General features: G+C 43.1%; 2 protein-coding genes and 1 pseudogene across 4 annotated transcripts; 2 read left to right on the forward strand and 1 right to left on the reverse strand.

The window, feature by feature from the left end:
• Nucleotides 1–56,383: 56,383 nt before the first annotated feature.
• Nucleotides 56,384–56,432, reverse strand: LOC118383079 (uncharacterized; annotated as a pseudogene).
• Nucleotides 56,433–66,965: 10,533 nt separating this feature from the next.
• Nucleotides 66,966–97,032, forward strand: LOC118399737 (potassium voltage-gated channel subfamily D member 3-like). Its single transcript, XM_052474554.1, has 5 exons — nucleotides 66,966–67,124; nucleotides 75,074–75,178; nucleotides 81,397–81,489; nucleotides 89,420–89,673; nucleotides 90,191–97,032. The coding sequence occupies exons 1-5, from the start codon at nucleotides 66,966–66,968 to the stop codon at nucleotides 90,417–90,419; spliced, it is 840 nt and encodes a 279-aa protein (XP_052330514.1). The 3' UTR covers nucleotides 90,420–97,032.
• A 7,170-nt stretch (nucleotides 97,033–104,202) lies between these two features.
• LOC118399979 (PAK4-inhibitor INKA2-like) lies at nucleotides 104,203–116,956 on the forward strand. Of its 3 annotated transcripts, none has more exons than XM_035796269.1 (2): nucleotides 104,203–104,862; nucleotides 113,912–116,956. In XM_035796269.1, exons 1-2 carry the CDS (start codon nucleotides 104,791–104,793, stop codon nucleotides 115,061–115,063), a joined length of 1,224 nt encoding a protein of 407 aa, XP_035652162.1. In that variant the 5' UTR covers nucleotides 104,203–104,790; the 3' UTR covers nucleotides 115,064–116,956. The 3 variants fall into 3 exon arrangements, with proteins under 3 accessions (XP_035652162.1, XP_035652163.1, XP_035652161.1); XM_035796270.2 differs by lacking the exon at nucleotides 104,203–104,862 and adding an exon at nucleotides 112,682–112,751; XM_035796268.2 differs by lacking the exon at nucleotides 104,203–104,862 and adding an exon at nucleotides 113,442–113,655.
• Nucleotides 116,957–144,179: the final 27,223 nt, after the last annotated feature.

Here is a 144,179-nt window from a genome sequence, read left to right on the forward strand (position 1 = left end):
AATTTCTTTCATATTAGCCCTCACCCAAATTAAAGGTATCATTTGACTAAGTTAATTTGCTGGGCTCCATCCATTCTCATGACTGCTTCAGGGAGCCTGAAGCATGAATTTCTTAAGACTACATCTTCTTTGTTTAAAATCACATCTTAGTGGCATTTGCTGCTGTGGGAATGGATAAGCATTTCGCGACACTCACATTAATATCTGCTAACCATGTGTGTGTGACCAATAAAATAAAATTTGATTTGATATGTTAATATAAATATGAATTGCTATTGAGGAGGACACAGGTCTCACTGTCATCTTACGCCTCCTGAAGCTTTGATGCTTTCAGTCTTAACTAGTTGGCTGTTATACTAGATGGCCGCTCATCTGGCAAGCCTGATGGATGAAAAACTGGGCCATAGACGGCAACCTGAAATTTGCTGGTTATTATTTTTTGCTTAATCACAATCTACTTACGTAGGTGGGTAAATCCAATAAAAGTTTGAACGGAGAAGGTCAACACAAAACAATTATGGCACACTGAGGCCCATCACGTTTCCTTATGGCATTTTAGTTTTTGAAAAACAAATCTAATTTCTATAAAGGCAGCAATGGAAAAGAGACAGACATTGCTTGTAATTTGCCTGTTCCTTATAATAGACTTGCAATTCTGTTTTTGTAAATACTTTCCCCACTCAACCCCACTCAAAAAATATATATACAAAAAAAATGTTTGCTGGCTAGCAAATATTTGATGAAGAACCAAAAACTACAACAGTTAGTTGAATTAGTCTAAATATATGATGATCATAAGCACATGGTTTTGAGGGCTTTTAGATGTGAATCCTAATATAGTCTATGGTAGAGGTCGACCGATTAATCGGAATGGCCGATTAATTAGGGCCGATTTCAAGTTCATAACAATCGGAAATCTGTATTTCTGGGCGCCGATTGGCCGATTTCTTTTTTTTTTCCCGTTCTTTCTTTTTACACCTTTATTTCATCTTTATTTAAGTAGGCAAGTCAGTTAAGAACACATTCTTATTTTCAATGACGGCCTAGGAACGGTGGGTTAACTGCCTCGTTCATGGGCAGAAAGACAGATTTTCACCTTGTCAGCTCAGGGGACCCAATCTTGCAACCTTACAGTTAACTAGTGCAACGCAATAACGACCTGCCTCTCTCTCTCTCGTTGCACTCCACAAGGAGACTGCCTGTTACGCAAATGCAGTAAGCCAAGGTAAGTTGCTAGCTAGCATTAAACTTATCTTATAAAAAACAATCAATCATAATCACTAGTTAACTACACATGGTTGATGATATTACTAGACATTATCTAGCGTGTCCTGTGTTGCATATAATCTGACTGAGCATACAAGTATCTAAGTATCTGACTGAGCAGTGGTAGGCAGAAGCAGGTGCGTAAACATTCATTCAAACAGCACTTTTGTGCGTTTTGCCAGCAGATCTTCATTGTGCGTCAAGCATTGCGCTGTTTATGACTTCAAACCTATCAACTCCCGAGATGAGGCTGGTGTGACCGAAGCGAAATGGCTGGCTAGTTAGTGCGCGCTAAAAGCGTTTCAAACTTCACTCGCTCTGAGCCTTGGGGTGGTTGTTTCCCTTGCTCTGCATGGGTAACGATGCTTCGATGGTGGCTGTTGTCTTTGTGTTGCTGGTTCGAGCCCAGGGAGGAGCGAGAGGAGAGACGGAAGCTATACTGTTACACTGGCAATACTAAAGTGCCTATAAGAACATCCAATAGTCAAAGGTTAAGGAAATACAAATGGTATAAGGGAAATAGTCCTATAATAACTACAACCTAAAACTTCTTACCTGGGAATATTGAAGACTCATGTTAAAATGAACCACCAGCTTTCATATGTTCTCATGTTCTGAGCAAGGAACTGAAACATTAGCTTTCTTACATAGCACATATTGCACTTTTACTTTCTTCTCCAACACTTTGTTTTTGCATTATTTAAACCAAATTGAACATGTTTCATTATCTACTTGAGGCTAAATTGATTTTATTGATGTATTATATTAAGTTAAAATAAGTGTTAATTCAGTATAGTTGTAATTGTCATTATTACAAATACATTTTTTTTAAATTGGACGATTAATCGACATCGGCTTTTGTGGTCCTCCAATAATCGGTATCGGTATCGGTGTTGAAAAATCATAATCGGTCGATCCTCTAGTCTATAGTCTACAATTAAATGGAGGCAGACATGGAATTTCCTCAACATTAGAGCAGACCCCTTTTGCAGCTTCAAAATTAATAACAAACATGTTTTCAGAATGAGTGAGACATAAGGTTATACAGTAACACTTGACATCAAGTTATTGTACATATGTAGTATACTTATTTATATTTATCTGTACAAAGTGTAATTGGCTTTTGGTTTGACTTGATAATATGCACCTGGGGCAATGGACATTTACAGAATGTTCAGGTAGAAATGTATTGTGGAGATCAAATATGATTGTCAGATATATTGGAATAGTATAGACGGTTGTGTGTGCTCTATTCATTCTATTTCTATCTTCAACATGCAGTTCCAGATTCAGCCATGCCAGTAGTTGAAGGTAACCAATCCAATAGTTTCTGAAAAGTAGTCACTTCCTGAGATCTGCATTCAAATATTTGTTTTTAAGTAGTTGCTTTCTCAGATCTCTATTAAAACAGTTGAAAAAAGTAGTTACTTAACTTTTTTTGTTCCCAATTGTTTTAAATGTACTTTCCACAAAGCATTGTTAAATCTATAGTTATCCCAGGTCTGATAGGTATGGCTATACCGTATCACTGGAAACATGCTCGTTACACAGATGTCCTAATTGTAAGAAAAAGGTCAGCTATGTATGTGTCCGTTCTGTCTTGGTCATACCCCAGCCGGAGCCCTTCCCCAGCCACTCGTTCCCAAAAGGGAAGGTAGAGCCAGCAAATACCTGACTGTGTGAACCAAGCAGGTAGGAATGGGATGAGAAAAAGAACGTCAGAGTGTAGTGGACTTGGGGTGTACCAAATAGCTGTCTGGGCTGGGCTCTGTTAAGCCCCCCCTTTTCCTCGGATCAAGTAAAGGAATACTGTACTGACCGTCCTATAGCTCGATAGAATGAGTTCTATATTAATAGAGCTATGTTGCCATAAGATTGCCAACAAAAAGATCCAGAGAAACCCAGTGGGTTACGGTGGTCAAACGGGGCATTGTGTCAGCTCTCTTCCCTGCCTTGCTCACGTAAAGTGATAGCACCTCCTGGTGGCAGTACCAAGGAGTTGCCCACGTGAGCCAGTTTCGACTGTTGCTCACGCAATAGACAATTATAGTATACATGGCCGTAAGGCAAGGGAAAGGGGCAATCTGTCATCCGGCTCCGTACGTCAGAAGAGACCGGAGGGGAAAGCTGACATGCTGACTTCCATCCCTGGCTAGAACCTGAGAAGGTTTAGAGGGGAGAGTCCAAGGGGAGATGGCACTTGGAGGTAAGAGTGCATATCTTCCATCTTCCCATATGAAAAATGTCATGAAAGTGTGCCTCCACACAGGGAATCGCGCGATGAGGAGAGACGGCTTACGTTAAACACGAGAGACCGGGTAGGGCAAGGAAGCCTTAGGCTTTACACACTCCCCCTTAAGGAGTTTAGGAGGGCGCAACCTTGCTACGGCCACAGTGAATGACTGTTTAGCTCCAGGTGTGCCTTTTTATTTGTCTGTTTAGCTCCAGGTTTGCCTCTTTTCAAGAGCTAAGCCTGGGTATTGGCAGTATGCTGTGTCACTGAGAGTTTTTGGCCCCCAAGGCCAGCTTGTTGCCCCCTCCCAACTGTGAGGCTGGGGCAAGTTGCAGTGACTAACGGGCTGCCACAGGGCCTGGGTTTGCCTGGCAGGCAGAAGCCAAACTTGTCGTGTTAGCTAGCCTATTTCAAGCCATCTCGTGGACCGGATCACCGCATAATGGTGCCGGCTCAATTATTAAGACCTGGAGACCTGGGACCTCTTTCTTGTTTAAGGTCGCTGCCCCTATCATTGCCTAGCCTTTCGCTGACCTTTTTAACCTGTCTTTCCTCTTTGGCGAGGTTACGATTGCTTGGAAGTCACCCACGGTGCATCCTTTATTTAAAGGGGGATATCAAGCTGATCCTAACTGTTATAGGCCAAGTTCTATTTTGCCCTGTTCATCAAAAGTGTTGGAAAAACTTTCTTGATGTCTACAGTATTCTCTTGGGTATGAAATCTGGGTTACACTCAGGTTATGGATGTTTCATTGCAACGTTAAAAGTCCTAAATGATGTCACCAATGCCCTTGATTGTAAGCAATGTTGTGCTGATATTTTTATTGACTTGGCAAAAGCTTTTGACACGGTAGACCATTCCATTCTTGTGGGCCGTCTAAGGACTATTGGAGTCTCTGAGGGATCTTTGGCCTGGGTTGCTAACTACCTCTCTCAAAGAGTGCAGTGCATAAAGCCAGAACATCTGCTGTCATAGCCACTGCCTGTCATAGCCACTGCCTGGGAGTACTCCAAGGCTTGATCCTAGGCCCCACGATCTTCTCAATTTACATCAACAACATAACTCAAGCAGTAGGAAGCTCTCTTATCCATTTACATGCAGATGATACAGTCTTATACTCAGCTGGCCCCTCCCCGGATTTTGTTTTAAACACTCTACAACAAAGCTTCCTTTGTCTGCCCTTAACCTTGTTCTGAACACCTCCAAAACAAAGGTTATGTGGTTTGGTAAGAAGAATGCCCCTCTCCCCACCGGTGTGATTACTACCTCTGAGGGTTTAGATCTTGAGGTAGTGACCTCATACAAGTACTTGGGAGTATGGATAGATGGTACACTGTCCTTCTCTCAGCACATATCAAAGCTGCAGGCTAAGGTTAAATCTTCATCAGATGACAGTCATATGACATGTTACACAGTACATTTATGTTTTGTTCAATAATATGCATTTTATATCCATAAATCACGGTTTACATTGACGCCATGTTCATAAAATTATCAAAAATGTCCAGAGAAATTATAGAAAGCTACGCCAGATAACAGAAATACTCATCATAAACTTTGACTGAAGATACATGTTTTACATATAGTTAGAAAGATACACTGGTTCTTAATGCAACCGCTGTGTCAGATTTGTTTTTAACGTTACAGAATTTGTTGACTCTGCAATAACCTGAGACGGCGCGCAGACGTAACAATATTTCTCTGCTATGTTGGAGTCAACAGAAATACAAAATTACAACATAAATATTCCCTTACCTTTGATGATCTTCGATCAGAATGTAGTGGAAGGAGTCATACTTACCCAATACATCGTTTTGTTTCAATTCTAGTGTCCATGTAGTAGCATATGCTACCACTTTCAACTCAAATGCCCAAAAAAGGACTTCTGGTCCAGAATAATTGCGCATCAAAATTTCCAAATGACATATTATAGGTTGTGTTATAAACGTACAAAACGAATGGCATTCCAACCAGACAATACTAGGTCATCTAGGGCTAGCTGGAACAATGCGCACAAGTTTTTCGCCTCATTGGGTCAAAGTTCACAGCATTTGCACAATTAAACGCTCTACTGAATGAGGACATCTAGTGGAAGACATAGGAAGTGTTTCCAGAGCCATAACTTGTTGGGAAGGGAGGGGGCGATGACGTCAATGTTGCCCCAACTTTCAGGATCTCAAAACTAGTTTGGAAGATTGCCTGCCCTGTGAGTTCTGTTATACTCACAGACATAATTCAAACGGTTTTAGAAGCTTCAGAGTGTTTTATATCCAATAATAATAATCATTTGCATATATTAGCAATTTAGGACAGATTTTTATGCAGTTTACTATGGGCACGGAATTCATCCAAAGGGGAAATATCGCCCCCCTATCCTGGTAGACCGTCACTGTAAATAAGAATTTGTTCTTAACTGACTTGTCTAGTTAAATAAAGGTTAAATAAAAAATAAATTAAATTAAGCACAAAGCACTCAATGCTAGGTAAACTAAATACAAGAGCTAAGCTAGCAATATCCAGAATGGTTAGCTAGCTGGGGTTAGCCGTGAGGACTAGTAGCACTCATTAGACTTAGCACAGGCCGGGTACTCTGTAAAACCTTACAACACTCTTAGGACTGGTTCGAGAGCTGCATGAGCATGTTAGTTTCCCATTGAAGGGTCCATAATACTCCCGTGGGAGGCTTTTGGTGTTAACTAGCTAGTGTTTACCTAGTTGGCTAATAGCTTATCTAGCAAGTACTAGCTGAAGACAACTGTGTGAATAGCGTTGTTTTTTCAGTCTTGAGTCTCTTTTGACCATAGCACCATGAGGTGTAGCTGGTCAGTTTAGCCAATGAAATGATTGAACATTAGGTGTACTAAACGAGAGAAGCAAGCTAGCCACTAGTACCTGAATTTCAAATATTGCTGTGAATTTGCTTTCACATGTGTGTGCCAGCTCATTCGATGCAGGCAATGGCTAGCTGAAGTAAGCATGAGCAGCTACCTGTTGAGCCGGTGGCCTGTGGCCTGTGGATGTTTCTGCTCCTCTCATATCTTGAAATATCTTTCTCTTCCTCAGCGGCATTCAGTCTTCTTATCCTGGAATATCCTTGACATCCTTTTTATGAGGTTACTTGATAGCTTCAAACTGCTCTATATATAGTTGATCCCATAATGATGAATCAGTTGGACTGACAGAACTAAATTAGATAAAACAGCATTTTCGACAGGACCACATGCTCACCAGAGGTGTCCATTGAAGGGATGAATATAGACAGATCTCTTTCATTAAAAAACTTCCGCAGCACCTACTTACCCCCTATCGGTTTATAGCACAAGCTACAGTATTACTGAGGAGACCTAGTTTCACTGCAGAATAACAGACAGGGAAAGATTGACACGAAGACATTTTATTTTCTTAGATAACTCCCTAAGATACACTGTTTACTGTTCCAATAACTCATGTTGATCCTAAAAGAGCCCGTGACTGTCGTCTGTGGCTCTGTGTGTTTAGACTGCAGCCTTCCGTGCTGGACTGTGTGGTCGTCATGGAGACACAGGGCTGTGCACAGACCTTTTAGGGGGCAGGTGCTAAAAAACAACAACAACAAAAAATACTTTAATCATTCGTGTAATCAAAATTCCTAACAATTTTAGGTCGCACTTTATAATATTGTAATGGATTTGTAAATAGTTTGTTGATAATTGATTATTTATTTATCCATTCATTATATAGGTCCTTATAAAGCATTCACTAATTATTAGTTAATTATTTTTTGCATAGCCTCATCTAAAGTGTGGGCTGTTTATACTTTCTAAATGGTTTGAGTGACCAGTGTAATTTCTCACAAAAAGATGGACGCACCTGATACTCCTTCGTGTCTCAAAATAGCCTAGAACATATCAATGCTAAAAGAATAAGCATACCACACAAAGGAAATATTTTATTCACAAAAGCTGTTGTAAAACAACCATTGCAAAGACTTGAGGAAGAGTTGTAATGTAAACGTTTTGCTAATGTTGTCAACCTAATCATAAAACAGGGAGATGGAACCTAGGTGCAGTTAATACAGGTAATGAGTGGAGAACAGGAGGGCTTGTTAAAGAAAAACGAAAAGGTCTGTGAGAGCCGGAATTCTTACTGGTTGGTAGGTGATCAAATACGTATGTCATGCAATAAAATGCTAATTAATTACTTAAAAATCATACAATATTATTTTCTGGATTTTTGTTTTAGATTCCGTCTCTCACAGTTGAAGTGTACCTATGACAAGGAAAACCTGCAAAATCAGTGTATCAAATACTTGTTCTCCCCTCTGTACATGTAGGTTGTTTCGCTCTAGGATGCCCACAGGCCTAAAAAGACATGTCTGAAGATCACCCGGTATCAATAGAAAATATGTATGTAAGTATATTGGGAGACAGTTTAGTGCCAAAAATAAGGGTTAATATACATCTAAAAACAATTTTAAAAATATGTTTCCTCATCTTTCTTATATCTCACAGGACAGACACTTCAGAACAAACTTCCTTTAGATTTTGTTCCATGTAGTGACTCTGTTATTCAATGTGTTTGTATGGGTTAATAGTAGTAAGGCCAAATACACATTTTCATCAAATCATTTTGTAAGATGTTTTTGATACTTCGAGGGGTCTTCAAATTCAAAATCAAATGGCATAATTATCCTTGGTATGACCTTCTTAAAACAATTCCATATACAGTGCCTTGCGAAAGTATTCGGCCCCCTTGAACTTTGCGACCTTTTGCCACATTTCAGGCTTCAAACATAAAGATATAAAACTGTATTTTTTGTGAAGAATCAACAACAAGTGGGACACAATCATGAAGTGGAACGATATTTATTGGATATTTCAAACTTTTTTAATAAACTGAAAAATTGGGCGTGCAAAATTATTCAGCCCCTTTACTTTCAGTGCAGCAAACTCTCTCCAGAAGTTCAGTGAGGATCTCTGAATGATCCAATGTTGACCTAAATGACTAATGATGATAAATACAATCCACCTGTGTGTAATCAAGTCTCCGTATAAATGCACCTGCACTGTGATAGTCTCAGAGGTCTGTTAAAAGCGCAGAGAGCATCATGAAGAACAAGGAACACACCAGGCAGGTCCGAGATACTGTTGTGAAGAAGTTTAAAGCCGGATTTGGATACAAAAGGATTTCCCAAGCTTTAAACATCCCAAGGAGCACTGTGCAAGCGATAATATTGAAATTTAAGGAGTATCAGACCACTGCAAATCTATCAAGACCTGGCCGTCCCTCTAAACTTTCAGCTCGTACAAGGAGAAGACTGATCAGAGATGCAGCCAAGAGGCCCATGATCACTCTGGATGAACTGCAGAGATCTACAGCTGAGGTGGGAGACTCTGTCCATAGGATAACAATCAGCCGTATATTGCACAAATCTGGCCTTTATGGAAGAGTGGCAAGAAGAAAGCCATTTCTTAAAGATATCCATAAAAAGTGTTGTTTAAAGTTTGCCACAAGCCACCTGGGAGACACAACAAACATGTGGAAGAAGGTGCTCTGGTCAGATGAAACCAAAATTGAACTTTTTGGCAACAATGCAAAACGTTATGTTTGGCGTAAAAGCAACACAGCTCATCACCCTGAACACAACATCCCCACTGTCAAACATGGTGGTGGCAGCATCATGGTTTGGGCCTGCTTTTCTTCAGCAGGGACAGGGAAGATGGTTAAAATTGATGGGAAGATGGATGGAGCCAAATACAGGACCATTCTGGAAGAAAACCTGATGGAGTCTGCAAAAGACCTGAGACTGGGACGGAGATTTGTCTTCCAACAAGACAATGATCCAAAACATAAAGCAAAATCTACAATGGAATGGTTCAAAAATAAACATATCCAGGTGTTAGAATGGCCAAGTCAAAGTCCAGACATGAATCCAATCGAGAATCTGTGGAAAGAACTGAAAACTGCTGTTCACAAATGCTCTCCATCCAACCTCACTGAGCTCGAGCTGTTTTGCAAGGAGGAATGGGAAAAAATGTCAGTCTCTCGATGTGCAAAACTGATAGAGACATACCCCAAGCGACTTACGGCTGTAATCGCAGCAAAAGGTGGCGCTACAAAGTATTAACTTAAGGGGGCTGAATAATTTTGCACGCCCAATTTTTCAGTATTTGATTTGTTAAAAAAGTTTGAAATATCCAATAAATGTCGTTCCACTTCATGATTGTGTCCCACTTGTTGTTGATTCTTCACAAAAAAATACAGTTTTATATCTTTATGTTTGAAGCCTGAAATGTGGCAAAAGGTCGCAAAGTTCAAGGGGGCCGAATACTTTCGCAAGGCACTGTTGCTTAGTAGAACCCCCTCCCCCGGTTTAGGTAGCGCTTAGACTGTTAAGGGCCAAAAAGAAGTGGTTAAATAAATGTACTTTTTTAGGTTTCCTGATCTTTCTTATATCTCTCAGATAGGACAGATGCTTCAGAACAAACTTCCTTTTTTTAGCATAGGCCTATTTATTTCTGCAACAACACACTTGTCACAAACTGTAAGAAGCTAGTTACAGTGCCTCCTAAAGACATGATTGGGGAATGGGGAAAAGAGAGTAAGCTATCAGCTTCTCATTGATGTTGATGATTGAGGTAAATCTGCTAGTTAGCTAGCTTTATATATTGGATATATTCTACTAAAATATTCATAATCTTCTAACTCATGATATATTACTGTCTGGCTAGTGACTTGTGTAGATATTTTAGTATATGTGAACGACCGGCTCGATTCGATCTTATGTAGCAACATTTGAAATTGTGTTTTTTACATTGGATATAAAGAGAGCAAGAAAAGTGTATATCATACACTACAGTTGAGGAATAATGGGAAAGCAATTCTGCTTCGAAAGTTGATAAACTTGTGACCTCACTTTTGAGAAAATGGCCCTTGAATGTTTTGGTACCTACTGGAAAGCTCTTCTTTGTCTACACCCATTCAGCATCGTTCACACCGTATCAAGCTTTAGCCACACCCATCTCTTTAAGGATTCACATGTGAGCCTATGTACTAACCAATCAAAGATTTCTAGACTAAAGGCTGGCTTATACTACGTGTGTGTTACATTTGATCTGCAGTGCCAGAGTGTGCGTATACTCAGAGCGTTGTCAGATTGGCCGTTTGTAAATTCAGAGCGTATCGCTCATGGCGCTTCAGAGCGCAATCTGGACGCTCTGGCCGAAAAGTAGGCTTGATCCGAATGTTCTGGCCTAACAACAGCAGTCAAGCACCCAATCTAACCGGCTAATGTTGGCTAGCTTGCTAGCTACTTCCAGACACAAATGAGAGAACAGCTCACTCTGACCATTTTACTCGCCCTAGCAGAGCTGGTTAGGCTGTTTTTATGTTATCCAGAGCGTTGGTGACTGCAATTGTGCTTCTGGCAACAATTTAATTACGCTTTTTTGTTGCCACCGTTTACTGACACCCTGGACATATTCAACGGTTGTCGAGTGTTTGTGTTTGTTTCGTCAGTTATTCTGCGCTCTGGCACACTCAGACAAGAGTGCTCTGAAATCGGAGTAGATAGCCAGAGCAAATTTAGCAGCTATCGACAGATGTCACAGTGACATCATTAACATTCTATTGAAATAGTTACTCTGGAACCATCAGGCACTTTCCGAAATCGCTGTGTCTTTTTCTCTCCTGTCAGGAAAGATGCACAATGCAATTTTCCTTTCGCTGTTGTTTATGTCATTGGTCATTGTCACTTTTCCCTATTTTTTTCCATGTCTTTTCCCTATTTTCCATGTCTTTGTCATTTCCATGTCGTTTATACATTTCATACATGCTTGTTAATAAATTACTGTGGTTCTAAAGTAAGTGGTCTCTTTAGACAGTGAGATGATGTCATTGATTCTACCTGTAACCTCGACCCCACCTCTCTACAGTATGTATCCATATAGTGAGGTTTAGTAGCCATCTGTTTCCACTGTCTCCAAACACACCTATTTAATGCATGGCTACACAGAGCAAACATATAGCCAGGATATAGCCAAATAAGCAGAAAGCCAGACGGGCATTGATGGCTAATCCTGGAACCTCTCAATGGGTGAGTCATCATGTAACATGGCCACTCAATATGTGCTCATCCACTCAACCATTGATGCACCTGGCTTGCAGCGGATCTGCCGACTCCATTTTGTTCTCCATTTACCCATAGATCAATGTCAGCCCATCATCTCTCTCAGGAAGTAAGCCTTGCTGAGTAGCACAGCTAAATGCTAGAGTGAAGACAGGCAACCTTAGCATCTTCCGATAGTGTGAGAGTAATGATGCCGCATTGTGATTTAAGAGGCCTGCTTATTGAAAACATGAAAAATATCTCTAACTCTGACATGCTCTCAACAGTGACTGAAATCATGGATTGGAGCATGCTTTATCAGTTTTGCAGACTTTTGTCAAGCAGTTAAACCAGTGGGATGTGCATGCATTTTCTCCTTCCAGAAGTCTACAAATCCAGAGAGGGAGCAGACACCTGCGGAGGTTCAACAGTGTATAAAAAGTTAAAATAGGGTGTGCTTATATTTGTCCTGTTTCACACATTTACAAGTGTGTAACCTGTACAGTGGGTGGTGTGAAATGTGAGAACAATCTTAGGAGAGTGGGGTCAAGGCCAGGGATCAGCCATTATTGACAGAAACCAATGGTGTGTCCAGAACATTTTGAATGGGGTGGCCAAGGTAGGGCACAGATCCAGTTTAGGGGGTCCATAACATTTTGAAGCTTGATCAATGCACAGCGTATTTTTAAAATATAATTATGATGGTTCAACGCATTCAATTCTTCAGCTTAGGTTTGGTACATTTCCCTGATAAAATAAATCATAAATCAATTGAAAAAGTATTGTTACAGTGTTTGCAGTCAAGGTCATGATTTTATATAATAGTACTAGCATACAGCAGTAAATTCACTTGAAAGTGACACCCAGAGTGCGAATTATACCGTGACATTCGGGGGGGTATACATTTTTTTTTACGGGACCTCCTATGTCTCCACGCTTCTGAGCATGCACAAATATTTGTTATGGTGTTTGTAGTAAAGACGTAAATTAATTGTAAAAATATTTCACTTTTTAATGTGTCATGAACACAACCAGTCATGATGTTTTCATCTGACTGGTTGTGTTCAAACAAATCACTTAAAAAAGTAGATTAAGTTACCTGCGCATGTTCATCTACTCCAAAATAAGTTCAGTATCCGAACAGTGCACTCTGAAGTGTGCACCCGCTATTTGAATGGAAAGGGACATCTACAATACATGAACAAAAGTATGTGGAAACCTGCTCGTCAAACATCTCATTCCAAAATCATGGGCATTAATATTCGGCTGGTCCTGTGTTTGCTGCTATAAAAGCCTCCACTCATCTGGGAAGGCTTTCCATTAGATGTTGGAACATTTCTGCGGAGACTTGGTTCCATTCAGCCACAAGAGCATTAATGAGGTCGGGCACTGATGTTAGGCGATTAGGTCTGGCTCGCAGGAGGCAATCCCATTCATCCCAAAGGTGTTCGATGGGGTTGAGGTCAGAGCTCTGTGCATGACAGTCAAGTTCTTCCACACCCATCTCGACAAACCATTTCTGTATGAACCTGTTGCACGGGGGCATTGTCATGCTGAAACAGGAAACGGCCGCTTTCCTCAAACTGTTGCCACAAAGTTGGAAGCACAGAATGTCATTGTGTCGTAACAAAAGGTAGACAACGTGGAGATAAGGAGTAACAAAACATATATTTATTAAATAAAGTAAACTAAGTACAATATACAATGGTGTGTGTGTAATCAGTAGTGCAAGTGAGTGTTTTGCATGCACAAATGTGATAATGCAGGGTGTTGAAAGGTGCCAAAGCAAACAACCAAAAACCACCAAGATACACAACAAAATCTATAAAGGTGTCTGCATGGAGAGAGTCTCTTCCATGAATGGGGAAGTGGTGTATTTATCCTGGGACACACCGGGCCCAGGTGTTTCCCATATAGCTGACGACCCTCCCAACTCCACCCACCGGCATCCTAATAAGGAAACAAGAACAAAGAGAGAATACGGCAGACAGAGTGGGAGGGTCATCACACATTGTATGTTGTAGTGTTAAGATTTCCCTTCACTGGAACTAAGGGGCATAGCCCAAACCATGAAAAACAACCCCAGTCCATTATTCCTCCTCCACCAAACTTTACAGTTGGCACTATGCATTGGGGCAGGTAGCGTTCTCCCGGTATCTGCCAAATCCAGATTTTTCCATCGGACTGCCAGATGGTGAAGAGTGATTCATCACTCCAGAGAACACATTTGCACTGCTCCAGAGTCCAATTGAGTCGAGCTATTCACCACTCCAGCCGATGCTTGGCATTGCGCATGGTAATCTTAGGCTTGTGTGTGGCTGCTCGGCCATGGAAACCCATTTCATGAAGCTCCCAATTAACAGTTATTGTGTTAACGTTGCTTTCAAGGGCAGTTTGATTTTTTTACACGGTACGTGTTTCAGCACTCACCGGTCCCGTTCTGTAAGCTTGTGTGGCCTACCACATTTAACATTACATTTACATTTAAGTCATTTAGCAGACGCTCTTATCCAGAGCGACTTACATATTGGTGCATTCACCTTATGACATCCAGTGGAACAGCCACTTTACAATAGTGCATCTAAATCTTTTAAGGGGGGTGAGAAGGATTACTTTATCCTATCCTAGGTATTCCTTAAAGAGGTGGGGTTTCAGGTGTCTCCGGAAGGTGGTGATTGACTCCGCTGTCCTGGCGTCGTGAGGGAGTTTGTTCCACAATTGGGAGGCCAGAGCAGCGAACAGTTTTGACTGGGCTGAGCGGGAACTGTACTTCCTCAGTGGTAGGGAGGCGAGCAGGCCAGAGGTGGATGAACGCAGTGCCCTTGTTTGGGTGTAGGGCCTGATCAGAGCCTGGAGGTACTGAGGTGCCGTTCCCCTCACAGCTCCGTAGGCAAGCACCATGGTCTTGTAGCGGATGCGAGCTTCAACTGGAAGCCAGTGGAGAGAGCGGAGGAGCGGGGTGACGTGAGAGAACTTGGGAAGGTTGAACACCAGACGGGCTGCGGCGTTCTGGATGAGTTGTAGGGGTTTAATGGCACAGGCAGGGAGCCCAGCCAACAGCGAGTTGCAGTAATCCAGACGGGAGATGACAAGTGCCTGGATTAGGACCTGCGCCGCTTCCTGTGTGAGGCAGGGTCGTACTCTGCGGATGTTGTAGAGCATGAACCTACAGGAACGGGCCACCGCCTTGATGTTAGTTGAGAACGACAGGGTGTTGTCCAGGATCACGCCAAGGTTCTTAGCGCTCTGGGAGGAGGACACAATGGAGTTGTCAACCGTGATGGCGAGATCATGGAATGGGCAGTCCTTCCCCGGGAGGAAGAGCAGCTCCGTCTTGCCGAGGTTCAGCTTGAGGTGGTGATCCGTCATCCACGTCGCGGCTGAGCCGTTGTTGCTCCTTGCTGCACTTCACAATAACAGCACTTACAGTTGACCATGGCAGCTGAAGCAGGGTAGAAATTTGACAAAGTGACTTCTTGGAAAGGTGTTGAAATGTTGAAAGTCACTGAGCTTTTTAGTAAGGCCATTCTACTGCCAATGGTTGTCTATGGAGATTGCTTGGCTGTGTGCTAGATTGTATACACCTGTCAGTAGTGGCTGAAATAGCCAAAACCACACATTTGAAGGGGTGTCCACATACTTTTTGTATATATAGTGTATTACAAACACCATAAGTGTAATGACATTCCGCCTACGAAGTGGTGTGTATTCATAGAGGTCAAGGAAAGCCAGGCTTATCTAAAAATGTGAATAAAACAAACTTTTTACAATTATTTCTCATTTGTGTCTATCCGTGTTTCATAATTTTACTTCAGTTTGCAAGAGGCTGAATCTATTTCACCAGAGAAAGCATTCGAGTGAGACAAACAGCTCCCCTCTGTCTTAATATCTGTAGCCCATGTATCTGAGGGTGTCTGGACACAAATACTATGAAATGCCATTGATGAGTCTTGCTGTCGGTGTGCTTCTATTCAGAGACAACCAATCACATCTTAACATTTGGGATGGACACACCAATGACGGTGAACCCTGGAGTAAATTAGGGTTGTGCCTTACTCAAGGACAGATCAACAGATGTTTAACTAGTCGGCTCTGGGATTCAAACTAGCAACCTTTAGGTTATTGGCCCAACACTCTAACTGCTAGGCTACCTGCTGCCCCATCCATAGTCATAAACCAGAGCAGAGCTAATTAGCCATGTGACCTTTAGGGACATCTAGACTATCATACTGACTGGTCTGTGAACTTTTATTGCTGAACGCCAGTCTGTTTGAACGGTCATAATTAAGGCCAGCAGTTTCCCCTGACCATGTAACATTAAGGCTGTTTAGTATATGGTGGTTACACAGGAGGACGGGCTCATGGTAATGGCTGGAGCGGAATTAGTGCAATGGTATTAAATACATCAAACACATGGAGATAGAAACGCACAGTGGTGAGATATTCTGTAGCTAAAGGTAACGTATCAGCCTATTAATTAGGAAAATATAATGCCCTATTACTTGGCTATTCAAAATCAAATACACTATAATTGTATGCTATCTCTGTAAGCTGCCCTGCACATTCAATGAACCAACATCATCGCCTAGGCCCGTGTTCACCAACTGGTCCATCCTCAAGGAATTCGTAGTCGATCACCAAACATTTCTGTAGAAAAGCCAACAATAAAGGCTTACTTTCCTATTTTGTTATTATTCGTGTTGCGCTATTGGGAGTACGTGCACTTGATTCAGAAGCACTGCGCACCGGGTAGGTAAAGTGTTCCCATTTTGAACCATTAGATTTGGCTTAAAAGAAAAATACAGCCAATCCGTGTTAAATGTTGATGAGTGTCATGAGGTGCTGTTGCACTTGATGATGGTGACAGGTGTGCGGGATAATCAGCAGCCTGATGACCTAGAGGCCGGAGAGGGAGTATACGTGACAGGTATGAAGACCAAAACATTCAACGTTGTGAGATGATACCTCCTCCACTGTTTCACCCACTAAAGGTTTTACTGTTACAATTTCACACCAGAGCGAGCGTTCACCATATTTGGACTATCACAGAGAAGTGGTAATATGTTAGGAATGATGATTGATCAATGACCTGGATGTAAATTTGGCCAGGGCATCAGGGTTTCAAAGGTGGGTCAAGACACATCATTAAACCAACCTCTTCTTTTCTTAGGACAGAGCACCAATGCATCACACCCAAAAGTGAGAAAATAACTATTGAAATAACTATTGTTCAACTGTGCAACCATTGAAAATATGATGTCAATGTGCGGGGGTACCGGTTAGCTGAGGTAATATGTACATGTAGGTAGAGTTATTAAAGTGACTATGCATAGATGATAACAACAGAGCGTAGCAGCGGTGTAAAAGAGGGGGGCAATGCTAATAGTCTGGGTAGCCATTTGACTAGGTGTTCAGGAGTCTTCTAGCTTGGAGGTAGAAGTTGTTTAGAAGCCTCTTGGACCTAGACTTGGTGCTCCGGTACCGCTTGCTGTGCGGTAGCAGAGGGAACAGTCCATGACTAGGGTGGCTGGAGTCTGGCATTTTTTAGGGCCTTCCTCTGACACCGCCTGGTATAGAGGTCCTGGATGGCAGGAAGCAGGGCCCCAGTGATGTACTGGGCCGTTCGCACTACCCTCTGTAGTGCCTTGCGGTCGGAGGCTGAGCATTTGCCATACCAGGCAGTGACACAACCAGTCAGGATGCTCTCGATGGTGAGCTGTAGAACCTTTTGCAGATCTGTGCCAAATCATGCCAAATCTTTTCGGTCTCTTGAGGGGGAATAGGATTTGTCATGCCCTCTTCACTACTGTCTTGGTGTGCTTGGACCATGTTAGTTTGTTGGTGATGTGGACACCAAGGAACTTGAAGCTCTCAACCTGCTCCACTGCAGCCCCGTCGCTGAGAATGGGGGCGTGGGTCCTCTTTTATAATAATAATAATATATGCCATTTAGCAGACGCTTTTATCCAAAGCGACTTACAGTCATTTACCTGTAGTCCATGAAATATCCTTTGTCTTGATCACGTTGAGGGAGAAGTTGTTGTCCTGGCACCACACGGCCAGGTCTCTGACCTCCTCTCTATAGGCTGTCTCATCGTTGTCAGTGATCAGGCCTACCACTGCTGTGTCATCGGAAAACTTAATGATGGTGTTGGAGTCGTGCCTGGCCGTGCAGTCATGAGTGAACAGGGAGTACAGGAGCGGACTGAGCACGCACCCCTGAGGGGCCCCTGTGTTGAGGATCAGTGTGGCGGATGTGTTGTTACCTACCCTTACCACCTGGGGTGGCCCGTCAGGAAGTCCAGGATCCAGTTGCAGAGGGAGGTGTGCTGTCCTTAGTGCTAAAACATTGTATTGCAATTTGCATCCGACTGGCAATTTGTTTTCCTTTTTTGTGTCTTTCAATGCACACATGTCTGGCAAAGTGATACTATATCTCCCTCTGTATGTTTTATTGGACAAAGGCTTGGATGGCTCAATATGAGATGATGACTAATTTGCACTTATGATAGGCCATATCAGCTATCCTTTAAAAAAAAAAAGATTTGGTCATGAAGGCCCCTTGAGACCGCTCTGCCCCCACTGTGCTAATACCCTAGCTCCGCACCTGCATGACGCACTCACTCACGTACTGACGCCACACACAACCACATTATCACACATGTACACATACACCCACCACATGCGCTACTGCTTTTTACTCTTATTACTATATATCCTGATCCCTTTTCACCTTACCCCTGCCTACATGTATATATCTACCTCGATTGCCATATATCCCTTACACATTGATATGGTATTGGTACTCCTTGTATATAGCTTCATTCTTGTGTGTTTTATTTCTCATGTGTTCTCCTTTTTCTTATTTAAAGAGCTTGTAAAGTAAGCATTTCTCCTCTTGTTTTCGGCGCATGTGACCAATACAATTGTATCTTATTTTATTTGCCATGCCAGTAGTGCAAAGGGACGACAATAGATTCTTCATGCTGCTTTTCCAAACACACATCGACTTAGTATCAGGACCACAGTGAATCTGGTGGCTCCTCTTCTTTGAATGGTAGGTTCAATGGCAATTGATGAGCTATCTTCTGTTATTTGCAGGAATTATTAGTCTTGCCTTGCAGCAATATAATGTACATGCCCAATTAGGCTTTTAAAGGCCGTTTCTATCATGTTATTCTTAAACAACACAATCAGTTTTTCTTTTTATTTGCTTCAATTAACGTCCCAATAGATTAAAGTGAACTCAAGCAGTTGTAAGCAAATCGGTTAAACGGAGCGCTTCGTTTTTCCTGCATGAGTTGGGAGACACAGCAATTAAAATGGCTTGCTAATTGTATGTGTTAAAAATAGTACTCAGAAAGCAGTTGTGTTTATGTGGGGGATGGATGGGTCCTGTTTCATAGGTGTAGATGGACACATTTTACAATTATTCTCACATACTGTATACTGACAAACGAAGTGAACTGCTATTTACATTTCTTACAAATCAGCAATGTGATAAGTGTTTTTTTTTATGTGTGGGACTACAGACCATAGACCTGGGTTCAAGTACTTTGTTTAATTTCAAATACTCTGAGCGCTTGATTGATTGAGTCTGCATGGAATGCCAGATATAAACAGGATTTGTAATTTTGGGAATATTCCATTGGTTCGCTACCACCAGGCAAGCTCACTCAAGCACAGCTAAAGTATTTGAAAGAAAGCAAACACTATTTGAACCCAGATGTGGTATGACTAGACTGTGCTAGGATGATTGGTAGATAGATCATGTGTCTGGGGAGAAGCTGTACTTCTTATGGAGTGAAAAGCACATTTTCAATTAGCGACAGGCAGAGTCTGAAGGACACAGAGTAAAATAATAGATAATGTATGCAGATTGAAAAAGATGGTGGAAATTTGAACGCATGAATGGAGCTCCTGATAGACCTCTGTTTTTGCTCCCCCACCCCTTTGTTGACTGCTAAGTAGGCAGACACTGTAGTATCGGAATCATCTAGTCTAACGACGTGGTGTTTTTCAGACAAAGCAATGTCAATTAGCTCTTCTGTATATTGTGCTCGGGTGTCTTGTGTGAAATCTATTTCACTGTAAAATCCCATGAACTTTGATTCTTATTATCCCTGTCAGATTACCTGAATGGAGCACATTTACTCTTCTATATATGACTCATGGACGGCCGTTTGGTCTCATTTCAGTAACAGTGAATTATTACAGGTGCAACATGCACAATATGGAAAACATGAGTCATAGAGAATAAGTGTTTTTAGAGATGTCTTTGAATGTCGCCCAGAGGTGTTTCACCACTGTGAGGTACTGAATACAGAAATACCTTTTACATCTCATCTAACCTACATAAGACATGGATGGTAGGACATGGGACGAAGTGGCACATCTACCTCACAACCTCCTAGGCACACAACCTAGTAGGGCTGTGACAATACCGCTATTGCAATATTTCTTCCATGGCAAAAATGAAAACAGGAAGCAGACCAAACTCTTTGGTCCTTTAAAAACCTGCTGTATGTAAAAAGAATTGCGTGCTATAGCTTAGAAAAGAAATACATATGACTCTGCATAACAACATAATGATGTTTGTTTCCAACATTAGGGCAATATTAGGGCCCTGTAGGGCTAAATAAGTTAAATCCGCTTTCTGTTTTGTTTCCTTGCCACGATACAACTGAGTATTGCAATACTGGTATCATCCCAGCCCTCCAACCTAGCGCAGCACACCTCATCAGTTCAGACAGTGGAGTCAGTCTTTGTTCACCAGGAGTTAACTCATCCCTGGGTCCCCCCTGGGCCTGCAGCCACACAGCCAGATGAGGACTTGATCTGAAGCAGCTGCTCGCTTTTGCTTGATGGACCATATTGAACACTTATTGAACCCAGTCGTGTATTTTTAGATAATGAGCATTGAAATAATGTGTATGCATTGAGGATGGACTATAAAAAAGCTGGATGTTATTGTCATGGAACACGTTATTGTAGAGATATAGCATAGGTGTTACCTGCGCACATATTGGAACCTAGGTCTAATACTTTGCATTACTGGCTTGACTATATCACTAGGTAATATGTTTTGAGTTTGATTGAATCGAGTCGGACCTTGATAGATTTGATCTAAATCTAAGGTGAGTGATCATATGGTAGCCTACACAACGTTCTAATGAAATGCCTTTGCCCTTGTACCTGGCCTCTCTAGTCTAATTGGAAACCGCTCTGACTGAGGATTGGTTCTAATTCCATTTTACATGACTTACGTTACTGAAAATATATTTGATTTATGTCAGAGAGAAGAAGCAAATTGGATTTTCACCAAGAAAACAGAAGATGCTTTATCTGATTGTATCCGAGTACAAATGAACAAAAACGAATCCAGCTTCAAAACTGGAGCCATTATGCACTGGTTTGAGAGGTACGTTTGAGAGGTACCTGGGTAATGAGTTTGAGGCTCTCTGTCAGAACATCGGCCCTGCTAGACTTGGTTAAATCTGTTCAATCTGCCAATTGCTCCAGTACATCTGTGTCCTTGACCCTGGTCATAACCACTGGCCTCCTCCTATCTCTAATGGACATCCCATGGAGACTGGCTGGTCCCCCCAAGTAATAGGAAAGCTCACTGGTGTTTCTCAGTTCACAGCCATTTCCATCTCTCCATGCATCTCCAGCTCTTTCCTCTCTCTACTACACAATGTAGCACCACATGCTGTACCAAGAGCCAATATATGTACGTGCAATTGGTATGTAGAGCTTGGACTATACCAACAAGCTTGGACTGTACCAACAAGCTTGGACTGTACCAACAAGCTAGCCAAACTAACCATGTTAGCCAGGGTTCTTTAAGTTGTTCAGTCCCGGTAGTTGAAAAATGTATTTAGCTGGTTGTGGATTTCCGTGTTCTGGCTTCAGATCAGTGCAGCTTTGTTTCAGTGCTAGCCAGCAGCCCAGTAATTGCGCGGCCATATAACATCAGTCAGTAACTAAAGCAATTTAAACTGATGCTGTGCAATGCCCATTAAATGACATTACTCAAGCTGACCCCACCTATCATTGGGTTTGTCACATTGCATTAGCGCTAACAGTCTTGTGTTTTGTTGTTAATCATTTTCATCAGAAAGGCCGGAGAAATACACACATGAAATAGAATGGCCCTCAGCTGCCTGTAAACCAAGATTGAATACAAAATAAATGAACAGCTTGTGTATAATTTAATAGCACTATGTTTGATGATTAGTTGTTAAAGCAGAAGGAGATGGGTTGACAGAGTGCCTGACAGGCCTGGGTAGTATTAAACTAAAAAGGCCAGGGGTTCCCAAACTCTTATTTGCGTTGTGACCCACCAATCAGTATCTTTGCCCAGTTTTGTTCCTCAACACGAGGATCTGCTGCAACACCTCATTAGACGTCATGCAGAATAAAGATTTGTATTCATTTTGAAAATGTACATATGAAGTTTATTTTTTAAAGATGTGACCGTGTAGATATTTTTTGCTTGATTCTAACTCAACTTAATTGTATTTTTAAGTCCCCGCCATAAGGGTTGAGTGGTGGAAAAAAAACAGATCAAAGAATAAGTACATAATATCATTGCAGTTTCAAAGCAAATCTGCTGCAATTCAACACATCCTGCCATGGAGCTGAGAGAACATTTAGCAGTTTTTAATTATTAAGCCAATTTCCTGCAGTTCTAAACATTTTGCCATGGAGCTGAGAGAACATTTTGCCGTTTTTAAGCTAATTTACTACAATTCTACACATTTTGACATGGCTAATGCTGTGTTCATACGCTCAAACATAACAAAATCAATGGAGGCTTTAGGTTTTATTTAGTTGATTGTACATTTTCAAAGATGATGGGCTATTATTGAAAAATATATTATAATTTTAAGAATGTGAAATATCAGAATAATAGTAGAGAGAATGATTTATTTCAGCTTTTCTTTCTTTCATCACATTCCCAGTGGGTCAGAAGTTTACATACACTCAAAATACTTTCCATTTCGTTTAAGTTTACACTGAAAGCGTTTTTTCCATCACGAAAATGTATTTACATTTATTTTGCAATGCACTAATAATGTCATCTCGCTAACCACCTGTACCCATGCCGCGACCCACAAGTAGGTCCCAACCCACCGTTTTGGAACCACTGGCCTAGGCAACCAAATCGATGCGGTATTATTTGTGTATTGCTTGTTTTAAATCATTCGATCTCAGAAGGGGGAATGTTAAGTGTCTCTCTGCTCTCGCTCTCTCTCTTTCATACAGTTGTAGGATCTTAACTTGATCACCCCTTTGTTGCTCAGAATTGTTCTGCACTGCAGGTAATGCAGATGAGCTTCATGGTTGTATTAACAGTATTGCACTTTTCATGTATCCACATTTTGGCCAGCTAATAGCCTTACAACCGATCAAGCAACATTATGGACTAAACAACAATACTGGTCAAATTAAGATTTCACAGAGACTAGTCAAACAGTGACCGCTTCAGCTTTCTTAATGATTACATTTTGTCTACTGCTTCTTAGCCCCTTGTATATCATTGTGGAGGCTGTTATTTAATCAACGACACATGGCACTATGCAGAGAGAGAGACCTTCAGACATTTTTCATTCTGCTAGAAATCTGTTTTGTGAAAGAGAACAAAAAGAAACACAGAGATGTTTTAAATTAAGTTAATACATTCCAACCACAACACCACAGGCACCTTGTTTCTCAGGCAGGGATGAATAAAATGTTTATAATATGTTTTATTAATCCTCCACATATAGGATTGCAATGCTACAGGTAATTTACGAAACAATTACCGTAATCTATGGTAACTTTGGTCATTTTTACTTGAGTAACTTAAAACAATTTATTCATACATAGTATTCATTTTTGAAATATGTGGCCATATTGTCCATGAGTTTCTAGTGGATAGACCATATGGTTCAAGAGAAAAAAAAGTCTAATTTATGAAAAAAGCATCTAGTCAGTGATGGCATTATTTTGAATGAATTCTGCAAGTCTTTTTTCACAACTGCCACCAAAACATTTACAACAAAGACACATTGATAGTACAATAAACAAGTGTGTAGAAAAAAGATAGTTGAAGTAACATACTGTACACCTTAGCCAAATACATTTAAACACAGTTTTTGACATTTAATCCTAGTACAAATTCCCTGTCTTAGGTCAGTTAGGATCACCACTTTATTTTAAGAATGTGAAATGTCAGAATAATAGTAGAGAGAATGATTTATTTCAGCTTTTCTTTTCACATTCCCAGTGGGTCAGAAGTTTACATACACTCAATTAGTATTTGGTAGCATTGCCTTTAAATTGTTTAACTTGGGTCAAACGTTTCGGGTAGCCTTCCACAAGCTTCCGACAATAAGTTGGGTGAATTTTGGCCAATTCCTCCTGACAGAGCTGGTGTAACCGAGTCAGGTTTGTAGGGCATCTTGCTCTCACACACTTTTTCAGTTCTGCCCACAAATGTTCTATATGATTGACGTCAGGGCTTTGTGATGGCCACTACAATACTTTGACTTTGTTGTCCTTAAGCCATTTTGCCACAACTTTGTAAGTATGCTTGGGGTCATTGTCCATTTGGAAGGCCCATTTGCGACCAAGCTTTAACTTCCTGACTGATGTCTTGAGATGTTGCTTCAATATATCCACATAATTTTCCTACCTCATGATACCGTCTATTTTGTGAAGTGCCTCCTGCAGCAAAGCACCACCACAACATCATGCTGCCACCCCCGTGCTTCACGGTAAAGATGGTGTTCTTCGACTTGCAAGCCTCCACCTTTTCCCTCCAAACATAATGATGGTCATTATGGGCAAACAGTTATATTTTTGATTCATCAGACCAGAGGACATTTCCCCAAAAAGTATGATCTTTGTCCCCATGTGCAGTTGCAAACCGTAGTCTGGCTTTTTATGGCAGTTTTGGAGCAGTGGCTTCTTCCTTGCTGAACGGCCTTTCAGGTTATGTCGATATAGGACTCGTTTTACTGTGGATATAGATACTTTTGTACCTGTTTCCTCCAGCATCTTCAAAATGTATTTTGCTGTTGTTCTGGGATTGATTTGCACTTTTCGCACCGAAGTACGTTCATCTCTAGGAAACAGAACGCGTCTCCTTCCTGAGTGGTATGACGGCTGCGTGGTTCCATGGTGTTTATACTTGCGTACTATTGTTTGTACAGATGAGCATGGTACCTTCAGGCGTTTGGAAATTGCTTTGTTTTTCTGAGGTCTTGAAATTCATCCACAGGTACACCTCCAATTGACTCAAATGATGTCAATTAGCCTATCAGAAGCTTCTAAAGCCATGACATCATTTTCTGGAATTTTCCAAACTGTTTTAAGGAACAGTCAACTTAGTATATGTAAACTTCTGACCCACTGGAATTGTGATACAGTGAATTATAAGTTAAATAATCTGTCTGTAAACAATTGTTGGAAAAATTCAGTGTCATGCAAAAAGTAGATGTCGTAACCAACTTGCCAAAACTATAGTTTGTTAACAAGAAATTTGTGGAGTGGTTGAAAACAAGTTTTAATGACTCCAACATAAGTGTATTTAAACTTCCTCATATTAAACTCAATTGGTACATTATTCACTAATATTATGGCTAATATTTAGGATAACATTTTACAGCTTTATCATTCTATTTTTTATTTTAAATAATCTTATCAGATGTTTATATATTTTACATATGATAAAGCCACACAGAGGGACAGAGATTATTACAGACACCTGTGATAATATGAAGTACCTAAAAAGGCCACTCGATATCATCTGATCAAATGATATATATTCCTTGAAAGTTACACAAATTCTGGTAGTTTACTGGTAAACTTTTTTCGGGGGAACTCAGTCGGGGTCTCAACTTACTGTTCAGAGTTAGAATAGTAGAATACACAAGCTGCAATTTCTTAATTTGTTTGTGAATAAGCAGTTTTTCTCTTGTTATATCAGTCACTGACAGTCACTTACTGTAATCAGCCTACATTTTTTTTATTGGTAAATTAATCTAAGCACCTACAGTATCTAAACTTGTAGTAATCATGGAATTACCGACCAGGGATCCAATTGATTTTGTTAGTCACTCTCAAACCGATATCATATTGAAAACTGATCAACAAAATTTCACTTAGGGCCCCCAAAAGGCTTAGGGCCAGCTCTTACTGCATGTGTTGGTATGGATAAGGGTATGCAAACCTGCAAGCCACTGCGGCCCCTCATGATGAGTTCAGATTTTTTGTGGTTGTCACACCCATCAAAGTTGCCTATCCCTGATTTAGAGACTGCTTGTTAAAAACCTGTTGTTGAGCCTTGGTCCTGACTGTTGCTCTAACGTTTTTCATGTATCTGTAGAGGAGGTGTAAAGCCTCTCAAAGTGGCCTGATGTAATTGTGGAATCTGCTATGGCTCTCCTCTCACCCTGTCTGATTGCAGTAAGCAAATGGTTGCGCAGAGATCGGAACAGCTGGAAACTGCAAGCAGCCAGAGCCCAGACGGGAAAACAAAGGTGATTCACAGATTACATTGCCACTCTTCAGGTAAATTTCAGTCAATGCAATGGAGAGTGGATAGGTTGACTGGCTGATTTGATTTCATTGAACGCACACAATTCAAAAGAGCATAACATAATATTTGTAGTTCCAGTTCTCTTTATTTGTTGCCACCGCTGGTTGCCACCGAAATGACCTTACACATTTAGCAAACCTTTTAACTTTGTAACAGGCACACAAAAGCTAAATCCCATTGAATTAATATGTATTGGAACCTACATCAAAGCCCTTAGAACCATAGAAATAGAATCTCTATATAGATTATATTTCTATGCTCAGAAAAGTGCTTTAGAATAGATCTATTTTGTTCTCTGTGTCATTCCTTTACCAGTAGTAAAATGATCTCAATGTCTCTTCATTAAAAACAGAAGTTGAACATTTCACAAGCACGATCTGTCTGTGTCTCTCTTGCCACTGGAATACAGAACATCAGGTTCACAGAGAATTCCATGTATTGGACCCTTCAATTGCAAACCAGAAATGCAGTTCAATAAGCTTTTACCAAGCCCTCTCTCCTCTGAAGAAAGGAAACACTTCGGTGAAAGTACAGAGATTAAGACAGCTCGTCTCTCCTCCTGTCTATGTGTGGAAAAGGTCGGGCCATGCATGAAAGGGGCCGGAGTGAGGCCTCAAAGCCAGGGTGGGATCGGGGCCAGGTGGGCCAAGGCTGGCTGCAGACTCCCCTGCTGGGGTGGGCAAAGAGCTGTGCATAGTATGCATTTTTTTTATCTACCTCTGAACTGAGTGGGATGAAAAGAGGGAAAGGAGTGATGAAGGGGTTGAGAGAGAGAGAGAGAGAGAGAAAGAGGGGAGTCCGTACTCTTCTGAACAGTTCTGCCTCCTCCAAATTGTATACTCTGGAACCCACTGTAAAGTACAGTTTAATACAAATATTTCTATACTGTCTGGCAATGTAATGTTTATTTGTGAGAAGAGAAGGCGCTCTCACTACCACACAAATGTAATGGGAAATGTAATGTTTTAAGGCCAGGAACTGCAGCTTCAGTGCATTCGGAAAGTATTCAGACCCCTTGACTTTTTCAACATTTTGTTACGTTACAGCCTTATTCTAAAATGTATTAAATATTTTTTTTACTCATCAATCTACACACAATACTCCATAATGACAAAGTGAGAACAGATGTTTATACATTTTTCAGAAAAAAAACCTAAGTATTCAGACACTTTGCTATAAGACTTGACATTGAGCTCAGGTGCATCCTGTTTCCATTGATCATCCTTGATGTTTCTACAACTGGATTTAGTCCACCTGTGGTGAATTTAATTGATTGGACATGATTTGGAAGGCACACATGCCTGTCTATATAACGTCCCACAGTTGACCGTGCATGTCAGAGCAAAAGCAAAAACCAAGCCATGAGGTCGAAGGAATTGTCTGTATAGCTCAGAGACAGGAATGTGTCAAGGCACAGATCTGCGGATGGGTACCAAAACATTTCTGCAGCATTGAAGGTCCCCAAGAACACCGGGGCCTCCATCATTCTTAAATGGAAGAAGTTTGGAAGCACCAAGACTCTTCCTAGAACTGGCCGCCCAGCCAAACAGCAATCGGGGGAGAAGGGCCTTGGTCAGGGAGGTGACCAAGAACCCGATGGTCACTCTGACAGAGCTCCAGAGTTCCTCTGTGGAGATGGGAGAACCTTCCAATGACAACCTTAGTTTCAGCACTCCACCAATCAGGCGTTTATGGTAGAGTGTCCAGATGGAAGCCAATCCTTAGTAAAAGGAACATTACAGCCCTCTGGGAGCTTGCCAAAAGGTACCTAAAGGACTCTGACCATGAGAAACAAGATTCTCTGGTCTGATGGAACCATGATTGAACTCTTTGGCCTGAATGCCAAGTGTCACATCTGGAGGAAATCTGGCACCATCGCTACGGTGAAGCATGGTGGTGGCAGCATCAAGCTGTGGGGATGTTTTTCAGAGGCAGAGACTGGGGGACTAGCCAGGATCGAGGGAAAGATGAACGGAGCAAAGTACAGAGATTCTTGTTGAAAACCTGCTCCAGAGCTCTCAGGATCTCAGACTGGGGCAAAGGTTTACCTTCCAACAGGACAACAACCCAAAGCACACAGCCAATACAATGCAGAAGTTTCTGAATGTCCTTGAGTGGTCCAGCCAGAGCCCAAACATCTCTGGAGTGACCGGAAAATAGCTGTTCAGTGACGGTCCCCATCCAATCTGACAGAGCTTGAGAGGATCTGCAGAGAAGATTGGGAGAAACTCCCCAAATACAGGTGTGCCAGGCTTGTTGCGTCATACCCAAGAAGACTCGAGGCTGTAAGCGCTGCCAAAGGTGCTTCAACAAAGTACTGAGTAAATACTTATGTAAATGTAATATTTCCGTTTTTTATTTGTAGTAAATTTGCAAACATTTCTAAACGTTTTTTTGCTTTGTTATTATGGGTTATTGTGTGTAGACTGATGAGTGGAAAAAACGATTGAATCAATTTTAGAATAAGACTGTAACATAATAAAATGTGAAAAAAGTCAAGGGGTCTGAATATATTTCCACTGTATCACAAAGCTGAACTGAACCTGAAGGCAAACACTTCAATTCAGAACCATCTCCTGATAAATGCCACAGGATCAGCTCTTGAGTCTCGCTTTGTCTTTTGGTTAGAATTCCTCTCAGGAATGAGAGCTAACACTTTTACCCAATCCCTACATTATCCAGGATTATCTCTGCCATCACAAAGAAGATTTCCTTTCTGATGAGCCAAAGAGCCTTTCTCAGGAGGTTGCTGTTTTTTGTTCTTTCTCAATTATGTGTCTGTTTTCTATTCTTGTTCGCTCTTCTCCCTGTAGGTTTAACAGACGAGCGCCACCCCTTAGCTGCAACCCTTCTAATTTAGTGTACCCTACGCGCACAACCCATGTGGAATTCTTGGTCTCCAGCAGCATTTGGAACTGCCAATCTGCGGTCCAGAAGATTGAGTTAATTCAGCCTATGCTGCCCCTTAGTTTGTACACTTTTTGGCCCTCACAGAGGCATGGATTACCCCAGAGAGAACTGCTACTCCAGCTGCTCTCGCGTCGTCTGACTACATGTTCTCTCATAGATCGAGAGCATCTGAGACGTGGATTACCCCAGAGAACACTGCTACTCCAGCTGCTCTCTCGTCATCTGACTACATGTTCTCTCAGTTCGAGAGCATCTGAGACATGGATTACCCCAGAGAACACTGCTACTCCAGCTGCTCTCTCGTCATCTGACTACATGTTATTTTATAGTAAATGCCATTTAGCAGATGCTTTTATCCAAAGTGACTTACAGTCATACGTGCATATATTTTCTATGTATGGGTGGTCCCGGAAATCGAACCCACTATACTGTATATGCATTGCAAGAGCCATGGTTCACCAACTGAGCTGCAGAACGTCTGAGAGTTTCTGGCCATCGTGGTGCTGACACGGGGCTACCTATTTTTGATATTTTCCCATACGTGAAAATTTAATTTGTGGTCTCACGTGAAAAACTTTCACGTGTGAAAATCGAGCGTGGAACTGCATTTTTACATGTAAAACAACTTGAGCATAATGTCGCAAACCATGATGAGCTAGCCAGTTAAGTTTAATTCTGAAATACCTGAGTATAAGATATTAGTTCAGATAGACTTGAAATTGGCAAGCTAACGGTAGCTAGCTAGCTAGCTAGCTATTAATATGACAATAAAACGTGACCGAATTATTTCTGAATGTTTCTCAAAATGACTGGCTAATTAATTTGATCATGCTTTGTGATACACACAGTTTTATGCTGTTTTAGTCCACACATGTCACCCTGTCAACTAGCTAGAATATGATGAACAGCAGGGGTAACAAAATACAGTGTTGCAAATTGGGTAGCCATAGAGCCATGCTTTTTGTTGTTGTCCTACCAGGTCCGCGAGAGGGTACTAGGTAGTGTATCCCCTCTGTCCTTCAAATGTTGTGGGATGTCTAGTTTATTAGGTCCCTGGCTCCCAATGACTGTTATGATTATTTATTTACCATTGCAATTCTCTCTTTAGCGCCATCTGTTGAGTACCTGATAAAGCCAATTCCAGAAGCTCTGGGTGCTCCTTTTTAGCGCCTGAGGACGTTCCCGTTTACTTTGTGCTGTGACCAGAAGCACATCCATTTAATTGGTGCGCCTGACAATATGCTACCTGTCCCCATTGTCTTCCGACAAATGGCGTCACTCCTACACGACACTCTTCCCTCAACCGACCTGTCTTGTAGGACGTGGAACTCATATTCAAATTGTAATATTCCCGAGCATCCACCATTCAACAAAGAGAACATAGTTTCTCATTTTTTACGTCACTGCGTTCTCGTAAGACTCTCCATGAAATAGACAAAGTAACTTGCCAAATTATTACAAATATTGTGACAGTAATTTTTTTTTTGTTTGCAATTGTGAGAAAATCAAATCAAAACAGTGACTATCTCCTGCAAATTCTGTGCAAGGACATTGGTCACCAGTGCACTGACTTGATCAGTTGCTTAGCTCTAACTGTTGCAGCTAGCTGACTGACATAGTTAAAGAAGTTTCATTTTTTACAACCAAATATCTATTTTTATGTAAATGGAAAGTTATAGAAGGGTCCATACAGCTTTTGTCATTTCACATGCTTTTGAGAAACTTACTCCAAAAAGGAAATTCCTTCCTCATCCTCGTTGTATGGTGGCCCTGAAAAAAACATAAACAAAGGCTCCAAAAAGACCCAAATATGTCCCTTTAGAAATGGCAAAGCTCTCAGTATAGTGATGCAGGCCTTAAGATGCTGTACACATGACATTGTGTCATTCCGAGCTTTATCCTCAATATTATATTACATTTTACCTGCAACCGGCAAAATAAAGTAAACACTTGAGGAAACGAGGGACACAAAGTATATTAAAAGCATGGGGTGCTTCCACATAGGACGTTTCAGACACTTGTAGAATCTATGCCAAGGTGCATTGAAGCTGTTCTGGCGGCTCGTGGTGTCCCAACACCCTATTAAGATCAAAATCAAATCAAATCAAATTTATTTATATAGCCCTTCGTACATCAGCTGATATCTCAAAGTGCTGTACAGAAACCCAGCCTAAAACCCCAAACAGCAAACAATGCAGGTGTAAAAGCATTAAGACACTTTATGTTGGTGTTTGCTTTATTTTGGCAGTTACATGTAGCAGCAGGCTACAGTGAAAATGGAACAGGTGGATAGGGGTAATGGCTGGAGTCACTCAGAAGGGAATATAACCTTGCAGAGGGAGTTCGGAATGAGACAATTTCAAGTGGTGACAATTTCAAAAAAGGAAAAGGAAAGGAAACGTGTCCTTTTATTATGTCAGATACCACATATGGTGCACTGTCACCATTAGTGAAGTGTCTCTCTGGCTCTGCCCGGCGAGTGGGGGAGAAATGGCAAAGTGCTACATTGCCTTTCCTCTACGACAGAAGAGTCTGTCTTTATTTTCCACTGGCCAAAGCATTTTGCCCACATCACCTGCTTCTCTTCATTCATGTTCTGTGAGGAAATCAACTAACATTTTATTTTATTTGCCACATGCACCGAATACAACAGGTGTATCCGTGAAATGCTTACAAGCCTTTAACCAATAATTCAGCTTAAAGAAAAGAGTTTACTAAAGTTAAATAAATATATTTTTAAAAGGAACTAGTAAGAAAACAATACTGTTTTTATGGCCAGCCCAAAGGTGGCAATTAGATCAATTTAGTAATTACAACTGGAGCAGATTTTTTTTATTTTTAAGAACTTGCTTTTATTTTGCTGTAGCACAGACTGTATCACCACCTTCAGTAAAATGTCAGCTATAATTTATTCAGGGAATATTGAGCAGCTTGTGAATCCTAATGCCTAATACTTAAAACGTATTTCTGCTGTGTAGCTGGTCGCTGAGGGAAATGGCAAAACAAATTATGTTTGTTTTAATGACATTTCCAACCAGATGGTAATGACGAGGAATTACCTCAACATGTGTCTTTTGGGGCACCAGCGACAAAATCCTTGGTTTTGTGAAACATTTTATGTAATTAATTCAGGCTTTACCACTTTCAAATGCCACTGTCACTCAGCACAGCAGCAATATATATATTTTTTATACTCCTCATTGATTTCCTTGTCTAGTCGTCTACAGCTGAACACGACTGATACATACAGTTGAAGTCGGAAGTTTACATACACCTTAGCCAAATATATTTAGACTCAGTTTTTCACAATTCCTGACATTTAATCCTAGTAAAAAATACCCTGTCTTAGGTCAGTAAGGATCACCACTTTATTTTAAGAATATGAAATGTTAGAATAATAGTAGAGAGAAGGGTTTATTTCTTTCTTTCATCACATTCCCAGTGGGTCAGAAGTTTACATACACTCAATTAGTATTTGCTAGCATTGCCTTTAAATTGTTTATCTTGGGTCAAACGTTTCAGCTACCCTTCCACAAGCTTCCGACAATAAGTTGGGTGAATTTTGGCCCATTCCTCCTGTCAGAGCTTGTGTAACTGAGTCAGGTTTGTAGGCCTCCTTGCTCGCACATGCTTTTTCAGTTCTGCCCACAAATTTTCTATAGGATTGAAATCAGGGCTTTGTGATGTCGACTCCAATACCTTGACTTTGTTGTCCTGAAGCCATTTTGCCACAACTTTGGAAGGATGCTTGGGGTCTTTCTCCATTTGGAAGACCCATTTGTGACCAAGCTTTAACTTCCTGACTGATGTCTTAAGATGTTGTTTCAATATAACCACATCATTTTCCTCCCTCGTGAAGCCATCTATTTTGTGAAGTGCACCAGTCCCTCCTGCAGCAAAGCACCCCCACAACATCATGCTGCCACCCCTGTGCTTCACGGCTACCCCTTTTCCTCCAAACATAATGATGGTCATTATGGCTAAACAGTTCTATTTTTGTTTCATCAGACCAAAGGACATTTCTCCAAAAAGTACGATCTTTGTCCTCATGTGCAGTTACAAACCGTAGTCTGGCTTTTTATGGCAGTTTTGGAGCAGTGGCTTCTTTGCACTTTTCGCACCAAAGTACTTTTATCTCTAGGAGACAGAACGCGTCTCCTTCCTGAGCGGTAAGATGGCTCCGTGGTCCCATGGTGTTTATACTTGCATACTATTGTTTGTACAGATAAACATGGTACCTTCAGGCATTTGAAAATTGCTCCCAAGGATGAACCATACTTTTTTCCCCCTTTTTCTGAGGTCTAGGGCTGATTTTTCTTGATTTTCCCATGATGTCAAGCAAAGAGGCACTGAATTTGAAGGTAGGCCTTGAAATACATCCACAAGTACACCTCCAATTGACTCAAATGATGTCAATTAGCCTATCAGAAGCCTCTAAAGGCATGACATCCTTTTCTGGATTTTTCCAAGCTGTTTAAAGGCACGGTCAACTTAGTGCATGTGAACTTCGGACTCACTGGAATTGTGATAAAGTGAATTATAAGTGAAGTGATCTGTCTGTAAACAATTGTTGGAATTGTGTCATGCACGAAGTAGATGTCCTAACCGACTTGCCAAAACTATAGTTTGTTAACAACCAATTAGTGGAGTGGTTGAAAAACGAGTTTTAGTCACTCCAACATAAGTGTATGTAAACTTCTGACAACTGTATCAGATTCACTGACATCTTACACGGTGTAATGTGTTACAGGTTTTACCTGAGCTTTTTTAATGTTTTAATGTCAATCAGGCTATGTCGTTGCAGGTATGTGGGAACAATGCAATAACTCTGCACACTGCTCTTGCTCGTATAATTAATTTTATTCAGAATGTGCGTGTCAGCCTTTTGGTCATTGTCAGAGCTTTCAAGGTGAAAAGTGAAGGCCATAAGGCTGGCGCATACATTTGAATAAAATAAGTGATACGAGGAGCAGTGTATAGGTTTCTCTTTCCTTTGATGTTAGCTACCTCAAGACGCACTTTGTAAAGGATTTGATTAATGTCGCTTTATAAAGATGTTCCATTATACTGACATATTAATTGAAACAAAAGTTAATCCATTATTTCACCACAAGTGGTATTGTAGTCTAACATTGTTTGTACATATCTTGGTTGTTATTGAATCCACAGACACTGTTCAAAGAATTACATTCTCGCTGTGATGTTTCTAAAGAACTAGCAGGGATTAGTGAATGAGCTTGATGGCACAGTTTACTGAAACACTGAGCCTGGAGCTGTGTCTCTCTCTTCAATGGAAATACACCACAGAGTCTTAATGAAAGTGGTTTAGAAGTACTAATTGGGAAGCCCTGACTCTAGAGAATAGTTGCTACTGTGATTGAGCAATATGCATGCCTGCTGGCTATTCCAAAATGCAGAAGTCAGACAACTAAATGATACTGTGGCAAAAGTGTATGTTCTTCATTTGCATGGCAAGTACTAGCCAAGCAAGCACAGGGTTGTCGTAGTGCCATTCACCTATTAAAAAGGAGATATGAAACATATATCGCATATGACAAGACTTGGAAAATAATGGCAACGTTTTGCGTTGCCACCATGGCAACCATAGGTAATATCAGGTATACAATAAAATGCAAATTCATTACTTAAAAATCATACAATGTGATTTTCTGGATTTTTGTTTTAGATTCCGTCTCTCACAGTTGAAGTGTACCTAATGATTTAAAAAATACAGACCTCTACATGCTTTGTAAGTAGGAAACGCTGCCGATTTTGCAGGTTATCAAATACTTGTTCTCCCCACTGTATGTTGACTCATATATCATGTTGCCCCCGGAACTACTGTATGCTCAGTGGTTTATCATTAGGTACACCTATCTTTTGCCTCCAGAACAGCCTGAATTCTTCAGGGCATGGACACATTGCTCAATTTGTATCAATGGACCTAACGTGTGCCAGGAAAACATTGCCCACACCATTATACCACCGCCACCAGCCTGCACCGTTGACACTATGCAGGATGGAGCCATGGAATCACGCTGCTTACACCAAATCCTGACCGGATTCGGTGGACCAGGCAATGTTTTTCCACTCCTCAATTGTCCCGTGTTGGTGATCATGTGTCCACTGGAGCCCCTTCTTCTTGTTTTTAGCTGATAGGAGTGGAATCCGGTGTGCAAGCATACCTATAACATGATGCAGCCACCACTATGCTTAAAAATATGGAGTTGTACTCAGTAATGTGTTGTATTGGATTTGCCCCAAACATAAAACATTGTATTCAGGACAAAAAGGGAATTGCTTTGCCACATTTTTTTGCAGTATTACTTTAGTGCCTTGTTGCAAACAGGATACAAGTTTTAGAATATTTGTATTCTCTATAGGTTTCCTTCTTTCCCCTCTGTCAATTGGGTTAGTATTGTGGAGTAACTACAAACCTCCGTTTTCTCTCATCACAGTCATTAAACTCTAACTGTTTTTTAAAGTCACCATTGGTGTCCCAATCCCTGAGCGGTTTCCTTCCTCTCCAGCAACTGAGTTAGGAAGGACGTATTGATACACCATCCAAAGTGTTATTAATAACTTTACCATGCTCAAAGGGATATTCAATGTCTGCTTTGTTTACTCATCTACCAATAGGTGCCCTTCTTTGAGAGGCATTGGAAAACCTCCCTGGTCTTTGTGGTTGAAGCTGTGTTATAAATTCACTGAGGGACCTTATAAGTAATTGTATGTGTGGGGTACAGAGATGAGGTAGTCATTCAAAAATCATGTTAGCTCTATTATTGCACACCGAGTGAGTCCATGCAACCTATTATATGACTTTTTAAGAAAATCTACTCCTGAACTTATTTAGGCATGACATAACAAAGGGGTTGAAGACATTTCAGCTTTTCATTTTTATTAATTAATTTGTAAAAATGTATAAAAACATAATTCTACTTTGATGGGGTATTGTGTGTTGGCCAGTGATGAAACAAATCTAAATATAATCCATTTTAAAATCAGGCTCTAACACAACATAATGTGGTAAAGGTCAAGGGGTGTGAACATTTTCTGAAGGCACTGTATGTGGTTTTACAGTATTTTTAGTAGTTGTGTATTTACAGTATTTTATGTATTTTGTCATCAACTCCAATTTGAATGTTAGTTAAATAGCCAGCTTCATATTTGCTAAATATTTTGAACATGTTTGCAGTCCACATTGTTCTAATTGTATTGCTTCAATATGGAAATAAATTAAATACATTGTTAAACATAGGCTACAGCATTCACACTGATTTAGGGGCTAGGACTACTGTAAATTGCAGTCTGGACATGGACATGTCAAACGTAGTCCATAAGCAGGATTATACTCACTAGACTATTGATAAGGAATGAAAAGACAGTGTATAATTATAATCAAATTCTAATATAAATGAAACAACTTGTTTTTAAATAGGCTTTCTCTAAATGCAGGTTGACGTTTGTTGGTTGCCTCCGGAACAAGATTCATGATGAAAAACGCTAACCTTCTGTCTAGATACAGTTCCATGCACCATAATTGCTCCCCATGGGCGTATAATACAGACAGGACAACTTAGACTATGGAGGGTTTTACGCACATCCCAAACTTTTCTCTACAGTTGGATAAAGATCTAATATGACGAGAAAGGGTGAATGTCCACTCACTGTTATACTGCTCCCAAATGGAAGGTCTTATAAACATCATGGAACCATTTTACAGATCATATTTGCACTCCAGAAATAGCAGATGAAATTGCATTGCATTTGAGCGATGTACGTTCTCTTTCTAATAAGTTAGATTTTTTTTTATATTGTTTTTAAATCAAATTAAATGAAAGAATCTGTTTTTCAAACCAACGACAATATGTATAAATAGGATCGTGTCAGAAGCATAATATCATAAATTGCTTTTCTCCTTCCATGGCACTGTGTGCAAACGTAGGCCTAAATGTCTTTACGCGGAACTTCCCATTAGCACTTCATGAACTTGTCACTTTTGCACTTATTTTTAAGGACACACCTAAAGTATTGTCACCCTTCCCACCTCAGCGCAAGCGAGGTGTTGTTAGACAAGTAAATTGCCAAACCTAGCGTTAGGGACAGGGTAAACTTGACAACATTGCAAACTAACGTGCGTTTTACACTTGCGCTGCCTTAGCGCCAGACAAAAATAGAGCCCTCAGTCTCACTGCTCTTGTATCTAGAGCTGTCAGAAAATGATAAATGTAATTTTACAGATAATGACCAGAGGTCACTCAGTTTGGGGTCCCTCAGAGACAAGCCTAACATGGGTTATTCATGCCCAACTTACTCATTAAAACTTTTTCAAACCTTTCTCACTGTCTCCCTTACTCATTTAAAAACCCAGTGGAAAACATGAATCTGGAGTCTCTTTTCATGGAGGGGGCAGATGTTAACGTATTGAGTTGGAAGATGGAAGATGGGGAAGATAGGAGTACTCCCACACATATTTCCTTTTTGTCCCCTATACCAAGGGCTCCCAAACTTTTTTGCTTCGTGACGCACCAATTGAATTGTCTTTTGAGTCACGAACCCCCATAGGGTTTTAGCAGTGAAAAAACATACACAGACCAAAGAATAAGTAAAAAATATCATCCTGGCAGCAGAGAGAACAGCTTGCCGTTTCAAAACTAATCTCCTGCAATTCTACACATCCTGCCATGGAGCTGATTTTTTTTTTTCAAAGCAAATTTCATGCCATTCTATTAATTTTGCATTAGAGCTGAGATTTCAAATAAAAAAAAATGTTTTTAAGCTAATTTATTACAATTCTACACATTCTGACACGGCTAATGCTGTGTTCTTGTGCTCAAACATTATAACAACGTCAATGGGGGCCTGATTGTCTAGCTTTTATTTTGTTGATTGTAAAGTTCTCAAAGATTATAGGCTATTATTGAAACATTCTGTACATTGGTCCATTATCTGTTCTAAATACCTTCTAAGTTTACACTGAAAGTGTTTTTCTTGAAAATGTATGTTTTTTTTTTGTTGCAATGCACTAATAATGATAATATCAACCCGCGACCCACCTGGACCCCTTCCGCGACCCACAAGTGGTGTACTATAAACTCCCATGCCAAATCAGACTCCTCTCCTCCCCTTTATAGTGGTATAATCCACACTTATTGTGATGTGCATCCCCAGCCAGGCTTTTTGTAGAAAGCGAGGGACTTGTTTTGATCTGTTTATCACACGAGCATGAAGTGTTGGCAGACCGTCTTGTGACAAAGTTGTTTTAGGCCCCGTATCGTTAAAAGCAAGAGGCTTTGATATGTTGCCATGAGAAGCTAGATGATTTGGCCCAATGCCTTTAGGGCTCATGCCAGTCGCCCCTCATGCCAGTCAGCCCATCCCGGCTTCTGCTCTGGCAGACTAGCACTGCTGAACACTGTGGCTCTTCACTGTTCGCATGGTTTGCTGTAGTCTATTAAAATCTGTACACTGCACAACAGCCATGGACTGTATATTTTGTATTCTGTTTTGACAGGCAACCAATCTCTTTGTGATATAACATGCATTGGATGTTGCAATTAGTAAATCCACAAGAGATTATCATAAAAGGGTATGGGACCGGGATTGTTAAATTGGAGTTGAGATTGACTAGGTGTTACAACCAGAAGCAGTCAGGGACCAATCAGAATCTTGCCGTTGCTTTGCACGGTACTACAGACATGGAGCTTTGAAGCTCCTTTATTGTTTGTTTTTCCCCCCATCAGATTCTGAAATTTAGTCTGCTCTCCAGCACAATTAATTATTATTATTTATTTTTTTTAACAATCACAGTATCTGTGAACCTGGTTTGTCTGAAGACAAGCCAAGACAAGGGAAGTGGTTATCATTTGATGAGCTTTGTTCCATCTCAAGACTTCAATCAAGGGATTGGATTACAACATCTCTCTATCGGTTTGTTCTTGGCCTCACGTTTACTGCATTGGTGGCTATTGCTTAGCTTGTTTAACAATTGGCTAATCTAAAAGGGGTACAGCAGGCAGCATAGTGAAATGTACAGTGTAGTTGGACAGGTCACATTGACCCTCATTGGGCCCCAGAGGGTTTCCTGCGGGTCAAGATGTTGTGTGACATACTGGGTGTCGAACACAGGTCTTATGCGCGCCACAAGAGTGCTGAACCTGCTGAGCTAAAAACCTAGGCCTTAGCTCAGGGAGCAAACACAAGTCTTCCCATCTCAGACAAAGTTACTCGTCACGTGAGTGTGGTTCAACCGATCTTCACCTGTTACCGTGGACAGTACCTACCACATTCTACAGTATATCCTAACGACCATGTCTGAGTGAACCTGCGTGAGACACATCTTCTCTTTCATCCAACAACAACAGCTTAGCTTACAGTATACTGCATCACACAGCACCTCTCTCTCTATCTGGTTCCCTCCTTGTCAACTCCTGAAGTGGGATGGGGGCCCTCTGGAGTGGTAGAACAGTAGCTCCTCAGGTCTCCTGAGCCTCGCTGGCAGCCTACTTTTGCCTGTAACCTAGTTTAGAAGCTTTTTTAAAAGGCCAGCATGGGAACCCAGGGAAGCTGTTCATCTCTTTTCTCCTCGTTCACCGAGATGAGGGGAGGTGGGAGGTTGAAGAGAGCATTTTTAATTCAAACTGAAATAGTGGTAGAGGGGGGTGGGGAGGGACAGGTGACTGGACAAGCCAGGTGTGGATTGGACAGCGGTCTGTCTCAACCCTGGACAAAGGGGGACATGACATGGGTCACTAATACTAGAGTACACTAAAGTAAATAACAATTGCATCGTCCCAGTCACTGCCTCCGCACTGTGGCTGCCTTCGGATTGTCTCATTTAGTATTCGCTCACTCCAGACACTCACCGGCACAATGTAGATTATTAAGGTGACTTTTTTCACATTTTGTTACCTTACAGCCTTATTCTATAATTGATTTAATTGTTGTTTTTTTCACCAAACTACACACAATAACCCATAATGACAAAGCGAAAACAGGTTTTAGAAATTGTTGAATATTTGTAAGATAAAACAGAAATGTAACATTTTAAATAGTTATTCGGACCCTTTACTCAGTACTTTGTTGAAGCACCTTTGGCAGCGATTACAGCTTCGAGTCTTCTTTGGTATGACGCGACAAACTTGGCACACCTGTATTTGGGGAGTTTCTCCCATTCATCTCTGCAGATCCTCTCAAACTCTGTCAGGTTGGATGGGGAGCGTCGCTGCACAGCTATTTTCAGGTTTCTCAAGAGATGTTCGATCGGGTTCAATTCCAGGCTCTGGCTGAGGCAATCAAGGACATTCAGAGACTTGTCCTGAAGCCACTCTTGCATTGTCTTGGCTTTAAATTCGTTGTCCTGTTGGAAAGTGAACCTTGGCCCCAGTCTGAAGTCCTGAGTGCTCTGGAGCAGGTTTTCATCAAGGATCTCTCTGTACTTTGCTCTGTTCATTTTTCCCTCGATCCTGACAAGTCTCCCAGTCCCTGCAGCTGAAAAACATCCCCACAGCATGATGCTGCCACCAACATGCTTCACCGTGGGGATGGTGCCAGGTTTCCTCCAGACGTAACGCTTGGCATTCAGGCCCAATAGTTCAATCTTGGTTTCATTAGACCAGGGAATCTTGTTTCTCATGGTATGAGTCTTTAGGTACTTTTTGGCAAACTCCAAGTGGGCCTTACTGAGGAGTGGCTTCCATCTGGCCACTCTACCATAAAGGCCTGATTGGTGAAGTGCTGCAGAGATGGTTGTCCTTCTGGAAAGTATTCCCATCTCCACAGAGGAACTCTGGAGCTCTGTCAGAGTGACCATCGGGTTCTTGGTCACCTCCCTGACCAAGGCCCTTTTCCCCCTGATTTGCTCAGTTTGGCCGGGCGGTCAGCTCTAGGAAGAGTCTTGGTGGTTCCAAACGTCTTCCATTTAAGAATGATGGAGGCCACTGTGTTCTTTGGGACCTTCAATGCTGCAAGTATTTGTTGGTACCCTTCCCCAGATCTGTGCCTCAACACGATTGCTCTACGGACAATTCCTTCAACCTCATGGCTTGGTTTTTGCTTTGACATGCACTGTCAACTGTGGGACCTTTTATAGACAGGTGTGTGCCTTTCCCAATCATGTCCATTCAATTGAATTTACCACAGGTGGACTCAAATTGTAAAATTACTCAAGGATGATCAGTGGAAACAAGATGCACCTGAGCTCAGTTTCGAGTCTCATAGCAAAGGGTTTGAATACTTATGTAAATAGGGTATTTATTTATTGTATTTTTATGTTTGCAATAATTTTGAAAAACCTGTTTTCCGCTTTGTCATTATGAGGTATTGTGTGTAGATTGATGAGGACATTCTTTTAGTAAATACATATTAGAATAAGGCTGTAACGTACACCAGAACACCATGGCCCATTCTTGTTAGTATCTGTCTGCTCCACCATCTGCAGCAGACACAGGACCCTTGATCTCTGACCTGCATTCTCGACAGCCACCTGCCTCCAACCTCTATCTACATCTAACAGCCACCTGTCCCAAACACCTACCTGCAACTTTACCCAGGTTCCTATCCACTGTCCCAGCCCACGTCTCTGGATGCCGGTGGACTGAGGTGACCTAAAACTTCCACTTTTCGGAAGTTAAACCAGTTTTGCCCCCTTCTATTTCAAATTCTGGAGATGTTTTCTCAGAGAGATGTTTGTACTAGTCAAGTGGCATTCTTGTGAGTGAGTCTGGATCAGAGTGTCCAAACTGATATGGGTGGTGTCATCCTCTTGCAACATGATTCATTTCCCTTTTCAAGTGAGCAGGTAAAGACGTCATCTTTAAATGTCTGGGTGGAGTATCCCGTCTAATAGTTCAATGGGGACACTATTTATCAGCACAGTGTGTGGCCAAGCCAGGTCAAGCTGCTAGATTATCCCATTAGACAGAGAAAGGCAGAACAGGACAAGCTGTCTCTTTATTGTCATGTTTTCATTTCTCCCCTTACTTCCCCTGATACAACTCTGACTGAGGAAAGTCCCCCGTTTTTAATTACTTATGGTTCACTGTCCCATCGTGTTGCGGAGAGATTCAAACTGTCGTCGATTTGTATGGTACAAGTCTTTCGATAAGAGATAAAGATTAGAACCGGGGAGGAAAGAAGAGACACGGAGAAGAGAAACTAATTAGTTATGAGTTCAATCATCTGGAGCAATTAGGAGTTGTCTTGTTCAGTATTAGTCCCACCAGATAATACACTGATTAAGTGATATGTACCACACTGATTTAGTCCCATTAGATAGCGCACTGCACTGATTTACCCTGGATAAGTCCGAGGAAGAGTGTCCTGTGACATCTAATGTGAGTCTAATGAATTATCATTGGGATAATGTGTGTTTTCTGTAGGCCTTTAGATGGGCATGTACATGAATGAGGATGATAAAAGAATGGTATATGGAGATTGACATGTTAGGCTTTTTGTGGTTGAAAGTTATAAGGATTCTGAGGTAACAAGTGATTAAAGAGGAGACAGACGATGTTTTTCACAAGGCAAAATTATGGCACATATGCCAATAATCTAAGTAAATAGAAGCAGGTGCATGATGATGTATCAAGTAGCCGGGCATTCTGCCAATAGCCCAGCTAATGTTTAAAATGGTAATGAGCTAGATGTTTCTGGCTGTGTGTGGATCCTGTGACCTGCACAGCGCCATGAGATGACTGACAATGATGAAGAATTCGTATTCAAATCCAAATTAGCCAAACTTTATTTTGTTCTTCTATTGAGCCATTGTCCTGCCTCAAGGGGCTACACCGCACTGCCTTGTGGGACAGTAGTTGCTATGCATTGATGATAAATGCATCCCATTTATAGTCAGTGAAACATTCAATAGTGTATAATGCTTTTCCTTGATACTGTTATACATAGCCATTACACCAACAGACAAACTCAGCAAACTCAGCAAAAAAAAGAAACGTCAATTTTTCAAAGATAATACGTAAAAATCCAAATAACTTCACAGATCTTCATTGTAAAGGGTTTAAACACTGGTTTCCATGCTTGTTCAATGAACCATAAACAATTTATGAACATGCACCTGTGGAATGGTCGTTAAGACACTAACAGCTGACAGACGGTAGACAATTAAGGTCACAGTTATGAAAACTTAGGACACTAAAGAGGCCTTTCTACGGACTCTGAAAAACACCAAAAGAAAGATGCCCAGGGTCCCTGCTCATCTGTGTGAAGGGAGACAGGATGGACAGCTGATCGTCCTTGCAGTGGCAGACCACGTGTAACAACACCTGCACAGGATCGGTACATCTGAACATCACACAACAACTGCCCGAGTTAGACCAGGAATGCACAATCCCTCCATCAGTGCTCAGACTGTCCGCAATAGGCTGAAAGAGGCTGGACTGAGAGCTTGTAGGCCTGTTGTTAGGCAGATCCTCATCAGACATCACCGGCAACAATGTCTTCTATGAGCACAAACCCACCGTCGATGGACCAGACAGGACTGGCAAAAGGTGCTCTTCGCTGATGAGTCACGTTTTTGTCTCACCAGGGGTGATGGTTGGATTCGCATTTATGGTTGAAGGACTGAGCGTTACACTGAGGCCTATACTCTGGAGTGGGATCGATTTGGAGGTGGAGGGTCTGTCATGGTCTGGGGCGGTGTGTCATGGCATCATCGGACTGAGCTTGTTGTTATTGCAGGCAATCTCAACGCTGTGCATTACAGGGAAGACCTCCTCCCTCCTGTGGTACCCTTCCTGCAGGCTCATCCTGACATGACCCTACGGCATGACAGTGCTACCAGCCATACAGGAATGTCAGTGTTCTGCCATGGCCAGCGAAGAGCCCGGATCTCCGGCCACACCAGATACTGACTGTTACCTTTGATTTTGATCCCCCCCCCCTTGTACAGAGACACATTATTCCATTTCCGTTAGTCACATCTGTGAAACTTGTTCAGTTTGTCTCAGTTGTTGAATCTTGTTATGTTCATACAAATATTTACACATGTTAAGTTTTCAGAAAATAAACGCAGTTGACAGTGAGAGGACGTTTCTTTTTTTGCTGAGTTTACTATAGTTCAGTCCACCACCCAGTCATGTCATTCCATTGCATTAAGAGAAGGCAGTAGCACCAATAGTGCATGGTTCAGCACCGACACGCATTGCTCCTGGGTGTACCCTGGCACAGCATTTCTGGAGCACTGCTCAGAGTAAAACAAAAGACAAATATACATTTCCATCACATTCTCTGAAAACCATGTTCCATTACCTTGGCTGATTGCATAGCTGACAATGTCAATGAATACGGTGTGACATCATGCCTTCCAATTTGATGGGGGAAACTCAGTTAAGGAGCTGGTGCAGCATTGGTATTGGATTGGAATAGGACAGAGAATAAGCTTTAGCTCAGCAAGCCGACAGAGTCTTGTGGTAAGTTAACAACCCAGGATTGATACCCGGTTGTTTATGTAGTGCCCTTGGCCTTTGGGACGTAGAGAGGGAGGTCAAACAGAACTAGAAAACTTGTGTTGACTTCTATAGCTAAAACCTATAGGATTTAGCTTTAGCTTAGCTCTTGGGACACACCAATGACCTGTGTTTGATACCTGGTTGGTTACAATACACAGACCTCTAGTGTCTCTTGCTTTACCCTACAGCGGAGCTGTCCTTGGTGCTCACTGCTGACCCACGCACAGCTGTTTTACATTGGCCACTAATTTAGCAAGGCCGTTTTTGGAGCCCACTTAGGTTGTGATGAATGAGTCTGCCTCCCAAAGGTGAAAGAGTTGCACACATCCTAATATCCCCCACATGATGTAATAATAGATACACACAAGGTCCTGTTCTGTGTGTTTTTCCTCTGTTTGCTGTTCTCATCCATCCCCTCATCCCTCTCCTCCTCCTCTGCTGAATTGAAAGGAGAGATTTTACGGTGGGATGGAGACGATTAGCACAGAAGGTCGTGTAACCTGTAATTCCCCTAGGGTCGTCTTTCACTTATAGCTTGTTCACTTTGTTGATGGTCGTTTAGTGGACTAGATTGGTTTCTGTGTTGGCAGTACCTTGAGGAGTGAAAAAGGAACCAATAAGAAAAATGCTGTGGGGGAGTTTTGTTTGACCTGTTCTAGGCTACTCTGGGGTGGAGCTTCAATTTGAGGGGCCCCCGAGAACGTTTATCATACCATTGAAAAAAAGTGTCACAAGCAGAATAAAATTAGATTATACATTTAATGTTGTTGATTGCTATATTTAATTTCGAAAATAGGTATTTTGGCAATGATAATTGATTTATGTCTGCATTTGTTTAACACTAGACAAGCCTGGCCACAACGGATCCCCATTAAAGCTAATGAGACTTTTGGATTGTCAACATTCTGACAGTCTAATAAATCCAATTCATATTTGTTATTGCAAAAATAATAATTTAATTGTGTTTATGAAGGTCTTAGGTAACATCAGACTATGAAAGAAAATGTATGTTAAAGAACACAGTAGCATAGTTTATGTAACTGTAGTCCAGTTGTCACCAACCTTTTCTGAGTAAAGATCACTTTCGCAGTAAAAAGGCAAGCCGAGATCTACCCCTCAGATTCTTTTACCTAATAAAAAGCTGTTCTGTATGAATAGTTTTTTTTGTGCAGTAGGCAGGCCTAATACATTATCCCAGTATATTGGCTACTGTATTTGTGTCATGACTGTCCTGTGAGGATCCAAATGGGTCAGATCAGCTTGGCAATGGATGACTTCAACCAGACCTTCTCTCACCCACAGCAGGGGAGGAGGGGGGAGGGACTGGTGGGGGGTTGACAGCTCACACCCTGTTGTAAATCAAGGAATAAGCATCCCTGTCCAAAATTAACACAGGAATGTGCCTTTGTCTTACACAGACATTTTCCTGCCGAAACTCTAACATGTTCTAAAGCGAATACTGGTACAATATTTCTAACATAGAACGTGGGGAATGGGCAGAGGTGACCTAAAATAACACTAATGTCACATGGGTTGTTATTTTGTGGTGTCATAAAAATGTTTTTAAAGGAAATGCTTGAAAAGTATACCCACTACATGTATGAAGTTTCCATCCTATACGTTGTTTATGAAATATGAATGATTATGAAAGTGTTTTTGTTAAGCGAGGGATGTGATCTTAGAAACTATCAGAGGAAATTGTTTCTATAACTTTGTATAAGTAAGTAGTCACCGCCCCCTTGAGTGAGGTCAGAGAGCGTGTCAGCCTCACGAATCCCCCCCTTTGAAGAACTGCATAAAATGAGGGTTTAATAATTAACATATAAGTCCAGAAAGGCAGCTCACGTCCAAAGTGGTTTGAACTCTGAAATCCCAACACAAGATAGAGATGATAATCACCTCCCGGACAATCACTGGTATGGCTGATTAGCTGTCCTAAGTAAAGTATTTAGTAAAGCATATTTAAGTGGGACCATTCTGCTACTCTTCTCAAATCACTTTTTGTATGCTACTTTCATCAACCCACTGAGAACCATTGACATGGCTGGCTACCCTATCTTCAAAGAATCATCTTCCAGAGCGAGTGGAAGCAGAGTGAGCTCTGTAGTTCTGTTTAGGACTACAGGACGGGTCGCCAGATCCCGGGCTAAAGCAGAGGAGAGCAACAGTAGAAGAGAAGGGTGGAGACTTATTTTGGACAATCAGAGCCTTACAAGCGTGCTGCGGAAAGGCCCAACACCCTTTCAAAGAAGATCGGCGTCGTCGGCCTTCTAGCTGCTACCGAACATGCTGCTAGAAAACACCCTTCACTCATCAACCCAGACTTGCCCTGTCATCATTACACACACCTGGTTCCAATCCCCACTCTATCACTGTATATATATATACTCCCGCTGTCATTGGTCTTTGATGGTCATTGTAAATGTTGCTTGTTTTCCTGAGAGGAATCTCTCCTACTATTTCCTGAGTACTATTATTATTAGTACTAGTATTATTTTGCACTTTGGGTTTCGTTCAACTTTTGTAGATATAGTCCTTTTAATAAACTCATTGGTTCTAAACCTGCAAATGCCTATTCCTTTCTACACTTGTGACAGAATGACCGACCCAAGAGAACAGGTAGCAGCAGGACATACAGAACTCTCTGCTACAGGAGCGAAGCTCCTATACCATAATTCGCGCCTGGAGCAAGATGCTCTGTGCCGTATGTCAGCTGCAGGCTTCACCACCACCTTCCCTGCTCCCTGCGGTCGTTCCAGCCACCCCACCACCATCTACATCACCTGGTCCGATCAGCAACATCCACCTGGCTCTCCTGGAGCAGTTTGACGGCACCCCAGCTCAGTGTAGGGGGTTTCTCCAGCAGTGTAACCTCCATCTTGAGCGTCATGCCATGACGGTGGCCTTGGTGATCTCGGTGATGACAGGCCGGGCTCTGGAGTGGGCGCACGCCATCTGGGAGAGGGACGGTCCAGAAGTGCAGTCCTATGAGCGCTTCACCCAACTCTTCTGTGCCGTTTTCGACCACCCTACAGAGTGCCGAGAGGGAGGTGAGCTTCCCCTCCGTCTACGGCAGGGGTTCAGGACAGCGTCTGAGTATGCTCTGGATTTCCGGACGGTGGCGGCATCCACTGGGTGGAATGACCAGGCCCTGTTGATGGTTTTCCGCAGCGGGCTACTGGCAGATGTCCAGACCGAGGTAGTCTTTCGCGATGAGGACATCACGCTGGACCAGCTCATCGCTATGGCCATCTGCCTGGAAAATCTACTGCGTCCTCATTGTCGCCCATCCCGGGGGTTCGGGTCTCTCCCAGGAACCTCCAGTGAGACTAACTCCATTGGGGGGGGGGGGGACAACACACCTTCCCCCAAAGGAGCGTCAATGTCGCCATCAACAGGGTCTCTGCTCCTACTGCGGGGAATCTGACCACCCCAAGGAGCGCTCCTCTCTGTTCACCCAGCCCGTCCTCCTTCCTGTCACCTTCCCAGACTATCCTGGCCCCCCACTGAGGTCTTCCCTAGTGTACTCAGGCTCTGCAGGCAATTTCCTAGACCGGTCAGTGGCCTTATCATTACGCATTCCACTAGTTCCTTTACAACCCCCTATCCCAGTCCATGCCCTAGGAACAGGACTGGTGTGCCAGACCACGATTCCCATTTCCCTCACAGTGGCTCACAACCACCATGAACGCATCACTTTCCTCATCTTAGACTCTCCTGCACATCCTGTAGTTCAAGGTTTCCCCTGGTTACAGTTGCACAACCCCAGGATATCGTGGACAGAGAGGATGTTGTTGTGTTGGTCACAGGAGTGTCAGTGTCTGTCCATCTGTGCCACCTCCGTGGAAAGTCCGGACCGGGACATACAGGTGTTTTTTAGAAGGCTCATTCCACCTGCCTGCCCCCTCATCGCTCATGGGACTGCACTATCGACGTACTGCCTGGTTCCACCCTCCCACGAGGGCACATCTACTCTCTCTCGCATGCAAATACCAAAGCCATGGAGTCTACGCCCAGGAGGTGCAGGCCCAAGGATCCTCCATTCGTCCACCTCTCCGCCCCTGTATCGATTACCAGACACTCAATAAGGCACCTGTTAAATTGTTATCCCCTGCTTCTCATACCCACTGTGATCGAACAGATGCACAGTGCTCAGTACTTTACCAAATTAGATTTACGCAATGCCTACAACCTGCTGCGCATCAGAGAGGGGGATGAATGGAAGACCGCCTTCAGCACCAGCACCGGGCACTACGAATACAGGGTAATGAGGGTAATGCCCTACAGCCTGACACGCACCCTCTGTATTTCAACCTTTCATTTACATGGTGTTTAGAGACATGTTGGGTCGCTGTGTGGTGGTGTACATAGACGACATCTTGGTATACTCCACTACATGCGAGCAACATGTCTCTCACGTCAGGTCCGTGTTGGAGAGGCTGATAGGGTATCACCTGTACGCCAAGGCGGAGAAGTGTATTTTCTTCCAGCAGGCGGTCTCTTTCCTGGGCTATCGGATATCCACCGCAGGAGTGGAGATGGAAGAACAGAGGGTTAGTGCAGTATGGTCATGGCCTGTTCCATCCAACATAAAGTCAGCACAGCACTTCCTAGGTTTTGTCATCTATTTCAGGCACTTCATTAGGGGTTTCGGCACCATGGTGGCCCCTCTCACCTCCCTCCTGATGGGAAGTTCTAGACTGAGGAGGCCGAAGCCTTCCATGCGCTCAAGGAACATTTTACGAATGCACCTGTTCTGGCTCATCCTGATTCGTCTCTGCCATTCTTCGTGGAGGTGGACGTCTCCGAGGTTGAAGTAGAGGCTGTTCTCTCCCAACGCCCTGGATCATCGCCTAAACTCCGTCCATGCGCCTTCTACTCACGGAAGCTGTCTCCCGCTGAGCGGAATTACGACGTGGGTGACTGAGTTGCTGGCCGTCAAGAAGGCGCTGAAAACATGACTGCACTGGCTGGAGAGAGCTCTACACCCATTCCTTGATTGGACGGACCACCAGAACCTAGAGTATATTCGAGCAGCGAAGAGGCTGAACCCGCATCAGGCCAGGTTGGCCCTATTCTTTGCCAGGTTTGACTTTATGCTCTCCTACCGGCCGGGATCTAAGAACGTCAAGGCCGATGCATTGTCCCGGGTGCATGACACAGAGGATCGGAGGGAGAAAGTGACACCCATTATTCCCCTGTCCCGCATTGTGGCTGCTGTCGTGTGCAATGTGGACGCTGCCATCCGTCGAGCACTGAGACTGGAGGCCTCATCTGCCCACTGTCCCAAGGGGCATACCTACGTGCCCTCTGTAACATACAGGAACTCAAATCCTTCTGTTCACCTGATTTAGAATTCCTCACAATCAAATGTCGACCGCATTATCTACCAAGAGAATTCTCTTCGATTATAATCACAGCCGTATATATTCCCCCCCAAGCAGACACATCGATGGCTCAGAACGAACTTTATTTGACTCTTTGCAAACTGGAATCCAAACATCATGAGGCTGCATTCATTGTAGCTGGGGATTTTAACAAGGCTAATCTGAAAACAAGACTCCCTAAATTGTATCAGCATATCGATTGCGCAACCAGGGCCGGAAAAACCTTGGATCTGCCCCGCCCTCCTTTCGGAAAAGCTGACCACGACTCCATTTTGTTGATCCCTGCCTACAGAAAGAAACTAAAACGGGAGGCTCCCACGCTGATGTCTGTCCAACGCTGGTCCGACCAAGCTGATTCCACACTCCAAGACTGCTTCCATCACGTGGACTGGGATATGTTTCGTATTGCGTCAGATAACAACATTGACGAATACGCTGATTCGGTGTGCGAGTTCATTAGAACATGCGTTGAAGATGTCATTCCCATAGCAACGATTAAAACATTCCCTAACCAGAAACCGTGGATTGATGGCAGCATTCGCGTGGAACTGAAAGTGCGAATCACTGCTTTTAATCAGGGCAAGGTGACTGGTAACATGACCGAATACTAACAGTGCAGCTATTCCCTCCGCAAGGCTATCAAACAAGCTAAGCGTCAGTATAGAGACAAAGTAGAATCTCAATTCAACGGCTCAGACACGAGGTATGTGGCAGGGTCTACAGTCAATCACGGACTACAAGAAGAAAACCAGCCCAGTCATGGACCAGGATGTCTTGCTCCCATGCAGACTAAATAACTTTTTTGCCCGCTTTGAGGACAATACAGTGCCACTTACACGGCCTGCAACGAAAACATGCGGACTCTCCTTCACTGCAGCCGAGGTGAGTAAAACATTTAAACGTGTTAACCCTCGCAAGGCTGCAGGCCCAGACGGCCGGTGTGTTTACGGACATATTCAATCAATCCCTATACCAGTCTGCTGTTCCCACATGCTTCAAGAGGGCCACCATTTTTCCTGTTCCCAAGAAAGCTAAACGACTACCGCCCCGTAGCACTCACTTCCGTCATCATGAAGTGCTTTGAGAGACTAGTCAAGGACCATATCACCTCCACCCTACCTGACACCCTAGACCCACTCCAATTTGCTTACCGCCCAAATAGGTCCACAGACGATGCAATCTCAACAACACTGCACACTGCCCTAACCCATCTGGACAAGAGGAATACCTATGTGAGAATGCTGTTCATCGACTACAGCTCGGCATTCAACACCATAGTACCCTCCAAGCTCGTCATCAAGCTCGAGACCCTGGTTCTCGACCCCGCCCTGTGCAACTGGGTACTGGACTTCCTTCCGCCCCCAGGTGGTGAGGGTAGGCAACAACATCTCCACCCCGCCGATCCTCAACACTGGGGCCCCACAAGGGTGCGTTCTGAGCCCTCTCCTGTACTCCCTGTTCACCCATGACTGCGTGGCCACGCACGCCTCCAACTCAATCATCAAGTTTGCGGACGACACAACAGTGGTAGGCTTGATTACCAACAACGACGAGACGGCCTACAGGGAGGAGGTGAGGGCCCTCGGAGTGTGGTGTCAGGAAAATAACCTCACACTCAACGTCAACAAAACTAAGGAGATGATTGTGGACTTGAGGAAACACCCCCCTATCCACATCGATGGAACAGTAGTGGAGAGGGTAGTAAGTTTTAAGTTCCTCGGGATACACATCACAGACAATCTGAATTGGTCCACTCACACAGACAGCATCGTGAAGAAGGCGCAGCAGCGCCTCTTCAACCTCAGGAGGCTGAAGAAATTCGGCTTGTCACCAAAAGCACTCACAAACTTCTACAGATGCACAATCGAGAGCATCCTGTCGGGCTGTATCACCGCCTGGTACGGCAACTGGTCCGCCCACAACCGTAAGGCTCTCCAGAGGGTAGTGAGGTCTGCACAACACATCACCAGGGGCAAACTACCTGCCCTCCAGGACACCTACACCACCCGATGTTACAGAAAGGCCATAAAGATCATCAAGGACAACAACCACCCGAGCCACTGCCTGTTCATCCCGCTATCATCCAGAAGGCGAGGTCAGTACAGGTGCATCAAAGCTGGGACCGAGAGACTGAAAAACAGCTTCTATCTCAAGGCCATCAGACTGTTAAACAGCCACCACTAACATTGAGTGGCTGCTGCCAACACACTGACACTGACTCAACTCCAGCCACTTTAATAATGGGAATTGATGGGAAATGATGTAAAATATATCACTAGCCACTTTAAACAATGCTACCTAATATAATGTTTACATACCCTACATTATTCATCTCATATGCATATGTATATACTGTACTCTATATCATCTACTGCATCCTTATGTAATACATGTATCACTAGCCACTTTAACTATGCCACTTTGTTTACATACTCATCTCATATGTATATACTATACTCGATACCATCTACTGTATCTTGCCTATGCTGCTCTGTACCATCACTCATTCATATATCTTTATGTACATATTCTTTATCCCCTTACACTGTGTATAAGACAGTAGTTTTGGAATTGTTAGTTAGATTACTTGTTGGTTATTACTGCATTGTCGGAACTAGAAGCACAAGCATTTCGCTACACTCGCATTAACATCTGCTAACCATGTGTATGTGACAAATACAATTTGATTTGATTTGAGGTATAGCCCGTACTATCGACTGTCTCTCCGCCAGTACTGGTGGCCCACCTTGGCCCAGGACCTCCGGGTTTATGTCTCTCCCTGCTCCACTTGCGCACAGAGCAAGACACCGAGACACCTCCCCTATGGCAAACTCCACCGACTGCCAGTTCCACAACAACCCTGTTCCCATCTCTCTGTGGACTTTGTCACAGACCTTCCCCCCTCAGCGGGGCACACCACCATCCTGGTCGTTGTGGACCGGTTTTCCCCTGCCTGGTCTCCCTACTGCTATGCAGACCGTGGAGGCTCTCTTCTCTCACATCTTCCGGCACTACAGGATCCCGGAAGACATCGTGTCTGACCGTGGTCCTTAGTTCACCGCCTGTGTCTGGAAGGCCTTCATGGAATGACTGGGGGTCACGGTCAGCCTCACCTCCGGTACCGTCCCCAATCAAATGGGCAGGTGGAAAGGGTAAACCAGGAACTTCCACAGGCGTCGTCCCGACCGACCTGCACTGCATCTTCGGGGTCGTCCCCAAGGTCGGCGGCGCCCCTCTGCTGAAGCAGCGCATCAGGGTGAGGGTACTGTCACACCAGCCTTTGTTTTGGCTCCCCCTCCTGTCCAGCTCAGGCATTCGGCGTTGCCGGCCTTCTAGCTGCTGCCGAAACCTGCTGCTGGCAAGCGCCCTTCACTCATTAACCCCAGACTTGTCTCGTCATTACACACACCTGGTTCCAATCCCCACTCTGACTTTATATATACTCCCTCTGTCATTTGTCTTTGTCGGTAATTGTAAATGTTTCTTGTTTTCCTGAGAGGAATCTCTCCTACTATTTCCTGAGTACTTTATCATTTAGCATTTTGGGTTTCGTCCTGTTTTTGTATATATAGTGCTTTAATAATCTCAGTAGTTCTAAACCTATGACTACCTCCTGCCTACTCCTCTCTACACTTGTGACATGAGAGTAGTTTCTAAATGTCCCAAAGTAAGTATTATGTCTCTGTCCCTCTCTGCCCCCCCCATCTCCTTTGTGACAAGCCACCATATAGAGTCAGTACGCTAGGGACCTGTTAATGTATTAAGTGTGTATGTTTATTCTGTGTTACTATTTAGTTAGCTAGTAAATAAATAATTAAACCGATTTGTGTAGTAAGGCTGTTCTTTTTTGCAGATGCAGGAGGTTACGACTGTTCAGAATGATATGATACGAGGTTATGATTAATACGTTGACTGTTTTATGGATGTAATAGGTAAAGACCTTTTGGAGTTTAATTCGGGAGATGGTAACTCTTTAAACAACAACTGTCGTTTTCCCCGAATTCCTAATGTGTTACTTGTTACATGATTCATTTAAAATCGGGTAACAATTAAACATAGTTAGTTTATTAGATAAATAACAGTTGGCCTGACAATATTGTTCTTCTCAGGCCAACATATTTCAAAACTCAAGCTTTGATATCAAAATAGGTCATCAGTTGTAGGACTTGCGAGGCATAGCTGAGTATAATTGGAAATAATTTGCAAATAATTCTCTTTTTATTTTTACAAGACTGATGGTACCTGCATTTGATGGTCATGGTGTTCAGGTCGGAAAGTTGGTGCTCTAGAAAAATGCCAGAGTTTCCGACTTGGAATTCTGTGTTGGATGACCGTTCAAAACTGTTTTTCCCAGTCGGATCTCGTTTTTTTGCGAGTTCCCAGTTGTCTTGAACGCACTGAAGTCGGAGATGTCAGAGTTCCTAGTTCCCAATTGTTTTGAACACTGCATTTAGTCTCAGCCGACGGACAGAGAGAGCAGTCTCTTGCGGTCCCTGCTCTCTCCTTCCTTTCCTCCGGTGAGACTGACCAGAGAGAGGGGGCATCGTCTTCCACTTGATGGCGAAACTTGATCCTCACTGCATCCGCATCTGCATCAAACACAAATTCATGTTGTTCCTTTGACCAGAGAAAGTGGAATATTCCTGAATATTAAAATAGACATGACGAGCTGATATGTTTGGTGATTGACTAGGAATGCCTTGAAGATCGCGATCGACCGGTTGGTGACCACTGTTGTAGGCTCTATGTACAAACGAAAAAACACTAAACCCCAGAATTCAAGAATTGCATCACAAAGATCATTCATTATTAATTCATTAAGCGCAGGTCTTAAGGAACATAATGATTTTAAGAAAATGCATTTCAAAAGAATGGAATGGTGTATTTGGAGTTTAAATATACTGTATTACTGTGCTTTGAGTGTAGCGAGTGCAGGTGCATGCAGCACATGGAATTATTGTAATTCTGCCAAAAAGTTAGATTTTGAAATAGAGCTCAAGGGGTCATTTTTAAGAGGTGATTGGCAAGTATAGGCGATTTGCCTTTGTGTCAATTCCAACCTGTTCAACAGGTTCTTCATATAGGTCTACAATTTAACAATTGCTAATATTATCATCAGACTGTCAATTTAATCTTGTCTTCAGGCTAACGCATGTTACCGCTGTGCGGGAGCTTCGTGAGTTTTTTGTTGTTAGAAGCAGGCCTACAGTGGGTATCGTAAGTATTCAACCCCCATGGATTTCTTCCCATTTCATTGTGCTACTAAGTGGGATTCAAATTGATTTAACAGGCCCTTTTATCAACGATCTACAGAAAAGACGTACTATGTAGATAAGTTGCAGGCACCAAAGGCAAATGCTATCCTGCTTCTCGTAGGCCCGTGAAACTCAACAAGTGGTGGGAATGTGTGGATTTCTCAATTCCCTTCTCTGGCCCATTGTATTGACCAGTTCAATGGGGAGAAATGTCTCAGTCCCTGGGAAAAAAACTTTGCGCTATCCAGGAGCACGAGTACAGGACACCAATAAGCTGCTCCCAAAAATGTTAAACCAGCATCAGGAAATTGAGTCTACCATAGTACATGCGGGATTCCGATGAAGAGAGAGCTGCAGTGTTCTCTGGGGGGGTCCAAGTCACCATCGGGGCCAAAAAGTATAGGGACAGTAGGGCAACATAGGCTGAGATGAACTCTGCGTTCTTAACCGCAGATCGACAGTTCCAAACACTGCCGGAGAACATGAATTCCACAGGGGTTGAGCACGCAGGTTACACTAAATTAGAAGGGTTGCAGCCAAGGGTTGGGGAGCGTCTGTAAAGCCTACAAGGAGAGGAGCGAACAGGTATAAAGAAACACACAGATTTCAAAGTTACAAAAGATCATCTGAAACTAACTAGGTAAGATACTCAACAGAGAGTGGTCTGGAGCCTTCCTCGAACTCGACAGAACAACTTGATAGAAGTCTTTGTTTCTGCGACGATACCGCCAGTGACATGGCCACCAATGAAAACACGGAAGACTGAAGTACTAACACTAATTGCTAATTGTCTAACAGAGGTGAAGAGCACACCGCCAGGTACTAATTGCTGATTGCCTAGGAGAGGAAAAACTCCCCCTCTAATACAGCCACTGATTGCCAAAACAGCAGTCACAAAATGCCCTTTCCCTTAATCCTGGTTCATGTGTCAACAATCAACTGCAAGGTATGAGCAGTCAGCAGATCACACAACAAGTAGGTTACTCAGAAGACAGTCAGCACTTAAAGTATATGGCCCTAGCTAGCAAAAAGACAGTACTAGATAACAACAGATTAAGGCAAATTATACTTATCACTTCTGGAGAAATCAGGAGTCCTCTAGCTATAGATTGAAGCACACTGAGATGGAGCCAACCTGCCCTTCTTAAGGCTTTTTGAAAAAAAAAGTATTATCTTTGACATATAAGTGGGGGCTTTCTCCTTGAGGAAACCTACTGGACAAATACTAAAAACATTTTTTTCATAACCTGTAGGTAGGTATGACTGGTCTGAATGGATAGTTTAGAGTTTCTGCTTTTTTCTATAACCTGTAGGGAACACAATATGTGGTCTATACTTGGAATGTAGGTTTCTCACTCATGGGTGACATAAATTGGTGTGGTATAAAATGTAATACTGCAGTAAATCAAATCAAATCAAATCAAATTTTATTTGTCACATACACATGGTTAGCAGATGTTAATGCGAGTGTAGCGAAATGCTTGTGCTTCTAGTTCCGACAATGCAGTGATAACCAACAAGTAATCTAACTAACAATTCCAAACTACTGTCTTATACACAGTGTAAGGGGATAAAGAATATGTACATAAGGATATATGAATGAGTGATGGTACAGAGCAGCATACAGTAGATGGTATCGAGTACAGTATATACATATGAGATGAGTATGTAGACAAAGTAAACAAAGTGGCATAGTTAAAGTGGCTAGTGATACATGTATTACATAAGGATGCAGTCGATGATGTAGAGTACAGTATATACGTATGCATATGAGATGAATAATGTAGGGTATGTAAACATTATATTAGGTAGCATTGTTTAAAGTGGCTAGTGATATATTTGACATAATTTCCCATCAATTCCCATTATTAAAGTGGCTGGAGTTGAGTCAGTGTGTTGGCAGCAGCCACTCAATGTTAGTGGTGGCTGTTTAACAGTCTGATGGCCTTGAGATAGAAGCTGTTTTTCAGTCTCTCGGTCCAAGCTTTGATGCACCTGTACTGACCTCGCCTTCTGGATGATAGCGGGGTGAACAGGCAGTGGTTCGGGTGGTTGATGTCCTTGATGATCTTTATGGCCTTCCTGTAACATCGGGTGGTGTAGGTGTCCTGGAGGGCAGGTAGTTTGCCCCCGGTGATGCGTTGTGCAGACCTCACTACCCTCTGGAGAGCCTTACGGTTGAGGGCGGAGCAGTTGCCGTACCAGGCGGTGATAGAGCCCGCCAGGATGCTCTCGATTGTGCATCTGTAGAAGTTTGTGAGTGCTTTTGGTGACAAGCTGAATTTCTTCAGCCTCCTGAGGTTGAAGAGGCGCTGCTGCGCCTTCTTCACGACACTATCAGTGTGAGTGGACCAATTCAGTTTGTCTGTGATGTGTATGCCGAGGAACTTAAAACTTGCTACCCTCTCCACTACTGTTCCATCGATGTGGATAGGGGGGTGTTCCCTCTGCTGTTTCCTGAAGTCCACAATCATCTCCTTAGTTTTGTTGACGTTGAGTGTGAGGTTATTTTCCTGACACCACACAGTATTACTATCATTAAAAAATGCTAGTGTTTTAGCGGACACTAGTTTTTTGCGGAAATTACTGTAGTGTTTACTGCAGTGTTTTTTTGCAGATGAAACTGTCGTATTTACTACGAAATTCTATAATAAATACTACACATGATCATGATTTCTTTGTGGATAAACTATGTCACAAAGGTCAAGAACAGACAGTGATCATTTCTTCACCCGCACATTTGGATTATATCTTTGCTTTGTCGGAGGTACATTCTTATTATTTCAATCCTTTCACATGTTCCAATTCTTTAATGATGTCACGACTTCCGCCGAAGTTGGTTCCTCTCCTTGTTTGGGCGGCGTTCGACGTCTTCTAGCCATCATCAATCCACTTTCCATTTGTTTTGTCTTGTCTTCCCACACACCTGGTTTCAATTCCATCATTACATGTTGTGTATTTAACCCTCTGTTCCTCCCCATGTCCTGGTCTGGAATTGTTTATTGTAAGTGCATGTGCACATTTATCTGGTGTGCGACGGGTTTTGTTCCCATTGATTGTTTGTTCTGTTTCCGGTGGTTTTTATTATTAAACTGCTCCGTTGTAAACACAGTTTTTGCTCTCCTGCGCCTTACTTCTTTGCCGCCAGTACGCACCCCTTACAAATGATTAAAGCCCTTTATTTCGGTGATTATTATTTTCAGGCAACTGACATAATCTTGATTATGTTAATTTCATGTAGACAAACAGATCTGCTATTTTTTTCTGGAAAATCTATTACAGAGGGCTTGCAGTTGCATCACAAATCATCTACTGTAGCAACCGCACCAGGCGCCATGTTGGAAGACCAAAGTCTGGTGGAAGTTCTCCAATGGTCCACATGGCTGGCTGTGTTTTGCTACCATCGGAAACTTCGGGAAAATTACCACTTATTTAGTTTTTCCAAGGACCCAGAAAACGGAGGCATTGGGGGAACCTATTCAAGTAAGTAAATATATTTAGAAAATGATCAAAAACTATGTATTATTAGGTAGCTAGCTTGCTATAGAAACGTAGTCTGCAGGCTAACTCAAATGAGCTGCTAACCTAGCTAGATAGCTAGCTAACAGCCATGGAATAGGGTGACATGATTAGCTAGCAGTTCCAGCTGTCAGAAGGAAGAGTAAACTACTCTGGATAGGGCAAGTACCTTTTGTGGGAGGACATTATGAACATATTCTTAAATTCCCATCCCTAGCGAGAAAAACTGAAGCCAGAGAGTTAGAGCAACATAATATTCAGTGCTGTCTAACTTGAGTATAATGCAGCCTGTTTCTTTTGGGATGTTTTCTGTCCTCTGATACAGAGAGCTGTAAAACCCTATCTGCAGATGAAGAGGCCACAATGAATGTTCCAAGAGAACAAGGGTACATGGATTATATGTGTAGCTACATTTTGTGAACAAAAAAACAAGGTTTAAAAGTAACACACAATGTATAAACCTATTACAACTGGAGCAGACCAACCCTGCTGGGTGTCCAGGCTTCTGTTCCAGCCCAGCACTAACACAACTGATTCAATGTAACAAACCTAATTAGTTAGTAATCAAGTGTGCTATTGCTGGGCTGGAACAGAAGTCTGCCCCCCCCTCCCCTCCCCTCCCCTCCCGTAGTGCAGGAATCAGTGGAGCGAGGTGGGCCACCTTTTGTTTCTGACTTTTTTTTGTTCACCTGAAATTATCCATTAGTAATAATAGGCTTGTTAGTCAAATGTCTAACCTTTTACATACGAGTTAGCTTACTTTTACACTTTGGAAATGATGTGAAAGTGTTGATTCTTTGAAGTGTTTTAACTTGTTTTAATTGTGAACTATTATTCAAGATGAGCTTGTGTCGATGTTGATTAATCACAGATCACAATCCTGCAATAAAGAGAGGAAGGGAATCTGTCTCTAATTTGTCGGTTTCTGTGATGTATTCTCAAATGAACATGACCTTTTTGTTCAGTCATAAGCTCTCCAATTAGTGTTATTTGATTGTCACTATTTTTCAGGCTATCAGCCATGTGAACCCATTTTGCAGCTGATGCAGCCATAGGCCTACAGCAGTGGGTCCCATCTCCAGTTCTTGTGTACCCCCCAACAGCACACATTTTAGTTGTAGTCCCGGACAAACAGACCTGATTCAACTCAGAGGGCCTAATGATTAGTTGGCAAATTGATTCAGGTGTGTTTGTCCAGTGCTACAATAAACTGTACTGTTGGGGGTACTCGAAGGAACGGAGTTGGGAACCACTGGCCTACAATATGATGGCATTAGGCTTATGGACATTTGCAATGCAGCCTTGACATTGTGCATCTGAAGCAGAGAATAGCTTAACTCACATTGTTTACATAGTGTTCAGCTATATGTTCTCAATTTTAAAAACGATACCAGCAGATAATGTATATGAGGCTAATCCTTATACTGGATTTTGTACATGCCTTGTGTTGACATGAAAGGATTTAGTGCAAATCCAATCCTTGTAATCTAGGTGATGAAATGTATGGAAGCAGGAGATGACAGAATCCTTATCTTAAAATATACACACAACTACTACCACCAAGTTCAATACCAGATATTTTTCTCCCAAAAGGTCTGATTGGTACTGGATGTGCTACTGTAATAATGAAGATGGTTTGCCTCAGACTACCACAACAATTACATTGTCTATGCCAAATATGTTTAAATTGTAAAAGAAAGAAAATAGTTGGGCTATAAAAAAAATACAGCTCTTTCGATGGAGCTAGGCAAGGCAGAGATGGCAAAATACTTTTCTTTTCACCGTACAACAATATAGCATATTATTAAAGTACAGTATGTTTACAAAATCATAAACAATAGTATTTTACACGTTCCAAAATTACATTTGATATATTCATATGGTTTAAAAGGGGCATTTTTGTCACGGCGAGAAGGTGAAGGTACTCTCTACACAAATGACACAACAGAATCATTTAGGTTGACCAAGGCACAGCATACAGTATGAAAACCAAATTGTACAACTGAGGGATGTCTCCTTTCATATCTGGAAAAGGACGAAGTAGAAGTAGAAAGTGATGCTGTGGCAGCATTGCTCATCTTCACAGTGGGAATCCAGTCGACATGGATGTCTTGATAAGAGGTCAGCTGGTTGAACCTACAGTAGGACATAAAACAAATGAAAAACACTCCTGATGTTAGAACATCACTTCCTCAGGTCACCTACACTATCAGGCAACTTAAGTGTTCGGTTGTTTCATTTCATTCATTCATTCACATAAAGATTACATCTAGGTTAAGGTTAGGGAAATCTAAGATGCAATTTAAAAAAATACTTTTTACGTTAATTTGACAAGCTTGATCCCGTTTAGCCAGGACCCCTTCTCGGGCCTAGATTACATGGTTGCATTCAAGACAAGGTCTTCCTGTGTAACGGAAAGAAACTTCTCTGATACACGCTTATTAATAGCCTATATTATCACAATCCAATCTACTCATTACATTAGGAATATTAGGCTTACATTAGTCTGCAAATGGGATGATAGAGGCATGCAATCCTTTGTTTGTCATAATATAAAGGGGCATTTTTATGGTGATAAGATAGCTTTCCCTAAACTTGCGACACATGCTAATCGCTAGACTACAACCTAACTTACTGTAGTGTTTTTTTAACACCTGGGTAGCATAACAGCTAAACTAAACTCTAAAGAGAGAAAAATTCTGATTTGATTTACCAGTGATGAAATGGTCATAGCAGACCCTGTACTGACAGCTGTCTGGGTAGAGTTCTAGGCAGAGTTGCAAAGCAAAAGCCATATCTCTGTCCAGTGTCTGTGTGCTTTTGCCCATCCTAATATTTTATTTTATTGGCCAGTCTGAGATATGGCTTTTTCTTTGCAACTCTGCTTAGAAGGCCAGCATCCCGGGGTCGCCTCTTCACTGTTGACGTTGAGACTAGTGTTTTGCGGGTACTATTTAATGAAGCTACCAGTTGAGGACCCATGAGGCATCTGTTTCTCAAACTAGACACTAATGTACTTGTCCTCTTGCTCAGTTGTGCACCGGGGCCTCCCACTACTCTTTTAATTCTGGTTAGAGCCAGTTTGCACTGTTCTGTGAAGAGAGTGGTACACAGCGTTGTACGAGATCTTCAGTTTCTTGGCAATTTCTTGCATGGAATAGCCTTCATTTCTCAGAACAAGAATAGACTTGAAGAAAGTACTTTGTTTCAGGCCATTTTGAGCCTGTAATCGAACCCACAAATGCTGATGCTCCAGATACTCAACTAGTCTAATGAAGGCCAGTTTTATTGCTTCTTTAATCAGAACAACAGTTTTCAGCTGTGAAATTGCAAAAGGGTTTTCTTAGCGTTATAAAATGATAAACTTGGATTAGTTAACACAACGTGCCATTGGAACACAGGTGTAATGGTAGTCTGTTATAACTCTCTTGGTAGTATATATTATAACTCTTTATTTTATCTAACCTCTTATTTAACTAGGCAACTATTATGCTAGTCTGTTATAACTCTCTTGGTAGTCTGTTATAACTCATAGTAGTCTATGTTATAACTCATAGTAGTCTATGCTATAACTATCATGCTAGTAACTATGTTATAATAACTTGCATGCTAGTCTATGTTATAACTCTTGGTGGTCCATGTTATACCTCATGGTAGTCTGTTAAAACTGTCATGGTAGTCTGTTATAACTCATGGTAGTCTATGTTAACCTCTAGCGTCGAGCAATCCCGTATCCGGGAGCGTAATTATAGCCTCAAGCTCATTACCATAACGCAACGTTAACTATTCATGAAAATCGCAAATGAAATGAAAGAAATATATTCACTCACAAGCTTAGCCTTTTGTTAACAACACTGTCATCTCAGATTTTCAAAATATGCTTTTCAACCATAGCTACACAAGCATTTGTGAAAGAGTATTGATAGCTAGCGTAGCATTAAGCCTAGCATTCAGCAGGCAACATTTTCACAAAAACAAGAAAAGCATTCAAATAAAATCATTTACCTTTGAAGAACTTTGGATGTTTTCAATGAGGAGACTCTCAGTTAGATAGCAAATGTTCAGTTTTTCCAAAAAGATTACTTGAGTAGGAGAAATCGCTCTGTTTTGTTCATCACGTTTGGCTAAGAAAAAAATCAAAAAATGCAGTCTCTACAACGCCAAACGTTTTACCAAATTATCTCCATAATATCGACAGAAACATGGCAAACGTTGTTTAGAATCAATCCTCACGGTGTTTTTCACATATCTATTCGATTGATAAATCATTCGTGGCAGCTGTGTTTCTCCTCGAAGCAAACGAATAATACACTCAGCTGGAGATTACGCAATAATTGCAACGGAGGACACCAAGCGGCCACCTGGTAGATGTAGTCTCTTAAGGTCAATCTTCCAATGATTTGCCTACAAAAACGTCACAATGCTGTCGACACCTTGGGGAAACGACAGAAAGTCTAAGCTCATTCGTGACCCATACACAGCCATATAAGGAGACATTGGAACACAGCGCATTCAAAATCTGGGGCACTTCCTGTATGAAATTTCATCTTGGTTTCGCCTGTAGCATTACTTCTGTGGCACTCACAGACAATATCTTTGCAGTTTTGGAAACGTCAGAGTGTTTTCTTTCCAAAGCTGTCAATTATATGCATAGTCGAGCATCTTTCCGTGACAAAATATCTTGTTTAAAACGGGAACGTTTTTTAATCCATAAATTAGAAGCGCGCCCCCTATATCCAAGAAGTTAAATCTGTTATATTCTATAACTCTCATACTAGTCCATGTTATAACACCTATGCTATAGTCTGTGTTATAAATCTCATCTGTCTGTTATAACTCATCGTAGTTTATGTTATAACTCTCATGCTAGTCTATGTTATAGTAACTCTTATGCTAGTCTGTTGTAACTCTTATGCTAGTCTGTTGTAACTCTTATGCTAGTCTGTTGTAACTCTTATGCTAGTCTGTTGTAACTCTTATGCTAGTCTGTTGTAACTCTTATGCTAGTCTGTTGTAACTCTTATGCTAGTCTGTTGTAACTCTTATGCTAGTCTGTTGTAACTCTCATGGTATGTGAAGATGTATGATTACTTGTCACAGTAGTTGAAATCCCAATGACACACTCATGCCTTGGATAGGTGTCCGGATTGGCTACTGATGGCAACATTTTTGATTAGTGATGCTCCAGAGCAGTTTATAATTCCAGATAGTAGTTTTGAAAGTAGTGTTCACGAGGAAAAACGAGCCCCTGAAAATTTTGCACATTTGTGTCCTACTTCATCCAATATGTTACGAATTTGTTAGTTCTTAAGATCCCAGACTGCATCTTTAAGCACTTCACAGCTGTAACTATGTTTGACAGATCTCCACTGCTTTCATTCGGTCCCCAAACAATCAGTGAGTTAAATGGATTGTTTTGGTTGTGCGGTTTCTTTTTGAAATGCTGTGACCTATTCAATTTAGATAATTTAATGTTCGTCAGAATACAATCAAGGGGAATAGTAAAATAGTAAACTATTTCAATTTTGACGTGGAAACAATTGCCGACGTTTCTTTAATGAAGACCAAGAAATTGGACGAATACATTTCTTCACAATTCACTTCCTTGTCCCCATCATCCTCATCTCATTCCTCTGTAAAGATAATACAATACAAAATACCAATATGGATCATCCCACAATGCCAATATAATGTCCGAAGAAGCTCATTCGCTCAAAAATCTTAACCATAGACCATTTGCTCTGCCACATGTTCACTTTATTGACCTGTATGAGTTGGATAAATTAGCATGTTCAAATGTCTAATTTTCTGCTAACTTCCTGATGAATTATAATCACTTGATTATAATGAGGTTCCATTCCAGTGACATTCACAATGTGGTTTAGGAGCTCTCTTTCTCCCTCTCTCTTTCTCTCAGTGTAGCTGTTTGTTTATCTCTCTCCTAATTCCTTCTGTCATCTTCCATGGTTGTGTCGAATGGATGCTAGTTCATGTATTTGTGTCTGAAAATCACACTGTAGTTCAGTCAAATTGCTTCACAGTTCCCTTGAACTACTTTAGCCCTGAGTTCCAAGCCAACTCCAATATAATTGTTGCCGTTTTGTAAATTGTTGGTTCGTAAAGTCTAAAAGAAGTCTAAAAGTAAAGAAATTAAACTGACCCGATCAGAACTGTCAGGAATGTTCAAAATCCCTACTTTTCTTTCACTAAACCCAGAGAGGGAGAGAGAACAACTATTCGTGAGGGGTTATTTTTTTCACATTTCTGTCTGACTGTAGAGATGTCATGCAGAGACAGAGCCGAGGGGGTGTCATCAATAATAGAGTGACAGACAGAAAGACAGAGAGCACGGACTGAGAGATCCACCACTTGACAGCCAGGACACAACACAACATGCCCGTCTCGATGCTTCAGAGATGCTGCAGCTCTGAGACTCCATTCTGACAGCTGAGAGATTGATGGGAAAGGAATCTATGACTCTGGCTGCATTTCAAATTACACCATATTCTGGATATTTTACTTTAGCCCTGAGCCCATAAATTGCACATAGACAGACCTCTGGTCAAAGGTAGTGCGCTATATGGAAAGGTGGTAGGCGGCAGTTAGCCTGGCGGCTGAGAGCCCTTAAAAGGTTTGACTTAAACTCTTGATTCTGAAAAAGGAGCACAAGACAGAAAGTAGAAGAAAGCTGTCTTTTTTAGGAGTACCTGTTGGTTATTATTAAAGCATACCATTTGCCATCCATTTAGCTCAGAGAAAAGGGAGAATGTCAACTTCAAATACTGCAGGAAGGGATAGGAAGGATTTGAGGGAACATCACTTTTGCTCACACACATTTCTACAGCTGGCAGAATTGTGTTTCTATTTTCCAGAGGTTGGAAGTCGGCAGGCGGTTAACAGTGAGAGTGGTAGGCAGGGGGAGTCTGCAGATGACAGGCCATACAGGATATTTGGAAATGGAGAGGGCGTGTGATGCCAGCGCCCACATCAGTGGTGTTCCTTCAGGCCCGGAGAGTCCCCTGAGGGGCAGTGAAGTCAACAGCCTATGGGCTATCTGTTAGGAGTCCAATCTCTGCAGGAAGCAGTGGGGAGGAAAGTTTAAAGGCCCAGTGCTCTTCATCTTACCAAAACAAGCAGACATTTCAGGTAGTCTTTTCAAACAGCTCTTACACTAAAACGGCATTATCATAATTTTCACAGTATTATAACCTCAGAGCTTTTTGACAAGACTACCTGAAATTTGGTAAGATGGAGTTTTGGGCTGCCTGGTGGCATCACCAGACGGTAAATTAGCTAGTTTTCAGTTTTCCCCTCCGGACTCAGACCACTTTGCTAAATTCTTGCTTGAGAAATTGATCTTTGCCAAGAAGCTATTTTTGTTTATTTTTGACCATTTTAACTGAAAACAATCATAGCAACGTACTTAATTGTTACCCAGAAGTTATTTGATATTGATATAAAAATGGCTGTTTTGGACCTTTAAGTCAAAGGATGTGTCTCGCATGAGTACTCTAGTAAAATAGTGAGAGGATGAAAGTCAAACCAAGTGTAATGTACCTGGTCCGTGTCTGTGTGTCTCTGCAGCCATTCTCCCAACTCTACAACTGGTTTTTGCATTACAGGGCTTTTCCTGGTTTATTGATTCTGAATAGGTCTGCCAACACTCAACACCCTAACCCCCCTAAACACACACACACACACACACGATATGGCTTGCCTTCACGAGAGCTTGTACCTGAAGTGCCCATTGATAAAGTGATTTGTTCCCCTGTGCTCACATCAGGGGACCTGCACTGGCACCTCCCTGGCACGTTGCCCGCTGGCATGACTTTGTTGTGCCCTGCCTGAGCAGCCCAGATAGCGCCTCTATCTCGCTGCCTCTCGCCACCTCTTACTGAGCCTGCCTGTCACTGCTTCCTCCACCTGTGTAATCAAATTAGCCCCAGCCTAGGAAACCGAGAGAGCAACATGTAATTGCATAGAAAGAAACAAAAGGGAAGGCTGGGAATGAAAGAGGGAGTTGCTGATATGGGTTTATCCCCCTGGCCAAACGGTAGAGAGCATCTCAACACACAGGCACACACACACACACAGATGCTAACCCTTTGGATGGCCACAGGTACGGTGTGAGAACTGTAGACTGCATTTTAAATGTATCCAATACAGTATTTCATCTTTACCTACTTCCCTCTCTTATCCCCCCCCCTTTCCCTCTCCCTCTCTCTTTCTCTCTCGCTGTAGTTACGGGGACATGGTGCCCAAGACGATCGCGGGGAAGATCTTTGGTTCTATCTGTTCTCTGAGCGGGGTGCTGGTAATCGCCCTGCCTGTTCCCGTCATCGTGTCCAACTTTAGCCGAATCTATCACCAGAACCAGAGAGCTGACAAACGGCGTGCGCAGAAGGTACAGGTGAACACCATTCACTTATTAGAGGATCCTCTTCCGGCTGTAGGGAGGCGAGGTGTGTGTGTGTGTGCATGTGTGTGTGTGTGGATACGACACCCCTCGCCCCCCTGACTTCGGAGACTCCACTAACCTCTGGCATGCGCTGCAGACAGTGGTGAGCGGTTCCATACTGGAAACTGTTGGGGTCGCAGAATGGATCTGCATGCCCATGGTCCAGCATCACACAATCAAACCACCATTAATGCAAAACATCATTAGTTTAATGGCGAAGGCAAAGAAGTACTTTAATACTTACCATCAGACTGTACACACCCTGCTGTTTTTTCTCTCAGTCCCTTGGAGAGATAACCCTCCACAGGGCTGTCCCCAGTGTTGTAGTACTGGAGACCACATATCTAGTGTCTCGATCTTGTCAGATACATTTGTACTCTGTCGGACAGTGAGGACTCTTAATATCTTCTGACAGGCTGAGTAAAAAAACTCAGCTTCCATTCAGTCAGTGCGTGAAACCGCTTTGCGGTCGACTGAAACGTTAACGTCTTAATAACAGCCTTAAGCGAACCTATAGGCCTTCACTGTATGACAGGTTCTGAAAGGACAGCAACCGTAATATCGCCACACTCATGTAGGTGAGTGCACTTTTTGTACAACACAAAGGGCCAGTGGTGTAGTGGAGGGTATACATACGCAGGTATAAACCGTATACCCATTTCAGTTGGCATTGCGTATACTCACTTCTTAATCCCTACTGATGCATATTAAAGTAGTGTAGTGGAGGTATAGGACTTCAAGTATGTAGTACAACAGAGAAATCATGCACACAGTAGCCTGCACAATCACAAAGCATGTGAATACTTCACTTGCGCGCCACACACATACTGTAGCCTAGTTTCAGAGGAATATCATCTGCAGGCAGCAAGAGCATGCAGCTCTCAACTGGTTTTGGCATGGAGCAGAACACAGAAGAATGACATCAGTAGCCGGTAGGATAGGATAGACGTTTCAACGTATGATATTTACCAGTAAATGGCAACAATGGGTATGCTAATCAGGTATACAAAAAGTTTAGTCTTAAGGGTTGGTTAGTAAGCTATTTGTGATGCGCAATTGTCATCATGAGCTGTTTGCATCAGGGGCGTAGACATGGATGGACCTGGGTGAACACAGGCCCACCCATTGGGGAGACAGGCCCTGAAAGGCCCACCCAATCAGATTGATGTGGTTTAAGCATTCTTTAATTTAAAATAAATGATAATTTAAGTGTGATTTTGATAGTAAAAATCTGAAAAATGTACAGAAACATTTAGGATTTGGGGCCTCCCGAGTGACGCAGTGGTCTAAAACACTGCATCGCAGTGCTAGCTATGCCACTAGAGATTCTGGGTTCAAATCCAGGCTCTGTTGCAGCCGGCCGCAACGGGGAGGCCGATGGGGCGGTGCACAATTGGCCCAGCGTTGTCCGGGATAGGGGAGGGTTTGGCCAACAGTGATGTCCTCGTCCCATCGTGCACCAGTGACTCCTGTGGCGGGCTGGGCACAGTGCACACTGACACGGTCGCCAGGTGTACGGTGTTTCCTCCGACACATTGGTGTGGCTGGCTTCCGGGTTAAGTGGGCATTGTGTCAAGAAGCAGTGCGGCTTGGTTGGGTTGTGTTTCGGAGGACGCGCGGCTCTCGACCATCGCATCTCCCGAGTCCATACGGGAGTTGCAGTGATGAGACAAGACTAACTACCAATTGGATACCATGAAATTGGGGGGTAAAAAAATGTTAAGCAGTCACACAGAGCATGATGTTAAAGGATAAGCAGTCCATAAATATGTACATAAGCCAGTAGGTCCCAATCATAAGAATACAAAAACACAACCAATGGAAATGTACAACTATTACTTCCCATTGCAAATAACATGTCATGTTTAAGCACAAAGTAACTGGTGACCTAAAGTTTAAAGTGGAACTAACAGTGTTTTAAATACTTTGCCGATATGGAACAAGCAGATAATCATATCAGTCAAAAACATACAATTCCCAGTTTATGCTACATAACCAACTCTATGAGTTCACCAGTAGCATACCACCCTGCATACCACTGCTGGCTTGCTTCTGAAGCTATGCAGGGTTGGTCCTGGTCAGTTCCTGGATGGGAGACCAGATGCTGCTGGAAGTGGTGTTGGAGGGCCAGTAGGAGGCACTCTTTCCTCTGGTCTAAATAAATATATCAATTCCCCAGGGCAGTGATTGGAGACACTGCCCTGTGTAGGGTGCTGTCTTTCAGATGGGATGTTAAACTGGTGTCCTGACTCTCTGAGGTCATTAAAGATCCTATGGTACTTATTGTAGGGGTGTTAACACTGGTTAACACCTGGCTAAATTCCCAATCTGGCCCTCAAACCATCACAGTCACCTAATTATCCCCAGTTTACAATTTGCTCATTCTCCTCTCCCCTGTAACTATTCCCCAGGTTGATGCTGTAAATGAGAATGTGTTCTCAGTCAACTTACCTGGTAAAATAATGGAGAAATACGCTGTTGTTTTTTATTTTAAAAAATGAGGTTATAAAAATAGGTTATATTTGACTCAATGTTCCATGGCGTACACTAAGGCATAGATGGATGCAGTTCAATGCATGATTAATATGATTCACCAATACATTTGTTGGTAGTCCAAAAAACATTGCCACCAGGTTGTAAATCACAGCTGGCCTGTTTGCTGCCTCCATTTGGGATGCACAGTTTCAATGTTTCAACTTTTTCACAGTTTCAATGTTTCAACTTTTTCACAGTTTCAATGACTCAATATTCTGGACAAAAACGGACGAATGTAACTATGGCTGGGAATGTCAATACAATCAAACTAGCAAGGGCAATGATCACAAGTCAGTCATAAGGCTAGCATATCTATTTATGTAGCGAGCTAAAAACACAGAGCCTAACGTTAGGTAGATAGCTGGCTAGCTGCTAGCAGGATGCCATGCCATTGGAGGAATGGGTGAGTGACTGACTTTTTCCCCTCAAATCATTTTTCGGTGACTATAGTCACAGCGAGAGATGCAGATGTCATGTGGTTAGCTAGCCAGAACTTGACCGACTGTTATCCAGTTAGCATATCTCTTGCGTTCAGGAAGATTCACTCTGGCTATGTACCACTCAACTCCGATTTCAGAGCACTCTCGTCTGAGTGTACTAGAGTGCAGAACAACTGATGAATTTACAAGCATGCAACACCCGCTGAATATGACCGGTGTCAGTAAACGTAGGCAAAAAGTAATAGTCAAGAACGCTCTAGATAACATGTAAACAGCCTAACCAGCTCTGTTTAGGGTGAATAAAATGGTCAGGGTGAGGTGTTCTCTCATTTGTGTCTGTCTGGAAGTAGCTAGCTAGCTTGTGTGCTTGGTTGGGACATGCTGCAGAAGGACGAGGAGGCTACAATTCCCCAGTGCAATGTTACAATTTTATCAGTGCAATGTTTGAGAGGGTTTGTCTAATGTTCCTTCGTTAGATTTTTAGCTCATCTTGCTCTGGCTAGGATTAGTTGTTGATATTGTTGTTGTTGATGGGCATAACTGAGGGAGAGAGAGCCTACCTTTTCATGGTTGTTTGATCAATAGGACTGTAAAGTTCCCAAATGTAAGAGCACTCCCGTGGTGTTTGCATATTTGCAGAAATCCATTCGGGTGTATTTTGTGGCTTTTGGCAAATGCGTTTTAATGCTATAAAGTTGCGCTGTTGCAACTGCCTGTAAACACACATTCCAGTTCAAAGTGAATGATGGCAGGCCGTGTGGCAAATGGCTTGTTTGTATAAAGGCCTACAGTAGTTCTGTTTGGCTATAGCGCACCGGTCTGTGTGGACTCCAGTCCTGGACAAGACAGATGTTTATATTTCGTTTTATTTACTACAGTGTCTATTAATTGTCCAACGCACAGCTGCTTTCCCACTCTATTGCTGTAGAACTTTCACAAATGCCTTAGTATACGTAATTCCCCAAAATTGTAAGAATTTATGAAAATGTGAAAATGACCATATCTAAGTAGTCGCTTGTCAGAAAATGTTTTAAAATGAGTCATATTCTTCCTGGGGGTGTAAATGAACCCGATTTTAATAAGATTTCATTTATAGCTAAAATGCTGTCAGTTCCACTTGAAATGCAACAATGTTTCACACACACAAATTATTTTCAAAGAGAGGGCTAACAACACCAAGCGCGCTGCAATAAAAAAAAAAACAGTTGCACTCACCAGATCATTTTAAACTTAACTTCTTGTTGAAAGTTATTATTGAAAAGGGAGAAGCTAACAAATTAGCCAACAGACCTGCTGCAGCCACTACAAACTAGCCGACATCAACGCTAGCTCTCTATTGCCCAGCGACCTGGCCTTCAAGAAAGCAGACGTTTCCATAAGCTTTTGTAAAAACGGTCCCACCCATTCAGTCAAAATGTGATTGGTTGATTACAATGTCACTCCCAAATTTTGCCCTAATACAGTTGAATGGCAGATGCCTTTATTAGCTTCTGATGGCCTAGCCAATGGCTGACTTAGCTAGCTAGATGTATCTCCCCAAAGACCAGCAAAGACAAATCCTGATTGGATTTAATGTATGTCTAAACAGACTTTGTTCACTTGCTGTTTGAGGTGAAGAAAAAATACTCTGAGAAGCTCCACAGCGCATTAGTGGTGGTGAGTTAAGATAATCCAAAATATTATCAGACATCCTTAAATGGGCACCTTTTACACATTTGTGCGCAGGCCAGATAGCCTGCTTCTATACGTAATCAGGTGTGTGTCCCTACTCAACATGGACAGGAGCACTCCAAACAAAATACAATGGAATTCAACCGTTGATTCTCACAAGTGTAGCATAGGTTACGAGCTCTGCAAACAAGTGTCCACTCTGACAATGATAACGGTAAACGACTGTATTAATAATATATTGAATGCGTTAACAGAAATGACTGCAACACGAAATAAACATTGTTGATAAAAATGGTGGGAATTAACGGTAAATGTACAACTGGTGATGTACTTACTGTATGTAATGGTGAATTCATAGACGCTAACAATCAACGGGCAAAACAATTCACACAATGAAGTTATGAAACAACGAATGCACACAAGGTGATGGTAGAGAGCGCATTCTGGAGAGAGACGCACCTTGTGCATCATAGCCACACTCCCCTTCTTAACTCGACATTTTAAATGATACCCAAGACGCATTGTCTTCACACGTACTGTAGTTCTAAGGAATACTGTCACAAATGCATTAGGTCCAAAGCAATAGCAATTTAGGGGAAACTAATGCAGTTTCGAAACAAATGCAATTTCACTTATTTTATCAAATACCCTTGCAGCACTCGTGTCTTAGGTTGTCGATACCCGTCTTGGGCCGTGCCGTCCCTGTGGCCTACGCAAGGAATCAGACAGGTGTCTCGTGTGCCACAACATGTCGTGTTGTTGTGACTGCTCAACTAAAAAAAATCTCGGTCGACCAACAGCCTATCGACCAAGCAATCCACCAGTCGACTAAATGTGGTCAGTCCTAACACTCACACAAAACACACACACCGAGTATTTAGTGGTGGCTAACTACTCTCACTGCAGCCTCTGTGGGGTTGACTTCCCTAAGAAAGATAAGAGTCCATGAAGGCAGAGTGCAGGTGAGTCCAGGAAGAGGCATGGAGACTGAGAAACAGACTCCTTTCATTCGATGCCCTCTCCCTCTTTAGATTACCTGTCCTTAGAATGACCTTGTGGGAGTAAGGGCAGATTAAAGAAAAAAAGTAGATGCAGATGAGCTTTTATGGTCACTCCTGAGGTCAACTGTTAAGGCAAATTGCTAGTGTACACTATCCTCTGTTCTTCTACAGTGAGTAACATCATGATTTATATTATGTTAATTGCAGTGGAAACCTGTCAAGAGTTCTAACGCTGCAGTGGTTAATCTCTCATTTCCTGGTGCCTCTCACGGCCCTTACCCCCTATCTGCGAACAGTTATTACTCACTTATACCAGGCTGCTGAAACGGAGACAGGAGGGGAGGTGCACTGCATGCACCTTGCTCCACGTGCGCTGACGAGCCAGAGCGGGTGTCTCTCAAATTAGCCATGTTCACCCCTCCCTCCCCCTCATCCATCTTCATTTCACTCTAATAGTGGGCTGCTCCAGGCTCCCAGTACAATTAGCTGGCCATCTGGGGCCAAAGCTGGGAAAAAAATAGCTTCTCATGTATCCTATCCTATCTCCCTCGTCCTCGTACAGACATTTAAATATACGTCTATCAGATATGTGCTTCCCGCACAGAGATAGGCTGGTAGTCCTTATATTGTCATAGAAAAGTACAATAATATGTGAGAAGGGTATCAAGAAGAATGTGCGGCAGTCTCCCCTAATGCAACCTCCCCTTTGCTTTAACTGAGGGTCACCTCTAGCCTGGACAGCCCCTGGTGACGTGCTACCGAAGTCCAGAGTCACGGCGGCTGAGGTTTTATTGTAGTGTAACACAAATCACACATCTTATTTGCTTGACTAATTGGGAGGGCTCTCACCAGGAGCACAGCGGGCTCTGAATGGTCTGGGGTCACAGTGTTAATGAAATGGCAAAGTCAGGTGGAGCCACACAGAGAGAACCAGTGTGCCGTCAGAGGCAGAGAGACAAGGGAGTCCAGGGGAGAAGGAAAACTTCAAGCACAGAACGGAGAATGGCTTCCCTTCAGAGAAACTCCTGGAACTTTATCCTGTGTCATTTGTGGATGGCTGCAGTCCAGCTGCCTGTCTGATTGGACAGAAATGATTGCTGGCTCTATTAGATCAGATTAGACACACTACTCAGAGGTTACTATTATTTTACTCCTGGGCTATGGCTGCAGCATGGCCACAGCTGAATCGGTGAACCATCCACTCGTCAGACAGCACAGAGTGAAGCGACACGGAAGGAAGTTGAACAGGATTAAGTTTGAAAGTTTATTCTCTTATTTTTTACAAAAACCATCAGCACACGTCAACCAACATTTTCAAAGACTCCTCTCAGTTAGCTACTGCTCCAGTCTTTCATTTGAGTTTTTTATTTAATTCTTTCATGCGATGAACGAAGCCTTTGATCAACATGTCAAGTAAAGCAGATGTCATGAGCCTGCTCATTTAAATTAAAAGTGTTCTTTTATTTCCCACTGGTGACAGGCAGAGAGGGTAGCAGCAGCATAGAGGTGCTAGCTTGATCCCAGATCGGTTTGTGCTGGCTTGTCAATTACATGTTGGCAAGACAGCACAAACCAATCTGGGACCAGGCTATAGGTGCTAGCTCAGTCGCAACGTAGCCTGGCGCCCTAGAATCTCCAAGGACAACATAGCTTGTCTCACAGGTTGAATCACAAAACCTCTAAACCCTAACATGTCAAGAGTCTTTGCAAAGGCAATGCTACTCTTTTGGGGGATATCTAAAAATGTGTTTGTGCAAAGCAATCACCCGGACCAAGGTTAAAGAAAGTGCTCTCGCCTTGAACGATTGAAAAGCACTTTAGTCTGTTGTCTAAGAGTAGACACTTGAATCTCCTCTTTAATATCACTCTTAGATGTCCCCTGGGATCTCAGTGTAGTCTTTTTTTAACCAATAACTTCACTTATAATTCAGTCCTAGAAGGTGGAGAAAGAATCATGACGGCTGAGAGAAATGGATAGGATTTAAAGAGGCTATATAATAGACATGCTGCTTTCGCTGTGGGTAAGACTAAGACTGATGGATAGCTTGATACCTTGTGATATGAACAGGATTGAAAGTGATCACCACCACAATGTTTACATGGTGAGCCCACTCTAGCCCGACAAATCCATGGTGACACACTTACATCATCCAGGGAAGGGGTGATGACGAGGCTGCAAATTCTCACCACTAGATGATGATAAGACATATCTCGTCCCTGCCTGGGTTTGACATGTTAACCTCTCCCTACGCAGAAAGCCAGACTGGCCCGGATAAGAATAGCCCAGACGGGCAGCTCCTGCACGGGCTTCCTCCAGAGCAAACGCAACGACCTCCTCAACGAACTGCTGGAGCTCACGGTAAGGTTGCCCTTTGGACCTCTGAAGGCCCAATCCTAGCTTGAGTTATGCACGCAAGTGGTGCGTACCACAAGGTTGAGTTAGGGGGGGGGGGATTCGATTCATTGAGGCACCATGTGGCTGTAATGTCTTTGGCTCGACTGATCATTGTGATTGTCTGCACCAGACAGTACCTCCTCTCTCTTTACTAAATGTCTTGGCTTGCTCCCATTTCCACCTGCTGTGTGTTTTCGTTCTGTCCTTTGTGTTGTCTTGTTTCAGTTCACAAGTCTGTTGTGTCTCGTTCTACAGGTCATTAAGCTGAGCCAGGCATTTATCTTCTCTATAGCCTAATTAAACATGGTTGAAAATGGAGATGGAAAACTGTTATTGTGTTCTGAGTACCACAGTCACGCTTGTGTTGCTTTTGTATGTGTTACGCTTTGTTTTTGACCACGATTGTGCCGGCCGCTACATTGAAATATTCCATTAGCAAATGACTCAAAACGACCCTATCAATTATCAGGCATTAGTATTCATGTTGTGGGATGAATTAAGAGATGGGGCGCGTCAGAGCAGGTGTTCATGGACAGACCTCCCATATCTCTTCACGTCTTCTCCATTAAGGTAGTGGTGGATGGATTACAATAACAAATTGCACACATCCATACAAACTAACACAACTGACATGCTCACAGCAACACTCTGTTAAACTGCGGCACGGGCTGAAATCCATTCACATCTCCTCTGTAAATGACTTGGGAGCTGAGCGTCCACGGGAGTTTTGGAAGTGTCAAAATGATCATAAAAATGGTAAAGCTTTCAGAGGCTTAATTTAGTCAGTGGTTTTACCAGGGCTGTGATGAGTCACAGCGCTCTGGCTCTTATAATTATGTTCATGTCACTGCAGCCAGCCAGGGCTGCGTGGGTCCACACATCTGACAGAAGAACTGCACTGTAAAAAAATTACATGATTTTGATTCAACGTACAATTGTAAGGCAACCAGTTGCAATAGATCTGACTTTTGGACATAGAGCTGAACCAACATACATTCTCAAGTTGAATTGTATCTTCAATGAACTTTACATTTTTGGTTGAGTGAACATACAATTCAACTTGAGAATTAATTTAACCTTATTTGCATATTTACCAGAGTGCTTTGCCTATCGAGTGAATGGTAGTTACAACCCATGACTGTTTGTTAGCAACATGGGTGTTGTATTCCTCGGTGTTTAGTACTGTAGCCTACACCAAGTGAGTTTCTAAGTGAGTATGTTATCTTTAAATTAAAGACTTTATGACAATACATATACAGTTGAAGTCGGAAGTTTACATACACCTAAGCCAAATACATTTAAACTCAGTTTTTCACAATTCCTGACATTTAATCATAGTAAATATTCCCTGTCTTGGTTCAGTTAGGATCACCACTTTACTTTAAGAATGTGAAATGTCAGAATGATAGTAGAGATAATTATTTATTTCAACCTTTGTAAACTTCTGACTTCAACTGTATCATAAAACCTTTCTTTGGGGGCCTAGTTACACCCTAACACAGTGGTCTGAAACTTCTGGTTTACAGGCCAGATCAAGCCTGCAAGTCACAATTTGCTGCCTTACACAGTGATATGTAATTGGAATCCAACCAGAGTGAGGATATCCAACAATTGGAACTTTTAATCACCCGCAACCATTCAGAATGATTGCCGGGGAAGATTGATTATTGAGACTACCTAAATCATATAAACTGTAACGTCTCAGTAACAGGTGCAATAAGTCCAACTACTAACAGATTAGATTAGTAAAACAAAGTATGTTATTTATGTTTGGGTAGAATAAGATTGAAACAAACAATTCTGAAAAATCAACCTGCACCAGAGTATAAGCTGTAACGAAATTCGTATGAGAGATCGGACCAATGTGCAGCGTGGTAAGTGTTCATATGTTTAATAAAACTGAACACTGAGCAAAACAACAAAGCAACAATCGAACAGTCCTGCAAGGTGACGAAAAACACTAAACAGAAAATAATCACCCACAACTAAAATGGGAAAAACAGGCTAACTAAGTATGATTCTCAATCAGAGACAAAGAACGACACCTGCCTCTGATTGAGAACCATACCAGGCCAAACACATAAACACAACATAGAAAAAAGAACATAGACTACCCACCCCAACTCACGCCCTGACCAAACTAACACATAGACAGACATAATAAAGGAACTAAGGTCAGAACGTGACAGTACCCCCAAAGGTGCGGACTCCGGCTTCAAAACTCAACCTATAGGGGAGGGTCTGGGTGGGCGTCTGTCCGTGGTTGCGGCTCTGGCGTGGGACGTGGACCCCACTCCACCATAGTCTCTGCCCACTTAAGTGGCGCCTTGGGAGCGGTGACCCTCGCCGCCGACCTAGGACTGGGGACCCTTGCCGCGGGTCCCGAATGGACGGGAGATTCCGGCAGCACCGGACAGGAGGGAGACTCCGGCAGTTCCGGAGTGAAGGTCGATTCCGGCAGTTCCGGAGTGAAGGTCGATTCCGGCAGCTCCGGAGTGAAGGTCGATTCCGGCAGCTCCGGAGTGAAGGTCGATTCCGGCAGCTCCGGAGTGAAGGTCGATTCCGGCAGCTCCGGAGTGAAGGTCGATTCCGGCAGCTCCGGAGTGAAGGGCGATTCCGGCAGCTCCGGAGTGAAGGGCGATTCCGGCAGCTCCGGAGTGAAGGACGATTCCGGCAGCTCCGGAGTGAAGGGCGATTCCGGCAGCACCTGAGTGAAGGGTGGCTCCTGACTGACGGGCGGCTCTGGCAGCTCCTGACTGACGGGCGACTCTGGCAGCTCAGGACAGACGGGCGGCTCTGGCAGCTCAGGACAGACAGGCGGCTCTGGCAGCTCAGGACAGACGGGCGGCTCTGGCAGCTCAGGACAGACGTGCGAACCTGGAGGGAGGAGACCTACAGGAGGCCTGGTGTGTGTGGAGGAGACACCGGATGGACCGGGCTGTGGGGGAGCACTGGAGCCCTGGTGTGCAGCCTTGGCACCACTCCTCCAGGCTGGATGACCCCTTTAGCCCGGACCCTCCAGAGTGCAGGCACAGGTTGAACCGGGCTGTGGGTGAGCACTGGAGATCTGGTGCATACCACTCGCACCTCTCCCTTAGGCTCAATACCCACATACAAGCCTAAGATCACCATGTGCAATGCCAAGCGTCGGCTGGAGTGGTGTAAAGCTCTCCGCCATTGGACTCTGGAGCAGTGGAAGGGCGTTCTCTGAAGTGATGAATCACACTTCACCATCTGGCAGTCCAACGGATTAATCTGGGTTTGGTGTATGCCAGGAGAATGCTACCTGCCCGAATGCATAGTGCCAACTGATTCTCCTTCACTGCAGCCGAGGTGAGTAAAATATTTAAACGTGTTAACCCTCGCAGGGCTGCAGGCCCAGACGGCATCCCCAGCCGCGCTCTCAGAGCATGCGCAGACCAGCTGGCTGGTGTGTTTACGGACATATTCAATCAATCTCTATCCCAGTCTGCTGTTCCCACGTGCTTCAAGAGGGCCACCATTGTTCCTGTTCTCAAGAAAGCTAAGGTAACTGAGCTAAACGACTACCGCCCCGTAGCACTCACTTCCGTCATCATGAAGTGCTTTGAGAGACTAGTCAAGGACCATATCACCTCCACCCTACCTGACACCCTAGACCCACTCCAATTTGCTTACCACCCAAATAAGTCCACAGACGATGCAATCTCAACCACACTGCACACTGCCCTAACCCATCTGGACAAGAGGAATACCTATGTGAGAATGCTGTTCATCGACTACAGCTCAGCATTTAACACCATAGTACCCTCCAAACTCGTCATCAAGCTCGAAACCCTGGGTCTCGACCCCGCCCTGTGCAACTGGGTACTGGACTTCCTGACGGGCCGCCCCCAGGTGGTGAGGGTAGGTAACAACATCTCCACCCCGCTGATCCTCAACACTGGGGACCCACAAGGGTGCGTTCTGAGCCCTCTCCTGTACTCCCTGTTCACCCACGACTGCGTGGCCACGCACGCCTCCAACTCAATCATCAAGTTTGCGGACGACACAACAGTGGTAGGCTTGATTACCAACAACGACGAGGCGGCCTACAGGGAGGAGGTGAGGGCCCTCGGAGTGTAGTGTCAGGAAAATAACCTCAGCATCCTGTCGGGCTGTATCACCGCCTGGTACGGCAACTGCTCCGCCCACAACCGTAAGGCTCTCCAGAGGGTAGTGAGGTCTGCACAATGCATCACCGGGGCCAAACTACCTGCCCTCCAGGACACCTACACCACCCGATGTCACAGGAAGGCCATAAAGATCATCATCAAGGACAACAACCACCCGAGCCACTGCCTGTTCACCCCGCTATCGTCCAGAAGGCGAGGGCAGTACAGGTGCATCAAAGCTGGGACCGAGAGAGTGAAAAACAGCTTCTATCTCAAGGCCATCAGACTGTTAAACAGCCACCACTAACATTGAGTGGCTGCTGCCAACACACTGACTCAACTCCAGCCACTTTAATAATGGGAATTGATGTAAAATATATATCACTAGCCACTTTAAATAATGCTACTTAATATAATGTTTACATACCCTACATTATTTATCTCATAGGTATACGTATATACTGTACTCTATATCATCTACTGCATCTTTATGTAATACATGTATCACTAGCCACTTTAAACAATGCCACTTTGTTTACATACTCATCTCATATGTATATACTGTACTCGATACCATCTACTGTATCTTGCCGATGCCACTCTGTACCATCACTCATTCATATATCTTTATGTACATATTCTTTATCCCTTTACACTTATGTGTATAAGGTAGTAGTTTTGGAATTGTTAGCTAGATCACTCGTTGGTTATTACTGCATAGTCGAAACTAGAAGCACAAGCATTTCGCTACACTCGCATTAACATCTACTAACCATGTGTAGGTGACAAATAAAATTTGATTTTGATTTAAAGTTTGTTGGAAGAGGAATAATGGTCTGGGGCTGTTTTTCATGGTCTGGGCCTGGCCTCTTAGTTCCAGTGAAGGGAAATCTCATCACAGCAGCATACAATGAAATTCTAGATGATTCTGTGCTTTCAACTTTGTAACCGCAGTTTGGGGAAGGCCCTTTCCTGTTCCAGCATGACAATGATTCCGTGCACAAAGCGAGGTTTGTCGAGATCTCTGTGGAAGAACTTGACTGGCCTGCACAGAGCCCTTCCCTCAACCCCATCAAACACCTTTGGAATAGATTTGAACGCAGGCTGCCCAACCTCACTAATGCTCTTGTGGCTGAATCCCCAAGTCCCCATAGCAATGATCCAACATCTAGTGGAAAGCCTTCCCAGAAGAGTGGAGGCTGTTCTAGCAGCAAAGGGGGGACCAACTCCATTATTATTGGCCTTGATTTTGGAATGAGATGTTCGACGAACAGGTGTCCACGTATTTTTGGTCTTGTAGTGTATCCCTCTCACAGGAGCTAGGCTATACTTCCAGATGAATTCATCCAACTGAGAACTTCAAAGAGTATCATTCAGAGACATCAAACGCAGTGTTACTGTCCACCATTGGACAGACTGTGTGTGTAGTTTGATTGACAGTAAATGGATCAGATCACTGTTGATGGAGACTCGAGTATTTCCAGCTGTTGTCCAATGTTGTGCCTAGCCGCATTTGTTGCAAACAGGAGGTGTCGGCATATTGTTTTTTTTAAATGTGTTTTAACATGATTGTGATTGAAAGAGGTTAAAAATGTTTAACTGATAGATACAACAACAAAAAATTCAATTGAAATTGAATCAAGTCCAGTCATTTTTGTGAGACTAGGATGAGTCATTCACAAAAGAAATGTAAAGAATTATCCAGATGAGTAAAAAGCACTTTCTGCCTTTTTGTTTCTTTCTGTCTGTCTATTCTATATTTTTCAACTCTCTGAAGCAACAACCTTACAAGCAAAACAATATCCACGAGATATTTAAATCAGCCATCACATGATGTTACAATGAAATTCTACACATGCAGCATTCTCTCTGCGCTTGATTCTGCCAGAAAAGACTGTATGTGCCACTGATGTTTCAGTCTTAACTGTTTGTTTGGTAGCCATGTTAATAATGAAACAAAATACCTGGAGCTCAAATATTAACAATGTTTGTTTGCATTGTATGTTTTTTATCTCTGTGTTTCTGTGTGTTTTCTGTTTGTCCACCAAGGGATCAGAGGAAGAGGAACAGCAGCTCAACAAGGGCATGTCGTTATTAGAGAGCCAACACCACCACCTATTGCACTGTCTGGAGAAGACCACTGTGAGTCTCTAGTCCAACCATACTCTACAGATCTAGGATATTCATTTGATCGCCTTGTTGCAGGAGAACTGTCCTGCAGTGCTGGAAATGTACAACTTTTTAACTTGAGGTTTAAAAAGGCCTCTGAATTTCCACTTTGAAACTTGATTTTACCTTAGGATAAATGTATCAACCCAATCCACGTAATAATTCGCATTTCCTGTTGCTGTGGGATTATTTTCCTGCTGTAGCAAACACTCTTAAATTAAGAGCCTACATCTGTATGAATATAAAACCATACTCTAACCATAGTGTACCATCCTCAATAAATAGAAAACCATACTCTACCATACACAATAAATAGAAAACCGCACTCTGACCATACTCTACCATACTCAATAAATAGAAAACCATACTCTAACCATACTCTACCATACTCAATAAATTGAAAACCGTACTCTAACCATACTCACCAAATAGAAATCCATACTCTGACCATACTCTAGCATACTCAATAAATAGAAACCACAGTCTTGCCATACTCTACCATACTCAATAAATAGACAAACCTACTCTACCATACTCAATGACTAGAAAATTAGGGCTCCTCTGAACAAAACATTATTTTATTTTTTTAATTCTAATAATGGAGACATGTTTGTATTTGTATTTATTATGAATCCCCATTCATCTACTCTTCCTGGGTTCCAGAAGAATTAAGGCAGTTATACATTTTTTAAACATTACAATACATTCACAACAGATTTCACAACATATTAAGTGTGTGCCCTCAGACCTCACAGTCCCCGCTGTTCCATAAGGTGTATTTTTATCCGTTTTTTAAAATCAAATTTTACTGCTTGCATGAGTTACTTGATGTGGAATAAAGTTCCATGTAGTCATGGCTCTATGTAGTACTGTGCGCCTCCCATAGTCTGTTCTGGACTTGCGGACTGTGAAGAGACCTTTGGTGGCATGGCTTGTGGGGTATGCATGGGTGCCCGAGCTGCGTGCCAAAAGTTCAAACAGACAGCTCGGTGCAATCAAAAAGTCAATACCTCTCACAAATACAAGTAGTGATGACGTCAATCTCTCCTCCACTTTGAGCCAGGAGAGATTCATATGCATATTATTAATGCTAGCTCTCTGTGTACATCCAAGGGCCAGCCGTGCTGCCCTGTTCTGTTCTGAGGCAATTGAAATGTTCCTAAATCCCTCTTTGTGGCAGCTGACCACACAACTGAACAGTAGGTGCGAAAAAACTAGGGCTTGTAAGAATTGCTATGTTGATAGTGCTGTTAAGAATGCAGAGTAGCACTTTATTACGGACAGAATTCTACCCCATCCTAGCTACTGTTGTATCAATAGTAGATAGTTTACAATCTCATTAACTTACTCAATTACCACCTTATTCATTACAATATTTAGTTGAGGTTTAGGGTTTAGTGAATGATTTGTCCCAAATACAATGCTTTTAGTTTTTGAAATATTTAGGACTAAATTATTCCTTGCCACCCATTCTGAAATGAACTGCAGCTCTTTGTTAAGTGTTGCAGTCATTTCAGTAGCTGATGTGTATAGGGTTGAGTCATCCGCATACATTTACTCAAAGCCAGTGGCATGTCGTTAGTAGAGATTGAAAAAAGTAAGGGGCCTAGAAAGCTGCCCTGGGGAATTCCTGATTCCACCTGGATTTTGTTGGAGAGGCTTCCATTAAAGAACACCATCTGTGTTCTGTTAGACAGGTAACTCTTTATATAGCGGATGGTAAATCCTCCTTATAATACAAGCTTTGTTTCCAGAAGGTATCAAAATTGTAAATAAATGTTAAACTCACAGAGCTGCAATAGCCTCGTAGACAGTTATGGAGGACTAAAAGTCTGCTGAACCATTCAATGCCACGATTTAGGGAGGGCAGAGGGCCAGATATTTGTTGGTGTCAAGTAGTGACCCAATCAGTTCTTTTAAATCCATCTTCAGCTGTTGTGAATTGCCCTTCATAATGTCATTCGACCCCCACATGAACCAATCGAGTATCACCCCCCGGTGACTGACACACAGCCTCAGGAAGCAACCTGGTGATATCCTGAACTTTTGCCTCAGTAAAACACAAAGTCTTTGCCCCAGGTACAGATCTATGCCTCACCATTGAACTCCCTATCACAATAGCTGGAAGGATCCGGCCTCTGACGTGTCTCGAAGTTGATTGCGAGGCCAGAGCCACATAACGCACCTGTGAAGAGGGATGCTGAGACGCCGGCTGCGTGCAGGCCACAACAGCCAAAGGGAATGAGCTCTGATCGAGAGAGCACGGCCCAGCGGAGGGGGGCCGCGGTGGTCCATTCTCTGCCCAGGCAGTTGATTGACTAGGACAGGGAGAGGTAGCTGGAGGGGCATCCACAGCCATGGAGAGAACACCCAAGTACCCGGCAAAAGATAGCTGGTACAGGGGCTCAAAACTATTTCAAAGTCTTAAGTCCGGATGCGGGGGAAGAAGGCAGGCGTGCGGACAACAATTCCTCTTCTTCTTTCTGGTTCCGAGACAAATCCATTTACACTCACCTGGAGTCGAACAATGAGCAGCTATTTTCTGGTTCAAGCTTGTAGAGGCGTGCAGTGACGGAAATTGATCATAGTCCAGGAAGGTCCCATTATGATCTTCTTGGATGTTTTGATAGGAAGCATTTGAAGATGCCGATAGGATCATGGAATTCTTATTCAGTTCAAGGCGCTTGGTCAAATGTTTTATTTGTTCATGAAGATTAATAATCCTTTCTTTAGCTGCATCAAGTTCAATACATTTTTCACAAATGGACCTTTCCCCGTGACAGCTATGAACATGTCGCAGATGATACACTTAATAGCACGCGAGTCCCCAGCAGATTCAAAGGAACTTTCACTGCTGAATGCCGACAGTTCAAGAGAACAAACATTTCCTGGCGCTGCCAGGGACTTAGATGCTCCCTCTATGGCCGCGCCCCTACCAGCGCCTCGCACAACTGTGATGTTGTCGGTCTCTTTGAATGTGAAGAGTGAGAGAGAAGTGCAGGGGGTCGGGGGATGGCTGAGTCTGTTGTCAGTGGCAGGTCGCCTACTGTTCCTTGCTACGCACCGGACCGGCTGCGTGTTAGTGTTTGGTGTAGCCTCTCAGAGCTGTGTCGGGCGTGTCCCCAGTGTCTAGTCGTGGGGGATATAAAACATACAATTATAGCAGGTACTGGCCAACAATTGGAGTCACACTCACACGCTGGAAATAAGCACTTTCCTTTAGTAGTTCCATAGAGAGCGTTGTAGGAGTTGAGCTCTTGGGAGCCTGGCTCTTGGAGATGAGGGAGTAAAAAACTAAGACGTTAGATGTGTTACTTGCAGAGTTTTGATTAAACGGTTATACAAAGTTTGGCAGGTAGCCAAGTTGCGACAAACAGCACAGCAGCAGCACCCTACCCCCCCTCTCCCCCGTAAATTGTTTTTAAGATGACTAAAACCAAATATAGTGTATGTAGAGAATATAATGAAACCTGTTTTTAAATAAGATCATCTTTGAGAATAATCCCCAAAATAAAAACTCTACAGCAGGGAGAATCTAAAATGTCCAAAATGTCATGGCTTGGGGGCCATCAATTTTGTTATAATGTTTGAGTCACTCAGATAGCATAAGCACACGGCAAACTGCGTAGAATTGCAGAACATTTTATTTAAAACAGATTTTTGTTTCTCAGCCCCATGGCAAAATTTGTAAAATTGCTGGAGACTAGCTTTAAACCCGTAAAATGTTCTCTCCCCCCAGAAAAAGGATGCCCCCGGAGCACCCCACCAATGCTAACTTTACCACTGCTGCTGAAAACAATCCTAGGGGAAACACTGGTTGACCTGTTACCAAGCATTTACATTACATTTACATTTAAGTTATTTAGCAGACGCTCTTATCCAGAGCGACTTACAAATTGGTGCATTCACCTTATGACATCCAGTGGAACAGCCACTTTACAATAGTGCATCTAAATCTTTTAGGGGGGGGGGGTGAGAAGGATTACTTATCCTATCCTAGGTATTCCTTAAAGAGGTGGGGTTTCAGGTGTCTCCGGAAGGTGGTGATTGACTCCGCTGTCCTGGCGTCGTGAGGGAGTTTGTTCCACCATTGGGGGCCAGAGCAGCGAACAGTTTTGACTGGGCTGAGCGGGAACTGTACTTCCTCAGTGGTAGGGAGGCGAGCAGGCCAGAGGTGGATGAACGCAGTGCCCTTGTTTGGGTGTAGGGCCTGATCAGAGCCTGGAGGTACTGAGGTGCCGTTCCCCTCACAGCTCCGTAGGCAAGCACCATGGTCTTGTAGCGGATGCGAGCTTCAACTGGAAGCCAGTGGAGAGAGCGGAGGAGCGGGGTGACGTGGAGAGAACTTGGGAAGGTTGAACACCAGACGGGCTGCGGCGTTCTGGATGAGTTGTAGGGGTTTAATGGCACAGGCAGGAGCCCAGCCAACAGCGAGTTGCAGTAATCCAGACGGGAGATGACAAGTGCCTGGATTAGGACCTGCGCCGCTTCCTGTGTGGGGCAGGGTCGTACTCTGCGGATGTTGTAGAGCATGAACCTACAGGAACGGGCCACCGCCTTGATGTTAGTTGAGAACGACAGGGTGTTGTCCAGGATCACGCCAAGGTTCTTAGCGCTCTGGGAGGAGGACACAATGGAGTTGTCAACCGTGATGGCGAGATCATGGAACGGGCAGTCCTTCCCGGGAGGAAGAGCAGCTCCGTCTTGCCGAGGTTCAGCTTGAGGTGGTGATCCGTCATCCACACTGATATGTCTGCCAGACATGCAGAGATGCGATTCGCCACCTGGTCATCAGAAGGGGGAAAGGAGAAGATGAATTGTGTGTCGTCTGCATAGCAATGACAGGAGAGACCATGTGAGGTTATGACAGAGCCAAGTGACTTGATGTATAGCGAGAATAGGAGAGGGCCTAGAACAGAGCCCTGGGGGACACCAGTGGTGAGAGCGCGTGGTGAGGAGACAGATTCTCGCCACGCCACCTGGTAGGAGCGACCTGTCAGGTAGGACGCAATCCAAGCGTGGGCCGCGCCGGAGATGCCCAACTCGGAGAGGGTGGAGAGCAGGATCTGATGGTTCACAGTATCGAAGGCAGCCGATAGGTCTAGAAGGATGAGAGCAGAGGAGAGAGAGTTAGCTTTAGCAGTGTGGAGCGCCTCCGTGATACAGAGAAGAGCAGTCTCAGTTGAATGACTAGTCTTGAAACCTGACTGATTTGGATCAAGAAGGTCATTCTGAGAGAGATAGTGGGAGAGCTGGCCAAGGACGGCACGTTCAAGAGTTTTGGAGAAAAAAAAGAAAGAAGGGATACTGGTCTGTAGTTGTTGACATCGGAGGGATCGAGTGTAGGTTTTTTCAGAAGGGGGTGCAACTCTCGCTCTCTTGAAGACGGAAGGGACGTAGCCAGCGGTCAGGGATGAGTTAATGAGCGAGGTGAGGTAAGGGAGAAGGTCTCCGGAAATGGTCTGGAGAAGAGAGGAGGGGATAGGGTCAAGCGGGCAGGTTGTTGGGCGGCCGGCTGTCACAAGACGCAAGATTTCATCTGGAGAGAGAGGGGAGAAAGAGGTCAGAGCACAGGGTAGGGCAGTGTGAGCAGAACCAGCGGTGTCGTTTAACTTAGCAAACGAGGATCGGATGTCGTCGACCTTCTTTTCAAAATGGTTGACGAAGTCATCTGCAGAGAGGGAGGAGGGGGGGAGGATTCAGGAGGGAGGAGAAGGTGGCAAAGAGCTTCCTAGGGTTAGAGGCAGATGCTTGGAATTTAGAGTGGTAGAAAGTGGCTTTAGCAGCAGAGACAGAAGAGGAAAATGTAGAGAGGAGGGAGTGAAAGGATGCCAGGTCCGCAGGGAGGCGAGTTTTCCTCCATTTCCGCTCGGCTGCCCGGAGCCCTGTTCTGTGAGCTCGCAATGAGTCGTCGAGCCACGGAGCGGGAGGGGAGGACCGAGCCGGCCTGGAGGATAGGGGACATAGAGAGTCAAAGGATGCAGAAAGGGAGTAGAGGAGGGTTGAGGAGGCAGAATCAGGAGATAGGTTGGAGAAGGTTTGAGCAGAGGGAAGAAATGATAGGATGGAAGAGGAGAGAGTAGCGGGGGAGAGAGAGCGAAGGTTGGGACGGCGCGATACCATCCGAGTAGGGGCAGTGTGAGAAGTGTTGGATGAGAGCGAGAGGGAAAAGGATACAAGGTAGTGGTCGGAGACTTGGAGGGGAGTTGCAATGAGGTTAGTGGAAGAACAGCATCTAGTAAAGATGAGGTCGAGCATATTGCCTGCCTTGTGAGTAGGGGGGAAGGTGAGAGGGTGAGGTCAAAAGAGGAGAGGAGTGGAAAGAAGGAGGCAGAGAGGAATGAGTCAAAGGTAGACGTGGGGAGGTTAAAGTCGCCCAGAACTGTGAGAGGTGAGCCGTCCTCAGGAAAGGAGCTTATCAAGGCATCAAGCTCATTGATGAACTCTCCGAGGGAACCTGGAGGGCGATAAATGATAAGGATGTTAAGCTTGAAAGGGCTGGTAACTGTGACAGCATGGAATTCAAAGGAGGCGATAGATAGATGGGTAAGGGGAGAAAGAGAGAATGACCACTTGGGAGAGATGAGGATCCCGGTGCCACCACCCCGCTGACCAGAAGCTCTCGGGGTGTGCGAGAACACGTGGGCGGACGAAGAGAGAGCAGTAGGAGTAGCCGTGTTATCTGTGGTGATCCATGTTTCCGTCAGTGCCAAGAAGTCGAGGGACTGGAGGGAGGCATAGGCTGAGATGAACTCTGCCTTGTTGGCCGCAGATCGGCAGTTCCAGAGGCTACCGGAGACCTGGAACTCCACGTGGGTCGTGCGCGCTGGGACCACCAGATTAGGGTGGCCGCGGCCACGCGGTGTGGAGCGTTTGTATGGTCTGTGCAGAGAGGAGAGAACAGGGATAGACAGATACATAGTTGACAGGCTACAGAAGAGGCTACGCTAATGCAAGGAGATTGGAATGACAAGTGGACTACACGTCTCGAATGTTCAGAAAGTTAAGCTTACGTACAAAGACGGCTATGTAGCTAGCTATGTAGCTAGCTACGATCAAACAAATCAAACCGTTGTGCTGTAATGAAATGAAATGAAAATGTGATACTACCTGTGGAGCGAAGCGGAATGCGACCGGGTTGTTGAGTGGGAAGTTTTATTCGGAAGACGTTGGCTAGCTGTTGGCTAGCTAGCAGTGTCTCCTACGTTAAGGACGACAAATAGCTGGCTAGCTAACCTCGGTAAATTAAGATAATCACTCTAAGACTACACACTCTAAACTACACAATTATCTTGGATACGAAGACAGCAAAGACAACTATGTAGCTAGCTTACACTACACTAATCAAGTCGTTCAGTTGAGTGTAATAGTTTCTACAGTGCTGCTATTCGGTAGACGGTGGACGTTTGCTAGCTGGCTAGCTGCTGGGCAGATAGCAGTGTAGACTACGTTAGGACGACGAAATACGATAATTACGCAATTATCTTTGATACAAAGACGGCTATGTAGCTAGCTAAGAAGAAATTGCTAAGATTAGACAAATCAAACCGTTGTACTATAATGAAATGTAATGAAATGTAATGAAAAGTTATACTACCTGCGGACCGAAGTGCGAATGCGACCGCTCGCTCCAACCCGGAAGTAACGGGTTAGATAACTTGAAACAGTCTACCCAGGTCTTGATGTCGCCTAGGGTAGCTAGTGCTAGCCAACTTCTTTCGCCAATTAGCTTCAGCAGGCTAGATTAGCTTCAGCAGGCATGGCACACATCCTCTGAGGTCTGATTTTATATAGTGATAACATCTATTATATCACTATATAAACCTTATATATTCACTTATATAGTGTGAATATATAATCAACCCGGCAGCAGCTGTCTTTTTATCCCTCTCCTCCTTCGCAGGCCCATGAGTTTGTGGATGAGCAGCTGTATGAGCAGAACTGCCTGGAGACCACGATCCAGAGCTACACCTCCCGCAGCCCCTCCTCCTCCAGCCAGGACGGGCCCATAGGCACCTGCTGCACCCGCCGGGGGAAGATGAACTCCCCACTACCCAACTCCAGCCTGCCCCTCCAGCCCAGCCATCAGCAGGGCTCACTACAGGAGCTCAGCGCCCTGCACATCCAGTGTGGGGATAAGCTGCCCCATACCACCAGGTTAGAGACCGCAGGCAGCCAGGCACATGGACACAGGTTGGAGTTGACTCTCCTTAGGCACAAATCTGCAATAAACTTATGAAGGAAATCCCTTACCATTAATATACTAAACTGATCTTAGATCCGTGTCTTAGGGCAACTTCATCATACACAGATGTGCTGAGTCCCCATAGAGTACACTAGAGGGCACTGTAGGATCGTCTATCACTTTTGTTACAACAAGTTGTTGGGCCGTTTGTAAAATAACTGCACTTTTACAGTATTTTTCCACCCCCTTTGTCTGTCTGTCTGTCTGTCTGTCTGTCTGTCTGTCTGTCTGTCTGTCTGTCTGTCTGTCTGTCTGTCTGTCTGTCTGCCTGCCTGCCTGCCTGCCTGCCTGCCTGCCTGCCTGCCTGCCTGCCTGTCTGTCTGTCTGTCTGTCTGTCTGTCTGTCTGTCTGTCTGTCTGTCTGTCTGTCTGTCTGTCTGTCTGTCTCATTACTCTCTCATTCTTCTCTCTCACTCTCTCTTTCTCTCAGTCGCTCCAGTCTCAACATGAAGACAGACGATGTGGGCCTGATCAACTGCAAGGGCAGTCAGATCACCACGGCGATCATCAGCATCCCCGCGGCCCCCTCCGACACCACTGACGGGGGCGGTCTCCACGGACCCCCCCAGCGCAGACCCCCCCCACCCCCCACCGGCCCACAGGTCCCCAGCATCAATACCACAGCCAGCTCCAATGTCATCAAAGTATCCGCTCTGTGACTGTGTGACGAACCCAATCAACAGACTGACTGAGCAGGAGGAGAGGTGAAGGGGACTTTCACTTGCACTCTGCGTTGAAGGACCCTGTCGCCTGTTTAGAGGAAGAGAAATGGGAGGGAACTCCTATTTTCCAAGGAATGTACTTGGCCTTTTGAGAAGCCAGGGGATAGGCTACTGTATACTGAGAGAAATGTTGAAACGCAAGTCAGCTGATGGTAGGCTACTGTGTGCCCATTTCCCAAAAACGGGCCAGTACGTTTGAATTGCGGGAATCGACAGGACAAAGGAAGTCACTGTGTCTTTGTGCACTTCGCACCTACTCTTTATTTTCTTGATCTGGCTGCAGCTCAACCCTAAATGTGTAAAAGATATTCTTCTTACACTTACAAGGTTCAAAGGAGGATGAAGACAACGATCAATGTTTTAACTCGAGTTTGGTTGGTCTTCTTTGCGTTTTCTGTTTGTCGTATCTAGTTTCACCTTGATTGATACAGTTTTGGAGTTTTTTCACTTCTCCAGTGGACGAGGTGTGTCGGTTAATATGATTGTGGTGATTTTTGTTTGTTTGTGTATGTACGTGTGTGATGATACTTTTATGAAATGTTAATATTTTAGTGGGGTTTTTAAACCTGATTAGATTTTCATCAGTCCACAATGCCCTTAAAGAGCGACTGCCCATAAAAAGCCATTTCTCGTTTTGAAAATGGCCTATAGTGGGATCGATATGAGTCAGACATTTATTCTACTGTCAAAATCGAATACAAAATGTGAATAGGATAATTTGGGTCATAAATTTAGTCTCATCCAGATTTGTGAGATGTCAGGAAAAAAATGTATGTTCTGGAATGAAGGGTACCATAACAGTTTTCCTTGGGTTTGGTAATGCCCATGGTCAGTTTGGTTTGACATTCGATATCCCCATGGGGCTTGTTAAGGACCACAACATTCTGAAGGTGAATAGCTCCAAATTTCAATCAATTTAAAAACCTCAAACCAATTATACACTGCTAAAAAAAATAAAGGGAACACTTAAACAACACAATGTAACTCCAAGTCAATCACACTTCTGTGAAATCAAACTGTCCACTTAGGAAGAAACACTGATTGACATTACATTTCACATGCTGTTGTGCAAATGGAATAGACAACAGGTAGAAATTATAGGCAACCCCCAATAAAGGAGTGGTTCTGCAGGTGATAACCACAGACCACTTCTCAGTTCCTATGCTTCCTGGCTGATGTTTTGGTCATTTTTTAATGCTGGCGGTGCTTTCACTCTAGTGGTAGCATGAGATGGAGTCTAGAACCCACACAAGTGGCTCAGGTAGTGCAGCTCATCCAGGATGGCACATCAATGCGAGCTGTGGCAAGAAGGTTTGCTGTGTCTGTCAGCGTAGTGTCCAGAGCATGGAGGCGCTACCAGGAGACAGGCCAGTACATCAGGAGACGTGGAGGAGGCCGTAGGAGGGCAACAACCCAGCAGCAGGACCGCTACCTCCGCCTTTGTGCAAGGAGGAGCACTGCCAGAGCCTGCAAAATGACCTCCAGCAGGCCACAAATGTGCATGTGTCTGCTCAAACGGTCAGAAACAGACTCCATGAGGGTGGTATGAGGGCCCGACGTCCACAGGTGGGGGTTCTGCTTACAGCCCAACATCGTGCAGGACGTTTGGCATTTGCCAGAGAACACCAAGATTGGCAAATTCGCCACTGGCGCCCTGTGCTCTTCACAGATGAAAGCAGGTTCACACTGATCACATGTGACAGACGTGACAGTCTAGAGACACTGTGGAGAACGTTCTGCTGCCTGCAACATCCTCCAGCATGACCGGTTTGGCGGTGGGTCAGTCATGGTGTGGGGTGGCATTTCTTTGGGGGGCCGCACAGCCCTCCATGTGCTCGCCAGAGGTAGCCTGACTGCCATTAGGTACCGAGATGAGATCCTCAGACCCCTTGTGAGACCATATGCTGGTGCGGTTGGCCCTGGGTTCCTCCTAATGCAAGACAATGCTAGACCTCATGTGGCTGGAGTGTGTCAGCAGTTCCTGCAAGAGGAAGGCATTGATGCTATGGACTGGCCTGCCCGTACCCCAGACCTGAATCCAATTGAGCACATCTGGGACATCATGTCTCGCTCCATCCACCAACGCCACGTTGCACCACAGACTGTCCAGGAGTTGGCGGATGCTTTAGACCAGGTCTGGGAGATCCCTCAGGAGACCATCCGCCACCTCATCAGGAGCATGCCCAGTCGTTGTAGGGAGGTCATACAGGCACGTGGAGTCCACACACACTACTGAGCCTCATTTTGACTTGTCTTAAGGAGATTACATCAAAGTTGGATCAGCCTGTAGTGTGGTTTTCCACTTTAATTTTGAGTGTGACTCCAAATCCAGACCTCCATGGGTTGATAAATTTGATTTCCATTGATCATTTTTTTATGATTTTGTTGTCAGCACATTCAACTATGTAAAGAAAAAAAGTATTTAAGAATATTTCATTCATTCTGATCTAGGATGTGTTATTTTAGTCTTCCCTTTATTTTTTTGAGCAGTGTAAATTGTAGAAATTCATATACAAATATTGAAAGCATTTAATGGGATAACTAAAATATGGGCAACATGCAAATATTGTCCCATTTATATTTTGTATTTAATTGACGGTTCCTAACTATCCCCAGAGATAGGCTATCCAAAGTCAAACCAACTTTGCCACAGTCAAACACTAGTCTGCTGAAACTAATTACCAAGATAATTTGTCTAACTCTTTCCCCCTGCAAACAAACACTAGCGACACCCACAACCAACCACAACCTGAAACCAACTGACGTTTGAGTTCAGTCATGGCCGCTAGCATTTCTTAATGAACCAAATCTAAAACAAGGCCAAAGCAGGAAGTGCAGTCGCCCTTTAAAATCAAAGGAACATAAATTACTACTCAGACAAATATTTTATGGGCTAACTATTTTTTTGCTAGAATATTTTATCAGACACACTACAGTACCATTGCTGTTACTCGGTCTCTGTCTCTCCCTTGCTCTCTCACTTTCTCCCATGCTCTCTATCTCTGTCTTTCTCTCTCTCCCAGAATGTCCTAATTTTAAGACTTTAGAATAGCAGTTTAGTCGTTGTTTTTTCAGCTCAGTGGAAGACAGTATAATCACCATGGTCTCATGCAAACATGGATGTCATTAGCTAGGTTTCCATCTAATTGGCGACAGAGTTTCATGCGAATATTCAAAAATCTGCATCAAGAAAATATGCGCATTTCCCCATCAGTGGTGTGTTTCTACCAAACAGACTTGTTACGGATAAAAATCAGGGCGTGATGACGTAGTGCACACACAAAGTCATGTACCGAATAAAAATCTGACATTCAATGGGTTTCCATCGCATTTTGCACTCTACCGATAGTATTGTAGGCTAGTTTACATGATGAGATTATTATGGATAAGAGCAAGAATTTTTTGTTGTCAAACAGCAGTCAAGCATTGATCATCATGTCACCGGAATAAGACCCTCGATATTTGCTGGAAAGGAGAATCAAGCTCATCACCTTGTGAAGTTCATCATAAATCGTAGTGGGAGGACCACACAACATGACTCCAAGTTTACTTCGATATGATGGCTATTATATATATATATATATATATAAGCGTTTCCACTGACATTTCTCGCATTGTTAACTTTACCGGCACAAAAAGATCCCACCTTGTCGAGCATATTTTGTTATGTTGACATTTAGAAAGTTTACCCAAAAAATGTTATCCGACGTGTACTTTACTTGCAGAAAAAGGTTGGATTGAAACCTGGTTCGTGCCCTACTAGGATGTGACCAGGCCTCCTCTACATGTTACATTAACTGTTGTCAATGCTGTAGGTGCCTGGCGTTTGGAATAGCTTGTGACAACTGCAGTACAATTTTAACAGATAAACAAGTCTTTTGTTTGGTTCTTTACGTGTAAAATGATTATTCCACGCTGTAGGCATTTGAGGAATCGGTATGTTTTTGTATTGACTTTTGTGCTCTCATCCATGTACTAAACAGAGGTTAGGACATTCAGTTATACTAGTCCATGGTGGTGAGCTTATGTGTAATTATTAAAAAGAGCTAGTTAACTTGTTGCTGACCCTGTCACAGGAAAGATGAGTTAAAATCATATCAATACTATACTAACCCTATATACACACAGAGCGTACAAAACATTAGGAACACCTCCCTAATATTGAGTTGCACCCCCTTTTGTCCTCAGAACAGACTCAATTTGTCAGGATGTGGACTCTACAAGGTGTCGAAAGCATTCCACAGGGATGCAGGCCCATGTTGACTCCAATGCTTCTCACAGTTGTGTCAAGTTGGCTGGATGTCCTTTGGGTAGTGGACCATTCTTGATACACAGGGTAAACTTAAGTGTGGAAAAACCCAGCAGCGTTGCAGTTCTTGACACATTTAAACCGGTGTGCCTGGCACTTACCCTATTCAAAGGCACTTAAATCTTTTGTCTTGCCCATTCACCCTCTGAATGGCAGACATACACAATCCATGTCTCAATTGTCTCAAGGGTTAAAAATCATTCTTTAACCTGTCTCCTCCCCTTCATCTATATTGATTGAAGTGACTCCAAGTTTACTTCGATATGATGGTGAATATATCAATGTTTACGCATAAACCCGTTCCCACCACCTTTTCTCGCATTATTAATTTTACCAACCCAAAAAGATCCCACCTTGTCTAGCTTTTTTCGTTTTGTCGACATTCTGAAAGTTTACCAACAAATGTTCTGCTTCCATCAGGCCTGACATGACATTTTGTTCTTTACTCGCATAAAAAGGTTGGATTGAAACTTGGTTAGTGCCCTACTATGACGTAGAGGAGGCCTGTTCACATGTTACATTGACTGGATTCACCTGGTCAGTCTATGTCATGGTGTTCCTAATGTTTTGTACACTCAGTGTATTTGGAGGGGGGAGTCTCAACGATGCTCATTTTGTGCCCATGCAGGTTAAGGCCTTGTCAAATTAACCATACCCTTTAATAAAGAATGCTGCCTGAATATATATATATATATATATACTGTAAGCTGACCAGGGTTCATACTCAAGGGTTCACATTATAGTCTATGGCCTGGAGCATACAGTGCCTTCAGAAAGTATTTATACCCCTTGACTTATTCCACATGTTGTTGTGTTACAGCCTGAATTCAAAATGATTTCAAAGTAAATAAAACATCTCACCCATCTACACACAGTCCTCCATAATCACAAAATAATGTATTGAAAATGGAATAGAAAGAAAATAGAAAACAGAAATATCTCATTTGCATATGCATATGCATATGCATTCACACCCCTGAGTCAATACTTTGTAGATGCACCTTTGGCAGCGATACAGCTGTGAGTCTTTCTGGTTAAGAGCTTTCCAAACCTGGATCATGCAACATATCATTTGAAGGGAAACACTTTGAAGTTTGTGGAAATGTGAAATGAATGTAGGAGAATATAACTCATTAGAACTGGTTAAAGATAATACAAAGAAAAAAACATGCGTTTTTTAAATTAATTTTTTTGTTCCTTCATCTTTGAAATGCAAAATAAAGGTCACAATGTATTATTCCAGTTTAGGCGCAATTTAGATTATGGCAGCATTGTATGTGCATTGTTTTAGACTGATCCAAAGAACCATTGCAAAATGTTGTATCAAGTCTGCCCAAATGTGCCTAATTGGTTTATTTATACATTTTCAAGTTCATAACTGTGCACTCTCCTCAAACAATAGCATGATATTTGTTCACTGTAATAGCTACTGTAAATCAGGCAGTTCAGTTAGATTAACAACAATTTAAGGTTTCTGCCCATATCAAATATGTCTATGTCCTGGAAAATGTTCTTGTTACTTACAACCTCAAGCTAATCACATTAGCACACGTTAGACCCCCCTCGTCCCGTCCCCCCGTCCCGTGGGGGGATCACAAATCCCGCTTAAGTCAAAACTGTCACTCCGCCACTCAGGAACATTCACTGTTTTCTTAGTAAGCAAATCCAGTGTACATTTGGCCTTGTGTTTGAGGTTATTGCCCTGCTTAAAGGGGAATTCATCTCCCAGTGTCTGGTGGAAAGCAGACTGAACCAGTTTTTCCTCTGGGATTTTGCCTGTGTTTCTTTTTTATCCTGAAAAACTCCACAGTCCTTAACAATAACAAGCATACCCATAACATGATGCAGCCACCACTATGCTTGAAAATATGGAGAGTGGTTCTCAGTCATGTTTTGTATTGGATTTGCTCCAAACATTTTTAATTTATTTCACCTTTATTTAACCAGGTAGGCTAGTTGAGAACAAGTTCTCATTTGCAACTGCGACCTGGCCAAGATAAAGCATAGCAGTGTGAACAGACAACACAGAGTTACACATGGAGTAAACAATTAACAAGTCAATAACACAGTAGAAAAAAAGGGGAGTCTATATACAATGTGTGCAAAAGGCATGAGGAGGTAGGCGAATAATTACAATATTGCAGATTAACACTGGAGTGATAAATGATCAGATGATCATGTACAGGTAGATATTGGTGTGCAAAAGAGCAGAAAAGTAAATAAATAAAAACTGTGGGGATGAGGTAGGTGAAAATGGGTGGGCTAAAATAGATTATGTACAGCTGCAGCGATCGGTTAGCTGCTCAGATAGCTGATGTTTGAAGTTGGTGAGGGAGATAAAAGTCTCCAACTTCAGCGATTTTTGCAATTCGTTCCAGTCACAGGCAGCAGAGTACTGGAACGAAAGGCGGCCGAATGAGGTGTTGGCTTTCGGGATGATCAGTGAGATACACCTGCTGGAGCGCATGCTACGGATGGGTGTTGCCATCGTGACCAGTGAACTGAGATAAGGCGGAGCTTTACCTAGCATGGCCTTGTAGATGACCTGGAGCCAGTGGGTCTGGCGACGAATATGTAGCAAGGGCCAGCCGACTAGAGCATACAAGTCACAGTGGTGGGTAGTATAAGGTGCTTTAGTGACAAAACGGATGACACTGTGATAAACTGCATCCAGTTTGCTGAGTAGAGTGTTGGAAGCAATTTTGTAACACGCTGTATTTACGACAAAGTATTTAATACAACACTTTGCAGTATTACTTTAGTGTCTTGTTTGCAAATAGGATGCATGTTTTGGGAATGTTTGTAGTCTATACAGGCTTCCTTCTTTTCACTCTGTCAATTAGGTTAGTATTGTGGAGTAAGTGCAATGTTGTTGCTCCATCCTCCGTTTTCTCCTATCACAGCCATTATACTATTAACTGTTTTAAAGTCACCATTGGTATCATGGTGAAACCCCTAAGTGGATTCCTTCCTCTCCGGGCAACTGAGTTAGGAAGGACACCTGTTTCTTTGTAGTGACTGGGTATTTTGATACACCATCCAAAGCCTCATTACTAACTTCACCATGCTGAAAGGGATATTCATTGGCTGCTTTTTATATTTTTACCCATCTACCAATATGTGCCCTTCTTTGCGAGACATTGGAAACCTCCCTGGTCTTTATGGTTGAATCAGTGTTTGAAATTCACTGCTCGACTGAGGGATCTTACAATTATCTGTATGTGTGGGGTACAGAGATGAGGTAGTAATTCAAAAATCATGTTAAACACAGAGTGAGTACATGGAACTTATTATGTGACTTGTTAAGCACATTTTTACGGCTGAACTTTAGGCTTGCATAACAAAGGGGTTGAATACTTATTGACTCAAGACATTTCAGCTTTTCATATTTCATTAATTTGTAAATATATCTTTTTTTTTATATTCCACTTTGACATTATGGGGTATTGTATGTATGCCATTGACAACAAAAAAAATCTCAATTGAATCTATTTTAAATTCAGGCTGTAACACAACAAAATGTGGAATAAGTCAAGGGCTTTGAATAATTTCTGAAGGCACTGTATATACAGTTATGGCCAAAAGTTTTGAGAATGATACAAATATTAATTTCCACAAAGTTTGCTGCTTCAGTGTCTTTAGATATGTTTGTCGTGTTACTATGGAGCATTTCATAAGTGTCAAAGGCTTCAATATTTGCAGTGTTGACCATTCTTTTTGAAGACCTCTGGCATGCTGTCAATTAACATCTGGGCCACATCCTGACTGATGGCAGCCCATTCTTGCATAATCAATGCTTGGACTTTGTCAGAATTTGTGGGTTTTTGTTTGTCCACCCGCCTCTTGAGGATTGACCATAAATTCTAAATGGGATTAAGGTCTGGGGAGTTTCCTGGCCATGGATCCAAAATATTGATGTTTTGTTCCCCGAGCCACTTAGTTATCACTTTTTCCTTATGGCAAGGTGCTCCATCATGCTTGAAAAGGCATTGTTCATCACCAAACTGTTCCTGGATGGTTGGGAGAAGTTGCTCTTGGAGGATGTGTTGCTACCATTCTTTATTCATGGCTGTGTTCTTAGGCAAAATTGTCAGTGAGTGAGCTCCCAAGGCTGAGAAGCAACCCCACACATGAATGGTCTCAGGATCCTTTACTGTTGGCATGACACAGGACTGATGGTAGCGCTCACCTTGTCTTCTCCGGAGAAGCTTTTTTCCGGATGCCCCAAACAATCGGAAAGGGGATTCATCAGAGAAAATTACTTTACCCCAGTCCTCAGCAGTCCAATCCCTGTACCTTTTGCAGAATATCAGTCTGTCCCTGATGTTTTTCCTGGAGAGAAGTGGCTTCTTTGCTGCCCTTCTTGACACCAGGCCATCCTCCAAAAGTCTTCGCTTCACTGTGCATGCAGATGCACTCACACCTGCCTGCTGCCATTCCTGAGCAAGCTCTGTACTGGTGGTGCCCCGATCCCGCAGCTGAATCAACTTTAGGAGACGGTCCTTGCGCTTGCTGGACTTTTTGGGTGCCCTGAATCCTTCTTCATAACAATTGAACCACTTTCCTTGAAGTTCTTGATGAGCCGATAAATGGTTGATTTAGGTGCAATCTTACTGGCAGCAATATCCTTGCCTGTGAAGCCCTTTTTGTGCAAAGCAATGATGACGGCACGTGTTTCCTTGCCGGTAATCATGGTTGACAGAGGAAGAACAATGATTCCAAGCACCACCCTCCTTTTGAAGCTTCCAGTCTGTTATTCACACTCAATCAGCATAACAGATCATGATCTCCAGGCTTGTCTTCATCAACACTCACACCTGTGTTAACGAGAGAATCACTGAGATGATGTCAGCTGGTCCTTTTGTGGCAGGGCTGAAATGCAGTGGAAATGTTTTTGTGGATTCAGTTCATTTGCATGGCAAAGAGGGACTTTGCAATTAATTGCAATTCATCTGATCACTCTTCATAACATTCTGGAGTATATGCAAATTGTCATCATACAAACTGAGGCAGCAGACTTTGTGAAAATTCTCAAAACTTTTGGACACGACTGTACTGTATGGCCTGGACTAGGGCCTGGAGTTTTTATTTTGCCCCTAGTAATGTGATTTGAACAGTAGGCCTATTACTCATTCTCTCTACTGTTTCATGCTTAGCGAAGTCATTAGACAAGGCTAACCTCTACAGTAAACACTGATGTGGTCTTATTACTGTGTTATGTTGGAAGGCTAATGGATGCATTTATCCATTTGAGAAGTAATGGAAAAGGTCACTTGTCAAAGTGTTTGTTTCTTTGTTTCTTACCTTTCGCCTCCTTAGGTTTGGTTCTTTTTTAATTGGGCTTTTCTGTCTGCTCCGTATTCTCTGTCCGATGATGTTTATCATGTGACTTTGTATTGTGTCTTAATGACTATAAACTAGTGTCAGATAAAGATTTACATCTGACACCCAAACCTGGCTTGTGTCATAATGACTATAAACTAGTGTCGTGTCTTTGGCGTCATGAAAAGTGAAGACTTTTATTTGAGCAAATCAATTCTCTGTAATTATTATTACGTGACTAAACTAATCATGTAAATGTCATTTACTAGGATGTCAGGGCACCATGGAAAATCTTTGGATTACAAAGTTATAATTTTTCCGAATATAACTCTTCAGATATTTTAATTATTTAAAATGATCTGTATGTGTATTCTATTCTATTAATGAATTATTCTTTACCTCATGTCAATCTCATTGTAAAACGTCATAAATGGTTGGTTATCTGCACGAACCCAGCCTTTACTATGAATCACCCATACACTAATTGGCTAAATCATTTATTTACTAACTCACTAAATAATCACAGAAATGCATAAACAAACTAACAGTAGATATATGTTACTAAGAAGGATAGGGAAGATTCCCTAGTGGGCTAAGCCGATATGATGGCTTGGTGGACAAAGGGAAGTGGGTGTGGACTGAGCAAGAGCTGGAAAGACAAAAGGGGTTACTACCCACAGTTGATAATTATATTAATTGAAATGCTAATCCTTTGCACAAGAAGGCTCACTCATTCGGGGAAAAATTGCAATCAATATATATTTACGCCCCCATGTGTCGTGATCTTTCTGTTGGAATCGGGTCCGTTTGCTGGAGAGTCAGTTCATCCGCATCTCTTTCTCTCTCTGTTTCCCTGAAGATCAAAGTCTCTCATGGTTAGAACAGATACTTCAGAGTTACCATTCAGAAATGTTCTCATAGAATAGCTGTTTCGGCAGTTGTTGGTATTCGCATCCCAGGTTCACATCATTTCTAGCTGCAGACTAGTAATTAGTATCTAAGATTTGCTCTTATTATGTAGGGATTGATAGTGTCGTAGCTTAACCATTTCCAGCCGTGTAGCCAATGCTCTACGTGGTATGGTTAGGAATTCTATAACTATTCACAATCACAGCTCACGCTGTGGGTTTGCTTAGTCTAAACTCAAACCTGTGCCCCCTCAGTTTACACCGATGTACACATGGTCAGTTCAGCTCCACAGTATGAGTAAATCTATGAATAGATTCGTACACTTTGCAAGCATGTGTGAGACACAATGACCTCCACGAGTTCAGTTCTGGTTAGATTTAACAGGCCTTCAGGTGCTAGTGGCAAGGGTAGCGGAGGTGCGGGTGCTGGTTGTGATGTTACCCTCGTGATCCTGGTGCTAAGCCCTGTCTGTTCTCGATCTCGTTGGTCAGCAGGTGGCATGGGGGATGGGTGGGTATTAGATTTGCTTCTAGGCTCCTAAACTTTGGTGATTGAGCCTACAGGCTGGTCGGTGAGCTTGGCATCCCTTGGTGGTTTTTCCTCTTGGCGGTGCCCAGCCATGTTCGGATATCTATGCTGATCAAAGCTTAGCCAACTATCTATAATTATTCAGCTAGCCGCTACCAAAACTTAACAATGCTAGTAGCTACTAGGTAGCCTATAGCTGTAGCTGTCTGCAAAAGTGAACTTTCCCCCTCTCTAACCAGGTTTCCATCCAAACATTTCATGGAGACCCACCGGACCCCCAGAATAAGTCAGTCCAGAGAGCGGGACTGAACATTTCTGGATCTCCAATTAATAAGTGAGCTGAGGTAGTGGAGGAGTCTCAGAAGAACCACTTTATATTCAAAAAGTAAACAATGATGGGCCCTTCAGGTAGTCAGAGACTCCCAAACCAACAGAACTATACAATGTCGGGGGAAAAAATGTAATTACAGGCCTGATGGAAACCGATTTTTTTTCGGTAAACTTTGCAAAAGTCGACAAAACAAAATACGCTAGACAAAGTGGGAACTTTTTGTGTTGGAAAAAATGATTCATTTCATGGTTGAAATGGTTAGAATTGTCGTTCAATGTGAAATAGTGTTATCAATCTCAAACTGTGTTATTCGCATTATAGCCACAAGGGGTCAGGCTTGTCTTCAACCATTGTGCCAACGTTCCTACATTTTAGAAAGTTGTTTGTGGAGATCCTATTCATTTCAAAACAAGGTAACATCTGATCAGTCCCTATCAATTTGCTTAATCCAGGAACAGTCAATGATGGTGAGGAGAAACTGTGCAAGACTATGATGGCGCATAGGGCCAATTTAGCTCAAACTGGGTGAGCATGCACTCCAACGTAAAACGATGACAATCTGGCTCCTGGTTCTAGCTCACACAACAGTTCAGCTCAGAGCACATAAATTGAAAAAGACTCAGAGGCTACTACTGCAATGCGTCACAAATGAATGCTAACTAAGCAGCATGCTGATATCTGGGCACAAACTGTTGACTACGTGTGACCCTCAACTCGCCAAACGGGGAGTGACTGATGCAGTGACCCATTTAATACCAGAAAGACGAGTACATGGAACTGGGTTTGAAGCAGGTGGTTGGCAAGAAACTGAAGACAAGATGCACTTCCCAATACTCAACTCAATTAACGCTATATAAAAGCACGCTCTTTGGCTTTGCAGTGGGATAGTGTATGGAGAACAGTTGCTGCTGCTGAATGTGTCTGCGGTAGTGTGTGCTGTGTGGTCTGGCACTGGATAAGTTTCCACAGACGGCATAGTCCTGGGGACAGCTGGGGGGAAGTGGGGACATGCAGGAGGGCAGCTGCAGGTCAGGGTCAGGCATGGGTTCACATTATTCATTAAAAGAAATCCAGGTTGTCATATTTAACATACATCTCATTACACTACGCTGCTGGGCAAGAAACTCTGCATAAAGACATAAACCCAACAAGGGTAACAGAGCTTCTCCTTGCACACGAATGAATGCAAACATATTTGCATAATACTGTAATAACAACAGTGGGAAATCAAGCTGTCTAATAAAAAGAGACAGCGTGTTGAAGGCAGCTTCTCTTCTTCTCCCTAAAGTACACCGATGTTTCAGATGATTTATTTATACATCCAGCCCCCTTTCCTTGCTTTCGGAATTGAAGTCAGAGCTACTTCCTCCTCTCATCCATCTGGGAAAGCCCAACATGTGGCTGATACAAGACGATAACAGTACTAATTTAGATGGAATCAGGTCATACACAAGGAGCTCTGGAGCTCCGAAATCCAAGTTCCATTTCTGAAGTCTGGTCCAAGTGTCTCAATTCTGCAAGAGAAGGATATTTACAGGATCAAACCCCTTCATTCCTCCAATGAGTAATTGTATCCGGGTCACGCAACAAAGGACTGTCGCTCAGGTGCTTCCTTGCTGACTGTGAGGGTGACAATACTTTGCCCTCCTGAGATAACCGACAGTATGTGTGGCTCCTTTTAGCAGACCCTTTGAGGTTCTAGTCATATAGCAGAGCAACTTACAGGAGCGATTGGGGTTAAGTGCCTTTCTCAAGGGCACATCAACAGATTTTACACCTAGTCAGCCTGGGGATTCGAATCCACATCTTTTTGGTTACTGGCCCAATGCTCTTAACCGCTAGGCCACTACCTACCTACCTACCTACCTTCCTACCTTTTTTGCAGTGCATACAATGACTAGGAAATGTTGTGTGTATGACTTGAGTGGCAGGACACCAGCACTGTTCATGTGAATTATGCATTTTTTTTGTTTATTTTTCTGAGGAACACCAATTCAATGCGTAACCCAACTCGCCTTTCAACCAATCATCATCTGTGTATCGAAAGTGGAGGCTTTGAGTTGTACACATTTTTGGTCCAGTGTTACATCCCGTCCTTGGAGAATATATACAATTCAGTGGAGGCTGCTAATGGGAGGACAGCTCATAATAATGGCTGGAATGGAGTAAACGGAATGGTATCAAAGAAGTACTTCCCATGTGGATGATACCATTCCATTGACTCCATTCCAGCCATTATTATGAGCTATCCTCCCCTCAGCAGTCTCCACTGATACAATTAAATGTCAATCATTTCAAACGAGCAGGTGTCGACACACCAGTGCAATTGCTAGTTCGTCCAAATGTGTATTTTCTCTAGTCTAAAACACTGTCAAAGCCTAACTACTTTATATTTCAAATTAAATGTAGATTGACTTATTTGAATACCACATGGCCATAACTCATAAAGTCCATTGCAAATATATTCTCTTTTTTTTTCATTACAGCTATAACGTCAGCACAGTGCCAAAGAAAAATAAACATCGCAATCTCATTGGAGGAAATTGAGTGGTCAACGTATGCGCTCCCGGTGAATGAGAAGAAGAATAGGTTACAAAGCAGGGGATGACAAGTCAGAGATATCGACAGGCAATCGTGCAAACCTAAATAATCTTTAGGTCTAAACAATCAATCATATTTGGAGTAAATATACCCAACACAGAGCGACAGATTCGAGAGTTTGTGTTTTTGGAATCCACATCCAAAACTAGACGAGGGCGCGCATTCCAGAACAAGCTTGGCGTTTTTAGCTTGTTCCATCATCATGACGCTGACAATTGAATAGCTTAGACTTTGTGACTTTTGTGATAGGCATGCTTGAAATAATGAGCAAGTATTTTATTTGAAAAAGCCTACTTACGTTTACAAAAATGGAACGACAGCTTTACATGCCAGAGCGCAAAAATATGGATACTTGCTTGAGACGTCTGAAGCAGGAACTGGTATGTTTGAGTTTTCTGATTATACAATGTTTGTTTTCTGTTTCTACTTCAACTGTTGTTCTGATATCCAATTTTAGTATATGCATTCAGATGTAGCGTGTTTTGGACATTTTTAATGCCAATGCAACTGGGTCACAAAATAAGTAAACAGCTACGAAAATATAAATTATAATATTTAGTTATTCATATTTAGTTGTTATACAGCTGAGGTTGTATAATACGGCATAGTTCCATTTGACGTTTGTAAATAAGTTAACTCAAGCAAATCAAATGCTCAGTTCGAACATTCCATCCTATGATTCTTGCAGACCGTTGTTCATGCGTCTGGGATGGACGGGATGAAATGGTACAGTCTAATGAATGGTCAAACAGTTTCCTGCTCTCTTTTCTTTCCATGAGATGCTCAGTGTTCTATGAAGACTATTTCCAAAACGCGATGGCCAACAATTTTCTGCAATAGTGTTTTTTTAGTCAGACATGATTGCTTATGGGTACTTTCATGTGTGTGTAAAAAAAAAAATACTGTTCTCAGATTTTTCATTCATAGATTTTAGGTGTGTATGAATTTTTTATTTTTTTGTGTGTGCAAAATACTATATATCCATTGTTTAGCTGGAATGGAATGTTTGTATCCTATATATTTGACTGTGATATGTGCTTGTCTCACGCTATCTTAAGATGAATGCCCTTATTGTAAGTCGCTCTGGATAACAGCATCTGCTAAATGACTACAATGTCAAAGGTAAATGTTTTACATACAAATCTCATATTACTGTATTTCATTATTTTGCTAAACATTTTTTAAACATTGATGTCACAAATATATCATTTGTACAGTTCTTTAGGTTATTTGTTACATTTGACTGTGTAAAACCAAGCAGTACTACTTCTTCATCTGAGAATGATGCGGATATATAGCATTTAGCAAGCAAACATACTTTTTTGTCTCTCTGAAATGAAACCATCAAGTGATAGATTTTAAACAAATACATGTTGAATCATGTCATGATTAGATATCGAAAAAGCACACCAATCTTTCATAATTTCTTTAAACAATAAAAGCTAATTTATCAACATTTCTGAAAATGGATATATAGTGTTTTGGAATTAAACTTCATAAATTCAACTGCTGCCTATATTAATGGTGCAATATGCAGAAATTGCTCAGCCATTACCTGGTTGCAAAGATTCTAACAGTTTGCCTAATTTCAGTTTATGTGACAAAGCAAGTGTAGAGAATCATTGTACCATCTAAACCGCAGTGAAATATATTTTTCAATAATCAAAAATATTGTATTTTCAGCTGTTTGAAGCTGGTGTACAAAACCAAAAGTAAAATACATTAAAAAAACGAAACTTAACTAAAGGGAAGCATAGAAATAGCGCACATAGAACAGGTCTACCGCTTCTTATACTTGCTCTCAATGAGAATGACAGTCTGTAAATCACATTGCAATGTGAATTTGGAGGAGTCGGCTAAAATGTTACACATTGCAGCTTTAACATTGCTTTATTAATATTCCTAACTTTCATACACAGAGGCATGTCTAGGCTATACATTCCCTTGACACTGTGATGGGTTTTGAAGACAGTCTTCTGAAATAGATCGGCTATTGCTGTAAATCTATTCTGTTTTCATAGGGCCGTTGTTGGGGACTCTGTGATTAAAGATACCCAGGGGGAAAAAACGGTATTCTCAGTTTGAAGTGTACGATCCACATTCTGGGTTCTCACTGCTCATGTTCCAGATCTTTTGGCAGATGCACACACAGCATTATCAAAGCAGCATTAACTGGCACAACTCCTATTGGAACGCTCTTCAAACGGGTAGAATGTTCTTTAACCCACATGCCCAGGGCAAGGCATGCACGGTCTGTAACATGACACTTCTGTGGCTTCTGGGTTGTCTGCACTGAATTAGCTCCACGTCTGTCAACTGGCCTGGCACTCTGATCACAACAGGAGGGAGCCATGGTATGGCGTGTTGTGTGAAGTGATGGTTGCCAATATCACAGTTTGCAAACCCAAAAGAAGAGGGAGTCTGTCATCCCTGTGATGAAGCAGAAACAGAGAGCAGATGCAAGTTTTTTTTTTTTTTACTCTCCCAGAGTCTGTCCACTCCTGTACCATGCAGAGCACAATCTGTTGGAGTGTCTTGTACCCCTAAGGTGTTGCCGATGCCAAAGTTCCCACATGTCTGTCTGTCTGTGTCTGCCTACGCTGGTTCCCCTGAACCCCCATTTACCATTATACCAGTACAGAGAACAAGCAAGGGGGTGTGAATAAGAGCAATAGATTAGAATAGAAACTAATAGAATAGAAACTAATAGAATAGAAACTAATGGAATAGAATAAGGACTGTAGCTTAGCCTAATTATCTAAGTCTAATCATCTTATTGTGAATGTTATATATATCATGCTATGGACTGTTTTATCATCAGCTTTCAACACCATAGTGCCCACAAAGCTCATCATTACGCTAAGGACTCTGGGACTAAACACCTCCCTCTGCAACTGAATCCTGGACTTCCTGACGGGCCGCCCCCAGGTGGTAAGGGTAGACAACATGTCTGCCATGCTTATCCTCAACACTGGGGCTCATCAGGGGTGTGTGCTTAGTCCCCTCCTGTACTCCCTGTTCTCCCACAACTGAGTGGCCAAACACGACTCCAGCACCATCATTAAGTTTGCTGACGACACAACAGTGGTAGGCCTGATTACCGACAATGATGAGACAGCCTATAGGGAGGAGGTCAGAGACAAAAATGTAAGCAAGACAAAAGAGCTGATCGTGGACTACAGGAAAACATCAAAAACATTAACATCGACGGGGCTGTAGTGGAGCGGGTTGAGAGCTTCAAGTTTACATCACCAACGACCTACCATGGTCCAAACTCACCAAGACAGTCGTGAAGAGGGCACGACAACACCTTTTCCCTCTCAGGAGATTGAAGATTTGGCATGAGTCCACAGATCCTCAAAAAGTTCTACAACTGAACCATCGAGAGCATCCTGAATGGTTGCATCACTGCCTGGTATGGCATCTGCTCGGCATCTGACCATAAGGCGCTACAGAGGGTAGTGCGTACGGCCCAGTAAATCACTGGGGTCAAGCTTCCTGCCATCCAGGACCTATATACTAGGCAGTGTCAGAGGAATGCCCAAAAAATTGTCAGATTTTCACCTAAGTCATAGACTGTTCTGTCTGCTACCGCACGGCAAGCAAGTCTAGGACCGAAAGGAGCCTCAACAGCTTCTACCCCCAAGCCATAAGACTGCTGAACAATGAATCAAATGGCCACCTGGACTATTTACATTGACCCCCCACACACACATTATTTTTACTCTGCTGCTACTCGCTGTTTATTATCTATGCATAGTCACTTTACCCCTACCTACATGTACAAATTACCTCGACTAACCTGTACCCCTGCACATTGACTCGGTACTGGTACCCCCTGTATATAGCCTCATTATTGTTATTTTAATGTGTTACTTTTTATTAATTTTTACTTTCGTTTATTTTTAGTAAATATTTTAGTAACTTTTTTTTAAAACTGCATTGTTGGTTAAGGGCTTGTAAGCATTTCACGGTAAGGTCTACCTACACCTGTTCTATTGGGCGCATGTGACAAATTAAGTTTGATTTGATTTCATGTGAAAGTCCTGTATGGCAAAACAAATTCTTGGGTGTAAAACAATGCAACATTGCTAAGCACAACGACGATGACACATCACGTGTCATGCAAAGATTCAGTCCTTTTCAAGGCAACTAATGCCCCCCCCCCCCCGAGTACCTCCTGAACATCTGCATGGTGATGTAACTTCAGCGCGTCAAAGGATATCAAAGCTTTTGACATCCGATACTAACACTAATTTCACTTTTATGGTTCTTCTTTATATTTTATCCGCCTCGAGACATTTCAAACATAACCATCTGTCAGCTTGGAATGCTATTCTAGGGAGGGTGTGTGTGAGCTGTGAGGTCATGGAACTTCTGAGAGAACAACTATGCCAATGCCGTTACGTCCTGAGGTGGTGAACCAAGCTACTGTGCTCACGGAGACTCTCCTTGTTCTCTGTTACCTTCAGGGCGTAGGGGTAGCGGTGGTACGGAGCAGTGGTCTCAGTTGGTTTGTTTGGAGCATCTCTTGTGGTTCCATTCTCCAGCCGGTTCCTTCCTTCCTTCCCCTTGGCTAAAATTGCCCGGGGTCACATTGGCAGGTGGTTTGCATGATGCGATCGTTGAGACCGGATGGAAGCGGTTCACAGTGAAAAATAAATGATTCAACCCCGAAAACATAAACAAGTTGCTCAAGACCTACATAACGATTATCATGGTAGTAGGTCATTACTATTATCTTGAGCGTTTGCAGTACAATGATCGAGTAAAGTTTTCTATTTTTATTGTTAGGGATTTTGGTGAGCACTTGCACAGCACGCAACATCTACAGACTTCAATCTTTCAAAGATGTCGCTGATGTTCTTAAAGGCTTAATTAACCCACTGCTCCCTTCCAGCTTTATCATTTACGGCAGAAACAAAGTCTGCGAGGGCCAGGAAACTGCCCATTAGACCACCTCCCAGTGTTAAAGGGCCCCAGGAGGCTTGGCCTGGCTCACCCACCTCTGGTCTATGGGCAGCGTAGAGCCCTGGCTTACCCCACCACAGGGCTCTGCTATATGGGCAGTACAGAGGCATGGTCTGTATGCCCTGGATACAGATCCCAGTAGTGCAATACAACCTACCATTCATACTCAATAAGAGGTGTGTACGTGTGCGCGTTTGTGCGTGTGTGTGTGTGTGTGAGAGATAAATGCCCTCTCTAATAGCCCAGGGTTTGATAACCTTTCCTTGACTTCTCATTTCTCCTACCTCTGGCCATCAACACTGAATGGCTCTCTTTTAAATTCATGACATAAAGTACATGTGTTTAGTTGACACTCCCTTATTAGGCTGAACTGCCACTTAAAGAAATGTGCTTGGGTGCTGTTTATTTGTTCAATAAATCAATTTAAACCGTGTTAATAAGGGTTCTGTGTACGTGTAGGGAGACAGATTCCTTTTTCATTTTTTTTCTTCATTTTTTTGTGATTTTTATTTATTTATTTTTTTACCCCTTTTTCTCCCCAATTTCGTGGTATCCAATTGTTTTAGTAGCTACTATCTTGTCTCATCGCTACAACTCCCGTACGGGCTCGGGAGAGACAAAGGTTGAAAGTCATGCGTCCTCCGATACACAACCCAACCAAGCCGCACTGCTTCTTAACACAGCGCGCATCCAACCCGGAAGCCAGCCGCACCAATGTGTCGGAGGAAACACCGTGCACCTGGCAACCTTGGTTAGCGCGCACTGCGCCCAGCCCGCCACAGGAGTCGCTGGTGCGCGATGAGACAAGGATTTCCCTACCGGCCAAACCCTCCCTAACCCGGGACGACGCTAGGCCAATTGTGCATCGCCCCACGGACCTCCCGGTCGCGGCCGGTTACGACAGAGCCTGGGCGCGAAACCAGAGTCTCTGGTGGCACTGCGCCGCCAGGGAGACAGATTTCACCGTAACAAATGCGCCACGCTTGCTCAGATTTTGTTTCCCCCTCAACTGAATGAGGAGAGAACACTCAAGAGCCGCGACCCCAATCTTAACCGAGTGCAAAGATAGTGTTCATTTATTTATGCTGTGTGGGACTTAATTCACATTCATGCATATTCAAAGACTAGCGCAAATGTTAACTGTGTGATAGTTGTTGAGCGCTCCTTTGCACACTTGATATGACGTGGCACCTCATAGCCTTTTTCAGAGACTTAACTTTTAATGGGTAATCATCCAACATTTAATTCCGGACTGCCAGTGATTACTCCCCACATTTGAAGCATTCAGAACTTAATTGCCAATTACGGTCCGTTTGCATCACTGCATTTGTTGCCTGAGGATGGCTGGATTGTCCTTAACCTGCACTTTTTACTTCCTAATACGTTTTCAGTCGCTAACCAACTGTCTACAGTCTACAGGTAGACCCTGACGGATCACACTGCTGAAGTGATGCTAACACACTAACATCACAGAAAGCTGCTGACTTAGCTTCAGTATTTGAGATATGGCTTTAATAAGCTAATGGTACCAGAGAGACAGTGTTCGATGCCCTGCAGCCCCCCTCCCAAAAGGAACCATTTCCCTCTCCATTTGCTGAGTTTAAGATCTGTTATCAGCACATTTCTATGAACCACTGACTCAAGCCGTCTCTGCAACACAATACAGTAAACATTTGGGGTGGGAGAGTACACTGAGAGTACACTGCCCTGGGGAGACAGTCAGTCCAAAGACAAAAAATATGACTTGATTTGATCCGGCAGAAAGCTGATTCCAGCTCGTCTGACCTATTTGGGCCGCAAAGTTTTGGGGTCATGTGAGGTCAATTGAGTGCCTTAGTTGGCACAGTGACGTCAACAGTGGGGCTGAAGCCTTTGAGGACATTGTGAATCATTTAAGAGAGCCAAATGGAGTAAACGGCGTGTGCTTTTGGATAATTGGAGCGGATGAGTGTATTTGGGAGGGAAGAATGATTGCATGTTGAGGAGTAAGCATGCATGAACAAGTCAGCCAGATAGATTCCATGTGAATAGGAATGGTAGCATCTCCTAACAAGAGGTTGCAGTACAGCTGTAGAAGGGCAACTTCAGCCCCTTGTGATGTAATCTTTCGAATGATTCTGACGTAATGTTATTGACAATTCCACATGTTGTTTTATGGAGATAATCGGGAAAAACCCAACCGTGTGCACCATGTGGCAATGCTGGTTGAACCTTGATGTGGTTTGAGGTAAACAGTAATTATATAAAGCCTGTTCACCAGCTTCTAAAGACTCCGGGCTAATTACACCTAATGAAGTCAGCCATATGTTTTAGCGCCTAGAACCGCAGGAGAACACAGAGATGACCTCATTGTTCCAATTACCTTCACCTTCTATAATGGCTACTCAGGAACACAGACTCCTTTTGTCTCTCTGCTGATGTTGCGTTTCATTTTTCGGTGGAAATGTCAGCTGAGCTGCGTATGGATTACGAGATCTTCTGTGAGACCTTTTCAAGTGCTTCTTCGTGCATCATTTTCTTCGTTTGAATATGAAGGGATGAAAGGCTAGTTTAGGGTTGGTCAGTACAGTGGCTCTTGCCACTGTTGGAACGATTGACCATGTTGTCTTATCAGTTCTAAACAAGAGTGTCTGCAAAATGTTGAATGATTTTTCAGGCCTGCAAGGTTTTCTTTTGAAAATATGATTTACGAGGTCGCTCTTCGTGTTAAGTATTACGACGTGTTATTAACATATTGTAAACATGTTGTGACGTCATACGCCAGGACATACTGCAGATTATTATGTTTGCCTCTCTGACACTTTCCTGTCTGTCGTTTGCTCGTGTGTTAGTTACTGAAGTTACTGATCCAATGCCTTCCCACTTGGCACTTATGTGTACCACAGTCAACAAGTACAATATCATTGACCTTGCTACTTATGATACCCATCCCCCCTCCTGTTCAATAATTGAATCCCTCTAGACATCTAAACATATGGCAAGGCCGACCATAACACTCACCAACCCCCCAACACCAACTCACACTGCTGTTACCCCAAACACCACTTCCACTGCTGCTGACTCTCACCCAGTCTTTGTCAATTAATGCGTGCTTGAGTGAACCCACCCCCACGGTTAGGGATTAACGTCTAGACAGACACAACTGATTGGCTGCCAGGACAGCGACTGGCCCTGATTGGCAGGGGCTACATATAGGGGTTGGCAGGAAGGGCTGTTTGAAAGGTGAGAGTGGAGAGTGGAGACGGACTGACAGAGCAGCCAAGAGAGAGGAACAGACTTGTGTAAAAGTTCTAACAAGGTAAGGTGATTTATTAGGATCTTAGACTGATGGATAGATTTAATATCTTGGACGTGTAGAGCGAGGTATAAAGTTGCTGTTTTCTATATTTCATTTAAGTGAACAGCATTTTATCCAACTTGTTCGGATGTTTGCAGTCTACTGTGAGTTGGAGCAATCTTATAGAGTGCACACAAATAATGTTACATTGTTGGTATGGTGGACCAATTGTATTACCCAGCTGTATTAGCTGTCCTTGAGTGAAGGCTGTCTCTATTCAGAGAGACAGTGAAAACAGTCAAAGCACAGTTGGTCAGACTACTGAAATAGGATCTGTAATTCCAATCCCTTATTCAAATGTTCAACTGCAACATGGCGTTCTCCAAACTATATCAGCGTGGATTGAGATGCTTTTATTGGTGTTGTCCTATTTCTGTAACATCACACAGTTTTGCGTTTTGTAAGGAGGAGCATTCGCATCTGTGTATTCTTAATTCCCGAAGACACATCTGTCGTATCAACAGCCAAGTTCAAAGTAAGTCCGGGTGCATGGATTCCATTTTTAAAGACACTCTATTGCCTCAGGGACTGCTTGGCTGCGGGTGAAACAGTTATAGCTGGGTCACATGACATAAGCTCAGTCCCACAGGATGCTGGAACAGAGAGAGAGAGAGAGAGAGTAGTTTGAGAGAGAGAGAAAGAGAGAGCGTGGGAGAGATGAAGCCAGAGATACTCCTCCCTACAGCTGCTGAGCGACAGGGTCCTCTCACATACGCAAAGCCATATGGGGGCCCTGTCATTCAAAACGGGTCATGTGACCGAAAAGAAAAAAAAACGAGTGGCCTCAAAACACAGAAGGGCTACGGTGCAGCGAGAGAGAAACTGTAGCAACACCAATGGAGATATGGAAAACAAATCATTATTGGTGAGGGGTAATTATGTTAGTACCATCTGTACATTTTGGTTTGTCTTTGAGTTCATTAATTTGTCCTAAGCGGTGCTGTGATCTAAGTTCAACTGTAGATGGGCAATGTAAACACTGGTCAGTGTTTGACAGAGGGTTATAGATGTGTTATAGAAGTGCTTGAATGGATGAGTTTTGCGGGTGACGCTAACTGGCCATTTCCCTGTTGTTTTTGTCTCCCCCCTCTCCCTCATCCTCTCCCTCTCTTTCCCTACAGGTGTCTATGAAGGAGGCAGGAGATGGCCTCCATGCTCAGATGAACTCCATGATGGGGGCTCTTCAGGAACTCAAGCTTCTACAAGTGCAGACAGTGCTGGAGCAACTAGACATCTCAGGGAGGCCCATCCAAAGGGCGGCCCCACCACCAACAGCAGACACATGTGGCCCTTGCCCTATCCCCAGCCTCAAGCCTATTCTCGGCCCTGTCCACGATGAGACTCAGAGGCCCCCCTTGGACTGGACAACTGGTCGGGAGGAGCAGCAGCAGCAGAGCCGGGTGGGGCACCGGAGCAGCCTGGGCACCTCTCCTTCCTCCTCCAGCCTGGAGACATTGGAGACTGAGAGTGAGAGCCAGCCTCTCCCTCTCCCCCGCAGAGTGTCAGGATACACTGCCCCACAGGTGGAGTACTGTGGCCCACGTCTTAGCCAAGTGTTTCCAGAGCAGCATCAGCAGCCGGCTCACCCAGCCCAGGTGGTGGATCTGCCTGGCATCCTCTACAGCCTATCCAGGGAAGGCCCCTCGCTGGACAGCGACTACTCCCAGGACAGCATGGACGACTCCAGCGACTGGACCTCCTCACTCATGAGCCGCAGCCGCAACCGGCAGCCCCTGGTCCTAGGGGACAACGTTTTCGCCGACCTGGTGGGCAACTGGCTGGACTTGCCTGAGCTGGAGAAGGAGGAGATGATTGGGGGTGTTTGTGTGGGGGCAGACGCAGCCGACAGGCCCGACTCCCCAGCCCACCCTCTCCGTCTCAGCCGCTCCCAGGAGATCTGCAGGAAGTTCTCTCTGACCACCAACATCTTCAAGAGGTTCCTGCGCAGTGTGAGGCCCGACCGGGACAAGCTCCTGAAGGAGAGGCCAGGCTGGATGGTCCCCGAGAGCCAGGAGGCCAAACTCTTCAAGAGGCCCAAGAAAGTGGCCAAGCAGCAGGCCAAGGGAAGCTTCTACCTCCCGTTCTGGGCAGGTGTAGGACAGCAGCAGCAGGGTAAGGGCCGGCAATGTCCCCAGCTGGCTGAGGAGAGACACAGCCAGAGCCAGAGCCAGTTCTCAGAGATTTACATAGACAGGAGACAAGAGTGGAGACAGGAGGCCAGAGTGGAGAAAATGCAGCCCTTGTTTGACTACAACACGGCTGTGTGGGTCTGATGCTGACGCTGCTCCAGGGTGGTGGCAGGTGTTGGGGATTTGGCTGGGAGCTCTGGGAGGTTTGTGTGTCTGTCTGTCTCCACTCAGAGAATGGACTGACTGAGGAATGAACATCCACACTATTTCCCAACAGAGAGATTATCAGGCCAACTGTTTGTCTGACAATCCTAAGACCTAAGACCTGTGACTGAGAGAGTAAGCAGGACTTCCTCTTATAGATGGGTTCACCCAAAAAATTGTTCGGGTTCGAATGAGTCCGTAAGTGCCCTGGACTTATACGATAGACGGTACTTCGATATAGACATGATGCTCAGATAATGCTCTGAATTCCATCGTCATGGTTCACACCTCAACCCTGTTTCATTATGTTTGAATGCTGCTGTAGGTCCCACCCAAGTGTATCCCCACCCTCATGTCTCATCTCGTACTTCTATCTAGCAATAGAACACAGCTGTTACACGTACTGCATGGGCTCTAGTAAATGTTTTATCTGTGACATTGTGAAACAGTTGCCACTGAACTGCCACTAAACATGACCACAGGTGCTTCTTCGCCTCGTTGCCCAGAGTCAGACAGCTGGATGAATACACAAGGGTCTAATATTGTCACATCAACCTCACTCAGGGATCAGGATGTGGCCTGTGTGACCGACTGGGTTTGAACCTGGATCTCCTGTGCTCCACAAGACTGTTCTAGCCCGCCGAGGTAAAGCCTAGGCGTTAGCTTGGGGAGCTAACACAAGTCTTCAGGGGTCAGGCAAGGTTACTCGTCACATATCCTTGGTCTCCGAACCACCTCCGTTACACCTTCACCGTTCACCAGCCACCTACACACACAAAGCCACTCCAGGATAGGGTTATCTCTTGCCTTGTAGACATGATGGCACATCTTGACTCTACAGCCAATCCTCCTGGCTAGCGTATTACACATGGCAGAGAGAGAGCGAGAGCTGTGTGCCATCTGGTTGCCTACAGTTACATAAGGACAAGCCAGCAGCACAGACAAGAGGTGCAGTCATTCAGCGTAGGCTGTCAAGCGTTTTCCCAATCAACCCTAAACAGAGATGCGGCCGTTGCATATGTATGTGATATGTATCTAATGCTAAGCAGGGCCTGGAGATTTCAAGATAGCAGAGGACTGAGGAGGAGAATGTTTACAGTGAATCCTTCCACATGTACATACAGTACTATACCTAATGAAGTCAGCCATATGTTTTCTCTTTGCGCCTAGAACCACAGGAGAACATGTTAATGAGCATGTTAATGATGTCAACAAAGTCTATTAGCCATTGTGTTCATTTCATTTAAAGGGTCTTAAAGAGAGGAAGATTGAACCCAGTAGATATGTGGTTGGTCCTAGCTCTCTTTATGAAAGAATTTGGGGCGTTTCGGGGAGATTTCACAGAGCAGTATGGTGCAACCTTTACCTTCATTTCCCATAGCTGAGCTCCACATTTCCTCAGTGAAATCACTGAAGTGACAAGGACTATTTACCTTATTTTAGAAGACATATGGTATGCAAATGCAATCCTCAGCCCTCAGTAATAAGAGTGGTTCGAGGAGTTGATTTGATGTGAAACATCACCCCATCCATGCATTCGACAGACATGAATTTGATTTGACATGAATTTGATTTGTTAAATATCGCTATGCACATATGGCGGGTTTTTCAATATTCAGGTGGGATTATGTTCAGTTGGTCACACGTGGACGGACCGCCTCTGCGAAGCCTGTTATGCTAGAAGAGCCTCTCTGCCTGTCTTCTTCATATTTACAACTGTAATTGTCATTTTTAGCGCTGTTGTTAAAACTGTGGTTCTGCGAACCTCAAAGTGTTACTGGGTGTAAAACTGTCACTGACTCTTTGTAAATTAAACTGTTTTCTGAAAAAAGACGTGCCGCTCTGGTTCCTCGACTGGAAATGTAATTTGTATGTTCCGAACATAATTGTACTCTTTGATCGGTGACCCATTTTTATTGGGTGATTTTTTTTATTTTTTTTAACACCCCCAACATACTTCGAACCAATTAGTCTGTCTCGCTATGTTTAGATTTGAAATAGTTCTTCGTTTTTTTGGGGGGGGGGTATATTTTGTTGTTATACTAATGGTAACAGCAGATTTACCACATACAGTATACCCTGTGAGACTATGATCAAGCTTTCCCTTTTGTCAGAATAGTTCTGGGATTTGACCTATTCTACTCTATTCCCTGCATTCTCTATAGGCCTAAGTTCTGTAGCATGACTTACTATTTGGTTAGTGTGAAGCGAATCATCTCCTGTGCTTCAACTCAGGGACACACTCAAAATTAAAGTGGAAAACCACACTACAGGCTGATCCAACTTTGATGTAATGTCCTAAAACAAGTCAAAATGAGGGTCAGTAGTGTGTGTGGCCTCCACGTGCCTGTATGACCTCCCTACAACGCCTGGGCATGCTCCTGATGAGGTGGCGGATTGTCTCCTGAGGGATCTCCTCCCAGACCTGGACTAAAGCATCTGCCAACTCCTGGACAGTCTGTGGTGCAAGGTGGCGTTGGTGGATGGAGCGAGACATGATGTCCCAGATGTGCTCAATTGGATTCAGGTCTGGGGAACGGGCAGGCCAGTCCATAGCATCAATGCCTTCCTCTTGCAGGAACTGCTGACACACTCCAGCCACATGAGGTCTAGCATTGTCTTGCATTAGGAGGAACCCAGGGCCAACCGCACCAGCATATGGTCTTACAAGGGGTCTGAGGATCTCATCTCGGTACCTAATGGCAGTCAGGCTACCTCTGGCGAGCACATGGAGGGCTGTGCGGCCCCCCAAAGAAATGCCACCCCACACCATGACTGACCCACCGCCAAACCGGTCCTGCTGGAGGATGTTGCAGGCAGCAGAGCGTTCTCCACGGCGTCTCCAGACTCTGTCACTTCTGTCACATGTGCTCAGTGTGAACCTGCTTTCATCTGTGAAGTGCACAGGGCGCCAGTGGCGAATTTGCCAATCTTGGTGTTCTCTGGTAAATGCCAAACGTCCTGCACGGTGTTAGGCTGTAAGCATAACCCCCACCTATGGGCCCTCATACCCCCCTCATGGAGTCTGTTTCTGACTGTTTGAGCAGACACATGCACATTTGTGGCCTGCTGGAGGTAATTTTGCAGGGCTCTGGTAGTGCTCCTCCTGCTCCTCCTTGCACAAAGGCGGAGGTAGCGGTCCTGCTGCTGGGTTGTTGCCCTCCTACGACCTCCTCCACGTCTCCTGATGTACTGGCCTGTCTCCTGGTAGCGCCTCCATGCTCTGGACACTACGCTGACAGACACAGCAAACCTTCTTGCCACAGCTCGCATTGATGTGCCATCCTGGATGAGCTGCACTACCTGAGCCACTTGTGTGGGTTGTAGACTCCGTCTCATGCTACCACGAGAGTGAAAGCACCGCCAGCATTCAAAAGTGACCAAAACATCAGCCAGGAAGCATAGGAATTGAGAAGTGGTCTGTGGTCACCACCTGCAGAACCACTCCTTTATTGGGGGTGTCTTGCTAATTGCCTATAATTTCCACTTGTTGTCTATTCCATTTGCACAACAGCATGTGAAATTTATTGTCAATCAGTGTTGCTTCCTAAGTGGACAGTTTGATTTCACAGAAGTGTGATTGACTTGGAGTTATATTGTGTTGTATAAGTGTTCCCTTTATTTTTTTGAGCAGTGTATATAGTATACCCAATGCTTTACTTTCTGAAGGGCACCATTAGGGCAGTGCACGGCTCATTGTCCAATACACCTTACAGAAAGCAGAGGTGATGCCAATGCGCTTGACATTGATGTATAAATGGAACACTTACACATTCTCAGAACTGTATCAAGTATAAAACCCTGTTTTGCGTAAAAAGACACACATTCACAACAGCTGCTAAAAGGAACATGTCGCAGCATTACGTGACGTTCTTAGAGCAGGTCAGTGAGCATTCCAGATGAAAAAGACTGTAGTAGATCGTGAGATGCAATACAATATACAGTCATCTGCATGGGAATAGGAAGGGGGAGGAGGATTACAGTTGAGCTGCTACAGTAGGCTAGTAGTCCACTTCCAGGTGCAGTGTTGGATGGAAACTGGGGGGCTCTTTCTGTCTCTGTGTGTGTGTGTGTGTGTGTGTGTGTGTGTGTGTGTGTGTGTGTGTGTGTGTGTGTGTGTGTGTGTGTGTGTGTGTGTGAGGAGGGGGGACAGCTGCAACTGTCATCCCTTTCTCCTGGTTCCAGCTTTCCTTTGGGTGAGAAGCAATGGATGCTTGCAGACCCCCCCCACCCCCCATCCCATTTCCCTCCATTCTCCAACCTCCTTGCTAGGCAGCTGTCGCTCTCTCACAGCCCTGCCTAGGCTAGCCCCGGGCCACAGCACTGCCTGGTCACAGATCTGGGGTACAATGCTTAACCCACACAGCTTCGTTATACAAGCCTGCAAGAAACACATATAACCCCTTGCAAGAGGCAAGCAGCCTCCCTCACAGCTTATAGTAGTTAAGCTTTGACCTTCCTCCCCTAATGTATTGATGGAAATGAAGAGATGATGATATTAAAAGCATTCGTTTATAGTGAGTGGAGGGATTATCATGTTACTGGGAGGGGGGGGGGAGTGGGGTAGCCATGCTGCCTGGGATCCATGTTGGCTCAGATTCCCACATCCCAACATTGGTCTTTCAATAAATAGACTCCTCAGCTGTTGAACCAACAACTCTGTCTCCTCTCCCTGTAATGTGCTCACATTTCACTATTATATTTGTCAGCTCCGAGAAGCTCAGAATCTAAGCTCCTTTTTTTGCACAAAAAAAAAAAATACTTCCCACACGATACATACACATATGCTAGGCAGGCAGGCTAGAAAACCACAGTTCATTTGCAATAGCATGTAAATACCCATGCTGTACTTTTGGAAATAAAAGACTGCAGACCAAGGAAGTAAAGTTAGAGGGGATAAAAGCAAGAGTTAAATCTGGGTCGATTCTTTTAGGATTTGCCATCTGGCCTCTTGCAGTGCATGTTCATTTTACAATCTGTTTTTTTTCCCACTCTCTCTTGATTTAAGGATGCATGCAAAACAGAACAGACACAATCTCATATTACCAAAACAAACATGTTCTGACATATCAACATGTTTTGGCTTCTGGCTAGTGCTCTATGCTACTTGTGTTTGAATACATTGGGAAACAGAAGAATATGTGCCATCTTTTGAGCTAATACTTACGGCTATGCCGACCTGAGTGTCACATAATGATAACGGGTCCCCAGAAGGAGAGGAGTTAGGACAGACAGGGGCTCTGACAGGTGAAACTCGTGAATGATAAGATTATTTCTTCTGCTTCGCTGTCAAATTCTCAACAACGTGAGGAATTCCATCCGTATGTTCACAAATGTAAGATCATGTTGAGTCTTCTGCCAGCAGATTATGTTGATACACAAGTGAGAGACTTTTCTCCCAATTTCAAATGCTTTGAAGTGCAAATGAGTCTACCAATAATGTATTTGGTGGTAAGTATTGTTGACTTCAATTCTCACATCAAAGAAAAAAACTATACTGGAAATTATTCTAGTTTTGCACTTAGAAGTATGTTACTGAGCAGTCTTCTCCAATTTAGGAGATCTGTACCAACTTGCAGCATATGTACAACCGCTTTGAACCAAAACGCCTGAACTAAAAAAGCATGAACTAAAAAGTAATCTCAGTGAGCAACACAAATTGAAAGAGTGATAGTGATCAGTAAACAGTAACTAACAGTAACTAATGTGCGTCCTGGCAGTCCTCAGTCTGAACCCGGGCGGTGGTGAATGTGAGCTGAGCAGGAAGAGGAAGAGGTCTCTCTCTCCAACCTCTCCGAGGTGCGAATGAACGACAACACAGATTAGAAGTGACCCCTGTGGCTTCGGCTCAGCGGCCATCGTTTTAAAACTCACCCCGGCAAGGCCTCAATTTCCCCCAACGCCCACAAACTCTTCCAGTTCTATTAAACCCCATGAACGCTAAATAATTGAGCCTCGTATTTAGCTGGTCTTATCTCGGTGGGTTGTCTAGCTACTTTAAAGTGTCTGTTTGCGCTCACACATCCCCTCGTCCCTCTGAGACCTTATTTCCTCCTCGCTAAAGATGAAATGGCCCCGGCCCAACGGCAACTCCTCAGCCCCCTTCATTAATCCAGATTAAAATGGAAATAATCTCCTAAATTGTCTCACACCCAGCATCACTGCTGACAGTTACTCAACGGTACACTGTGTTGTTCAACAGAGGACAACGACTCCGGCTCCTCACTGGCTGCTCGGTTGTGTGATTTTACTGGAGTGAGATCTTTTGAAGGTCTTTGAAGGCCACATTTCTGTCTCTTGGTGCTTTTTCAGGTTTGGTTTTACGACACGCTCCACTCTGTTCAGCCATTTGCTCTGCTTCTCATGCTGTGATGTTGAGCAGAGCGACTCCTCCAGATTGAGCGGACAGGCTGCACTCGCTGTCACCACACGTTTGCCTCTACGCTTTGCGTTCATGCATCCTGAAGCGTGGCCCGGAGAAGCTTTTAAGGGAGGAATGTACAGTAGTGAAGGAAAGAGAGATTGTCGAGCTTGATGATTGTGGTGGTGCTTGGTGTGTTCCCAGATACACGCTAAGTGCCACAGGATGGGAGCGGAGTGCTTCCGCTGTATGTGCAGAGATTCTTGTCTATCGATAACATGCAAGTGAATTACTGTCAATGATGTGCATTCCGTCACAGGTTAAAGTGACATTATGGAATTGCACGGAGACAACACCCCTGACATTGACGCTGCACTGAGGGCCAAGCTTGCCCTCCCCAAGCCACTGGGCCAAGCTTGCCCTCCCCAAGCCACTGGGCCAAGCTTGCCCTTCCCAGGTCACTGGGCCAAGCTTTCCCTCCCCAAGCCACTGGGCCAAGCTTGCCCTTCCCAAGTCACTGGGCCAAGCTTGCCCTCCCCAAGCCACTGCAAAATTATTCAGCCCCTTTACTTTCAGTGCAGCAAACTCTCTCCAGAAGTTCAGTGAGGATCTCTGAATGATCCAATGTTGACCTAAATGACTAATGATGATAAATACAATCCACCTGTGTGTAATCAAGTCTCCGTATAAATGCACCTGCACTGTGATAGTCTCAGAGGTCCGTTAAAAGAGCAGAGAGCATCATGAAGAACAAGGAACACACCAGGCAGGTCCGAGATACTGTTGTGAAGAAGTTTAAAGCCGGATTTGGATACAAAAAGATTTCCCAAGCTTTAAATATCCCAAGGAGCACTGTGCAAGCGATAATATTGAAATGGAAGGAGTATCAGACCACTGCAAATCTACCAAGACCTGGCCGTCCCTCTAAACTTTCAGCTCATACAAGGAGAAGACTGATCAGAGATGCAGCCAAGAGGCCCATGATCACTCTGGATGAACTGCAGAGATCTACAGCTGAGGTGGGAGACTCTGTCCATAGGATAACAATCAGCCGTATATTGCACAAATCTGGCCTTTATGGAAGAGTGGCAAGAAGAAAGCCATTTCTTGAAGATATCCATAAAAAGTGTTGTTTAAAGTTTGTCACAAGCCACCTGGGAGACACACCAAACATGTGGAAGAAGGTGCTCTGGTCAGATGAAACCAAAATTGAACTTTTTGGCAACAATGCAAAACGTTATGTTTGGCGTAAAAGCAACACAGCTCATCACCCTGAACACAACATCCCCACTGTCAAACATGGTGGTGGCAGCATCATGGTTTGGGCCTGCTTTTCTTGAGCAGGGACAGGGAAGATGGTTAAAATTGATGGGAAGATGGATGGAGCCAAATACAGGACCATTCTGGAAGAAAACCTGATGGAGTCTGCAAAAGACCTGAGACTGGGACGGAGATTTGTCTTCCAACAAGACAATGATCCAAAACATCAGCACAATCTACAATGGAATGGTTCAAAAATAAACATATCCAGGTGTTAGAATGGCCAAGTCAAAGTCCAGACCTGAATCCAATCGAGAATCTGTGGAAAGAACTGAAAACTGCTGTTCACAAATGCTCTCCATCCAACCTCACTGAGCTCGAGCTGTTTTGCAAGGAGGAATGGGAAAGAATTTCAGTCTCTCGATGTGCAAAACTGATAGAGACATACCCCAAGTGACTTACAGCTGTAATCGCAGCAAAAGGTGGCGCTACAAAGTATTAACTTAAGGGGGCTGAATAATTTTGCACGCCCAATTTTTCAGTTTTTGATATGTTAAAAAAGTTTGAAATATCCAATAAATGTCGTTCCACTTCATGATTGTGTCCCACTTGTTGTTGATTCTTCACAAAAAAATACAGTTTTATATCTTTATGTTTGAAGCCTGAAATGTGGCAAAAGGTCGCAAAGTTCAAGGTGGCCGAATACTTTCGCACGGCACTGTATCTGCTTGTACCTTATTACACAGTAGGGTTCTCTACTATCGGGTTCTCACATTTCCTCTTAGCAGCAGCATGGTGGAGTAGAGAGGATGACAGGGAGCTGGGTTTTCACTCTGGGGACTCACTGTGCTGCCTAAGGGCTTCCAGCAAAGACACAGAAATCAGCTTGCCAGATGGGTCCATCTGCAACTACAGTGCACAATGAAGAACAGACCGTTAAAGCTGGAATCCGTAGCGGTGAAACCGCCACGTCCGTTTGCGATATTACAACAACAAAGACGTTACTTCAAACAACGAATGCTGCTTTTCTTCCCTCAGACATCATTGCCCGCGCGATAGAACAGCAGAGTGGGTACTTCTTAACAAATGCATCTGGGGGCGACTAGTGGCGCTGTTTCACCTCAAGCAGATCTCAGCTTTAGGACAAAATCTTAAATAATAAACACAATACATACACAACTAGCAGATTCCATACATAACTCCATACATGCAACATGTACACTGTATGCACAATATACACACATTCTCCAATATATAAACACTATACACGCCCATTCTACAAACTGCATCTTTACCGTCTGCCACAAAGAGACTTGTATCTCATTATACTATCACTCTATAACTAGGCTGCGTTTGGAAATGTTGACATTTGGTTGTGTTGACATGTGGGCAGAGCTGACTGGGAGCCGTGTGACTCAGCACGCCTGGCCTGGGGGATCCCTCCACTGTGCCCTTTAAAAAGAACAGGACCCTGGTTGTTCTACTGCGGCCTCAAAATCCATCAGGCCTGGAGCCTTGATGCCCACCACTACTAATCACAGACCCAATTCTGTCTGATGTCACAGAACCTCCTCGGGAAGGGAGTATGGCGGGGGCTGGCTGCCTCACGCATGCAGGAACATCGCTTCTGCTCTAGTAGGTCCCCGTGGAGAGGAAGAACTTGAGGGCTTGAGGAGAACACGTACATGGTACTGGATCAGTATCCCGGCTAGCCAATCCCCGCGAAGCAAACGGGAGCTCGAGCAGAGCTGAGCATCATCGTGCCTGGTTACGTCACGCAGCGAGCAGAGGATCTTAGTCACCCGCCCCACTATATGGCCATAAATAGCCTAGATCATGTGAAGAGACCGACCTACAGTACAGCTCATAGACAATAGCACAGCCTTGTAGTACTAGGTCTCAATATGGGGGAATCGTGGTAAGCCATTTACCCTGCCTTGTAACTCGTACTTCACCCTTGATATGGAACCGTGCTTGATCCACTCCAAACTGGGGTTGCAAAGCAAGAACTGTCAATAAATTCCCTGGTTTTCCCAAAATCCCAGTTGGAGGATTCCCGGAATCGGGAGGGAATAAGCAAGGGAAAACCAGGATGTCTGGGAAACCATGGAACGAATGGAAAGTTCCTGGAATTTTGAAACCCTACTCCCAACTCCCCTAGGATCAAACGCAGTGCCTAAGATCCTGACCTTCTAACTCCTTGTGTAATGTATGTGCAGTCATTTACCTAAATGGTTATTCATTGATATGCGTGCACAGACTGCTGAAGGCTCAATACACGGCCCTAGCTATGGCCTACCCCTCAACTCCTGTTTGTCTTCATGGCCAGCATAGAGTTCACGGCCACATTTGTAAAAAAAAAAAAAAAAACAACAGCCTCTAGAATGTAGAGTCATATTGGGATCGTAATTCCTCATCTATTCCTCATCTGGTCACAGAGACAAAACAGCAGTGATGGAGAGGGGGCTTTAATCTCCGAAAAAATAGAGGCACTCCCAACCAGGACTCATGGGAACTACAGCCCACAGAGTAAACTGGACGACCACCGTTACCTCATCATAACCCACATCGATAAGATGTGACAGAGAGAGAACCCATCTGGACTCTCCTCTCTACGCTGATATCCCCCCTCTACTATTCTATTCATAGTCGGCAGACCGATGCAATGCCCACAGCAGCCTCTGGTTCTAACCGCATGGAGGGTTGGGAGGAGGGTTCTGTGATGGGATGAGATGAGGCATTCACCACTGGCCGTGAGGAGGCAGGCTGAGGAGGGGGTTGGCGGGCACAGGGTGGAGGGCAGCGAGCGGAGGGGCTGTGTGGGTAATGAATGGCCGTCAGTGTACATCAGTGTCAGACAGGCCTGTTATTAAGTCCCCCGGATATATCTCAAATTAAAGATGCGGGTTACAACCTTAACCCCTATGGCTCGGGCTCTGACTGTATGAGCCAGCCCAGCTGCTGCTGCTGTGGCTGCATGGTTTTTACAGGGCACTACAGTCTCAATGCAACATTGCTAAACTGAGACCAGAGAATTGTATGTGGCTAGAATCTCAATGAGTCAGACCATTTACTGTTCAGCTCCCTCAACAGATTGAAATGAAATGGGTTCTCAGACGTAGTAGCAGAACATTGATAAACAGCGAAGTGCCACTCAAACAACACTACAAATCTACCCTGATACAGCATCCCCTGTTTTAGCGCTATGTTAGCAATGCATCATCGGCTCGGATACTGAGTTCCATTTGGCCTGGATACAGGCCATACTGTGTGATTCTGCAGCCTCTTCGATCCCGACGCTCCTCCGGGAGAAGGAGAACACTACTCTCTGGTCTCAGCTCGACTCGCATGTCGAGATGGCTCTTATCGTCCGCTCCCAGGTTTATAAATATCAAAGGGGGAAAAAGCCTGAATGTTTTTGTGTGATTCAGTGACGCACACACAAACTCTGTTTATAGCAGACCTGGAGACCCTGGAGAAAATGCCATGCCTCCTCCTCTCCACTCTCCATTAGCTGACTGTTTCATGGGGCCACAGCAAACAGCACTCTCTTCCTGCCTCACGCTTGTTTGTTCCGCTAACCAGCATCCCGAAAGTTCAGCTCCGGCACGGCCATGAAACATTTAATGGTTGACGTTTACTCGTTTTTCAGTGCAACCTTTTCCCTCTGCACATGCATATGTGAGGACGCTGGCTGTCACAGCACAGCATGCAGAGAGAGCCAGTGCTGGTTGAATGCTGGCTCTACTCTTCTTCAGCTAAGGTGCACAAACCTAGAACACCAACCCATTAGACAAGACTACAACCGCTGCAATAATGTTTTTCCCATGCGATGGAAGCTTTAATTGAAACCACTATCTATTTCAAACACGGAAGAGGTCGTATTGACCTTTTAGTCAAGGTGGACTGACAGGACTGCTGAGAAGATGGATGGAATTGTCCCTGGTGTTGAGATATCAATGATTTTTCATTGAAAGCAACAGTCCTGCTCCACATATTGACCGAATGTTTTTGAGAGTCTAGACCATTGGGCCCCTATTCCTCATTCTTCCTGGTTTACAAATCTAATAGCAACTCAGCGTATTTTTCGTGCGTTCTGAGGTTAAGGGCTCTCCATTATGTCCTGATGAGTCTTTCTTCTAAGTAAAGAAATAAATATTGAATCTCGCATTGTATCACAATATTGTCTGTGACCTTTGGAGGAAGAATGTTTTTGAACCTGCCAGAGTGAGCTGAGATGCACCCAAAAGGGAAGTGGAGGTGGTAGCAGATGAGAGAACCCTTACAAAAAAACGATGTGACATTTCCACATATTTTGCACATGTGAAACCACGTGTTTTGGAACACTTCACATGTTGATATTTCACATGAAGTTTCACATGTAGATGTGCACGTGATGACATAACCTTCCAAATGTGGATTAGCATTTTCACAGGTGATGCCCTGCAAACAAAAATGTGTCATCATAACACACTGACAGTGCTTTCAACATACAGTTTTCCAACTTACATATCTAACACATTGACATATACATGACTACATTGTGTATGTTTATTTATACAGTAATTAGTATTCAGTTTGTCCTTGGCTAGGATCAGTGGTGTGTATTCGGGAATGCCAAGGGAAGCCAGCCAAAACACAAAATAATAATAATGTTTCTTTCGTCTCGGTGTTTTCATAATTTTCCTTTCATTCGCAAGAGGCTCAATGTATCTCACAGGAGAAAGTATCCGAGCGAGCGAAACAGTAGCCCCCTGTCTCAGTATGTGTAGCCCATGTATCTGAGGCCATCTGGCCTAAAAGTGTATGACATTGTTGTCGCCCATAGCATTGAATTCATTAGCAAAAGAAGCCAGCGAGAAATTGGCCTCCCTTGATATAAAAAAACTTAAATAATAGCCAATTAGTATTGAGCTAAACTGAGTGAACTCAACTGCGAAAGGTCCTGGCGCTAGGGCTGTTGCTGTGACCATATTCCTGCCACACCTGCAGTCATGTGTCATGACCGCAGTCAAATTCCACAGTCACGGTAATCTCTTCTTATGCACTCTGGACATGCGTTGGTAGTACTCAACTCGCTATCGACCATCAGGTCGCTAATGGCCTGGCACTCAGTGCTCTATTGTCCCTCTAACCACTCGGACATCAGTGCAAATACAATCGAAAATCACAAGCACTTGTCATCAAAACAGTATCATACTTTTACAATTCACCGTTAGACCACATTTTAGAACCTCACTGGGATCAATTTGAAGAAAGAAGTTCAACAGGCAGGTTGAAACTAAGTGGAAATGGTTGATGTGGATGTTGTTTCAAAGCCAAACACAAGGAAATGGACAGCGCTTTCTAAGGTGATGATAAATTCAAAGCATTTTAGAAGTTGCATGGAGAACACCCATGCATACGCATATGCCTGTATGCCCCAGAAAACAAGAATGAAAATAAAGATTGTGCCGTTATACAATACATAGCCTAAGAGTCTACCGCATATTACGCATGGCAGAAAAACATACAAAGAAACACATTTAAGATGTCTTTGGTACATAATTGGTCGAGCAGCCTATACTCCAAAATTAAACAAATTCTAGTAATCACCTTTGAGTGTGGACTGTATTATTATGCATACTGGATAGACTGGTTACCTTATTTTATTGTCACACCCTGACCATAGTAAGCTGTTTATTCTCTGTGTTGGTTGGGGCGTGATAGTGACTTGGGTGGGTCATCTAGGTGAAATGTGGCCTGATATGGTTCCCAATCCGAGGCAGCTGTTTATCTTTGTCTCTGAATGGGGATCATATTTAGGTAGTCATCTTCCTCATTGTGTTTGTGGGATCTTGTCTACGGATAGTTGCCTGTATGCACAAGTAGCTTCACATTTCGTTTGTGTTTTATGTTGCTTTGCTGAGTTTCGGTTTATTAAAAATATGTGGAACTCTACTCACGCTGCGCCTCTTGGTCTACTCATTACGAGGAGCGTGACAGCTATGCTCCAAATGCTCTATCCATGAGTCTGGGAGAAAACATTTAGGACTCTGCGATGCTGTTGGTTAATTGATTATGCAGGGTGGCTTACAGAGTTAGCCTACAATTATAATGAATTTGTATTTGAATTTGAATAGCCTAGTAACAGGGCATTTTTTCTATTTTCATAATTAATAGACTGACAGAATATCTCACCAACATGTTCCATCTCTTCCTCTCACTCCTTCGTTACTTTCTCGAGCGCGCAGAGATAGGGGCTGACAACAGTTGAATTAAATATGTTAAATATGTTTCATTGTGAAAACATGTTACTATCAATGTTTCCGAACAGATTTCACTTGATTTCCAAAAATGATGCACTGAGGAGCTGCAGGAACAAGGTTGGAGAGCCCGTGGCATACACAGTTTTGGTGGATTATCACCTGTCGCGCAGAAAGAGACTGCATGCCCATAAAACAGTGGTTGTTGCGTGAAGTTAAAGAAGTGTTCTGATAAGCCCAGACATTTCTATATGCAATCCCAAGTGAAAGCAGAGTTTTGATGTTTGCCACTAAAAAGATGAGGTTCCTAGCTGATACTATATTTAGGCCTATTTCTCAACTGCTAAAACCGGAGTAGCCTACCCAGCATGATTTACACTGTGGGAAAGCGGCCTCCATTTGCATACTGATGACATGTATTTTCCCTCCTGCCACTGTTCCTACCTATTTGATAAAGGGCCTTCTAAATCTAAACAAATTCTCTATATTAGTAAAGACACGGTTAAATTGAGAAGTCTGGGATGAAAATATGATCACTTGATGAGCGAACAGGATGTGCAGCCTGAGGCAAGGAACAGAGCTCAAGTTTTTATTGTAACTTTTTTTTAAAGTCAATAGCGTATAGTCGTATCATGCAGCCCATATACATCTTCCTAATATTGAGTTGGATTTGGCTTCACAACAATCACATCACATCAAAAGCAAAACATAATTGACAGAAAAAACATGAATTGTTGCATCCCGTTGTGCCGTTGTCCTCTGGTGGCTAAGCTAGCTAATATCTGCCTTGTCCTATATTAGCCACGGATGAAGATAGGGATTTGGAGTTGTAGTTTGTGATTGTCTAGTCCATCCATAAATTCATCAATTCATACATCGTGCCCCTGGCCTGAGAGGATGGAAGTTCAAGATGTAGCTAGATGTAGTAGGCTAAAACTGCCCATGAAAGGAAGTTAGGCGAGCAAGTAAGCATTTTAGCTAGGTAGTCTGGGACACGAAAAGCTAAAAGAGTATAATGTATGACAAGGTCATAGATAATTTCGGCAATATGAAAGAGAGGAGGATGGCATTGGCGTTCCTCTACAAGTAGGATAAGTCAACATGTTTTTCTACTTGCTCGCGCACACACACATGCGCACGCACACAAAAATCAGTACCATGGACAGCCACATCATCGTAGCATAGGTGATTTGATGTTTAAATATTGAAGTTGAAATTATTCCAAGAATAGTGGAGGCAGCTCCTGTTTCCTTTGCGACTATCGGTAACTCTTCGTGGTTCTAAATCAATAGTTGTTTAGTAGTCTGAAAGTTTCGGAAATTGGCTTGACCATACTGTAGGTCCCTCAAAATCAACTCTGGATCTCGAAGCCAGTTCTATTGCTTTCTTTCATTGTTCCCCTCTAATCAGGTACTGATTTAGACCTGGCACACAAAGGTGGGTGTAATTAATTATCAGGTGGAACAGAAAAGCAGCAGGCTCAAGACCTTGTAGTGTAAGAGTTGAATACCCCTGCTGTAGGTCATGTAACTGTTTATTACATGCTATATGCTTTGTGGACTTCGCCAGACAGAGGTTGCTCTATGGTTTTGTGATGAAACAAACGCGTGTGGTTGAATTTATTCTGCCACTCTGTGACTGTTGTCTTCTTATTATCACGGCCTTAGTCCTATATATCACGGTGGCAAATGAACTCAAATGTTATAGAGCAAACAACACAATTATCACAACATATACAGTACCAGTCAAAAGTTTGGACACAGCTACTCATATTTTGACTATTTTCTACATTGCAGAATAATAGTGAAGACATCAAAACCATGTGTAAGGGCTATTTGACCAAGAAGGAGAGTGATGGAGTGCTGCATCAGATTACCTGGCCTCCACAATCACCCGACCTCAAACCAATTGAGATGGTTTGGGATGAGTTGGACCGCAGAGTGAAGGAAAAGCAGCCAACAAGTTCTGGTTGAGAGAATGCCAAGGGTGTTCAAAGCTGTCATCAAGGCAAAGGGTGGCTAATTTGAAGAATATCATATATAAAATAAATTGTGATTTGTTAAACACTTTTTTGGTTACTACATGATTCCATATGTGTTATTTCATAGTTTTGATGTATTCACTATTATTTTACACTACAATATAGAAAATGTTTATAAAAATAAAGACAAACCCTTGAATGAGTAAGTGTGGCCAACATTTTGACTGGTACTGTAGGTTGTACGCTGAACAAGAATATAAATGCAATATGTGGGGGGTGGCAGGGTAGCCTAGTGGTTAGAGCATTGGACTAGTAACCAGAGGTTGCAAGTTCAAACCCCCCAGCTGACAAGGTACACATCTGTCGTTCTGCCCCTGAACAGGCAGTTAACCCACTGTTCCTAGGCCGTCATTGAAAATAAGAATTTGTTCTTAACTGACTTGCCTATAAAAATAAAATAAAAAAATGTAAAGGGTTGGTTTTATGAGCTGAAATAAAATATCCCATAAATGTTCCATATGCACAAAAAGCTTACTTCTCAAAAATGTTTATTTCTCAAATTTGTCACAAGCATCTGTACACAATTCCTGGAAGCTAAAAATGTCCCAGTTCTTCCATGGCCTGCATACTCGCCAGACATGTCACCCATTGAGAATGTTTGGGATGCTCTGGATCGACGTGTATTACAGCGTGTTCCAGTTCCTGCCAGAATCCAGCAACTTCACCCAGCCATTCAAGAGAAGTGGGAGAACATTCCATAGGCCACAAGCAACAGCCTGATCAATTCTATGCGAAGGAGATGTGTCGTGTTGAGTTAGGAAAATGGTGGTCGCACCAGATACTGACTGGTTTTCTGATCCACATCCCTACTACTTTTTTAAGATGCAAATTTATTGGTAACAGTATAATATGTATTTTTGTCCCTGACTTGGCTTCCCCAGTGATTTTACCCATGCACGGCTACTGCCTGGAATTTGAACTTACAACCTCTTGTTTCACAGCATTCCTATTTTCCTTCTACGCCTGCTAGTGGAAATAACGTTTAATGTATTTTTACAGCTGAACTGTATTTTGTCAGTACAACCACGAACATGAAGTATACAGACATTTCAATTATAATTTATATTCTTTTCAATGCCGGAAATGTTTGAATTTGGTTTACATTCCAAATTGACTGAAATTTAAACGGAATTGACCACAACATTGGTTAGCATGCTTGGGATGCAATATCTCCTTTACATAAATATTTACACCCGAGTCAATACTTTGTAGAAGCACCTTTGGCGGCGATTACAGCTTTGAGTCGTCTTGGGTATGTCTGTATCAGCTTTGCACATCTGGAATTGGGGATTTTCTCCCATTCTTCCTTGCAGATTTCTCAAGCTCTGTTAAGTTCGATGGGGATCGTGGTGAACAGCAATTTTTCAAGTTCTTCCATCAAATTTCAATAGGATTAAAGTCTAGGCTTTGGCTGAGCCACTCAAGGACTTTCACATTCTTGTTCTGGAGCCATTTTAGCATTGTATGGATGGTGTTAGACAGGCGACGAGCTGTAACTGGTTTTCTATAGACATAATAGTGCTTTGCATTCAGGCCAAAGAGTAAACATTTTGTTTTATCCTTTATTTAACTGGGCAAGTCAGTTAAAAACAAATTCTTATTTACAATGACACCTTTACCGGGGAACAGTGGGTTAACTGCCTTGTTCAAAACAACATATATTTTTTACCTTGACAGCTCGGGGATTCGATGCAGCAACCTTTCAGTTACTGGCCCAACACTCTAACCACTAGGCTACCTTCTGCACACGACAGACTAACATAGTAGAGTTATTAGCTCTATTAAGCTACCCAATAGCACGGTTGTTCACAGTCTTTAGGGAGTTTTATGAAACATTGCACAAATCTGAAGGGGATGCCCCTGCTACAATGCATGAGTTTTTGAACAAACTCAATTTACAAACTTTAGCTGATGAGGATAGAGAGCACTTGGAGAAAGAGATTACATCTGAGGAAATTAAGGAATTCATTTTCAACACTGCTGGAGGAAAATCACCAGGGTTGGACGGATTCCCTATTGAATTCTATCGATCCTTTTAACCCAAATTCATTGAACCTCTTTGCAGTATGTTTAATTATGCCATAGTGACAAGAAAAGCTCTCAGACACACTTGAACAAGCACTGATCACAGTTTTGTTAAAACCTGGGAAAGATCCTCTGCTTTGTGGGTCGTATAGACCAATATCTTTATTGAACACTTCATATAAGATTCTTGCAAAACTCATAGCTCTTAGACTAGATAAGGTCCTTTCAGACTTGGTTGATATGGACCAAACAGGCTTGGTAAGAAACCGCTCATCTCCTGATAATATCAGAAGATTATTTAGTATTATGCATTATGTAGAGAATGACCAAGAACCTGCAGTGGCGGCTTCATTAGATGCAGAAAAAGCTTTTGACCGCATAGAATGAAACTACCTGTTTGAAGTTTTACAGAGGATGAATATTGGACCTACGTATGTAGGTTTGATTAGATTACTGTATAAATGTTCGGTAGCTCAGATCCTGACTAATGGAAACGTTTCCTCACAGTTCTCCCTATCACGTGGCACAAGACAGGGTTGTCCCGCTAGTCCTCTCCTTTTTTCTTTGGCTATAGAGCCACTAGATCTCATCTCATCCATCCACGGTGTTCGTATAGGAGGGCGTGAACATCTGGTCTCGCTATATGCTGATGACATTTTACTTTACCTCACTAAACCAGAAGTTTCACTCCGAACATTAGTTGACATCCTGAAAGAATATGGGACTTTTTCAGGATATAAAATAAACCTATCGAATAGTATAATTATACCTTTTAACAGGGCAGCTATGCAGAACCCAAGCCGTTTTCTTGGAAACCTCCAAAATTCCTTCTGAAATGATTAAGACATATCAACTGAACTATACTCCTCTTCTCAAAAAGGTTGGGGAAGAATTGGATAGATGGCGGGATTTACCAATATCTCTTATGGGGTGGATCAAATGTGTAAAGATGAATATATTACCAAAATTATTGTACCTTTTTCAAACCTTGCCCTTTCCTATTCCCATTTTTGTTCCAAACAACTTAACAGGAAGGTTTCTTAATAAATGTGGAAAGGGAAACCCCCCAGAGTGAAACTTGTAACGTAATGCAAACCATACTCAGAAGGAGGGCTTACTCTACCAGACTTCCAGTTGTATTGCTAGGCATCTCAGTAAGAGGCTGTGTGGGTATGACAAGTTCACCCTCTTGGAGACAGATAGAGGAAGAGTGTCTGACCCCTGCCACATTGGCATCTATACCTAAAGCTGTGCTAGGTCTCATAAACAACCCTTTCATTAAAAACACTTTAAATATATGGATTGAAGTCTGGAAACAAACAGAGGGGCTTAGATCTATATATGAACAAACACCTTTCTATAATAACCCCATTTTACCCAAAGCCCTTAGAGATGGTATGACATTTTAGGGGAGGGGGGGGGTGTTCATGTGTTTGGGAGGGAAGGGTTTTGCACGATGTGCCCCCATGTAGCATGGTGTTTTGTGTAGGTGGAAGGAATATAACGGAGCATTATCTGTGTAATATTATGCTGATTGTTAAATTGTAAAAAAAAAAGAAAGCATTAAATATATTATTAAATACATTAAAAATATTGTAAAAAAAAAAATGAAAAAAAGAGAGTGGTCATTGGATTCTTGGTCACCTCCCTGACCAAGGTGCTTCTTGCCCGGTTGCTCAGTTTGGTCGGACGGCCAGCTCTAGGCAGTCTGGGTAGTTCCATATTTTTTCAATTTCCCAATGATGGAGACCACTGTGCTCCACATCACAACTCTATCTCGGAGATCTACGGACAGTTCATTGGACTTCATGGCATAACTTCTGCTCTAACATGCACTGTCAACTGTGGGACCTTATATAGACAGGTGTGTTTCATTCTAAATCATGTCCAAACAATTGAATTGGCCACAGGTGGACTCTACTTAAGTTGTCGTGACATCTCAAAGATTACCAAAATAAATTGGATACACCTGAGCTCAACTTTGTCATAGCAAAGGGATGTGAATTGGGTACATTAGACATTTCTGTATATTATTATCAATACAATTTCTAAAAACATTTTTTCACTCAGTCATTATGGGATTTTGTGTGGATACAAAGTGAAAAGGAGGGCGAGATTTTTTTTTAATGCATTTCGAATTCATGCTGTAACACAACAAAATGTGGAATAAGTCAAGGGGTATGAATACATTGTGAAGGCACTGTAGCTAACAATTGTTTTTGCAAAATTATCATTGATATTAAATCAGTCAAAACACCTTAAAACAAGACAAACTAGCTGAAACGAACCTCCTTCAATTCCCCACATGGCAGCTTCTTGTCGTTGCTGCTAGTTATCTGACTGTTCAGAATCATAATGCGCAGCTTCCGGCCACATCGATGGGCGTGCATCATTTTTGTGACATTGTCAGCCAATCCGTGTATACACCAGCATACTGGCATTTACTAGAAATAACACCTTCAAGTTGTATATATTTACTGTATTTTTATTGCAACCTTGGACAAAGTGCAGAAATCTATTCTTGGCAATAAAAATATAGTTCCCCCATGGGCAAAGAAACTCAAGAGTGGTGATGATATTAATTAACAATCATTTTGATCGGAATGTGCAAATTGTTCAAACAGATCCGAAAGGTAGATTCTTTTAAATAAACCGATTTGGATCATTAATCTATAAGGTCCAAATAACGAGGATCCATGCTTCTTTGAAAATATGTATAATAGTTTATCAAGCCTACAAGCAATACAATACTCTATTATTATGGTGGGAGATTATAATATGGTTTTAAATACCGCAATGGACCATAAAAGAAATCACACTACAAACTATCATCCTCATGCACATAAGGAAATCACAAATATCATGGATATATTGCAACTAGTGGATATATGGAGGCTTAAATATCCTGACCTAGTGAGAGATACATGGTGGAGGCTCAATCAAGCTGGTCGTCTTGACTACTTTCTTATATCATTCTTGCTGGCACCAAAAGTGTTGATAGGGGACAGAATGCGGTCAGACCATCAAATAATTGCTCTTACAGAATTTCCACGTGGACGAGGATATTGGAAATGTAATCAAATCCTATTGAATGACAACTTGTTTTTAACCAGGACAGAATCATTTTTAACTGATTATTTCTGACATAACATACAGCAGATCCCCTTATTGTATGGGACACTTTTACATGTGCAATTCAAGACTCGTCTTTAAAACAAAAGCAATTTAGGTCAAAAGAGTTAATGTTAACAAAGGAACTAGAGGGACGGACACTACAGATAGATAGCAATAAAAAACTGTACCATAGAGGCAACAGAATATGTTATAGAGGAAAAACAAAAAGATATGGAGGAACTTACTCAAGAAGGATCAAGTGTAATATATTATTAAAAAAATATAGTGAACTGGATGGAGTATGGAGGAAAAATGCAGCAAATTATTTTTTAAATCTTCAACAAGCTGTTTTTTTCTGGATCAAACGCGCCAGATAAATTTACATTTTGGATATATATGGACGCAATTAATCGAACAAAAGGACCAATTGTGATGTTTATGGGACATATTGGAGTGCCAACAAAAGAAGCTCGTCAAAGGTAAGGCATGTTTTATATTTTATTTCTGTGGTTTGTGTCGCGCCTGCAGGGTTGAAATATGCTACTCTCTTTGTTTACTGTTGTGATATCATCAGATAATAGCTTCTTATGCTTTCGCCGAAAAGCCTTTTAAAAATTCTGACATGTTGTCTGGAGTGTAGCTTTAATCTAGTATCTTACACGTGTGATTTAATGAAGGTTTGATTTTTATATCATTTTATTTGAATTTGCCGCGCTGCATTTTCCCTGGCTTTTGACCAAGTGGGACGCTAGCGTCCCCCTATCCTTTAACCCTTTCATGCGTGAGTTCCAAATATCTCTAACGGTCGCCCCAGCGTGAGTTTTTATGCACGTGATGTTAGAATGTTCTCTCCATTCCAGAATGTGATTGATACGTAACAGTACATTTTATCCGCGCTGCCCTCAAACTAAAGCACGCAGCCTGTTTATATTTATAGGTTGTTTTAACTTCAATTTCAAATTATTTTCAAACAAGTTTTTATTTTCTAAAAACAGTTTGAATGTAGGTGTGTTCCGCCTCCTCATTCATTCACATAAAAATAGTCATTTTTACTTTTGCGGATAATTACATTTTTGGGACATTTCTGACACGGACAAAATTCCCCAAGCACTTCCCAATTGTTTGTGCAGTTCACGTCTGCAGACATTTGCTCATCTCCCGTCAGAACAGGATCTGCACACGTGTTCACATTTTCTATTCCACATTTCTATTGTAGCGTATGTATGGAGCATAATATATTTGTGTATATTCTTTATCACCGCGGACACTTGAGGTAACGTTACTCATTTTATAACCTTTATGGTGTTATAGTCAATCGTGCTTATGAAGCCACATTCTTCTATTAGCTCTGTAAAACAATGCTAAATGCGTCAGAGAAGTATTATCTTGAATTGCATTTTGAAGCTTCCATGGCCTTATGACTCTCAAGTGGTGCAGCGGTCAAAGGCACAGCACATCAGTACTAGAGGTGTCACTACAGGTTCAAATCCAGGCTGCGTTTCCGTCAAAGTACTGATTATGATGAGCTAAGCTAATTCCAGCTGTGTAGCCATGTTTGTTGACCTACAATGCATTCTGGGATTCACGTCTGTTTGACCAAAGATGTTATAACAAAATGAGGTGAGTAAGAGTTCACTAATTTTTGAGGACTTCCGGAAATTAAAATGGTGGGATGTGAACGACGGTAGATGACACACCCCTTCAACATGCATACTACAAACAGACCAAACTCATCTCGTCTTCTCTTATTATCTTCGGTTTCTGTGAGGAAAAAAATACATGGCTGCGCACTGAAACTAATCGTCTGATTACTTTCGATTTCTATAAAGTGTTTTACCTAGTTATTTCGATCAATGGTGAGCTCACCCGTGATGTGATTAATTATATATAGTAATTGCTATTAGCTAATTCATATTGTAGTTTACGTCAGCCGAGAGTTAGAAAAATTACTGCTTGTGTTGGGTCAATCTTTCCTCAGCGCTAGGACAAATGTAGCCTACATTTTTCCGGTTAGGATGATTGTGTTATGCTATATTTACTTCTGTGAATATCTGAACAATGCATCCAAAAATAAACTGCTGACATTCTGGACATAACTTTGTAAGGACTGTGTTTGTGTAAATAGTTTCTGTCAAAAGTCTGGCCAGCTCAAACGCTGATTGTTGCGTCATTTGAAACTGCCGTTCTAAACTAGCATTCTAAATGAGTGTTCTAATCACACGGGGTGTGATCGTACGCTTCAGGGACCACTGTAGAACGATCACACCCAGTGTGATGGTACGTGTGAAAGGGTTAAAGAAAATTGGTTAAAGAAAATTCTGATAAATAAAAAAGTATTCCAGTTTCATTTAAGGACCAAAAAATTGACAGCTGTGCCATATAGATTGCACAATAGTTGGGAAGAAATTTTCGATGTACCGATTCCATGGCACATGTTTTATGAACTGACACACAAAACGACACCGGAATCAAAATTGAGTTTCTAAACTTAAATTGCAACCAATAGAATGTTACATAAAGTTGAAGTCGGAGGTTTATATACACCTTAGCAAAATACATTTAAACCCAGTGTTTCACAATTCCTGACATTTAATCCTAGTAAATATTCCCTGTCTTAGGTCAGTTAGGATCACCACTTCATTTTAAGAATGTGAAATGTCAGAATAATAGTAGAGAGAATGATTTATTTCAGCTTATATTTCTTTCATCACATTCCCAGTGTGTCAAAAGTTTCATACACTCAATTAGTATTTGTTAGCATTGCCTTTAAATAGATTAACTTGGTTGAAATGTTTCAGGTAGCCTTCCACAAGCTTCCCACAATAAATTGGGTGAATTTCGGCCCATTCCTCCTGACAGAGCTGGTTTGTAGGCCTCCTTGTTCTCACACACTTTTTCAGTTCTGCCCACAAATGTTCTTTAGGATTGAGGTCGGGGCTTTGTGATGGCCAATCCAATAGCCTTGACTTTGTTGTCCTTAAGCCATTTTGCCACAACTTTGGAAGTGTGCTTGGGGTCATTGTCCATTTGGAAGACCCATCTGCGACCAAGCTGCAGCAAAGCCCCCCACATCATGATGCTGCCACCCTGTGCTTCACGGTTGGGATGGTGTTCTTTGACTTGCAAGCCTCACCCTTTTCCTCCAAACATAACGATGGTCATTATGGCCAAACAGTTGTTTTTTTGTTTCATCAGACCAGAGGACATTTCTCCAAAAGTATGATCTTTGTCCCCATATGCGGTTGCAAACCGTAGCCTGGCTTTATGGCGGTTTTGGAGCAGTGGCCTCTTCCTTGCTGAGCGGCCTTTCAGGTTATGTCGATATAGGACTCGTTTTGCTGTGGATATAGATACTTTTGTACCTGTTTCCTCCAGCATCTTCACAAGGTCCTTTGCTGTTTTTCTGGGATTGATTTGCACTTTTTGCACCAAAGTACGTTCATCTCTAGGAGACAGAACGCGTCTCCTTCCTGAGCGGTATGATGACTGCATGGTCCCATGGTGTTTATATATGAGCACTATTGTTTGTACAGATGAACGTGGTACCGTCAGGCATTTGGAAATTCCTCCCAAGGATGAACCAGACTTGTGGAGGTCTTGGTCTTGATTTCCCCGTGATGTCAAGCAAAGAGGCACTGAGTTTGAAGGTAGGCCTTGAAATACATCCACAGGTACACCTCCAATTGACCCAAATTATGTCAATTAGCCTATCAGAAGCTTCTAAAGACATAACATCATTTTCAGGAATTTTCCAAGTGCATACATTCATCTTATGCTGCTGTTTATTTTATTCTTTATTTTACTGGTCACTTTACCCTGCCTTTACATATATATCCACCTCAAATACCTTGTACCCCTGCACAGTGACATGGTACTGGTACTCCCTGTATATATCTTTATTCTTGTGTATTTTATTCATTGTGTTACTGTTTTATTTTTTTTTTTTAAATCTGCATCGTTGGGAAGGGCTCGTAAGCAAGCATTTCACAGTAAAGTCTACACCCATTCTATTCAGTGCAAATGCACAAATAATATTTTATTTGATTGATTTGAGGTGTCATGTTACCTCAGTGTGTATCAACATGGTTTCATCTGATTCGAACAACGTGTGAAGCATATCATTGGACAGGAAGGGGTTTGGGGTGAATGTACCATGTCTTGTTGAGCCCCAGAGGAGAGAAGTGCTGGCTTTCTGCAGGAGATGTGTTCGTGTGAGAAGGGTGCTCTCGACTCCTCACCCCACCCCCAACCTAGCTCCTTAAACATCCTCTCTTTTTTTCACTCTCTCGTTCTCCTTCCTTCCATCATTCTATCCCAGCTGCCTTACCATCCATGGCTGGATTAGAGAGGCCACAGTCTTCCTCCTCACAACTGCAGCAGAACCGAACTGTAGCTTCAGTACAGAGGGCGTTGGTCTAACCCCATCCCCCTTTAACCTCAATCCCCCAGATTCCCTCCCTCCTTCCCCTCTATGCTCATGCTGTGTTCCCTTCAGTGGGGAGACCAGAGCAGAGGTAGGGGGCCAAGTGTCTCGCTGTTTGTTTACACAGCTCTAGAAAAGGCCATCAACTTGGACCCTGCGGCTTCCGGGAGTTAAATGAGGAGGGGGGCTGTGTTATGTTGTATTGGAGCGTTATTGTTTATGAGAGGTGCTTTCATGTGACTTTTTATTTGTGTTGACAAAGCAACCAAAACGAGAGCAGCATGCGGGCAGGGTAGGCAGTAATTAGGGTTCAAATTGACTTTTTTAAACAGGGGGGGAATAATGTGGCCAAAGCCCATGCAGTGAGTTGAGCTCAAAGGCTCAGAGGGAGGTTGGTTATCCCTGGGGTGTACGCACAGACTATGAGCTCTGATGGCTGTGCCAGATGACTCAGTCAGCCTCTGCTCCTTCTCAGATACAGCCAAAAACACAACAGTACCAATTGCTTTATGTGTTTCTGACCATCTAGGACAGAAACAGGACACAGTAGAATTGTATTGTGTGATCAAAATAAGGGTTCACCTAATATGATTAAAATACTATACTGAACAAAAATAAACACAACGTGCAACAATTTCAAAGATTTTACTGAGTTACAGTTCATATAAGAAAATCAGTCAATTTAAATAAATTCATTAGGCCCTAATCTATATATTACACATGACTGGGAATACAGATACACGTGTATCTGTTGGTCACAGATACCTTAAAAAAAGGTAGGGATGTGGATCAGAAAACCAGACAGTATCTGATGTGACCACTATTTGCCTCATGTAGCGTGACATGTCCTTCGCATAGAGTTGATCAGTCTGTTGACTGTGGAATGTTGTTCCACTCTTCAATGGCTGTGTAAAGTTGTTGGATATTGGCAGGAACTGGTACACGCTGTGGTGCAAGTCGATCCAGAGCATCCCAAACATGCTCAATGGGTGACGTCTGGTGAGTATGCAGGCCCTGGAAGAACTGGGACATTTTCAGCTTTGTTTCAGAACATTAAATTCTCTGGCAATAGCTTTATTGGTCATTCCTGCAGTCAGCATGCCAATTGCATGCCCTCAAAACTTGAGACATCTGTGGCATTGTGTTGTGTGACAAAACTGCACATTTAAGAGTGCCCTTTTATTGTCCCCAGCACACAGTGCACCTGTGTAATGATTACGCTGTTTAATCAGCTTCTTAATATGGCATACCTGTCAGGTGGATGGATTCTCTTGGCAAAGGATAAATTCTCACTAACATTGATGGAAACAAATATATTGCCAAGTTTGTGAGACATAAGCTTTTGTGAGTATGAAACATTTCTATATTTCATTTTAGCTCATAAAACATGGGACCAACACTTTTTTTTGTGTGCATAAAAAAAATTGCATTTGTTTTTTTGTTCACTGTATATACCAATCCCTCTGTTTTACAACAAAGCTGTTGTGGAGCGGGTCGAGAGCTTCAAGTTCCTTAGTGTCCACATCACTAAGAACTTAACATGGTCCACACACACCCCCACAGTCGTGAAGAGGGTGTGGCAGCACCTCTTCCCCCTCAGGAGCCTGAAAAGATTTGGCACGGGACCTCGGATCCTCAAAAAGTTCTACAGCTGCACGATCAAGAGAATCTTGACTGGCTGCATCACCGCTTGGTATTGCAAAGGCACTGCCCTTGACCGCAATGCGCTACAGAGGGTGATGTGGACAGGCCAGTACATCACTGGGGCTGAGCTCACTGCCATCCAGGACCTCTATATATTGCATTTTCAGGGGAAGGCCTGACAAATTGCCAAAGACTCCAGCCACCCGAGCCATAGACTGTTCCCTCTGCTACTGTCCGGCAAATTGTACCAGAGCATCGGCTTTCGAACCAACAGGGTCCAAGATAGCTTGTACTCCCAACCCATAAGACTGCTAAATAGCCAAACTACTAAATAGTAAATTAATGGTACTCCAACTATCTTGAACTAACCCTACGCACATTCACTACCCTATATATATACACACATACAGACATACACACTCACTCACACCCACTACATTGACAATCCCACACACATTCACATGCACACATATATACGCATACCGACACAATACAAATACACATACATACGCATTACACACACACACACACACACACACACACACACACACACACACACACACACACACACACACACACACACACACACACACACACACACACACACACACACACACACACACACACACACACACACACTGCTGCTACTTCTCCTCAAATACCTTGTAATTCTGCAGATTGATCTGGTACTGGTACTCTGCATCTCCATTGTTGTGTATTTTATTGTATTCCTTGTGTCAGTTAAATTTTTTAAATCTGCATCATTAGGAAGGACTTGTAAGCAAGCATTTCACGATAAAGTCTACACCAGTTGTATTTGGTGCAGGTGACAAATAACATTTGATTTCTGTTCCCTTTAGAATAACTAGAGGTAGCAGGCAAGGTGATCCCATCTCACCTCCGCTATTTTTATTGTCTATGGAACCCATGGCCCAGAAAATGTGACAATTGAAAGAAATTACACCAATATCTCTCAATTCTACAGATCACGTCATCTCACTATACGCCGACAATATATCTCAATCCCTCCCAAAAGCTTTGAATATCAGACAAAATCAGCTCATCTCTAGTTATAAAATAAATCGAACCAAATTGGCCCGACTGCCGCTCAAGACCTGGATGGAGGGCTTACATCTCTAATTATAGAATCCCGATCGTTTCCCATTTTAAATATTTGGGAATCGATATTTTTTCCTTCCTTACATAAAACCATTGTGAGAAACTTTAACAGAATGCTCAAATTAATTCAATCCAACCTTAGTAGGTGGACTAATAAATATGCTAGTTGTTTTAACCAGCGAAATATCTATTGTCAAAATGTATATATTGCCACGGCTGAATTTCTGTAGTTCAATGCTTCCCTTTTCTCCTCCTTCTGGCTATTGGGATAAAATCCATAGTGCGGTTTTGAAATGCAGCCAACAAGTGCTCAGCATATGTGTGAACTCATTCAAGACTGCATTCCTCATGAAGCTGATTGGGAGAATGCCAAGTGTGCAAATCTGTCATCAAGGCAAAGGGTGGCTACTTTGAAGAATCTAAAATATATTTTGATTTGTTTAACACTTTTTTGGTTGCCACATGATTCCATGTGTTATTTCATAGTTTTGATGTCGTCACTATAGAAAATAGTAAAAATAAAGAAAAACCCTGGAATGAGTAGGTGTCTCAACTTTTGACTGGTACTGTGTGTGTGTGTGTGTGTGTGTGTGTGTGTGTGTGTGTGTGTGTGTGTGTGTGTGTGTGTGTGTGTGTGTGTGTGTGTGTGTGTGTGTGTGTGTGTGTATATATATACACACATACACCTATTTCCCTCTTTGCCTTCAAGGACACATAGGGAGGGTTTTCTCTGGTTGCTGGGAAGGGAAGGTGGATGTAAAAGCATCCTCGGTTGATAAGCAACCTAGGATGTTTGGGGGGTTAGAGGGGTTGTGGGGGCAGGT

Source organism: Oncorhynchus keta, chromosome 21 (genome assembly GCF_023373465.1).
Source record: "Oncorhynchus keta strain PuntledgeMale-10-30-2019 chromosome 21, Oket_V2, whole genome shotgun sequence".
In the NCBI taxonomy this organism is placed as follows: domain Eukaryota; kingdom Metazoa; phylum Chordata; class Actinopteri; order Salmoniformes; family Salmonidae; genus Oncorhynchus; species Oncorhynchus keta.

What these genes read in the sequence shown, in the direction of transcription:
- LOC118399979 (XM_035796268.2), top strand. Translation starts at nt 113,515, where the DNA reads ATGGGGGCCCTGTCATTCAAAACGGGTCATGTGACCGAAAAGAAAAAA. An exon ending in TGGAAAACAAATCATTATTG is followed by an intron (nt 113,656 to 113,911) that starts GTGAGGGGTAAT and finishes CTTTCCCTACAG; the next exon opens with GTGTCTATGAAGGAGGCAGG.
- LOC118399737 (XM_052474554.1), top strand. Translation starts at nt 66,966, where the DNA reads ATGGTGCCCAAGACGATCGCGGGGAAGATCTTTGGTTCTATCTGTTCT. An exon ending in ACGAACTGCTGGAGCTCACG is followed by an intron (nt 75,179 to 81,396) that starts GTAAGGTTGCCC and finishes TTGTCCACCAAG; the next exon opens with GGATCAGAGGAAGAGGAACA. An exon ending in ACTGTCTGGAGAAGACCACT is followed by an intron (nt 81,490 to 89,419) that starts GTGAGTCTCTAG and finishes CCTCCTTCGCAG; the next exon opens with GCCCATGAGTTTGTGGATGA.